Source organism: Camelus dromedarius, chromosome X (genome assembly GCF_036321535.1).
Source record: "Camelus dromedarius isolate mCamDro1 chromosome X, mCamDro1.pat, whole genome shotgun sequence".
Lineage (NCBI taxonomy): Eukaryota > Metazoa > Chordata > Mammalia > Artiodactyla > Camelidae > Camelus > Camelus dromedarius.
The window spans coordinates 37,726,066-37,870,244 of NC_087472.1; the positions used below are offsets into that span (position 1 = coordinate 37,726,066).

Genomic DNA, 144,179 nt, shown 5'->3' on the forward strand with positions numbered 1-144,179 from the left:
GATCTGGCCACCAGATGGCATCCATACCCATTTTTCTTTTTAAGGAAAAAGGAACAAGTGTTTAAGCAAAGAGTAACAAGTGTTATGAAACGGTTTATTTACTATGACACGAATTCTTTTCAGAAAATTCATATGTATATTAAAGCAGTTTCATTTTCTGTTGACCCCAAGTCTACTTCGCGTTCACTGATTTATCTCTTCCCTCATCAGTGTAGGTTGACGTGTCCACACCGTAGAGGGGGTCCCTCCCAGGAAGTAGGGCATTCACCCTCCATTACTCCACCCCTGTACCACCTCCCTGACATTCTCACACCTGCTGTCTGTCATCCCCTGTGCAGGACACTGGACACAGCTGCCCAGACCCCTCTCCAGTGCCCCCTCTCTCAGTCACCACCAGCCTGCCCTGCGCTGCCCTTCTCTTGTCTACTGCCAAGGTGCTACCGTTACCTGGTGTTTCATTGTATGCAGGTCCCAGAGTATATGTTTTTACAGTCTTTTTTTACACTGTCAGTTTTTTTCCGACAGAATTAGACTCCTTCTATACATTGGTTCAGAGGCTGGTTTTTAATGGTGGGTACTGTATATTTTTTCTTCTTGAATAAATTCTTTGCAGAGAAAATTTTGAATTGAGGTATGTTGGTGCCACCTGGTGACAGAAGTCTAAACTGCAGCTTGAACAGGAAGGCAGGAGGGAGCCCCTGTGGCCAAAACCCACCAGTCAGAGCTTTCTGGAAGTCTGGGTGGAAAGACGGGAGTTGGGTGGGGGACACACTGCCAGTGTGCTGGGCTACTGACAGCTTCCAGACAGAAAGTGCAGCCTGTTATTATTGCTGACGAGAAAGCTTTAAGAGCAAAAAGATCATTTATTTTTATCCTTTCAGACCTATGGATACCTATGTAAGCAAAAAATGAATCTCTGCCACTTATAATCTTTGTAAACTGCACTTGCATTTATTATCACCATCTTTCCATGAAAACACATTTTAAAAATACATTTCTATGATAACATTTTAAATTACTTTACAACAAAATTTCAGTTTTTTAAAAAAAATGTCGATGTAGTGGTTCATCATTAAGGATACCCTCCAATGTTTTCACTGGCACCATACTCCTAAAAATTTAGTTCCATTACCACATTTCTATTACAAACAAAGATACATGTCTTCTCACTATGTCTTCACATGGTGGAAGGAGCAAAGGAGCTCTCTAGGGTTCCTTTTATATGTCCACTAGTCCCATTCATGAGAGCTATAACTCATGATCTAATCTCCTCCCCAAGGCCTTACCTCTTAATACCATCATGTTGGGGATTAGGATTTTGACATATGAATTTTGAGGGGGACATACACATTCAGTCTATAGCTGAAGGGTTAATATATTACCTATGTTTTGCCATCATAATTGTCCAAATTGCTCGGCTTCAAAGATGTTGCATAGAGAGCAGGGAAACCACAAGGTGAGCTTGGAATATCTTGTGTTCTCTGTATAGGTACGATTTGAATTAAAGCAAAGTTCATGCTTTGGCTAAGGGTAGATTCAGATATTTATGATAGAAAGATCAAATGAACAGTGGTATAATCTTACATAAACAAATCTACAAGCAGGTCATCCAGGAATGTTCCATTGGTTCCATGAAGTGGCTGTGATCCAGGCTCCCTGCATTCACTGTTAGGAGGCAATTTTTCATGGAATTTCGACATATCTTATGACAGATTTTATCTAGAAATATCTTTTCAAGGTTGTTTTCAGAGCAAACAGCCTTAGAAGATTGTCTGCCATCTGGTCAGAGGACAGATTTGATTCCTGGACAAGGTAGCAAAGATAATGCCTCTGCTGGGCAAAGATTGGTCAGATTTGCCAGCAGTCTCTTCATAAAATTGGCGTATTCCTTAGCTGTGATGCAGATACACTGGATATACAGTATCAACCTGGTCGCTCTGCATCCTCCCCATGGGACTTAAAGGGCAAAACAATGGGAACATGAAGCTCATGCTCCCTGCTGTATCAGAAGTGAAAAATGACAGTTGTCTTGTCTCCTTGTCTTCTTACCTAATATATGAAAGTGTGCTTGGCCAGTGTAGCAGCTACAGTAGCTTCTGCTGTACAGGAATTGCTTGACCACTTGAAACTCACTACATTGTCACACATGGTGAGTGGCCCCCATCTTCGTGATTGAAATGATCTCATCCACTCATAAGGATGGAGGAAAGGGAGAAAAAGAGGCAGTGGCACATGACACCAAGGGGCTACCTTGAAGCTGACACACAGTGTTTCTGCTTATAAACAACAACTCCAAATTATCTGTATAAATATGCAAACAGGACACACCAAACTCTTCAAAGTAGTTATCTCTTGAAAGTGAGAATATGGGAGTGGGGTGTGTTTTCTCACTATCTGCATTTTGCATTCTCTCTGTAAATTGAAATGTTTACAGCACACAGGCATAGTGTTACCTTCGTACACTGCAAAAGCATTGGAGCTTACACCTTTTAAAAGTATTAAGGAAACCTGAGGGAAGGTAAATGACATCATTGTAAGAATGAATTTCCCAAGCCCTTTTTGTACATACATGTGTCCCTAAGTCTCTACCAGTATGCAGTGGGTGGTAATAGATAATTTCATATTCATTTCAAGTTTTTCTCTTCTGGGTTAGAATTACCTAAGGGAAAAACTAAAGGAAGAAAAAGTGAGAAGCCGACAGTAACCTCAGCCCTGGCCTTGGCGGTTAAGATTGGGTGAAGTGGGCGGGGATGTAGCAGAGTCCTTCCATTAGAAGAGAAGTTGCAGGAACTGATAGGGACCCAGGGACTGAAATCGAGGCTTCAATACCATTTTCTGTTTCCTCCTCTCCTCCTTTCCCTCCAATAAGAACTTTCTCTTTTCTGTTTTCACATTAGTCTCTGGTTCCAAGAAACAAGAATCACTTCATAAGAATTTTCTTTATTCTTAATTTACTCTACTGCACGGACACACACACACACACACACACACACACATGCTTAATGTGCCATGGACAATTTTACACAAATTGATTTAATTTTGTTAACTAATGTGGATGAAATTTGATTTATTTTCAGTCCTGAATTTTTCTCTCTCAAGAAGCAGATTCATTTGTTCAAACCTTTTATATCCCTTTTTAGACTTTAATATTTTCATGAATACACATTTTGCTCCATGGTTTTCATCTGATTTGTATTTAGAGTTGAAGCTGTTAAACTCTGTGAAGCAATGTTTTATTGGACTGCATCTGTTATTTCTGTTCCCACCCCTTGCCCTCAGGGTTTTCTAGGTATGTGGTAGGTTCAGCTTGAAAATACTCTTTTGTGCCATCATTTTTGAAATTCCTTTTCTTGCCTAGATGCGTTGGTTAATATTCCAGAGTAATCACAATCAATATTGGGTGCAGAGGGCTTCCTTACCTTGCTCCTAATGTCACAGACACTGTTTGTGACCACTGATGTTGGGGCTGCCTTTTCCTTTTAGAACCCATTCATTGAGTTGGAGAATTACTTTAAAGGTATTTAATTATCATAAAATATTGAATATTAGCAAATAGATTTTTCACAACTGCTGAGATAAACATACGTTGTTTTCTCTGACTTATTAAATGTTGGATTTATATTCTTAGGAAGAATCTAAAGCCATTGCCAAGTACCTCAACCACAAGGGAGCTGCATATCAACAGATTCCAAAAACCATGTTCAAAAACAAAATAAGTTTCCATAATAAGTTCTGTAGTCAACTTGAGTAATATTGTTTTTTCCTTTTTGTGATTTACTGCCTGTGACTTGCCTAACAAACCAAAAACCAACTTAGTATCATACAGAATGCTTGTCATTTCTATTTCCTGGGCCTGTAGCATGACATTTTTGTAAGCCTAAGCTTATTCTCTGATGAACTAGATTTAATATATCTTTTTGAAGCTTACAGAGATGAACTTTATCCTTGTTTAGGGACTGGAGTCAAGCAGGCACTTTTCCTCCAAGTCTCACTTCATCAACTTCTGAAGGAGCATTATCTGTGCCACTGCAGCAATTTTATGAGATCTCCGGAGGATTACCATATAGATAGGAATTGAGAATGGCCACAAGGAAGACTGATCTTCACGAACAATCAGGTAAGTATCCCCGACTTGCCCATGTGGGCGTTTCATTGGCAACATTCTTTTTAACATCAGTGCAGCAGCTTTAGGGCTGAGTCCGCACTTTTGAGAAGAGGCCCAGGCAGTCTCACTCCTGAGATGTAAACAAAGCTCTGAGAATGCACTGAGCTGAGGCCCTTGGGAAGTTGAGCACGGGAGCGTTATGCCGGCTTTGCTCCATCTCTAGCCAGCTGGAGGCCATGAAAAGAAGTTCTTCTCACAGTCCAGACAACTCCACTCAGGATAAAATCTGGGGATTTGAATCTTAAAATTCAGTAGCAGTGAGAAGTCCCTTTGTGTGTCACAGATGAATGATTTGTTGATGGCAGAGTAATGTATGTGCAGTCTTGAGTTTCTGCCCTCTCTCTAAGACATTCTTATGTTATTTAAGAAATGAACACCAAAGTGTGACAGCCACATTTCTGGCTAGATATCATTATCTTTATTGATTTACCCTTGGAACAATCGCTCTTCCTTACAGCATTCAAACTTCAACATCACAAACAGCTGCCATTGGTGCTGCCCTAAACACGGCCAAATATCTCACCCTGCCCCCAAATCCAGCACACTGGCAGGGTTGCAGACACTGCTGTCTTGTTTGGGCTGTGACACACCACACCAGGCTGAAGTCACTGGCCCCTTCACGCAAACACCCTTGTCACCTCCCTTAGACTTCAGCATTCTGCTCCTGGTCATCTCTGCTCCCACATGGCCAACTGCTCTGCTCGGTCTCCCCTAATTCTTTTTTTTAATTAAAATAAGTTTTTATTTTGAAATAATATATTCACAAGAAGTTGCAAAAATAATATAGAGAAGTACTGTGTACCCTGTGTCCTTCTCCCAGTTTGTCCCAATGGTAACATCTAACTAAATATAGTACAATACAAAACCGGGAAACTGATATCAGTACAATAAACAGAATTTATTCAGATCATCACCACTTTTATATGCAGTTATTTGTATTTGTGTGTATAATTCTGTGCAGTTTAACCACACGTGTAGATTCATGTAACCACCACCACAATCGTGATACAGAACTGTTCTATCACTACAAAGATCTCCCATGCTTTCCCTTTATAGCCACACTCATTGCCCTCTCCTCACACTCCATCTTTTTTTTACTTAATAAAATATTTTCTTTTATATTTTTATACTACAGTGATTCAGTATTTTTGCAGTTTCTGCTCCATTATAGGTTATTACAAGATAATGGCTATAATTCCTTGTGCTGTACGATATATCCTTGTTGCTTATCTATTTTTATGTATAGTAGTTTGTATCTGTTAATTCCATACCCCTAATTTGTCCCTCCCACCTTCCCTCTCCCTTTTGGTATTCACAAGTTTGTTTTCTATATCTGTGAGTCTGTTTCTGTTTTGCATATACATTCATTTGTATTATTTTTTAGATTCCATGTATAAGTGACATCATACATACAGTATTTGTCTTTCTCTGTCAGACTTATTTCACTTAGCATAATGCCCTCAAGGTCCATCCATGTTGTCATGGCAGGATTTCATTCTTTCTCATGGCTGAATAACATATATACACACACACATACATATTTATCTCTATGTACCTCACATCTTCTTTACCCATTCACTGATGAACACTTAGGTTGTTACCATATCTTAGCTATTGTGAATAATGATGTAATGAAAATGTGAGTGCAGATATCTCTTTGATATCATGTTCTCATTTCTTTTAATATATACTAGAAATAGGATTGCTGCATCATATGGTAGTTCTGTTTTTAAATTTTTGAGAAACCTTTATACTGTTTTCCATAGTGGCTGAACCAGTTTACATTCCCACCAACAATGTACAAGGATTCCCTTTTCTCACATCCTTGCCAACATTTGTTACTGCTTGTCTTTTTGATGATAGCCATTCTAATAGGTGTAAGGTGATATTTCATTGTGGTTTTTATTTCCATTTCCCTGATGATTAGTGATGTTGAACATGACGTGTTTTAAAAATGAATGAATATGAACTGTAAATGACTAGAATCAAATTAAAATGAAAAGGTTAGAATATTAATATTAGAATACAGTGAACTTGGAGAGGACATTTGTTCTTAGAATATTTGATTTAGATATTTTTGTGCTGTTTTGGGATCCTTGATTACGTATTTAAATAAATTTCTTAATATAGGTCCTGTTGAAAATATTTGGGGGTATATTTATCATGTTAATCTTGTTTTCCTTGGCTTGATGCTGATAATTTTTTTATTTACTGCAGTAAAGCTGTTTTCTTTATTTTATCTTTTTCCATAAGACACAACATTAGAGCATGATTGTTCACTTAGTCCCTCCTCCATTCATCTACTCTCCATGCTCACTTAATCCCTTCTCTGATTCTCCCACCAGGTTAACATTAATCTGATTAAATTAATCAGATGTGTTAATTTTCCCTTCTGGTCTTCAGTGTCAAGCTCCATTTTTCCTTTCTCCTTCTCAGATTTCATCTGTATCAATAATCCCTGCACTCCCAGTCTTCATTCCACAGCACAATCATGGTGTATTTTTAAGTTAATGTACTAATACTTCTATTTTATTTCTGAGTTTGCAAATGGACAACAGCCAAAAACATACCACGATTGTCCCAATGGATTCAATATGTTAAATTGTCTTCTCATATGACACACTAATGCATGAGAACAGTATACTAAAGTAACAATGGGAAAACACTTATATGATATTAAATATATGGTATTAAATATATTCCAATGGAAATTAAACTATATTTCAATGAAAATTAAACAACTTAGTGAAATGCTACTTTTTGTTTTTTCAAACTTGCCTACAGTTCTTTTTCTGAATACTTGCATGCTCTGAAAACAGCCTTCGGTTTCACAAAATTTTGTTTTGTACGCATAAGGCAATCAGGTGGCACCACCTTGGGAACTTATGTGCAGGTGATTTTGAGACAGTTTTTCTTAGTTCCCTTAAGCAGCAATATCCTTTTTCAAATTATTTTTTAAGATTTATCTAATATTCCAGAATAATGATAGATAATAGTCCTGATAAGGGAGCTCATTGTCCTGAATCCTGACTCTAATGATGATAATATTATTTCAGCACAAAACAAATATTATCCAACTCATCATATTAGCAATGGAATCTGAAGCATCTACTGAGATTATCCCCAAATTTTCTTTTTTCTTTTAATGCCACAAAGTGAATCATGTTTATATTTCACTGAAAACTGAACCATCACTGTATTCTTAGGTGAATCCCAGTTTACCCTTTAATGTTCATCTTTTAATGAGAAATCCAATTTGACTGCTAATATTTTATGTTGGATTTTTTGTGTCCTCATTTATAAATATGACTGCTCAGGATTCTTTTTAGTATGTTTTCCTCAATAGATTTTATCATTATATTTTTAAAATACAATTTTGATTTTTTCTTTCATAATTAAGAACATTTAATTAGCAGTTAGAAATACTTAATTCCTAAATTGTCTGACAGAAAATATTCCTGGAAGCCTGGACATTTGTGATGGTAGCTCATTAATTGCTTCAATTTCTTCCATTCTTCTTAGTTTTTAAGGGTTTGGGGGGAGTATTAATTTTTACAGTTTATTTTATCCACAAATTCATGCATTTTTATTGACATTTTTAGTGTATTACTATAGCTTTTCAAGGAAATATCCCATTAATTTTTAAGTATTATTTATTATTCTCTTTTCTTCTTAAGGAGATTACTTAGAGTTGTAATTTAATGATTTTTTTTTTTCTGCCAATCATGCTTATGTTTATACATCAATTTCACAGTTTGGGGTTTTTTTTTCCCTAGAACTTAAGCATCATCAAGAAAACAATTTTAAACTTGGTAAATGTTTAAGGATGTATTGCATTTTTATAAATAATTCAATTTTTGTTTGTGTTATCTGTTTGGAGACAGGATTTTGCCATTTCTACTTTTGCCAATCCAATGAAGTTTTTAAAAATTTGCTTTTTATAACACTTTATTGAGGTATACAAACAGCTGTACATAATTAGTGTACATACTTTATGAATTTGTAGGTAAGTATACAACTGTGAAAACCTTCACCACAATCAAGGCTACAAACATATTCATCACCTCCAAAAGTTCCCTCCCTTTCTCTTTATTTATTGTTTTTTTAAACTTCTTTTGTGGTAAAAGCACTTAACATAAGATCTATATTCTTAGCAAATATTAAGCATATAATATAGTATTGTTAACTATAGGCACTTTGGTAAGGCCAGAGGCATTGGATGGTCAGCCAAGTCCCTTGTTTTCCAGAAGCACTTCCCCAAGTCAGGGAGTTCCTCTTCAAGCCCAGGTAGCCCAAGACCCAGACAACAGTGGAATCTGGATCAGAGGACAAAAGGCCCAAATGTAGCCAGTATCAATCCTCTGGCATTATGGACTTGGGTTATGGAGGTCAGAATTTTTCAAAGGACTGAAGCTGACATCTCTACGGTGTTGGTGCTATAGGAGTATCTTTTCAAAGTACTTGTGGTGGAGTCCATAGGAAGCACGTAGGTATCTTGCCTCCTAATTGGCCCACGCCAAGTAAGGGAAATGTCTAGCCACATCTAATATGGTGTGATTTATTGACAGGCTTTCCTGCATTGCGTTTTATCCAACTAAATTATTGAGTTTACCCAAGACCTCATTTGAATGCAGGGCCTTTATATGGGATGCACCGTGTCACTAACATTTTTCCCCCAAGGTACTGGAAAGATGTGTCTGTCATGCCTGAGATCTCTTCTAACTTTTCTATGTTTAGCAAGAAGTGTTCCAAGAAAGCTGCTTCTAAAATCCAGTAGGTAAAAAAAAAAAAAAAAAAAAAAAAAAAGAATGAGACACTGCTACTGAGAGCGTTATTCCACCTTTGTCTATAAGGTTCTGAAACAGGTTTGCTCTGACATGGGCATTTTATCAAAGGCCATGAGCATCATGAGTTCTTTCCTTGATTGCATGCTCAAGTGCAACTCAGATGAGGCCTCCTACCTGGCCTGTTGCAAAAGGTGCTCAAACATCACCTCCAGGGAGGTCTAAACAGCCTTGTGCCAGCTGCTGCCCATAAAGGCAGCTGATCACATTCGGTCTGAGGGCACCAAGACCATCACCAAGTACACAGTCACAAATTAATTGTCCTTAGGAGGATTTGAGTAGCAAACACCAAAGGCTTTTTTCAGGCCACATACTTTTTTTTTATAATAATAACTGTAGCACAGTCAAGTCTGATCTGTTTTATTTTTTTAGACTTGTGGCATTCTGCTCATATTAAGATGTCATTCTAATAATGAGTTAAATATTACCTGATCTCAAGTTGAATGTATCTGTAGTAAAAGTTGTTCAGAAGAAAATAGTGGATTATGTCCAATAATATTCTATTTTACTGCTTTACTAAAAGGGCAGTTCTGGCAGTTATTTTTCTACCTTTAAAGGGTTCTGTGAGGTCAAAGCTATTTTCATAATGATGTTATTGACTTTTCACCCCCATTCTTCCGTGGGTATACAGTGGAATTTCCAGACATACATCATGTGTGAGATATCAAAGCATAAACATAAAAAACAGACATCTCAAGTTAATGATTTTAGTGCTTTTCTACGTATGGGATGATGCAAGAATCTGGGCTCATTAAAATGATTCCTTAGATATGCATCTTAACTATCTAGGGCTAGTATCCAGAGCACGGAATGTTTCATTTTTCTCTATCCTGAATTCCCCTCAGGGCAAACCCTTTGGGGTCAGCTGCAGTGGCTGATGGCTTGGTGGGGGGCAACAATTGTTTAATGGAATGGCAGGCAATATTATTTACTGAAATGGCAAACAACATATTTGTCTGAACATTTTTCATATGAGCTTGGATTTTATGTTATCATGTAATTAGTTTGCCAGATTTAGCAAATAAAAATACAGAATACCCAGTGAAATTTGAACTTCAGTAAACAATGAATAATTTTTAGCATTAATATGTTGCATGCAATATTTAGGCCAAATATTTTTGTTACTGAACCAAACTTGGGTCCACTTGCCCATACGCAAGTCTACTGACACTAGGTTGTGGTGAAGGAAAGTGCAACATTTATTGTAAGATGTCAGACAAGAAGTCCGGGGCAAATAATGCTCAAAAAACCCTAACTACTCAATGGGTTTCAGGGAAACATTTTTAAATGCAAGGTGAAGGAGGAGAGTTCCAGGGTGGGTGATCAGAATGTTCACAATTCTCTGATTGGTTGATGGAGGTAACAGGGTGGTGTCACAGGGGTTAACATTCATTCTTAGGCTCTAGTACATCTGGGGGCTGTGGGCTCATAGTCATCAAGTAGTTAACTTCTTCCATTTGGTGGGGGTTTTAGCATCTGTAAAACAGCTTAGGAAATGTGCACCAGATACAATTATGTAGGTACTTCAGAGAGGATCAAAAGATTCTGTGACTGCAATATAGCTGATTTACTGTTTAAATTCTTACCTGTTCTCCTGGCCCAATTGCTATTTTTGCTGCTGCATGTTCACATCCTTTCAATCATTAATTCTTGAGCCAGGCTTTGTGACTCAGGGGAGGCCTGGGAGACAACAGCTTTTCTACAAACCAGAGGCAGGCAGAGGACATGGGAGGGGTCTGTAACAGGCAGGCCCTGTAGGGTCCTGCTCAGTTACATTTTCAGTTGATCCAATTGCATTGCAAGTAAGTAAATTGCTGGAATATTTTTTGTCTTTCAGGGGTCAAACCTCTTTAAACATTAATTGCCTAATATTTTGTATACTTTCAAATAATTTTAATATAAAACTTTTTTGTCACATTGACTCTAAGAGTGATGACATTAGCATTTCTTCAGCAAACATGATACTGGGCTTTTATGAAGTCTATGTTCAAAATACCATTTTTGTTTTTCTAAGCATCTTAGTATAAGAAATATCAAACATTAACATATGCCCTTTTAGCAACTTTTGAGATGAATTTTTTTTATGTTTTAGTTTATTCAAATAAATTAAACTTGTAGTTTCCTAATATTAAATCATCCTAGCATTCTTGGAAAGAAATCCCTTATTAGGGGGCACTTAAAGAAACGGAAGTATGTTGTGATTGGCTTGTTAATTGGCTGATGTCATTTAAGCCTGCCATTTTGGAAGTGACTTGGATGTTTCAAGTTTATCTGAGATCTTTCATTGTTGATTCAATCAGAATTCACATCTATTTCTGAACCTCATTTGAATATAACCCTACATAATCATCCTACTTCATTGTTCGACTCATAATTCATTCTCCAACTCATACTTTTTTCTTAAAATGAAGTTACTTTCCTAATGCCTCAAGGAATTATTTTGTTCCTCCAAAGAAGGGCCTAAAATGCCTGACCAAGAAAAAGAATGTTAATGTGTTTCTTGGAGCCTGCCAGGACAGCTGTTCTACCTACCTGTAGAAGGATCCTGTGCCCTCACCATTCTCCTGTTGAGCTGGTTCATCAAGACTTTTTGCTTTCCCAGGTAAAATAACCTGGGACAAAGACCATCTTCCTAATCTTTACATATGAGGAAAACAAAGCTCATTAGTGGGAGGAAAGGAACATATACCCAGGTCCCTAGAACTTAAAATGAATATTCTGGTGGTATCATGCCATAGAACAATAGGAGAACATCTCCCTCTCCTAGACCTGTAATGGACGGCTAAGGGACTAAGGGGTGGAGACTAGGACAAACGGAGATTAGAATGAGGGCCTTGGTACCAATCTCAGGTTTCCCACAGAGGCATCTTAGAAAAGGCTGTAGGATCTTAGAAAAGAACTTCACAGCTCTGACTGTCACAGAATAGAGATGATATTTCCACATCCCAAAAGACCATGGTGAAGTATCTGTGGAAACCTACATCAGGCACATACTTAGAATTCCCAAGTTCCTGACAAGGCAGGTACCTGATAAACAGCCCGTTTTGGAGATTTGCATCAATGGACGTTTATAAAAATAGTCATGATAGTAATATTGATTATGATCATTATTTAGCTTAAGTTTTAGTTAATTTTTAATTGATGAAAAACATTTAAACAATGATATCTGTATCAATTCATAGTCATTTTTCCCATTTTCCTAAATCCCAAATCATGGATTTACTCCTATGGTTCTTTTTTCTAATAGTTTTATAGTTTTAGCTCTTATATTTAGGTTGTTGATCCATTTTGAGTTAATTTTTCTATATGGTACAGGGTAAGGATCCAACATCATTATTTTGCACTTTGGAAGACAGTTTGGCTGTTTCTTACAAAACTAAACATACTCTTACTATATGATCCAGCAATCACACTCTTTAATGTTTACCCAGAGGAGCTGAAAACGTATGTCTATAAAAAAAACCTGCCGAAGGATTTTTATAGCAGCTTTATTCATAATCGCCAAAACTTGGAAGCAACCAAGATGTCCCTCAGTAGGTAAATAGATAAACTCTGGTACATCCAGATAGAATATTCAGCACTAAATAAGAAATGAGCTATCAAACCATGAAAAGACATGGAGGAAACTTAAATACATATTACTAGTGAAAGGAGCCAATTTGAAAAACTGCATATTGTATGATTCCAACTATTATGTTAATAATGGGGGATACTATGCATGTGTGGGGGCAGGGGTTATGCCTCCCACTCAATTTTGTTGTAAACTAAAAGCTGCTCTGAAAAATTCTTTTTAAAAAAAGTACAGATGTGAGCTGCAGGCATGCCTAAGAACTATTCTGTTCTGTGTTTTTCTGTTTTTTTTTTTTTAATTTTTTTTGTTGGGGGAGGTGGTAATTAGGTTTATCTATTTGTTTGATTTTTCAGTGGAGGCATTGGGGATTGAACCCAGGACCTCAGGCATGCTAGGCATGCAGCCTACCACCTGAGCTACACCCTCCCCCCTACTTTGTTCTGTTGATTTAAGACAGAAGATCCTCTGTCTTTGGTCTCTGTGAGGCATACTTGGGAAGCACCTATGCTCATGGTAAAAGCTTACCTACTGCATTGTTTCTGACAGAATCTGCATAACAGAATTGAAAGGATTCTCAACCTTGCGGAGCCCATTAAAATCATATTCCTGGGCCCCATTGTATGGTCAGACCACCCAAGATGGCTATTCTTTTGCTCTCTGTCCATCACTTGCTGGACCAGTGCCTGCTTCACCTACACCCTACTCACATGACTGACCTTCCTACATACTTGCCCCTGGCCCCAGCTAGTGATCTTTCTAATCTTTAGATCAGAACATCTCCACTCTGAAAGCTTATCAAAGGGGTGGTGATGGGCGTGCCCCTCTACAAGTCTCCCTGGTAACCAATGAGTCAACCTGACGTCAATTCCCCCTATAATTGGTAACCTTCCCTTCCCCACCTGTTAGTGAAAACTACTGCTATGTCCGGTCCACCATCTGCTGCACATGGTGAGGTGTTGCTCCAGGACCTTGCTTCAGACATGTAAGATACCCCTATTAAATCATTGATGTCTCTGTCGCTGACTCTGAGCTCTTTCTTTAGTCTCTGGCTGGGCAAATACAGTGTTTGCAAGCCTGCGGGGTACAGCCCAACACCCTACACAGCCCCTTTCAGATTATCTGAAGATTCTTTACAGGAATATGGATTCTGCCAAGGATCCTAGATGATTCTGGCTTGGCAAGAATTTCAGTATTTGAAAACTATTCATCTAAGCCAGGTCTTCATATGGTAGGGCTTTTGGAGACTTCAAGGGAGCCCAAAAAAGGGCTGGACATAGTAAGTGTTTATGAAAGACAAATTATTGAAAAATAATATTCCATTGTATGGACATACCGCATTTTGTTTATCCATTCATCAGTTGATGGACATTCGGATTGTTTTTTAATTTTGGATGATTATAAATAAAACCATTATAAACTTTTGTGTATAAATTTTTGTTTACAAGTATGTTTTATTTCCATTGTATCTCCCTGCCCAGAGAAGTGCCACCACAATTACTGCTAAATTTAAGAGATGCATTGGGAAGAACTTGGTAAAAGAGACAACCCAATAGGGTTACTGATTCTTCCTCCTAGGCAAAGTTTAAGTAGGTCTAGGTTTAGGATTTTGTGAACTGCCAAAATATTTTCTGAAATGACTGTATCATTTTACATCCCCACTAGCAATATGTAAGGTTTCATTTCTTCCACATCCTCGCCTAAACAAACAATAGTATTATTATTTTTTTTATTATAGCCATTCTAGTGGGTGGAAAATGTTATCTCATTGTGGTTTTGATTTGCATTTCTCTGATGACTAAAGATGTTGAGCATCTTTTTTTATGTGTTCACTGGCCATTTGTATAGATCATTTGAAGCGATGTCTGTTCAAACCCTTTGCTCATTTATAAAATGGCTTATTTGTTTTTTATTGTTGAGGTATGAGTTTTTTTTAAATACATTGTGGTTTTTATATGTTGTGTTTTTTATACATTGTGGTTGCTGTCCCATATCAGATATATCATTTCCAAAATTTGCCCCAATCTGTGGGTTGTCTTTTCTTTTACCTGTGGTATCCTATGCAAAACAAAATATTTTGACTTTGATGTCCAATTTAACTATTTTTCTTTTGTTTTTCATGCTTAGTGTCATGGCTTAGAAACCATTCTGAGATTTTTATAGTTGTGGATCTTAAATTTAAGTGTATCAACCATTTTGAGTTAATTTTTATTTATGATGTAAGTTCTTTATTATTTAACATGTGGATATCCAATTATCCCAACATCACTTGTTGAAAGACTATTCTTTCCAATTCAATAGTCTTGACAGCCTTGTTGGAAAATCAGTTGATCATAAATGTAAGGGTTTATTTCTGGACTCTCAGTCTATCCCATTGATCTATATGTCCATCCTTATGCCAATACCACAAAGTATTAATGTAGCTTTGTGGTAACTTTTGAAATAGGGAAATGTTAATCCTCCAGCTTTGTTTTTCCTTTTCAATATTGTTTTGGCTATTCCAGATCCCTTGTATTTCCATGCAAATTTTAGGGTTACCTTGTCAATTTCTGCAAAAACGTCACCTGGTATTTTGATAGGGAATGTGATGAATCTATAGATTGCTTTGAGTAGTATTGCCATCTTAATATTATGTCCTCCAGTCCATGAACATGGAATTTTTTTCCATTTTTATTGAAAGAGAAAGCAAATTCTTTTTCTCAGCCACCTTTCTGGTGGGAAATTTTAAGATAATAACAGCCACAATCTGTGTGCCAAAGATTATTCTAGGAAATGTATATGTATTAATCAAATGTATCCTCATGAACTCCTATGAAGTAGAATCATTATTCCCATTTGGCAGATGAAGACTCTGTGGCAAAGGAGATTAAGCAATTTGCCTGAGGTCACACAGCCAACAAGTGGTAGAGATAGGATTTGAATCCAAGCAGTTTATCTCTAAAGTACATGCTCTTAACCACTATACACTACTGCCTATTGCCAAATGTCAGGAGGTTTTCATGGAAGACATGTTTCTTTAGAGAGAAAACAGTAAGGCCAAACCACATAGGTGGAAGATGTAAGAGACTGACAAAGGGAATCCTGACTCCACCTCTTTCTAAGGGCTGGCGGGATCTTTACTTTTCCAGAGTATTACCTCAAGTGTCTGGTTAAGAAACAAATCACTCTGAGATATTTTAGACAGAGAGGGATTTAATGCAGAGAAATGGTTGTAGAGATGTTACAAAGGGCTGTTTTAGTAAAAAATAGAAAAGAGTGTTACCCAGAGATAAGGAAGCTGTTACTACTCTTTGTTGTTGAGCTCTGGATGTGTGTTACCACTGCTGCCAGGTAGGAGCTTCCTCTACCAAGTCCCCCATGACCTTATCCCATAACCTTATTTTTCTGTTGTTGTTTCATCATAACATGTTTCACTATTTCACACTGTAATTTTTTAATACTTATTAACTTATATCTGTTGTCTATTATTCATTTATTTCTGTTATCTATAAAAATTGACACAATTTTAGCTTAATTTCCTGTGTCTGTTCTCTACCTCCATCTAGAGTAACACGGATTCCATGAGGACAATGACTTTATCTGTTTTATTTACTGCTATATCCCCATGCCTAGAGGAGTCCCGAACATAAAGCAGGCTGTTATAATTTTGAATAAGAGAATGAAAGATTTAATAAAATTGACGTCTGCATTCCACAGCGAGTATGTTAACACAGATCTTGCCTGTAACAATTTAATAAATGATGTGTACTCTTTGTCTTGAAGATTGAAGCCACTGAACTGAAGAAGTGGATCTTCCTTAGTGTCCCTATCACAGGAACTAACAAATGGGTTAGTTGGATGTATTAATTAAGAGTGTTGGTTTCAGGAGACAGAAACTAACCTGAGCTGGTGTGATCAGGATATACTCTCTCCACTGACCCAGTGTGAGGGGCTCAGCTCTCTGCAATCAAACGTTAAAGGTTCAGAGCTCAGTTGCACCACTTTGTCCAGTGTTTAAGTGTCCTTTGTATCTGAGAATTGTCCCAAGGACCCGGAGAAAGTCCTTTTATGAACAACCAGATAGAGGCAAAAGCATTGGCTGGGCACGGTACTGGATGCATATGGTGCATTCCTATGAAGACAGGCAGGGCGTATGTTGCAAACCATGTGAAGTATCCACTCAGGTGAAAACTAGGAAGTCAGTGGTGGGATTCTGGGTTTAATCCCTAGTACCCCCATTAAATAAATAAAATATAATAAAATAAAATTGTGATTCACTTCCAGAGCTCAAAGTGACATGTTTTCTCACAACAGATTTGAGCAAGGTCTGTATCAGTGTGCAAAGTGCATGGCATTCTCCCTAAATTAATCATGCAGGTCAGAAGGTTCATTAAGAATTTTGAGATCTGAAGATCATGAGATTCAGTAATCATAAATGTGAGTGATTTCTAAGATCTAGAACTTGGGTTACAAGAAGATGTTGTATTAAAGTAAACATGCAGGCTGTCAGATGTGAAGAGCATGTCTGGAATACCAAAAATAACACTCTGCATGATCTCTTCTAACAAATGACCTTGATACAAACGTATTTAGGAAAGCAAAGACACTCACTGAAAAGACTTGTCTGAAACAAAGTAATGATCCAAGTTAACAGAAGGCAAATAAATAATCACTCTAATGAGTAAATTTAATGTTTTTCTCTGTAGACATTAGCAAGTTTCTAGTAGTTGGTTTTCAGCATTCATGCCTTAGGAGCACAAATGAATTCTCTGATACTGGTGGAAAGCAGACAGAATCTAGACTTTTGTGCCCCCAGGATGCTGCTGGAGAACTTAGGAGCAAATCCTGTCTCACTAGTGCTCAGTTAAGATCAGATCTGGAAGATAAGGATTCCTGAGTCTTTTCAGCTTTATGGTGCATTTTCTTTTCTTTTTTTCTTTTTTAATTGAAGTGTAGTTGATTTACAATGTTGTGTTAGTTTCAGGTGTACAGTAAAGTGATTCAGTTATACATGTACATATATATATATATATATATATATATATATATATATATATATATATATATATTCTTTTTCAGGCTTTTTTCCATTATAGATTATTAGAAGATATTGAATATAGTTCCCTGTGCTATACAGTAGGGCCTTGTTATTTGTCTATTTTATATATAGTAGTGTGAATATGTTAATCCCAAATTCCTAATTTATCGCTCTCCCCCACCCTTTTCCCTTTTGGTAACCATATTTCTATGTCTGTGAGTCTATTTCTGGCTTGTAAATAAGTTCATTTGTATCATTTTTTTTTAGATTCCACATATAAGTGATGTAGTATTTGTCTTTCTCTGTCTGACTTACTTCACTTAATATGATAATCTCTAGGTCCATTCATGTTGCTGCAAATGGCATTATTTCATTCTTTTTTATGGCTAAGTAATTTTATATATATATATATCTGTTGATGGACATTTAGGTTGCTTCCATGTCTTGGCTATTGTAAAAAGTGCTGCTATGAACATTGGGGTGCAGGTGTCTTTTCGAATTCGAGTTTACTCTGGATATATGCCCAAGAGTGGGATTGCTGGATCATATGGTAACTCCATTTTTGGTTTTTAAAGGAACCTCCATACTGTTTTCTATAGTGGCTGCACCAATCTACATTCCCACCAACAGGGTAAGGGGGTTCCTTTTTATCAATGCCCTTTCCAGTATTTATTATTTGTAGACTTTTTAATAATGGCCATTCTGACTGGTGTAAGGTAATACCTCATTGTAGTTTTGATTTGCATTTCTCTAATAATTAGCGATGTTGAGCATCTTTTCATTTTCATGTGACTATTGGCCATCTGTATGTCTTTTTTGGAGAAATGTCTATTTAGGCCTTTTGCCCATTTTTGATTGGGCTATTTGTTTTTTTGATATTAAGCTGTATGAGCTGTTTGTATATTTTAGAAATTAACCCTTGGAGGTCTCATCTTTTGCAAATATTTTCTCCCATACTACAGGTTGCCTTTTCGTTTAGTTTATATTTTGTCTTTTCAGCTCTATGCTGCATTTTAAGCAGCTCCCATAACTGCTCTTTGGGTCTGAAGTCCTAATGTTGTCAATGACAGAGGTACTGTAAGTGTAAGTAAAAATAATTGTGTCTGTTTGTAAAGGGCAAATAGATCTTTTGCCCTCTCCTTCTAAGTTTGTTTCTTTGGGAAACCCAACTCCACCAAAGTCCTTACTGTAACCTTTTGGAATGTAAATAACTCTCTTCAAGGCTCTGGATTTCATCCACTTCGCAATGAAAACACCTAGCAAAGCCTTCCTGGCACCTTGATAGCTTAACCAGCTATTTGTCTTAGGCTGTAACCATTTGCTTATAGTGGAGATAAGAGAAGATTTAGTATTCCTGTGGGTGAAGGCAATTAACTAAAACAAATAGCAATCTCAATTCTCAAGTGAATTTAAGATGAACTATATGAAAAAAAAATATACACAAATTGTCATATTAAGTCCTCTTATAGGAGACTCAAGGATACCACAAAAGCCTGAAGGACATGCATTATGTATGGCTGCAGACTATTTATATAAATGGGTGTGAAAATGCCCTGAATTCATAGTATTATGCAAACTACCTATGTGCACATAATTTGGACATGCTTATTCAACAGTAAAGCATTGTTCTTTCCTTTCTACACTTTGTGGGGAATACTTTGCATTGTTAGTAGGATTTTTATTTCCGCAATACTACAGACATCCACAGGTTTGAGACATAGTAAAGAATGGACTAAAATTCAAGTGCACAGGCTATGCAGTGCATGGTTATCCAGGTAGGAAAATAGCTGGAAATTTGAAATCACACCCAAATCAAAGGTCAAGGCAAAGATCAAATCAGAAACCAGGTCTGCAAGCAGAAGACACAGGATTGGTAGATACATGTGATGGGGTAATCCTGAGGACAAGGACAGATTGTCATGCTGAAGAAATTCAAGGAAGACCAAAATACAGAAAGATAAGGTAAAGAGAGGGTAGTCAGATGTTCAGACACAGTTAGGAACTCTATAGAAGCCAAAATAGGTGGGGTGACTTGAAGAGCAAATATATTGTCCCCTATTTTAAGAGACCTGGCCCCAAAGCAAGCTGTCCTGTCCAGAGGATTCACATATTTTCTGCAAGATGAATGCCAGTGTAGGGCTGGCCTACAGCAGATAGAAAAAAAAATGTGCGGGAAGCTTTTGATTTCCTCTATGAAGTAAGATTGTCTCCATTTTATTGGAGCTAATGTCTACTCTTCTGTTACTTTTTGGTAGTTTGGGGAGAGTGAACTTACAAAACAATGTGTGCAACAAATCTAAAGAGAACTGTTGAGTCTAATTCTAATAAGAAAAAAATGGACACAACCAGAGTACTGGTTAAATAAAGTATGCTAACTCCATACAGTGAGAAATGATACAGCCATTAAAAAGTGTAATGTAGATCTCTTATATTGACATGGAAAATATCTACAATATATATGAATGTATAATTTTTTAAAATTCAATAAGTACACATTGGTAGGGCTACAAAATGTGAGTTTTTTATGACTATTGTCTATTCTGACTGGTATCAATCCTGTACTATTTGTTACATATTTAAAATATCATCTCTCTATATATGCATAGAACATTTACCAAAAGTCTAACTGTGGCCATCTCTGGGTAGGGGCAGGTTTGAGAGATTCTCCCTTATTCTCCTTCAGACAAACAAACATGCTAATTCATTTTGCCCACTTGCCATAAGTGTAGTAAAGTGAATCCCAAACCTTATAGTGCATCTGAACCACAAGATACTTTTAAAAGCTACGAATGCTACGGTGTCAGAGGTTTGTTTTCACGTGGTCTTGGTGGGGATATGAATATATGTTAAAAGCTCTCTGGGTGAGTTTAATGTGTACTCAGGATTGAGAATCAGCCAAGGTTAGGAACACAGGCTAGGAAGCTGGACTGCCTGGGTTTAGATCCTCGCTCTGTCACTTACTCCTCCTCTGATAGTGGGCAAAATAATGTACCATTGTTTTCTCACCTGTAAAAAAAAAAATGAAGATTTTAGTAACATCTGTCTCTTGAGATTACCACAAACACATGCACACACACATTTTTAAATAAAGTAATACAAAGTATGTGTAATAGAGTTAGTTATTATTATGTCAATTTACTTTTTAAAACATGGTACTGATCATATCTTTCAGATGCCATTCCATATTTCCCTACTGCATACTGGACTAGATGAAAACAACTCACCCTGGCATGCCAGCTTTATCTGTCCTTTTACTTCACCTACACTCCATCTATCCAAATAGGAGTAGGGATTTCCAAACCCTTTCAGAACATTCCCACATGTCAAACAAAATAAGTGCTCCATGTTATCATGATGCTCAGATATGCTCAAACGAGCATCTGCCCCAAAGCAGTAATAATAGATAAGACTGATGGCTCATCTGGGTTGTGAAATTATGTTAAAAGTGCCTGCCGACACAGGAGCCAGCATTTTCCACCCAAACATCTACATGCTGCACATGTAAGCATAGTTCCTGATGTCTTTTCCTACCTTCAGCCTTTGAGAAGCTCTCAGAGGGTACCAAAAGGATAATGGATGGTTACATATAGGTGGTGATCATAGGCCCTGGAAAGCCACTTATAAGTGTGTCTATCCCAGAGACAGCAACTATATGGCATTTATATTGCCACTCCTCCTTCTGACAGTCATAGTAGCATCAATAATTGAACATGGTTCTCGGTACCAACGGGCCTTTTTACCACAGTCCTCTGAACAGCTACACCAAACCAACCAGATAGGATATCAGAAAATATGGCAAACCATCCTTTGTCTCTTCAAAATCTGCAGCTCATCCATCATTTCAGTAACATCTTCTGTTTGATTTCTTTGAAGAAAGGTCCGGCTTGATTTTAAGGGGTTAGAAAAGTTTCTTCTCTCCTTACCAATCACATAGGAAGCCCTTTTATTTTCTAGAGGTAACATAAAGTAATAGTATTTTTTGGTTAAAAAATATAAGATGTCAGTCATCAACAGTTATACATGGTAAAATGCAGCATTCACGCCTTCTCTCTTCTATTTCCCTTTGTTGCATTCTATATTCACACTGGCATGTGAACTTGCCTTCTGGCCAAATGTGTAAGTTGATATGAGTAAGTTCATTTCTTTGAGAGGTTATTTGATAAAGATCTAAAAGAAAGCACTACCAAAATGGCACTGAAAAGGTGAAAATACAAATCTGTCCCCTCCAAAATCTGACCCATCTTTTCTCATAAAGATTTCATCTGAATTTGGAAACAGCATGTTGGAGCTCTCAGGAGCATCTTAGCACTCTTCCTAGAATATTTTCAAGGAAAAAAATTGAAATTCAGGAAGAAAAATAGCTTGAGTATCTTTCTCTGGATGGAATTGTGTTTTCATCTTCTCAGCACCAACTATGTGATTGAAACAGGATTCAAGTCCTGTCTGGCAGGCTGTAAAGTCCATTCTCTTTCTGTTATAAGACACAGCCTGCTGTTAAAACACACACACCACCACCTGACCTGATATATCTCAAAATATTTTCAAGAATGGAAAGATAGAAGGAAAAGAAAAATAAAGCTAACATTTATTAAATGCTTACTAGATGCAGGCTCTGTAGGAACTGCTTTACATAAAGCACTTTGTAAATAACAAAGCACTTTTCAAATTTTATTCATTATACTAAAAGCTAGGTGAGATTTATCACACCCCAGTACTCCTTTTAGTACTTCTTTAGACTTCATCTCTCCAGTTATTCAATGTCCGTCTTCTGTCCCATTACTTTTGAGGCTGATACTCCAGTGTCTGCCCTGGTCTGCCTTTCTCTAGTTGTACATTTTCCCTTCTTTCTTTTTCCTTATCAAAAATGACTTGGCCTATGTCCCATCAATCAATGGCTTAGCTAAAAAATTTTATAGCAGGCCTTCTCTTTGTGCAAATGAATGATGAAGACAGATGGCTTAACACAAAACCTACATCAAAGAAAGTTATTACTGGTGCAGTAGGCCATTGGAGGAAATTCCTTGTGGGTGGTAGTGGGATTTTGCTGTTGGAGAGACATGGGTTAGATTCTCAGTTCTGCCACTAAGGAGCTTTATGTTATTGAGTTAGTCCCTTTTCTTGTAGTAATCTCATTTTCTTTGTCTATAAAAAAGTGACAAAAAAAGATTGTTACTGTCTATTTTAGTACTAAAATTGTGTGATTTTATTAGTAATGGGCCTTCTTAACAAAAAGTTAAGAAGAGCATTATAAATGGTATATTTCACCGTCTTTTTGCAATCCCCATTAAAAGCAGGTAAAAAAGACACATTTGCACAGTGATTTAGGAACTATAACCTGGTTACCTGCATGGGAGTCTTGGGTCCATCACTTAATAGTGCCTCTTAGCTGTATGGTTTGGGCAAATTGATCTCTCAGTTTCCAAATCTGAAAAAAATGGGAGTAACATGAGTACTTTTTAATTAAATTGTTGTATGATATAATGCATGGGAAACACCTAACAAATGTAGTTATTACTGTCATAAAGCTCTCTATAAATTCTAGTATCTTAATCTGTTACAAGAATTCTTAAGAAAAGTAGAAATAACCATTAGAGAGGGATAGTTTAGAAAAGGATGTGTGTTAATGTGTGTGTTGTGGGGGGTCGGATATTAAGTAGTAGTAATCCATGAGTTGCAAGTGACAGGGTGAGGATGAGTCCAGATTGATTCTCATCCATATCTTGTATGTATTTCATGGACTGCTGATCTTTCCTGTCTTTCACCCATTATCCTTTGCCAGTCTCTGTTTTGATTTGGAATACTCAGAGCCTTGACAAACGGGATGGATGATGTCTAATTTCCTCAGATTAGCATGGAGTTATTATGAAGGGGTTGGTTTGTGCCATGTAGGGTTTGCTAAGAGTACTGAAATCTTTTCTAAGTGAGACTTTGGCAGAAATGAGTGGGTGCTCTTCTCAATCTTTGAGGCACTTCATTTTAAAGTCTAAGTGTCAAAAATAATTCCAGAAATATCTCTAGAAGCAAGATATTATCTCCCCACACTCACCCTTTCCACCAACCTATGTGAGTTTTTAAAAATATATGAGATCTATTTGGACACTTTTCGTATCCAAGATTGTTCTGGAGACTGCTTTGGATGATTATAGGATCTGATCAGGGGTGAAGCTGAAGGAAAACCTTAGAAGAGCACATGTCTGATGATTAAGGGTGCCAGTTGAGGCAGCAGAGTTGATTTTCTGGTGTTTTATATGATTATATTGCCAGGGTGGTCTTCATCATTTTACCCCATATCATAGGTCTCCAACAAGTTCAGTGTTGATATTGAACAAATATTACTTCTACATAATTGCTTCCATTGCATTCCTCCCCAATTCTTTCCACCTCTTAAGGAGCTGCTGCTCTTTTTGTTAGAAGGAATCATCTACTCAGGACCCCTGTACAACTGAGTAAGGATCTTTTCCGAGTTGTAGCCAATCTCTCCCCATTTTCTGGCAGGCTGCTTTTGCTTCTCTGTGAGAAGTGAGGGTCTTGGGATCAATTGGTTCAGTTAACCTGTTACTCTAAACTAGAAATTTTTCTGAGACCTTGAAACATTTCAGCAAAGCCTTCTTCCATCTACTTATGTATTCTACACCACATGAGACCACACTCGTTCCTGAACTCCATCTAAAATTTTACCTCTGCCCATAATGTTAGCTTTTCCAGTTTCTCATACTTTTATACCTGGAATACTTCTCATCCTCTGAACCCTGTCCACTGGCTGAAAATACCACTGTAATCTCCATCCTTTGCAAAATGCTTGCCACTGACACTCGGCTCTCATTTGAGGACATTTCCTTTTCTTGCGGCTTTTATGGGAAAATTGATAGTCCTTTCAAGCCCCCATACCAGAGTCCTAGAGATGTCTCTGAGACCCAGTTGCCATCTCCAAATCATAATTTTTATACCCTCATATAAAAACTTCCTCTTGTGCCATCTGACTGTATAAAATTAGCTACCCTTCTTGATCATTACTGTCTACCAACCCCCTAGTCATTTCCCTCATATTCATGTCCTTACTACCTATCCTGTCTTTTTCGTCTTCACTGCCTTCAATATCCATTTATGCAAATCACCTAATTCCCTAACTTCATGGATTCTTGGTTGACTCAATTTCAGTTGTCTCCACTTTTCTTTTATACCATGAATACACTCTCATGACCACATCCTGGACACAATCATAATTCATAACTTCAATTTTACTAACATTTTAAACTGTAGTTCTACTTTCTACTTGCCACCTCCTACCTTTTTACTGATGTTTCCTTTCTTTCCACTAGAATTAGTGTATGGTCTCACAGAGAACTCAATTATTTGACATTCTATTTGCTCTGTCAGCAATCTCCTGTCTTCACGTCCTTCCTTCTCTTGCCAGTTCATAACTTCAGCCACTTTCTTGCTAATGCACTCAACCCTCTATCCTTCTTGACCATTCTACCCCCTTTCTTGGCAGCATTCAAACCCAATTTATTTAACTGCTTTTTTCTACTTCACCTGAGGGTGCTAACCACGCTCAGGAAAATAGCATATCTCCAAGTGCATGTGCCTTTATAAGATCCAGTTCTAGTCTCAACTTGGCCTTCAGTGCTAGCCAGAAATGCTCCAATGAATTAACTTTTTAAAAAATGCTTCTATGTATCTTTCATTGGCTCCCTTTACCCTTTAACTCAGTGGTTACTTCAGACATTCACTACTGTCCTTGAGTCCCCTGTTTTCATCATGACCTCATCTACTTGTCAGAGAAAACAGAGTCCAGAACATGGGATTCCCTAAAGTTCCTCCTCCCACTCTCATGACAGTATCTGTATCTGCACTCATCCTTACAATCTTCCCTAGATATTTAGTGGAATGGGAAACTTCCTTTTTCAAAACTAAATCCTTTATCTGTGTTCTGAAATTCTTTTCCCCTCCTGTGACTTCAGGATCTTCTTCCCTAAATTATCCTCTCTCCTTCCTGAATCTTTGACATTTCACTATGTACTGGCTTTTTCACGTGGCCAGTAAACAAGATGGAGATTCTTTGATCACTGTTTTCACAATCAAGTATTTTTTTAAAGAATTGTCTCTTATAGTTATCTACACTTTTCACTTTCCATTGCTTCTTCAACCTACTGTAGACTATAGCCTCCCTATCCCTCCAGTAAAATGACTTTTACCAAGGCTAACTACAGTAGACACTTTTCAGTCTTTATCTTATTTAAACTCTTCATCAGTTGATACTTCCAACCCTTGATTCTCACTTGCTTGTGATTCTCATCCAATGTGGCTGGCACTTCTCAGTCTCTTTTGCTGTCTTCTTTTCTCTGACTTTCCCTAATGTATTAGCCTTTCCCATGGTGGGCTTTATTTTTAGCTCAATCTCATTTCACTTTATACAAGCTTGTTACATGAGTCCAGTTAGGTCCTTCGCCTTAATGGCCACCTAGAGGATGATGGTTCACAAATCTTAATCTCCTGATCTTGTTCCTAAGCTGTAGACCCATACATTCTATTGTTTCTAAGACACTCTTCAGGGTTCATCAAACTAGGCATACAAAGTAAAAATCTCCTCCCTTTTCCTTTCCTCTCCTTCCACTATATCTGTTTCTCTCTCTCTCTCTCATATTTTCTATCTTAACAAACAACCACATGGTCCAAGTCAGAAATTTGAGAGTCATTTTTGATCACTTCTTACTATTCTCCTTCATCCACTTAACTATCAAGTCCTACCTCCTACTTATCAATTGGATTTGTCCCCTCCTCCTTATTCCTATCATCAGTGCCTTCATTTCAGCTATTGTTACATCAATAAAACTATGGATTACTGCTAAATTCTTTTAACTGGCCTCTCCCCTTTCTTACTTAAATTGCCCTCAACAGTGCTGTCAAAGTGATATATTGCAAATACAAACCTGACTTTATCACTCCTCTGCTTTAAACTCTTCAGCGACTCCCACTGACCAAAGAATAAAGTCCAGATCCCTTGGCATACCACCTAAGGCCCTTCATGATTTGACTCCTGACATTCCCTTCCTTAGTTTCTTCTCTGTGTGCCCTAGACTTCAGCTAAATCCAGTCACCCACTGAGCTTTGAATGGACCATATTTTCTTGTGCCTCTCTGACATCACACATACTCATCTCTTTTGAATTCTGAAGTGTTATGTCTAAAATACCCTCAAACTGGTCCTCTCCTTTTCACCCTTATTTGCCCAGTTTAGAAGTCACTTCTTTGTGAAGGCTCACTGAATCCCCTGTATGCAGTTAATTAGCCAACAGGGATCTCTCCTTTCATCCTGGAATATCCTCACAACATTCTTCACATGTATTGTAAGCCTGATTACTTGTCTGTCTACTCCACCAGACTATAAACTCCCTGAGTACAAGGACTATGCTCTCTTATTTACATTTCTTTCTCCAACATCTAGTGCAACTCCTGGAACATAGTAGATATTTAGTAAGTGCATGTTGAATTAATGGTTGAATTTGCTTGTATCATAGGAAAAGTCTTTCCCCTGTTTTTGGTTTTTCTCTCCAAAAGACAGAATCCCCCCCCCCCTTATTTGGTTTTCCTCTCCAAAAAAGACAGATTTGTCAGATTATAATATATTCATTATTTCTCAGAGTTCCCATTTCCTCCTCTTCATGCTCTGCCCTTATTGCTTAAGTGGATGTGTATGTGAAATGGTAGTGGTCTCCCTTTTCAGATTTGCTGCATTGAATGGTATAGAATGGAGCCTGGGGACAGTGGGTGGGAGCAGAGGCCTCTGATAAGATTCATCTGGGCATGTGTACCTGCTTGCCTAGGCAGATTTGAACCAGTTGGAGAAACGACAGCCTATTCCGATTGTTTTGGCTGTTGTGGAGGGTGAATAAACCCTCTTGTTATAGCAACTTGACTGAGACTTCTATAAAAAACAAACAAAAAATGAAATTAATGAACGAGTCAAATAAAACAGAAACAGACATATAGATACAGAGAATAGAATAGCAGTTACCAGAGGGGTAAGAGTGGAGAGGGTAAAATGGGTAAAGGGAGTTCAACTATATGGTGTTGGATGGAAACTCAGTTTTAGCTGGTGAACACACTGTAGTGTATACAGAGGTAGAAATATAATGTTGTATACATGAAACTTATGTAATGTTATAAACCAGTGTTACCTCAATAGATAAGTAAATATTTAACAAAATAAAATAAAAGATCCCTGCCTGCAAATATTAGGATCATATATCAAAAATCAAGACAGTAGTTCTTTGGTACAATCAAAGAAGATGTGTTACTCACATAGGTGAGGAAATTCTGAGGCAAGACGCCAGGAAGATGGCTGTCTAGAAGAAAGTCTGAGAAAGAGAGAGAGAGCGACAGTGAGAAGTAAGTCCACAGGCATTTTATAACTAGTGTTTAACTGGCTCGTGGGTGATACCTATAAGGACCCTAGTTGGGGTGTGTCGGAGGGTGGCTGAAAGCTTCTGACATGAATCCTGAGCTATTTTTAAGACTTAAAAGCAAAGTTTTACATTTGAAAAAATATTACAAAAGTGGTTGAACGTTTCCTTTTTGCCCCCCTCCCCAAAGGTGCTATGGAGTAATTTCTTAGGGGGAAACTGAACTGATTAAATACTCCAAACAAGTAGGATAAAAAGAAGCCCAAGCAGTTTGGCATTGAGCTGAAGTGGTGGAATCCCACATCCAAACCATGAGCCCCTGGTGTGCTGGGAGTGCCTGTTTATTATGATGGAAGTCGCAGGTATTTTCATCCCAGATCCTGTAGAGGCTCCTCATTTGGTATTACTGTAATGAGATGGATCCAGAGCTGGTATCCTATTTAATAATACTAGCCCAGAGAACTAAGCTAAGATCTTTCTTCTTCACTGGAAGATCCACACAGTTGTAAGTATGGTATCAGGTGTGGAGACTTATATTCCAGGGAAAGAGGAAACTCTAGTTAACCAAACTTTAAAACCATCATATTGGGGCAGGACAGCAGACTTTGGTGGAAAGATTCCTTGTGGCATACAGAGTAAATTTGTGGAGGTGGGGCAGACTCAATTTTCAGTGAGTCTCGTTCTATTATTTGCCCTTCATCCAGGCACCAGTTCAGCATGATTTGTACCAGGATAGAAAACAGATAATAGAATGGGGATGTCATTAAGTTGAAGGTGCTATTACATTTAGGTATTGTATACCTAGACCTATAAGTGAGAAGTGCCCATTTATGGCTAGAAAGAGGATGACAAATGGTTAAGGAAACAAATGGCAAATTCTAAAAGAGATCCAGTATATAGAAATATTTAATAAAAAACCTGACTTCAAACTTCTTTCTGATTGCATGATAATTGACCAGAGAGTTACATATTTTCCCTAAATATTTATTTCCTCGTCTGTGAGCTAGAAGTGGATGTACACATCAAATAACAGTGTAGTAAGAGTAAAAGAAAGAATGCACATAACTTAAGCAGCATTGTTCCTGGCATTTAACAAATTCTCAATGTATGTTAGCTGAACATATAATTACCTGTATTCCTCTCAGCCAACCAGGAAAAGAATAAAGATTAGTGGTTGGAGACTGGGGAAGTTAATGCATTTTGTCCAATCCAGTATTCTCCCCTGGCACTGTTATGTGAACAGACCTGAAGAGATCCTCTGCTGGGAAATGGGTGGTGTGGGAAGTTCCTTGCTGGCTGAAGTGAAACTGGTGAGCTCTGGTTGTAGGTAGTTGACATTCTGGCATCCACTGTTTCAGTCTGCATCCAGGCCATGGTCTTAGGGTTCCTAAGTCCCTGCCCACTGTGGACTCTGCTCTGACTTCAGGCCTTTTACATCAACCGACCCTATCAGCACCATGTGATAATGTAAATGTGAAATTGTACTATTTGCAGCCATAATAATAATGTAAGAGAGAAAAAAGGTTATCACTGAATATGGCTATTAATTATGGGTTTTTTCTATACTTTTCCCACAATCTTTATTTAAAACAGATTGCAATAGATACTGTTTTTAGCCATAGGTCAGTGCCATCTGGTGAAGACATCCAATATTATGACAGAGATTTGAGGGGATGTCAGGGGATTTTATTTGTTATAAATATCACATTTTGTTTTATTTTTTAAAGTTGTGGTTTCTTTTCATTTTATTTACTTTAGGGGGGAGGTAACTAGGCTTATTTATTGATTTTTTAAATGGAGGTACTGGGGATTGAACCCAGGACTTGTGCTTGCTAAGCACTGCACTCTATTACCTATTTTATATACAGTAGTGTGTATCTGTTCATCTCAAACTCCTAGTTTATCCCTGCCCCCCACTTTCCCTTTGGTAACCTTAAGTTTGTTTTCTATGTCTGTGAGTCTATTTCTGTTTTATAAATTCATTTGTATCATTTTTTAGATTCCATATATAAGTGCTATCTTTCTCTGTCTGACCTACTTCACTTAATATGATAATCTCTCCATGTTGCTGCAAATGACATTATGTCATTCTTTTTTATGACTGAGTAATATACATATATATTATACTCTTTATCTATTCATCTGTCAATGGACATTTAGGTTGCTTCCATGTCTTGGCTATTGTAAATAGTGCTGCTATGAACATTGGGGTGTATGTATCTTTTCTAATTAGAGTTTTCATCTTTTCTGGATATATGTCCAGGCGTGGGATTTCAGGATCATATGGTAAGTCTATTTTTAGTTTTTAAAGTAACCTCCCATACTGTTCTCCATAGTGGCTGCACTAATTTACATTCCTACCAACAGTGTAGGAAGGTTCCTTCTTCTCCACACCCTCTCCAGCATTTATTATCTGTAGACTTTTTAATGATGGTGGCAATAATGAATTTTTAATTTCCCTATATTATTCCCAGCAATGCATATTATGTCTCACTGTAGAACATAGTGAAAGAACCACTAGTATGCTTATGTTTTTTGACGTATTTCTCAGATATTCAAAGATGTACTCCTTATTTCTTTTTGACACCTCTGACTTCTGCCTTAGACGCACTCTCCTACCTCCTTCTTCTTTCTGTGATTTGGTGAATCAGTAGTTAAAATTCATTTCAGCCAATACTGTCCTCCTTCCTGTGGCCCAGTGATATAAACAGACCATTTCAGTCAGTAAATTGAAAACCATGGAAAAGTTAATTACATCCATAAGAATGAATGCATTCTTTAAATAAGGTTAATGAGTCCAATGTAACATCACTGTTGTGAGAAGATTGGGAAACTATGGGAAAAGTCTATCCCATAGCAGGCTTTCATCAATTGTTACTCTCTGCCACATTCCACCTCCTCTCTCCTGTGAAAGAAATTACTTTGGCATTCACTTAATCGCATTACTGTCATAGAGAGGGAAACAGGAAAGTAGGTGCTTAGTGTCATAACGTATGACTGAGATGATTGAGATTTGGTGGCATTTTTGTGTTATGGCATGTCACCAAATGGAGTTAGGGAATGGGGAGAAAATTAACTAACTACTTTCTTTTATTTCATGCATTATTCTCTCTCTTCTTTTTACTGTTTGATTGAACAGCAGACAGAGAATTTTCCATGAAGCCTAAGAGGGAAGTAACTCCATAATTTAATATATATTTGTTGACTGCTATAGTCCAAAGACAGAAAATTGTAAGTGCCACACAGAGGTCAGCGGGCTGCAGAAAACCACTGCTAATCTTACAGGTCCTTCAAAGCCTTTGGGTACAAGACTTGCAGAAGAATGTTAAGGCTACCACAAAAACTCATGTTTTATGTCTGTCAGAGTCTATATAAAGAATGGCTTTTATCTCCATTCTATTTTAAAATGTTTATCGTTGATGGGACCTAAAACATATTCAGAATCCTGCTGGCCACAAAGTCTGGGAAGTGTAATTCATAGGCTTCCAGATTCTGCAACACAGGGAAGAGCATAGATAAAGATGGATGCCACATAGAAGTGATATCACATGGTATTTTTCTTTCTCTCTGTGGCTTACTTCACTTAGTATGATGATCTTCAGGTCTATCCATGTTGCTGCAAATGGCATTATTTTATTCTTTTTTTATGGCTGAGTAGTATTCCATTGTATAATTATACCATAACTTCTTTATCCAGTCATCTGTTAATGGATATGGTGAAATAAGCCACAAAGAGAAATACTATATGGTATCACATGTAGAATGTAAGAAAAAAAGGACATAAATGAACTTATTTACAAAACAGACAGACTTACAGACATAGAAAACAAACTTACGGTTACCAGGGTGAAAGGAGGTGGGGAGGGATAAACTGGGAGTTTGGGATTTGCTGATACTAACTACTATATATAAAATAGACAAACAACAAGGTCTCACTGTATAGCACAGGGAACTATAGTCAATACCTTGTAATGGCCTATAATGAAAAAGAATATGAAAAGGAAAAGATATATGTATAAATGAATCATTATGCTGTACTCCAGAAGCTAACACAACATTGTAAATTGACTATACTTAAATAAAAAAAAAAAGCAGGGGATGGAAAGGCTTCCCAGGGCTAGCTGACAATATCTGGAAAAGCCCTCTGAGTTTTATTACTCTAACCTTTCTGATTTAAAAACAAATCCCTGATTCTCTATATTAACTCTTTTCTGTTTGAAATACCTAGTGCAGTTACTATTTTGCTGACTGAATCCTGAGTGATGCACACTCCCCAGAGATTCTGATTGAATAGTTCTTATACAATGGATTGTGATTCATATTTTGAGGAACAATGCTTTTGAGAGAGTTCCCCCTCCCATAGTGAAAGGAATAAAATTACACTCCCCTTTTTATGCTTACCTTGTCCTGCTGGCTATTTCAGTGAACTATTTCCTGTCCATGACCTACCAAGTAAGTTCTTTGATGAGTAAAAGCTGCAATAACTTAGAGAAGGACAGAATAGAAGACTAGAGAAATGACTCAGGTAATAGTGGATCAATTACTAAGCCACAAAAACAACATAAAGATATGTCCTTAAGAGCCCAGCACTCCAAGTTTCTGAATTTGCTATTTAGCTCCAGCCAGTTGTTGCCAGTCAGGAATCCACAACCAATACTGCCAATCTTCAAATGACTTTAAGAGATTTTTTTCCTTTCATGTGAAATGCCTCTTTTAAATGTTGACCAGGAAGTAAATAAATAATTGTGTAGTTAAAACGAAACATAACTGTGGGCCAGATCTGAGGACTTAGGGACCCAGGCCTAGGGACCACTAGTTTGCAGCCTTTGCCCTAGGACTTTACTGTGCTGGATCATGAGGAGTTAAAATAAAACAAACTACCTTTTGTTACAAAATGGTCCCAGGCTATGCAGAAGAGAGTCACACAAAAATATGCACGATATAGGTGTAGCACAGAGGAGGGTGTAATTAAGTTTAAGCAGGGACAGAACATGTTACCTGGAGGAAGTGATCTATTACTTGGGTTTCAAGGGATATGTAGGGATTCAGTAGGCAGGTGCCTAATGTGGGGGAAGGGGCATTTCAGGAAGAAGGAGCAACATATACAATAAAATTACATCATGAAATAGCATAGTTTTTATAGGAATCTGTAAAAAGATTTCATATTGCTGAATCATAAACTAAAAGCAGTGTGGGGAGGTGGGGACTGTGGAAGGGGACAATAGGGAAGTGAAGGGGAGACTAATAGTGTGAAGCTGTGTCCCTTGTCCAACAAGCAGAGGGGGGGCAGTGATAAATGGCAACAATATGGAAATACATTGGAAGGATTGAGATCAGAGGAAAGGAGACCAATGGGACAGATTTCACAGTTCTGGTAAGAGATTATGAGAACTTGAAATAGGTGAATGGAACTGAGACTGGAAAGGAGAGCATATCCAAGAGAAACTTTTGCACAGATGCACCAGGACACATACCCATCAACAGGGAAATGGATGGATATTGTACATCGTTGACAGTAAATTAAACTGTAGTGAGTGAACTACAGCTACATGGATGAATCTTAGGAACAAAATTTTAGTGAAAGAAACAAGTCCCAAAATGCTAGCTAGAAAAATATATCATTTTTTCTGAGATTTTAAAACAAAAAACTGAACAACATTGTGTAGACATACATCTATGTGCTAAGAATTATGGAAATAATATAAATCAAGATACTGATTTCTTTGGGAAGTGAAGTTGTGGAAAAGATGATGAAATTTAAATGATCAGTAATATTCTAGTTTTTTTGTTTGTTTGTTTGTTTTGTTTGGTACTGGATTCCTAGGTTTTTATTGTAATTTAGATGGGTAGATCCATAGATAAGCCGTCCTTTAGGGTCCCTGATGAAAATACGTCATGACCAAGGCTTCTGCTTTTTTTTGTTCACTGTACTGAGGGCTGTTAAGATAGACAGGAGATGTATTTTTGAGGTATTTTTGAAGTGGACTCAGCTGGTTTTCAGACATTTTTCCCCCTTAATTTGGTTTTAGATTAGCTCTTCCAACGGAGGACGCCTCACTGTGTGAGGCCACGTGCTTTTACATCCCGCGCTTTTTGCCCTTTGCCCTTGGCCACCGTCGCGTCCCCTCCAAAGGGAGGCGGGTGACGCCACGCTGTGGGGGAAGGGGAAGGGTGGCGCGCGAGTCTGAAGCGTTCCTATTGGTGGAGAGAAGGAGCGAAAACGAGGCTTGAGCCCAACCGAGGAAAAGAGGGGTGAGGGGGCGGGGCTAAGCGGGAGGCGGGGCTATAGAAGCTTAACGGGAGCGAGGCGCAAGTGCAGTTGTCGGCGCGTCGCTGCGATGGCCGCGGCGCCGAGCCCATTCACACCGCTGGCGGCAGAGTCTTCCCCTCAGGAAGCTACCGTCTCTGCCGCCTCCTACACCGCCTGCGCAGCGGCGGCGGCGGCGGCGGCAGCGGTTGTGCCTGCCTCCTCCGCCACCACCCCTGCCTGCCCGCCTGCCGGTGGCTGTGGTGACGGCGGCGGCGGCGGCTCCACTATGGCGGCGGCGGGGCGGGGGGGCAGTAGTTTTAAAGTAGACACCCGCCCTTGCCTCAGAGAAGGTGAGTTCCCGTCCCGGGGTGTGGGGGCGGCCCCATCTCCTTTGCTGCCTCTTCTGCCCGTCTGAGATCGGACTGGGCGCGGTTCGCCTCCGCCCCACCCCCCACCTGCTGTGGCGCAGTAATGGCCAAGCTTGCCCCGCCCCGCCCCGCCCCACCGTTGTAGCCAGTGTGTCAGCCGGACTGAAGCAGAGAGGGGCTTTCCTACCTCCCCCTCCCCCGAAATGGATCGGAGGGGCACCCCAGGGAAAGGAACTTCAGGTATTCACAAGGCAGAAGTTCGAAGGGAAAAAACAATACTACATAATTTCTTTCCCAGCCAGGGCGCTTTAGTATTCTCTAGGAAGCTGAGATGTGATTTGGTGAAAGAGAGGAGGCCAGGTAGTGAAGTGCAGTAGAACTAGAAGGTCAGGGAAAGGGAAGGGGGACTGACAGAAAAAGGAGACAGAGATGAGAGAGGAAAGGCCAAAGAAATAAGTGGGAGGAAACCTCCCTGTGGTGAAATTCAGCATCTTGTAGTGTAGAAACTTGCCGTAGGGTATTTAAGGAGAGACCAGATTAGAAATTTGAGGAGGTTAGAGTGTATACTTGAGCTTTAAGGTAGGATCGGTTGGATTTTAGGATCTTAGGGTCTGGTGGAGGGGGTTGTATTGAGCAAGAGACTGGCAGAAGCACAGACTTAAGGAACCACTTTGGAGAATTTTCTTTGGCTATTTGAAGGTGTGACCTTGTAAAGCAGGGTTTACAGGCCCATCTTTAAGGTGGTTTGGGTTTTAAAACATGTTGTTTTACTTACCAACACTTATTACTCCTAACAAAAAGATATTTCTTGATTATTTCAGTAGTAGTGGTATTTAGTTCACACAAAGTATTATATACTTGTAAACAGCCTACTAATAGCAAACTGTAAAATTTGCCATTGAAATGTGTTTTAAAGCAGTTTTGGAAATGCTTCTTAGATGGTCGAGACCGAGTCCACCACAGAAGATCTCAGTAAAGCATTTTGCCATTGTAAATTTCATAGTTAATTTCCAGTATTTTCTGTGTTACCTTGTGCTGCTAATTTGCCTCCAAAGTGAAAGGTCGTGGACACCAAAATAGAGTAGAATAATCTAAGTTACTTTTTCTTAGGAGGACACCCCATTAAAATTATCCCATAAAAATAATTTTCTCTTCACATTCTTAAATGATCCCATAACCTTTGACACCTTTCACTTTGGAGGAATGGCAAAGCAGTGAAAAAAAATCCCTTACAGTATTTGTCATAGGCACATTACATAAATGGCACTAATTAAATATGGAAGTTAGAAATACACTGTAATATGATAATGTTTTTTATTTATTAACTCTCATACTGAAGGCAACCTTTGAAAGACTATTTTGTGTCTTCAGTCAGCCTGGAGTTGTACAATTTTTCTGGGATGAAAATATGAAGTCTTCTGAATTTTTTGTTTTTATACCAGAATTTCTGTGTACAACCAGCATGAAGGAGAAAATAGTTTTATAAGTGATCAAGATCACAATTCATTCTGGCTCCCATGGCCTTTTCACAGTAAGGTTTAGGACCAACATCTCATAGAAAAATGGCTTTTTGCCTGGCTCTGTGACTGGCTTGGTTGCAGTATCTTTGAATGTATGCAGTTATTAATGGCTTTAAGAGATATAAATTAAGAAAGCAGCAGCAATACTATGTCTATAATGTTGTTAGCTGGTAAAAAATGAGGATAGCCCTAGAATAGGGGTCTGGTGCAGTGAACCTAGGTTAGATTTTTCTGACTGTTAACAGATCCCAAGCTTCCTGGATTTGGGTTTTGACATTTCTGAAATAGAGGTATTGAACTAACCAGACTCCGAGGTTTATTTCAGATCTGAAAGTATAAACCATGATTTTGCAGTTCTGCATTGCTATTCCTTCGATGGCATTTCCATGGCTGTGCACTAGAACAGTGATTCATAGGCCATAGAAACCTTGATCAAGAGTTATGACCTGACATTCAGTGAGTAATGAAGTCTTTGTTGTTAGTGCTGAGACAATTTACTAGGATATGAGAAACCAAATACAATTGCTACCTAAAAATTACCTCTTGCCATTTCATTTTGGGTAAGTATCCTTCGTTAACTGTTCAGTCCAAACCAAAACTCTTACCTTTTCACTTAACAAATGGTATAGTACACTGTCCAAAACACTATTGGATCTCAAAATATTTTTGTTTAGATATTTATAAAGGCCATAAAAGATTACCAGTTATGATAGTGGATAAAGGAGAAGAGAGAAAACTGTTTCTATGTGGTATGCCAATATCTTTTGCTTGTTTGTTTTCTAAGTCCTAGTTAGGAGATGGCTCTAAAAGGTGGCAAAGAATTGTTAAGATTCCGATATTACAAGTCCAGTCCAGATAGGACCCTTAAAAGTGATTTGATAAAGCATTTGCTGATCCATTTTCAACTATAATCAATACGCCTGAGGATTTCATCTGTCTTGGGGTTGGTAATGAGCAATGTCAGTGAAGATTAGAAATTGCCAAGCAGGGAAGATTAGCTTTCAAAAGTTAGAAATGGGAAATTGGGCAATCAACTTAAAAACAAATCAGCAAACAAAAGAAATGCCAAGTGAACACATATGAAAAGATACATACTTACCCCAAATTCATGGTAAGGGGAGTCATGAGATTTTGTAGGACCCTTCATATTTCATTCAGTGAAGTTTTTCAAAAATGTTTGATGGCTCAGAAATGAATTTTCACCTACTATTGATGTTGTGATGTAATCATAGTAAAAATCAACACAAAAATAAACAAAATCCCTCTTTTTTTATTTCCCTCTTCCTTTTAAGAAAAATTATTAAATAGATTATCTTTTAGATTGGAGGACATCCTGGCTAATTTTATTTAGTTAATAATCTGCTTACATAGCAATTACCTAACAAGACTTTCCTTTGTCTAAGTAGTATTCAGTAAAGTTTCAAGTACACCATAAGAAAACCTAGTTAATAGCCTTTCCTTCATGTGTTCAAGAATCATTTATTGAACACGTGTGTGTGCACGTGTGCATGTGCCAGGCACTTGGCTCAGTGCCCAGAATATACAAATGAACTAGACCCAGCTATATTATGGAGCTCAATAGTAGTGCTTGATAGTAAAATTATAAAATAAATACAATAATTGTGAAAAATGCAGTCTTAAGTATAACTAGTCAGACTCCTGAACTGTCAAGACTGTTCCATTGTTTATTATAAATCTGTACTCTGCCCATGGTGTCTCAAATACTATACGCACACTTAAACTCATTATATTATACATCTAATGTTAGTACTAAGGAAAAATAACTAGCCAGCTGTCAGAGTTAATTTGTACTTCTCTGCATTTGTCAGGGTGGGGATCTGTGGAGAGAGGTTAATAACCATTTCTTAGTTTCTGACCCTCTGTCTTTATTAGGTGTCAGTATGTGAAAATATTGACTAAGCATCTATATTCATCAGCATCTACTATATTCATCACATATAACTGTTAGGATATGAACTTTGATTCTTTTTCACCTAAAACCAGTCTTGCAGATCCATCCTTCCATTTACTAACCTGTTGGAATGAAGGGCATGGTGGCCTTCTGATGCCATGGGATCAAGTAAGTTAGTGGATTTACACAGGACTCAAATTCAGTTTTTAACTTCACAAGCATTACTCCTGAGCTGGCTAGCCACAGAGTACTTACGATTATGAAGGTCAAGGACTTAGTTTAAATAAAGACAAAGTAAATATTAAACATAAGTACTCCCAATTATTTTGTTAATTCCATTGCATTTTGTAATTATTAATATGCCAGGAGAAAGTCTTCATTATTTTTTGATTGTGATAATCTGTGCAAAATAGCCAGAACTTGCCAAACTCATAGGTCAGGTACTAATCTTCACTGAGAAAGTAAGCATACTAGATGGCATTATAGCTATGAGTGTTCATAATGCTGACAGGTACAGATCTACATTTCTGGTACAATTAATATATCTGAAAACTCCTTAAATGGAGTGAGTGTGACCTTTAAGAGAAAAAACGAGTTAAAACTCCTTGGCAAGGTTAACATGGTCCGTCTCCTATAACTTAGTGTTGTGTTCTGCTCATTCTTTCCTAACACTATGATGGTATTAAAAGATTGCAAAGGCCAAATCAGCTATTTAGAAAAATCCTTTTTAATCGAGATTGTTTGAGGGAGGTTATCTCTCAAGATACAATCATGGAGAATATAACACATGTGCTCTGTGTAGAACTAAAATGATTATTTCTCAGATTTCTTAATGTCTCCTGATTTCAAATCTGTGACTAAGAATGACATACATGTTTTTAGTATTGAAGCCAACTCTTGAGATTTGTTCCATTCTTGTCACTTAAAATATGATATGCAAGGCATTCATTTACAATGCTAGTTTTTTTTTTTTGCATCAAGATCAGTTGGAATATGAAATTCCCACTTCCACAAAGCATTAAAATAGTTAATAGCTATTCTTGCCATAAACATCTGATTGGATTGTCTTGAGGAGGAAATTTTATGTTTTGTACAGCTAAATCTAATTGTCATGTAACAAATGCAAGTAAGATTCATTTTTACTAAATTTAGCCAGTTATAAAGTTGTCACCTAATTTGGATAAGCTTTAACTTCTTATCAGTGTAACTGAAGAAAACGAAACAAGAGTGAGCAGAGAAAGTTCTGTTACTTAGAACTGAAGAGATGTGATGATCTTCTGGTTCCTTTCCTGAGAGATCTTGCAAGGTTTTAAATTCCATTAGCGAGAGTGAACCAAATCGTAAGGACAGATTTCATTATTCTTTTCTGACTCAAGCCATAAATGTTACTATTTTGTCATAGAAATCTATTTCATCCTAAATTGTCTGGTGTTATCTAATAGTATTAGAAGAAAATTTCAAATATGATAATATACATTTCACACTCAATTGCGTTTTTTATACAGAAACTTTAGCATAGTAGTGCAACTATTTGGAGTAGGCCCAATCAAACAAAGGCCTCTAAAAAGTGAGTTTCTGGCAAGTGAATCTTTTTTGCTTTTTATATCATCAAAGGCACATATTCTGGTACAAGCTGAGTGGCATATTTTTATATCAACATAGGGGAATTTAGTAATGTCCAAGTCCATAGAATGTGAATTATTAGTACTCATGTTTGTATTTCACTGACTTAAGAACATCCCTCTGTTATTACAAATGTTTTCCCCAGACTACTTGGCTTATTTTATGGTCCAAGTCTACCTGAACCTAGAATCATATCTTAAATTGTAGCTTCCCCAATCCTTTATTTTCTATAATCTCTCTGGGTCTTAGCTTCCTCATTTATAAATGAGGACATTAGACTAAATCAGTTATAAACTGAAGGCAGTTTTGCCCCATAAGGGACATATGGCAGTGTCTGGAGATATATTTGATTGTGACAATGGGGAAATGCTACCACCTTCTAGTGGCCAGGGATGCTGCTAAATATTCCTACAATGCATTGAACAGTCCCTCACAACAATGAATTATATGGCCCAAAGTGAAAATAGTGCCAAGACTGAGAAAGTCAGGACTAGATTATCTCTAAAATAACTCTAATATGAAATAAAATGATTATATATAATCTTAAGTAAAAAACTCAAAGCTTCTAGATTAGAAAACAAGCATATTTTGTGTGCCTGCATATGTTAAACATTTTTAAAACTTTTAGTTCATTTAATATTCACCACATCCTGGGAGAAACATTGTATTTCTGTGCTTTTTTGATGGAAAAAAAATGGCTCAGAGTGGTTAAATAATTTTCTCCAGTTTACATAGTTATAGAGATAAGATTTGAATCTGTTTGAGCAACTCAAAAGTTTATTTTTTTCCTACTACTGTCCAATGTTCTACTACTTAGTTTTTACTACTACCCAGTGCTGTAGGTCAGTTCCCCTCATTCCAAATTATATTGAAAGTTTTATTTTCTCAAGGCATGTAATCATTCCTTGAGTAAGGGAATAAAGAATTTAAACACTTTCATTAATAGAAAATTGATTGATTCATTCTGTAACCAAAGGCTACAGCCATACATAAACATAATCAAATTGTAGGAGCATCAAATATACAAACTCTCTTATCAGATCACATTTACAATTTGTCATATAACCACTCTCATTTAAAATAGTCTTCATAAATGTTATTCAATAGAGAATCATTTACGTTGTGATAGCAAAACAGAGGTTTATTACTTGCTCATGCAGTTTCTTCTGAGACGAGGTTGACTCTGCCCTTCATGTTATCCTTTGGGGAGAAGAAGGTGCTTTGTCTTTTTTTTCAACATTTTATTTTATTTTTATAGTAGTATGATATACATAACATAAAACTTTCCATTTTGAGCATTTTTTAAGTGTGTATTTCAGTGACATTCATGTATGCAACCTTCACCACTGTCCATCACCAGAATGTATTCATTGTCCCAAACTGAAACTCTCTCTGTAGGTCATAGTTTTGTCCCATGACCATATTTCTCCATTCTAAAGAACTTGCTGATGTGTCTAATTTCTGGAAAATAGTGGATATTTAAAAGTTATACTTAATCTTTTCCAGATCCTGTCAGTTTAAGCCCTCATTCCATTATCAAACTTAGCTTCTCTTCCCATTGTGAACTTAGTTTTTGACAATATTTGCTTATTCCCCATGGCTTTTGTTTTATGTTAAAACACAAAGAAATGGTATCAGCACCGTAAACTCCTGTATGCTTCAAAGACAGTATGTCCCAATTCATATTTGAGAAAACGCCATTGTATCATAAGATCTCACTATCAGTCTGCACAAAACTGTGCTTCTATTCTGGGTATAAAATCTTGCTCCCCTATCCAATATCTGTTCTCCAACTTTATGATAGCATACAAAATTCAAATATGTCAGGTAATGAAGAACAGCCTGAGAAGTACTATGCTAGGAATATTAAAAGCAATATGCCTAAAATTAACCAGGAGGTATTTACCTTCCCATGTTTAAAGAAGTTTATTTGCTACATATGAGAAATGAAATCACATTTCACAGCATTCAGTATTTTGTCATTTGATAATCTAATGTGTAATCTATTTATATTTTTACCCTTTGCTCTCAAACCAAATTAGATTGAAAGATGCAGGACCATCTGCCATGAATTTGGTGTATTCATTGTCACTGAAGAAAACTGAGACACTTATACCTAAATTATAACCAAAATAATACTCTCATTTGCTAGAAAGACAATTTCTTTCTGATACTAGCTATAATGATTAAAACTTTATACTTCTTAATAGAAATGCTGTGCATGTTTTGCAAGGAAATATTTTGGAGAGAACTAGCTTTAGTGTTAGGACATAAACAAGGGCATGCAGATAATGGAGGAGTAGGGGAAGAAATACTAGGAGATTTTGAATTTTTAGGCCTCTAAAGTCTATATGAAATATATAGCTGCTTAAAACTTCAAGTCATATCCCAGAGATTCTCATTAATTGGTCTAAGGTGGAGCTTGGGCATTGGTATGTTTTAAAAACAACCTAGGTGATTTGCATGTGCAGCCAGCGTTGAGAACTATCTTGGTGGAAGATTGAACAAGGATCACGAGGTTGGCTGTTTAAAGAGATTACTTGGGGACTCTAAAAACACAGATTCTTTGGCCTCAACCCTGGAGTTTTAAATAGATTTGAGATAGTGCCAAGCAATATTTTCTTTTTCTTTATTTTCTTCCTTCCATACTTTTTTCAAAAATTTCTTCAGGTTAGACTAAAGCTCAGTTAGCTTGGTAAGTATCGTAGATGACAAGACTTTTATATTAATCAGCTTAGTTACTAAATAGATATTGGACAGCCATTTTGTGTAAGGATCTGAGCCTGTCCTATAGCACAGTGATTCTGAACATGGCTGATCATGAGACTCATTTGTGGGTGGATTGGACCACCCACAGAGATTTTTATTTTAATTCAGCATGTTTGATTTTGAAAAGCTGTTCATGTGAATTTGATGTGAAACCCTGATTAAGAATGATTTTTACATGAAGATTATTCCTGAAATTTTGAATGTAGATTTAATCATCTTTAAATTAGGGAAACATGCTATTTAAATAAAATTAGGGTAATGCTTTTAAGTCCCTTTTAATGTGCATGGTCACTCTGCCTTTTTTAATTTAGATTTTTGTATTTTAATTTTTTGATTCACTGAAGTCAGAATATTGACATATTCATTTTATTACATCCACAAAGAGAGTTTGCCATTGACAAGTAATTGTAGATGAATTTACTGGAGGTAAGGTCAAAGCTCCACTTCTTGCACCAGAAACATTACTTAGGCTTAAATGCAATAGATCTAAAGGTTTATATTCATGGCAAGTTTTAAGCTCAGGCTTTAATACTCTCTATGCCTGCAACTGATTCCTAATCCACATCTCTATTTTGTCATTTCTTTTCCCTTATTTAATGCAGAATTAAGTCCAAATGCCCTAATGAAGCCAATTATGATTTGGCCTCATTCCAAACTTTCAATTATTGTCTTTCATACTCTTGTCTCCCTCCAGATACCTTTATTCCACTCTTTTAATCTGAATTTTATACATCTTTTAAAGCTTAGTTCAAAACCTGTTCTCCTCTACAAAGCTTTTCCCAAACTCCTCAGCAGGAACACATTGTACTTATATCACTTATTACATTTTAATCTTGGGATCATAGTTCTTTCTATACACATCTTATCTTCCTTACTAAGTTGTAAATTCCTTGAGATCAGGAATTATTCACTTGCTTTTGTCATTTCCAACATGTGGGACAGTTATGTATGTATAATGGAAGAAGTCAAGATAAAACAAAGTTTGAGTTCCAGCTCCATCAAATAACACATGTGACAAGTTATTTTGATTTCAGTTAATCCCAATTCCCTAACCTTCAGAATGTGGAAAATACCACTTACCTTACAGGTTTTTGCTTTAAGGACTAAAGGGGTAAGCTGTTATCTTGTTTACACATAGAAAACCTTCAATAAATGCCCATTCTTTTTTCTTATCTCTTTCCAAAATATCCACCACAATACTTTGAAACTAACCTCAGTAAATACTAATAAAGCTAAATGATGCCCAAGACAATGAAAATCTGAACTAGGTTAGTGTTTTGGGGAATGAAAAGGAAGAGATGGGTATGAAATAACAATATAAGCTAGAATTTACATGAAACAGTGATTTGCTGGGGAGAAGAGTGGCTGAGATTTTGAGCCTGGAATATTAAATGCCATTTAACAAAGAAAAACAGACCAACAACTTGTTTGAGGAAATGAATCAAAGGCAGTAAGTCTAGGCATACCATTCTAAAGGAAAAGTTGTAGGAGTACCTGTAACTTCGTGGACTTCATAGAAATGATCTGGGGCATCAGTAATGAAAGGCTGGGTTAAAATGCTCAGCCTTGGTATTTCCTATGTTGAGTATCAGTGTCAAACTTTAACTATTAGAAGTGGGGAAATACGGAATTAAAGATTGATCTAGGAAAGAAATGGGTGTTAAATTTTAGGAATTATTGAACCTCTAAGTTAGTAGTTTCCTTTTGTCTTCTTAACGGAAAATTTCTCACTGTAATAAGTTATATTGCCACCAAATGATAATATATACTTATTTTAATGATTTTATCCTGCAGATACACTAATAAATTTTTGGCAGAATACATTACAGCTGTTAAGAACTTTAGGTAGAAGTGTGGACCTCAAGTGTAAATTCAGAAAGTTTTGGCATATGTTACTTATCACAGTGAGAAGCACTATAGCATAATTTCTAGATGTTAGTATATGAACATTACTTTATAGCTTTGGGGGCTTGTGTGAGACTTGTTTGGCCAGGTGAGTGTGCTAATGTTTGTACAATGATGGAAAATGTTTGCCTACTATGGGCAAAGTTTGTTTGTGGTTCCCTGTAGATTTTAGATAACACTGGAGCCATAGCTCCAGTGGAGCGACAGTCTTATAACAATGCCTTTTTTAGGATTGACTACTGTAAGACAAAATTTCAAGGCCGGGTTTTTTTAATCCTGCCTTCTATTATTGGTGCCCCAAATCATTCCACGAAGCTCATGAAGTTACTGGTACCCCTGTAACTTTCCCTTTGGAATGGCATTGCCTTATCATATTAGAGAAATAACTCTTGCCATATCCTGCATTAGAGGCATACTTAATATGTGCATATTAAATTGCATATTTGATAAGCAAAAAGCTTTTGCTGTAGCCCCACAAGAACTCAGATTTGAGGTGGTATATGAAATAATACATAGTTGAAGAATGAAAATGATACTTCTAAATGTTAATTGATATATAGTCTCATTACCCTTTATTTATTCATAGATATGACTTGGAATGAACAGGAAAAGACTGAATTTTTTAAAGATAACTTTTGTAGTATATGTGGAGTAGTGCTGCAGTTTGAATCACAGCGGATTTCACATTATGAGGTAGGTTAAAATTAACAGGAATAGAGTCTAATAGGTTTTTAAATGTAGTAGATAAAATTTATTTATTATCTTTTTTTTTTGATTCTTATGAAAATCCTCTGAAGTAGGTGGTTTTAATTCCCTTTGACGGATGGGATGAGGAGACTGGCTCAGAGGAGGGGCAGTAACTTACTAGCTTAAGCTTGGGGAATTCAGGTTTAAACTCAGCCTTTTTGACTCCAAAGCATGTTTTCTTGTCTTCATACCATTCTGCCTCCCTTTCCATATATCAAGCCACTACTACTTTGTATCCTTGTAGTAAATGTAAGGAAAGTTTTATAAAGCTTGAATAGGATACTGTTACTGTGAATCAAGGGATATTATTGAACTCCAGAGTCTGTCTTCCTTTACAGTAAATGAAGGTTAAAAACAAAATGAACCAGTCTTGCACTTGACGTAGCCACATGCTTTTAGGCACAGAACCGTAGCATTCTAGAGCTAAAAGAGGGAATGTTTAATGTTCTTACTTCTTTAGTTTATTGATTAGAAAACTGAGACCCAGAGGGATAGTGATTCTCCATGGCTTATCTTGGTATGACTAAGCTTAAAAATGATTTCTTCTGGTTTCATATTCAGTGTTCTTTCCTTTCATTTGCTGCTGTCTCCCATTTCTACATCATATTATGAACTAATGAATTTTTTTGTATCTGGTATCTGCAGTACCAAAAGTATTAAAAGAAATGTAAAACCACTTATACTTTTTTAAACACCTCATCTTGTTTTGCCCGTTGCTAATCTTATTGGCAGTAATATTTGAGTCCTTATGTTGGTTGGGATTCAGTTACTATAATTCCAGGTAGTGAAACTATGTTGGCTGTGGATTGAGAGGACCTAGGTTCAAGTCTTAACTCCACCATTGTTGTATAACCCTGGGCAAGTCATTTTATCTCTCTGAGAATGTTTCTTGAACCTGCAAAATCGGGGTGGTAAAATCTGTCTTACAATACTTGTGAGAATTAAATGAAATCAAATATGTGAGCCTGCCTAGCACATCTGGGACCCCAAAGCTCAAAGATTTAGAGTTAGTAAAGAAAGACACATAATCAAAGGGCTCTGTGATAACTGTGGTTGGAACCATTTGAATTTAAATTTAAAAAGTCACTTTTTATGTGCTTATGCAGTGTAGAAAATATACAAAAATACAAGAAAGTAAAAACCAATCATAATTCTATCACTTGTAGGTAACCATCATTTAATTAACTTCTCTTTAGCTTATATGATTCCAGTATGCTTTCTAAACTCACACACACACACATTTTTACAAAAGAGAAGTGTGTATGTCGTTTTGTACTTGTTTTTTCATGAAAGAGCATATTCTGAATACTTTGTCCTATCATTACATATTTTTATTTTTCTATAAACTTTAGTGTCTATAATGCATTATGTTATATGATGCTGTAGCATATTTTTTAATTTAAATTTCAGTGGCATCTGTAAGTTTGGTGCTTAAGCTTGTTAAATAATCAAATCAAAACTATACATGACTTTCCATATATTTGAAAGCATTTCTGTGAAAATATCCTACTTGAAAAGGTGTTTTTTTTTTCTTTTTAATATACAGCTTGGTTAAATACTGTCAGACTATCTCAGCATAGCATTTATTATACATGTAAAATAGAATAGTACTATAGAAGCTTTGAATTTTAATAAGATTGCACTTATTAATATTTCCCTTCATATGTATACTTATATGTTTAAGAAACCATTCTCTGTAATTTTGTCATATAGATATTTCCATTTTCTTCTAATACTTAAAAAATTTATTTGTTATGTTAAAGTGTTTAATCCATCTGGTATTGATTTTCACCTATGGAGGGTGGTAAAATTGTTTTCTATGTAGATAGCCGGGTGTCCCAGCACTGTTTATTCAACAGTCTGTCCTTGCCCACAGATTTGTAGTGGCATCTCTGTCATATGCTAATTTTCATACACACATACATACATATATATGTTTATTCTGTTTTATTCTGTTACTCTGTTTTATTGTATTACTCTATTTGCCTGTCTCTAAAATAATTTCACCTTATTGCTATAGCTTTAAAATATGTCATGATGCCTGGTAGGGAAAATTTATATGAAAAAAAATCATTATAAAGTTAAAAGACAGACCACAGATTGAGTAATATTTATAACCCATGTAACTAACAAAGGATTAGTGTCTAGAATATATAAAGAATTTCACATCAGTTAGAACAAGAAACAACCCAATAGAAAAATGAGAAAGTGATATGAACAGGCTATAGAAGAGATACTCAACTTTACAAGTGATCTTATGGGAAATGCAAGTTAAAGTGATAATGAACTATCTTACCAAAACCATCATGCTGGCAAAAATTAAAATCTAATAGCACTTAACACTTCGGGAGCATATAGGAATTAAAAAGCACTCATATATGCTACATTTAGAGATGTAAACTGCTTCAACATCTTTGGAAAGAAATTTTACAATACCTATTAAAGTTGAAAACCCTCATACCTTACAAGCCAAGAAGTCCATGTCTAGGTATCTACTTTAAAGAAACACTTGGACATGTATTTTAGAAGATATACATGTTCAGTGCAGAAATGCTTGTAATAGCAAAATAAATATAAACATAACTGCCTTCAATAGGGGAGTTGATGGGTAGCATATGAAGTGGAATATTATGCAGCATGTAATATGAATGAACTAGAGCTATATGTATCAACATGGAAAATCTGATATAATAGTAAAAAAGCAAGTTGAAAAGGATATGAATGGAATGATTCCATTTTCATAAAAATTTTAAAATGACAGTAGTATATAATATTGTTTATGGGTACATGCATATCTAGTAAAAGAATAAAAATATGGAAGAAAATGACATAGACCAACTTTAAGACAGTGGTTACCTATGAGGAGAGACTGAGGAGAAAAGTATTGTTGACATAAAGAGATAGGAGTATATGTAAAATTTTACATCTTTTGAAAAGGAGCTTTGAAAGGAATACAGCAAAATGTTAATATCTGTTAAAACTGGGTAGTGGGTATGTTCTTCAGTTATATTATTTCCTGTGTTTTTTTTATGTGATTGATAGATATCACAATTTAAAATGCTGCAGAGAGAGAGTGATTGCTGCAGAGTATGTACTCAGGAATATTAGTTTCCTTTCTACCAACACCGGCATTTTAGTTATTATGTATTTTGTTATACATTTGTTGAAAGGTTTTTCTAATATGCTTAACCTAGAAGGGTTAATTTCTTCATATAAAAGAATTTGAGAAGGAAGTAGTGCAGGACTGATGTGACAGCTCCATAACATGAGAAACCTAAGCATTTTCTGTCTTTCTGCTTTGATGAACTAGCTTCTGTCCTCAAGATTCTCCATAGTCCCAGATGACTCCTGGAACTCTGACCTTTACATCTTAATTCCAGAAACAGGAATGAAGAAGGCTAGGAGGGCTTATCACTGAGCCTGTTAGGAGGTTTCCCTCAAGTTCCACCCAGCACTTCAGATTACATCTTATTGGCCAGAGTATAGTCACATGGTTACATCTTGTTGAAAGGGAGGCTGAAACATGCAGTCTTTTAAAAAGCTGGGTATGGAGTTCAAAATTTGAAGATACTGACAGGTATATATAGAATAGATAAACAAGATTATACTGTATAGCACAGGGGAATGTATACAAGATCCTGTGGTAGCTCACAGTGAAAAAGTATGCGACAATGAATATATGTATGTTCATGTATGACTGAAAAATTGTGCTCTACACTGGAATTTGACACAACATTGTAAACTGAGTATAACTCAATAAAATAAAACTTAAAAAAATAAATGAAAAGCTGGGTATATTGCCCAAGATGTGTATCTAAAGAAGAAGAAATGTGTTACTGGACAAAAACTAGGAGTCTCGGTCAAAAACAAGAACCTAAAAGTTATTGGCCTCTAAATTATAGCATTGTTTTCATTTTAACTGAGATTTGGAGATTTTAAAGCATGTGAAGCTTTTTCATAGACTTGGTACATACCAAATATATTCCAACTTATAGGTGCTGTTCTCAAATGCAAAGAGGTGTAAATTTGGCATCCCTCTGTTATTGAATAAACACAGCCATATCATATCTTTTTTCAGAGTGAAAAACATGCTCAAAATGTTAGGTTTTATTTTCAAATGCATGGGGAACAAAATGAAGTGCCTGTTAAGAAAATGAAGATGGATGTTAGGAATTTCCAGGTGAGTGGCCTGTGTTGCTGTAGTAATTCAAAACTTTTAGTTACTGAATCATTCTAACAAGATTGTGCTTATTTCAGGTGCATAGGAGTGAAGTAGTGGACAGAAACAAATTTTGTGATCTCTGCAACATGATTTTTAGCTCCTCAGTTGTTGCTCAGTCTCACTATGTGGGGAAAGTCCATGCTAAAAAACTGAAGCAATTAATGGAGGAGCGTGATCAGGTATCTCCATCAGGATTTCAGCCGGAGATGGGTAAGATTACGTTTACCTCTTTAGCTTCAATACAGGGTCTCTCTATCGTTGTTTCCTAACTCTGCCATCCATTTTTTGATTGGCGAGACTTTCACTCTGCTTCAATAACTTAATTCTTCTTTTGCTCTGTTAATCCCTTTCTGTGTTCTTGTCTTTTAATATGGGGATCATAATTCCTAGCTGAATTTTAAGAAAAGTTATGACCACTCCTTCTCAATTTATTAAATCCAAATAAAAGCAAGTGATTTGCTATGCTGTTGTAAAGACACAACAATAAGCCTGACATCTCTAGTTTCTAATCAAATCAAAATCTTAGGTCCTTCTTACTTCTTTCCCTTGGCATCTTCTCATTCTTTTTTTGCTTTAGTACTTTTCAAAACGTTATCTCATAATGTGTTGTCAGACCAGTGTCTTCACCATAATATACTTATAGTGCAGCATTTTCTGACTGTAACTGTAAGGGAAAAAATAGATGTTATGGAATCTCCTTCTACCCTAATAGCTTATTCCTTTCTTCCTATGACTGTAAAGAAAAAGTAACACCAGCATTATCAATCAGCAGTTATTGAGTACTTATTTTATGCTAGATCCCAAAGATAACAGAGAACTGTAAAATGTTGCCTCTTTCCTCCTTCCAGTGATGTTGGGCCACCAGTACATGAGAGAACTGACCCATAGATCTCATTTCTGGCTTGAAGTGGCAGAGTACACCCTGGAAAACCCAACTTGTATTTTGGAAATTTTATGTGCTGGAACAAAAAATAATATGATTAACCCTCTGGAATAAATAATTTACCACATTCATAGTAGCTTCAACACTTTAGGAATAAAGCATACTTGGTGTGGAAATTTTACTAACATTAATTTCCAACTCACTGTGTAGGCCTCATCAGCATTAAAGTATATTGCCATCTTAATAAATGAAAGTAGAATTATTTTTGAATTTATTCTAGTTTCTCTAATTTTTATATATTTGTTTTTCTGCCTGTCAGTGGAAGGAGGGCCAGAATCAGTGTACTCTACAGGAGAAAGCACATTGTAAAGCCATATCTTTAGTCCCCCAAATCCATTAATTTGGGCTCAGAGAGGAGACTAAATGAAAGAGCTCTGAAATAACTGTAATTGTGGAACTGTATAATTTCATTAGCCTTAAACAACTGTATAAATTTTATTTTGATATAGACATCACAAATCTGAAATGAATAGATGACTTACTTACTTATCAAGAAAGACACCAACTTCGAAGTTGGTACCATCCATTTACCCTCACTAATTTCAACAACCATCCTAAAATAGCTCATGCTTTCATTGATGTTTCAAATGAATATAATTCACTTGAAATGAATGCTTGATGCTGAACATTCCTTCCTGTATCTTTGTTGGAGAAACTTGATAACAGACTTGTATTCAAATTTCTATTCTCAGAGAAGGAAATTCTTTTTAACCTGAGTACGTTTATCCAACAGCCCTGTGTGGAAAAATGTTCAGATATAGTAGGTTTTTAAAGAACTCTAAATTTCCTTAATACTTTATAATGAATGCAACTCTAATAGCTGAACTCATGTTGATCATTTTCATTACGACTATTTCAGCAGGTGTGCCTATTACTACTTCTGCAGAGTCAACTTTTCTGAAGCCCCTTGCTGTCAAGCCTCCTCCAGGTGGGATTAAAGACAAGACTATGCCTTCCTCTTCCAGCCCTGCTTTGGATTTGAATAATCCAAACAAGTATTGCAAGCTCTGTCCTGCTTCCTTTAATAGTCCATTAATGGCCCAACAACATTATGTTGGGAAAAAACACAAAAGAAATGAAGCTAGGAAGAAGTTTGTAGACAAGATAAGAGAGAAACCTCTTCCAGCAAAATCAGATGCAAATGGTAAACAGTAAAAATATCCCAAATCTCTTTCTTAGGAAGTTTATATTTTATAAAACATACTGGCTTATGTATATACCATTTTACTCTTATTGAATAGGAAGTTGATAATACTCATGGGATCATAGAATTTTAGATAAGTAAGGACTTTTGAGTCCATCTAAGTCTGTTGGTTTTCTAGCAAATGAGACACAGAAAGGTTTAGATGATCCTTATTAATTACAGAATCAAATATAGGTATTCTCATGTTTCATATTATATCATAGGTACCTAAATAAGTATTTTAAATTAGTATCATGTTGTTATATCATTGAATCACTAAGAATGACTTAAGTGTCTCTTGGGTGCTTGGGTAGTCATTCTTGGGAGTACAAATGAGGATATAGCATATTCGTTGAAAGGGCAAGTGTGTAAACTAGTTGGGTTAATAACACATCATTGCAAGAGGCTGCAGACTTGGATTTTTGTGTATATATTTCTGGTAACCAGAGGAGTGAAACATTATAGTTAAGACAGTCTTCATAGAGGGAGTATATGATTTAGATTGGTAGAAGTGGGAAGGAGAGAGGATGAACAAAGGAACTGAGAAAGAGTAGCAAGAATTCAGGCACAGTAAAGATTCTGATCCTGACTGGAGTGATCCACTTGCTCTTCTAACCATATTTTTTTTTTCATTTTTTTCCTCCACAGGCATCTTCTCACTACTAGTGTATTTTATTACCTTTTCATATTCTCTCTTTCATCCACTTCTTTTCCTCCACTCACTATTATTTTTCAATTCTTTCCTTACTGGACCTTTCTGCTTCATGTGAAAATGTTCATTACTCCCTCCTTGAGGCTCTATTCTTTGTCATACGTAACTCCTTATGCTCTGAATCTTCCCCTGTGTTTCTATTCCTGTTCTGTTTCCTTTGGGGGCTCTTTTTAAAATTCATTGCCTAAATGTGGGTGTTCTCAAGGTTGCATTCTTGACCTTAATCTATAAACATGATATATTCCATTCCCCTGATTTCATCTCTTATCTGTATGCTTATGACCTTTCTGTCAAGCACTAGACTCATATATCCAAATGGCAGCTACTGCTGCACTTGGATACCTCATAGCCGTTTCAGATCCACTCAGTCATTCAAAGTAGAAACCTGTAGTTAACTATATATCCCCCAAACCATGTTCTTCACTTTCTGCATTTAATGAAGCACCAAGCCATTACTGTTTTACCTCCTGTATATTACTGTTCCCTTATCTTCAGCTCTGCTTTTCCCACATTAGTTCAGGCTCTCAACATCTTTTCTAGAGCTTTGCTACTCAAAGTGTGATTTGTGGCTAGCATCACAAGCATCACTTGGAATCTTGTTAGAAAAAAGAATCTCAGGCCTCACTGCAGACTTACTGAATCATAATCTTCATTTTTAAAAGATCCCTAGGGGATTTGTACTCACAAAAAATTTTGAGAAGCATTGTTCTAGAATATTGCCACAACATCCTAACTACTCTCCTTGCCATCAGTTTTGTCTTCCCAAATCCACCCTCAGTTTAACTACTAGCGTGTTTCACCTAAGTGTACATCTTTGCATGTCATTCCCCTGCTTAAAAATCCTTGTTTCTCTATTTTCTAAGGATAATTATGTGGGTCAGAACCTGCAAACTGCTTATAGTTTCCAGAAACTATTACACCATTTTTTTATCTCTGTGTCCTTCTTCATGCTGCCATTTGGCCTGGAACATCTTCGTGTCCCTTTTCTCTTGACTAACTCCTTCTCATTCTTTATCATGCTACTTCCCTGGAAGCCTTTTTACTTCCTTCAAGGCTTATCTTCTGTGCTTCCTTAACCTGCATATCTAATTCTCTCTCCTTGTGTCTTTATCTCCCATTAGAGTGTAAATTCTTTGAGGGAAGGGACTTCATCTAACTCATCTATATTTCCAGTACTAGAGATAGAAACTGGCACAGAGTAGGCCTACTTCGATAGAGATTAGTTTAATGTATGAATCAGTGAACAATTAGTCTTTATATATTGAGTGCTAACTCTATGTTTGTACTGTTAAGTTTGCTACTTAATGTGATTCAACATATTCCCCCTAAGTTACATACAGATGTATGTTTTTATCTAGGAATTTAAAGAATGTTGATTTAGGCAAGTATAGAAATAGAAGTGGTAGGGCTTCTGAAAGGAGCAGATGTTTGGAGAAATGATAAACTTCCACTTATTAGGGTATTTTTCCTATTGCTGTGCTGAGGCTTATCTGAAGTAAATGGCTTCTAGTTTAGTGGCATTAGGTAAATTAGAACTGAGAAGTGTGTGCACTCTGGTCACTTCTGAAAGGAGGGTCATTTTAGCACTCTGAAGTTTCAAGGTTATTAGAATGAGAGAAGGAGGATTTTGGTGAAATTTTCAACTGGCCAGGGAGTGGGTACTAATCATCAGCATAATTTACTCCAGTCATCAAAATCATTTTACACTAGCCTCTAAAGCTAGAGCTCAAAGTACAGATTTTTAGCCCTGCCTTGACTATTACATTTTGAGAACAGTAAACATTGGAGGATTAAAAAATGGCTGGAGAATTTAAATTAGTTAATGAGAATTTTAAAGAACAGCAGCAGAAGAAGCTCATATTATAAGTGAGCAAGTGGTAAGATAAAAACAATTTAACATGTGCCACCTTCACTATTTTTACTCTTCACCCATTTTTCTCCTTTCTGTCTCTGCCTTCTTTTCTATCTTCTATTATTTATATGTTTCTGCTATATCTAATCTCTTTCTCCTTTTCTTCATCATTCTTATTGCTTCGTTCATGTCCCTCATCCAGCCCAGATCTTTATTAGCACAGGAATGGCTACCATAACGATATGGAACTAAAGTATGTATGTATTTTTTATTTATTGTATTTGTTTTGTTTATTTTACTAATTTCTGGCCCCATTTTTGCACTTAGATGTCTCGCCTTCACCAGTAACTCAACATATCTAAAATTGAATTAATAATCTTCCTTAAAACCATATTGAATTTGCCAAATTTTCTACCCTTGCCAGTAGTACCACTATTTTTTGTCACCTACACTTGAATCTTCGAGGATATCTTTGACTACTTACTTTCCCTATATCCTGTTCATCAACAGTCTTACCAAGTTTTCTTGGAACTATTTCTCCTTCCTATACCCTTCCATTACATTTTCACTGCATGATCTCACATTTTAATGCTTTAACCACTCCTGGAAGACTTTTCTTATACTTCATTGTTATTCTGTCACAATCTAGTAGCAAGATTTCAACCGTGGATCAGTTCCACAGTCTACCTGTTCTACTTTTACATTCAGGATACTGAGTGATGCTACAGAAAATTATATAAGGCTAGAGATTGGGTACCTCTACAGAGTCTTAGTATCCAGCCTCTATGACTTTTAGTCCTACTTAATCCTTTTCCTTTTCCTTCAGTTTCCTTTCAACAGTGATTTTAAGCCTATACCACTCTCCAAGACTCTATTCTGCTGTTCAACAGTCCCCCTCCTCACACCCCTCAGGCAAGCTTATTTCTTATTTCATCAAGAAAAATTTGGCCATCAGATATGAATTACCAAGTATCTTGCCTTAACCAAATCATTAGGAAAACTTTGGCCATCAAATGTGGATTACCAAGTATTTTACCTTAACCAAATCATCCCTTAACCTTGAGTTTCCCTTTAACTACTGTACTTTCCCCTTTCCTTCTTAGTCATGTTTGTTGTTGTATCTCAAATATATTCTTACTGTCTTCACTGTTATTCACTCCTCAACTCATTGCCATTTTTTGATGCACATTCCCCTAGCCCTCCACACCACCAGTGTATTGTTTCACTGAAACTTCCTCACAGGGTCATTGTGGCCTCTAAATTTCTAAATCCAATGGATATCTTTACTCCATTCACTAAACATTCCTCTTTTAAAAATCTCTACTTTCTTAGCTCCTTTGACGTCACCCTCCCCTGTTCATTCTTATAATTGTCCTTTACTTCGTGACTTTTCATGGGCCCCCTTCTCCTCTACTATCTTAGTTTAAAGAGTGGCACTATCCAGGGTTTTTATCATTATGTTGCTATTCCTGTGCCCACCCATACATTGGCCTCAGGGGATCTCAAGAACTCTGATTGTTTTAACTACCCCTCTGCTCTGACTTCTCCAGAATCACTCTAACCTGTCTTCTGCTTTTCATACTCCCATATCTAACTGCCTGTTGGACACCTTTACATGGAAATCTCACAGATATTATCAGATTCTGTGTGTCCTGATTCAAACTCACCATTGCTTATTCTCCAACCTCCTAAAACAGTACTTCCTTATGAAGTTCCAGTTTCAGTTAACAGGATCACCACCCATTCAGTTGCCAAACTATGCTGAGGGTTATTTTAGACTTCTCTAGAGTCTTCCTTTTCTCTTGTTGCCCACGTTCAGTCAGTCACTAAATTTTGTCTGTGTTAATGGTAAATATTTCACCAATCTCCCTGCTGCTCTCTACTGCTACTGTGACCTTTCTAGCCCATGCCCTCCTTATCTCTTGCCTGGTCTAATATATTTATGTAACTGTGGTCTCCTTACTTCCAGGCTTGCTCCTCTCAAGTTCATCCTCCATATTGTAGTTAGAGGAGAGATTTCTCCAAAACATACACCTGACCATGTCATATAACTACTTAAACCACTTCAGGTTTTCCCAGCCCACAAAATAAAAAGTCTAGGCTCCTTAGCATAACATAGAAGTTGCTTTGATCTGACTCCCTATTGCCTCTCCCATCTCGTCCCCTTATCTTTTGTTCTACAGCAATTCCAGATTTTAACAAGTTCCTGTAAATATTTCTTTGCTTTTTTCATGCTATTTCTTCTGTCTACAGTACTCTTCTCAGCTCTTTTCACCATTAACTATTTTTCATCCTTCCAAGCTTAACTAAGACATCATCTCTTCGTATAGCCTTCTTTATACCTTCATCTTGTACTAAGTGCCTCTGCTTCCTTGAATTCCCATACCTCTTAAGCATACCTCTCTTACCTTTTACCAAATGAAATTGAACTCCTTTGTTCATGTATCTCTTTCTCACTTGGATATGTGAGCAACCTGCCCATTTTATTCATCTTGTACCCCTAGCATCTAGCATGATGCTTGGTGCCACAGAAGTGTTTAGTGTTTGTTGAACAGATTATTTGAATTCAGCACATCATGTTCATTTCTGTCTTCACCAGACCTGATATTGTTTTCATGCCTTGGAATGCCCTACCTTATTATTTTTTTATAATTCAAATCCTCTTTCCCTCCAAGATCCATCACAACTTCCATCACTGCTCTAGCTCTTGGTGTTCTCCCCTTTCTTTGATTTTTCATAGGCTTTACTGTTCATTGACAGTTGCATTAATTATAGACTTGTAACTGAATTGGCCTCCTTGAGACAAAGGGTTGTATTTTATTCTGCAATATCCTTCTCAGTGCTTTATGTGGTAATGAGTATATAGCGTTTCTAAATATTTAGTAATTGTTTATTGAGGGGCTGGGTCATGTAGTGGGATAAACATAGACTTGGATAAATGTTTGAAGTCACTTGCCCAGTTGCATATCAGCTTCCTCAGGTATAAAATGAAAATTAGACTGCTTCATAGAATTGAAAAAGGATGAAATGAAGCAGTGTATACAGTACCCATCACAGAATAGATCCTCAACAAATGTTAGTTATCTTGAAATATTGTTTCCTGTCATAATTTAAAAACAGGTAAATTGGACATTTTCTATTTTTGTTCATAAGCTAAATCCCACATTAAGTTGCATTTTTGCTTACATGCAGCTCTCGATTGATTTTCCCCACTTAAGATATTAGACCAGTGGTTCTCATTCTTGTCTACCTATTAGAATCATGCAGGGATCTTTTAGAAATACCAATGCTCAGGCCATACCTCAAATCAATTAAATTAGAATCCCTGGGACCTACACATCAGGGTTTTGTTTTCTCTTTGTTTTATTCCCCATGTAATTATGATAAAGAACCAAGACTGAGAGCCACAATGTTAGACTATAAAGACATGCATTTACCCAGTCTATGCTTTGTAAACAAAGACCTAAGTCTGGGGAGTTAGGAGATAGGGCTGTGATTAGGAGAAAAGTGGGATCCACAAGTGTTAAATTATGGGTAATTCTGAAAGGTAAAGGGTGCAAAGATGCTTGAGTTTCTGGGTGAAGTCAGAAACAAGGAATCCTAGCAGGGCTGAGGGGACCACAGCTGGACAGGGCCAAGGAGCAGACTCATATAGGAGAATAGACAGTATAAGAAACATAGTAGAGTTAGGTTTCAAAAGGATTAGGCCAGGAATTTTGCTCTTGGGGGCCAATAAATAGGCTTCATCTCTTCACAGAAAGGGTTTACATTGTTTTTATGTATTATTTTCTGAGATGTCTGTATCCTGGAAAAAAGATTAACTATATGAAAAAGACAAGGGCCAAGGTAATAGAAATCAGATCACAGTTATAGAACTATCTCAGGATCTTTCATATGTGACCTTCAGCTCCTCTAAACTACTGTATTACCTATATTATAATCTTCTGATGTAATTTGTGAAGAAACCAAGGAGGAACTGAGGAGAACATTACATACAATATACCCTATAAGCACTAAACATATAATATCTGAAATATAATGAGAGTTTATAATTATAATGAAGATCATTGGCTTGATAATCTAGGGCAGTGGTGCTCAGCAGTGGCTGCACAGAAAAATAATCTACAGCACTTTCAAAAAGTAAGACTGATTCCACCCCTAGGGATTCTGATTAAATTGGGCTGATGTGGAGCTGTAACATGAATATTTTTAAAGTTCTCCACATGGTTCTAATGTGTAACTAACATTGAGAACCACTAGTCTAGAGGAAAACAGGACTCCTGCTTATCTTGCACAACTTAGGTGTCCTCAATATATATATGGGATTGGCCAAGTGAATCTGAGCTTTAATTTTCACACCTCTTAAATAAGGTTTGTAATGATTTCCTGAAAAGGGTTGTTATGAGCATGCAGAGTCCTGGATTTAGTCCTCAGCTTTGCAAGAAGTCCAAAATCTTCAGAGTTGATCAGCCTCAAATCAGGGACTCACCAAACCAAAATTGGAAGATGCTGATAAATAACCAAGGAACTGGAAAGGTATTCACTTAGTGTATTTTCTACGCATTCTCTGACAATAGTTAGCTGGGGTATTGTTAAAATATAAATTCACTATCTCAGTGAATCATATTCTCCATTTTCTAGAGGAGAGTTCTGGGTATCTATATTTTTAACTAACTTTCCAGGTGAATCTTATCTGAGAATTCTGGTAAACATTGTAGCTTAAGATAATATATTGTCATTCTGGTAATACTGACTTATGGTAGAAGGAGAAATGATGTATTTCCAGTTTCCAGGTTTTTAAAAAAATACTTTATCATCTAGTGCATTCTCTTTTTGCTACTAAGAATATGAGAAACCAAAGTATAATCAGAAGTGACTTGGTAAACACAAAATCAGAGCACAGGAAGAGAGGATAATTTTGAAGAATCATTCATTAAGACTTTGACATAACCCGTTGAGCTCTCCTGGGCCCATCACAGAGTATATGTCAATAGTAAGCGGAGTCCTCATGTTATTCCAAGTCAGAATCTTTCTTTTCCCTCGACCGTAGTCTCCTGTTTCTATGAATAATCTTTGTTTGAACAAGGCCAGTACACTTAGTAGTGATTAATTTTGTGTCCTTTAAATGATTAAGTTGCTGTTTAATTTAAAAAGATGGCCTTGCCTGACCCTAAAATCTCTGCAGCCATCAATTTATTGCCTCTTCCTTAGGGTGGGATTGTTTTTATATTTAGCTTATTAAGTTTATTAATTTGTTTCTTCTGACCAAAGAGAAGGTGAAAGGATGGTAAGATTAAGAAAATAGAAATTAATCTATTTCCTGCTTCCAATTCTACCTAAGAATAAGAATAGAGAAGTAGCTGTATACCTATTCTATAGTTCTTGACACTTATGAAGTGATAACTAGTAGTTTTGTTTAGAATTTTGCTTTCAATATTTATCCTGAGAGTGGAGCTCACTGAACCTCTGTCCTTTCTAAAATCTGTCTGTGGAAATTACTTTTGGTAAACTAATGTACTACAATGATTTCAGGTAAGAGAGTAAAAATTTGTTTTTATTTGTATTTAATATTTTGGGATGTTTCAGATTTTAGTTGGTAGGAAGAGAATTAGGGGCAAACAAAAAGAGGTTGGTTGAGACATTAAGAGGCAAAAATTGATTGGGCATGCTAAATGTGAAGTGTCTGGTGCACTTCTGCGTAGCAACAATAAGCAGGCAGATAGTAGTTTCTTAGGAAAGAGGCCAAGGCTAGAGAAGCAATGCTGTGTAGTGTAACGAATTCTGGGCTCTAAATTAAGAGACATGGGCTCTGAGAGGCTCTCTCTATTATGAACTGCTCTGTGACTTTGACCAAGTCATTTGACATCTCTGGGCCTTATATTTAAATTGAAGAAGTTAAAGTAGTTGATCTCTAGTTAATTCCTGTCCAGCTATGTGATTCTAAGTCTATTCCTATTGACCTTATTAACTTGTACTCTTTTTTTTTCAGAGTTTAGTATGAGAACCTACGTTTGTCATATTTGTAATATCACCTTTACATCTTTAGAAATGTTCCGGTCCCATATGCAAGGAAGTGAACATCAAATTAAGTAAGTATTTCTTGCCAAAATGCTCCTGTGACATCAAAGACCAGTGCTTCTGTCAAATACCTTTGCATGTATTTTACAAACTTTCTCAGCATTCATTTCCCTAAGAGTTGATCCTGGGTATGGTTGGTGGTATTTGCATGCTAGTACCATCTCCCAGGGAGTTCTCTAGCCATGATAGTATACTGACAGGGCTGGCTAACTAGTACCTCTCCTGACCAGACAGCATTGTTCTTCTTTGAAAAGATGCTAAAGGATCATTCTCAGGCTAGCCATACAAATTCAAATAATCCCTGAATGGTTGGCTGGTTTCAGGGATTCAGTGATCTGGTCATCATCCTTCCAGTGAGGTATAGTGGTTAAGAAAAAAGGTTTTATTATTCAACAGAACTGAATTGGAATACCAGATCCATCTTTCTACCAAATGTGTAACTTTGGACAGCTCTGACTTAAAGTGGTTATAATGAAATATAAAAAAATATATAAGGTGCCTGACCTGGCACATAGTAGGAGCTCAATACACATTTATTCCAGTCCATTCTGTTATTTTAAGGAGGAGAAGATTGTGTGGACTGTTGGGGACTGCATAAGTCAGGTAGCCGGATAGAGGAGCACTTAACTATTGTGTATTTGTTTTGTTGCTTTTAAAACCAAAGCATACTATTTCTTTTTTAACTTTTGTTGTTGTTGTTTGTTTTTGTTTTTTGGTTTTTTTGAGGGGGTGCAATTAGGTTTATTTTTATTTTTTTGACAGATGTACTGGGGATCAAACCCAGTGCATGCTAAGCACACACTCTACCACTGAGCTATACCCCGCCTAAAAAACATACTATTTCTGTTACATTATTTTATTCTAGTAGAAAATATTTATATTATTGAATCTGAATACTAAGGAGCTAAATTGTCTCACTCACCAAATTAACCTTCATTTAGACTCTTTTTTAAAAATCTCAGGTTTCCAGAACAACTAGCTGTCACATTTATAGATCTGTACAAGGAATTAACTAATCAAAACTTTTAAAGCAATGTGACATTCAGATCAGACCATCTTCAGGGCATTAAATATTATTGGTTCTTTCCCACACATCCTTTACATTTCAAGTACTACAGCAGTGTCAGATATGTCTGCTTCTTTGTACCCATCTTCCCTTTCATCCCAAGCCTGAAAATTTTTTTGTGCACAAAAAGTTGTGAGGTGCCTAGGAAATACCTGACTGTCCCTGCTTTTTTTTTTTTTTGGCATACAAAGTCACGATGTATAGCTTTTATATTGAGGTAGGTTTAAAAATTTTGTTTTGGTTTCTGTTACATTTGTTTTTTTCTAATATTTTTGAAAACAAAGCAGCAAAAATAAAGCAATCTAGTGACAAGAACTTTCTACTGTCTTGTTTGCAGAGAATCTATTGTTATCAATCTAGTGAAGAATTCAAAGAAGCCACCAGACTCTTACCAAGATGAATGTACAGATTACGTCAAAGTACAGAAAGCCAGAGGACCAGAACCAAAGACTTGTTTCAGAAAGATGGAAGAGAGTTCTTTGGGAGCCCGTGGGTACAGAGAAGTGGTCGATTTCAGATACAGACATAGAATGTTTGAACAAAGACTCCCATGTAAGACTTTCCAGACATACCCAGGATCATACAGTATTTCACAAACCGTGGAAAACCAGTTACCTCATTGCTTACCAGCTCACTCAAAGAAGATGTATGACTCTTTCCAAGATGAACTGGAAGATTACATCAAAGTGCAGAAAGCCAGGGGACTTGATCCAAAGACTTGTTTCAGAAAGATAAGAAAGAGCTCTATGGAATCCCATGGGTACAGAGAAGTTGATTCTGGACCCAGACCAAGAATGTGGGAGCAAAGATTTTCACTTGAGAATTCCCAGACCTACCAACAACCATACAATATTTCACCAGTGGAAAACCAACTACATCATTGGTTACCAGCTCATTCAAAGAGGACATATGACTCTTTCCAAGATGAACTTGAAGATTATATCAAAGTGCAGAAAGCCAGAGGACTAGAACCAAAGACTTGTTTCAGAAAGATAACTGATAGCTCTGTGGAAACTCACAAATACAGAGAAATGGTTGATTCCAGATCTAGATATAGAATGTTTGAACAAAGACTCCCATGTGAGACTTTCCAGACTTACCCAGGATTATACAATATTTCACAAACAGCAGAAAACCAGTTACCTCATTGCTTACCAGCTCATGACAGCAAACAGAGATCAGACTCTATGACTTACTGTCAACCCACCAGAGACTATTTCCCAGAAAAACCAGTACCCCTGAGCCTTAGTCAGCAGGAAAATAACTCTGGCCCATACAGTGTAGAATCTGAAGTTTACAAGCACCTCTCCTCAGAAAACAATACCAGTGACCATCAATCAAGTCATAAGCGGAGACATCAGAAGAGAAGAAGGCACCTGGAGGAAGGCAAAGAAAGGCCAGAGAAGGAGCAGTCCAAACATAAAAGGAAAAAGAATTGTGGGGATACAGATTTAGACAAGGACAAGAGCATCCGACAAAGTAAAAGAGAGGAAGATAAAGTCAGTGTCAGTTCAGGAAAGCTTAAGCATCGAAAAAAGAAAAAAAGCCATGGTGTACCCTCTGAGAAGGAAGAACGTAAGCACAAGAAAGAGAAAAAGAAATCTGTTGAGGAAAAGACAGAAGAGGAAATGCTTTGGGATGAGTCTATTCTTGGATTTTAAACTTTTAGCTTTGTTTACTTAAGGAGAAATCGGTTAAGAATAGGGAAATTTAGACAAAGACGGGAACATCCAATGAAGAAAAAGAGAGGTGGATACAGCCTGTGTCAGTTTAGGAAAGCTTAGTTTTTTGTGTGTAAAAACTGAAATTAAATTGAAAGAAGAGATAAACAAGCTTAAACCTCGAAGAAAGAACAGAAGAACACAATAAGAACATAAGAGAAAAGGAAGCCTATTGAAGAAAAGACAAAAGTGTCAGTGCTTTGGGTGGAATCTTCTCTTGGATTTTGAAGTTTTCAGTTTTGTTTCCTTAAGGTTGAATTGAAGAAATAAGTTGAAGAGCTTCATTTTATGAAATTCATGTTATTTAAATTTTCCTAAGTGGACAGTTACTTTAACTGCTAACAAAAGCCAAGTGAAGTTAAAGTATTCAATATGCCTTTTCCTCAAATTATTTTTCCTCATTTCTTAACATGAAAGAAAAGTTACATGTTTCTTACATATAATTTTCCTTAATGAGGCTGTCTCTACTCCTATTCATCAAGTTGCTGTGATAGTGAATTATTTACCTATGGGAGATAATTTATTTTAAATGAGAGAATTACCAGGCATTATAGAATCCATCCCTTGTTTGGGTTTGTGTTAGTGTTGGTGGTACTTTACTGTTGTTGTTGTGTGTTTGTTTATGTTTCTTGGTTTTCTCTAGGGAAAATGTGTGAAGTGATTTAGACTGATTTTTGTTTGTTTGTTAAATCTAATTTGCAGTGTATTTTTGTATTTTCTAGTTCTGAAAGTGGAAAATGAAAGTCTATAATAAACTTAGATGATATATAGTTTTAAAAAGTTCTCAAAAGTACTGAAAAAATCAGTCTATATTCTGGAAATGTTTATATTAAAGTGTTTTAATTTCTACATACTTGTTTTATGTAAATGATCATTTCCCAGCTAGTTATTATTTTATTTTGAGAGTGAGAGGGGAAATAATTAAACAGTTTGCACCTCTGGGAAGATCTGACTATAAAGTTGTAATAATTTCATTTCTCCTACATATTGCTTAGAAGGCTGATATTCAGATTTGAGCTCAGTTTTAAGTTAGAAAAATAAAACCAATTAAATACTTGAAACTGAAGAAGGAAGAATTTATAAATGGGAGGGGACAGTGGAGAGGGGGCATTACCTTTAAATTGTTTCATCTTGATTATTTTTTTTTTACTCTGGTTCTCCCTTTTTTATGATAAACATCTCCTTTAAGCATTTCAGCATCACCATGGTATAGTAGAAAAAATAATAGCCTGGGAATCCAAGTCTAGGATTCTGGTCTCAGTTGTACCATCAAGCTGTGTGACCTTGTAGGAAAACCATCAAAATCCAACATGGAGTCATCAGGAATAGGAAACGTAGGCTATACTATTCCCTTGATGTGTTAATCCTATTAAAAGTAAATAAATTTAGATGATGACTTATCTGCACTTAGGCAAATAATTTAATAGTTATTTTTCTTTGAGGTTTGAATAAAATGATAAATATCAATTGAAGCATAATATGATTGGGTGGGCTCATACCTGGTTTGATGAATAGTCCAAAAGGGAGTTAGATGGTGCCCAAATTAACTTTTCTTCCATAAAAGTGTTGGTATAAGATGATTGGTGTTACAGTATCACTTCCCCTGTCTTTAAAAAACACATCTGGTGTACTGATGAAAGGAGAGGGGGAAGAAGAACCAGAGTAGAGCAAATAGGTTATCAATTAGCTACAAAAATGGCAAATTCTCTTTTCTGAACATGCCAAAAAGTAACATTTTTTTTCCACAGAAATTTCAATATGAGTTCAATTGAATTGTAAACATTTTTAGAATTGATAAATTCTTTTGCAGAAGTCCATTTTGCGTTTAAAGCTGGAAGGGTGGGAATTCAAATTATATATCATAAGAATATTCACTAAGATACCAAATTGCTACTATCTTTCCAAAATAGTTTAAATAGATCAATGAATCATTAAGATTAGCTACACACATTAAAAATTAAAAGTTGAATCAATACTGGGTAAATCATTTAAACTGATGGTGTGGCAAGTTGGGAGAGAGATCAGGGTGTAGTGTTGACTGCATTCTTGGGGAAGTCATCAGTGACTTGTAGTAAATGGTTTTGAAAATTTTTAGGACAAAAACTTTTTTTTCGGCCAAAAATGAACTTTATGTTAACCCCACCATAAAATAAATTTAATGTTAACCAGAAAGCATTATTTTCTGCTTGAAGCTGGGGACAAGGACCTGAAACAACTTTGTCACATTTGCTTTCCTCCAAACTTCTGCCTCTGAGAACTTGGAGGTAAAAGTCAAGATAGTTAAATATATGCAGGATCCAAAATGATCTCCACTTCTGGAGTTGAGTGCCGAATCAGGCAAAATGAAATTTAATAGTATAAATATTAAATCCTGCATTTGGCTGTGGAAGACAATACAAACATGTTTGAGGAGACACAGTTTTTAAGATACTAAATGTGGTGGGGGACAAAAAAAAAGATATTAAATGTAAGAACAGTGTTGGGATTTTTATTACATGCTTGATTTGAAAGACTAATATGCTTATCTAGACAAAAATCACATATGACACAAGGAATATTATTGAATTCAGTTGAATTCAGACAAGTGCATTAATAGCACTTAGCTTCATAGGTATATTCTCAACTGAAAAGAAGATTGGCAAATTCTGGCTGAATTTGGAAAATAATTTTTAATAACTGGAGATACAGAAAAAATGGAATTGGCTGCTTTGCTATATGCATGTATTGAACAAACAATAACAGCTGACTGCCAGCATTGAGCCAGGAAGGAAGTTGAGAAAAAAAATGAAGAACATATCTTCTGTTCCACAAACAGCTCACAGTCTAACAGAGAAAATGGACCAATAAACAGGAAACTGCAATATAAATTTGATAAAGTCTACAACAGAAGTGATAAAGGATGTTGTGGGTAACAAGGGTAATAAGCTTAAAGGGATGGGAAGTGGGCATTCAGGAGAGGCTTCCCAAAGGAAGTGACATCTAAGCAGACCTTTTCCTCTCAGTTCAAAGACTTTTTTTCTTTGATATATCCACTTTGCTATTTAACAGATACTTCAAACTTAATATAGCCAAACAAGAGTGCCTGCTTCTGCCATTACCAATCACTCACTCCCAGTTTCCCCCATTTCTATAAAACCTTCATCCAGTTGCTCAAGCCAAAAACCATTTTTGAGCACCTCTTTACTCCTATGTTAAACCATAAACATTTCCCCTTGATCATACCACCAAAATATCACTCGTTAATGTCCGATTTCCTTTATCTTCACTGTTTCCACTCTCATCTGAGACATCAGTATTTCTTGATCAAACTGAGAAAATAGGTTTGAGAGCAACAGAAACATTGGAAGAAGTCATCACAGATTCTGAATTACAGGTGAGTGGAGAAAATTACACAGAATCAGCAAGAGATCAAAGAGTGCTGTGGTGAACTAAGCCTTGGAGGATTTCAGAACTATCCAGCATATAGTTTCCTCCAGAAGAAAAAACTCATACAAAATGAAAACTGCTAGTTTCAGAAATCAAATTCAACAGGGCAGAAACATTGTGGGTAAAAGGAAGGCAAAGTTCAGAGAGCAGTGGCTGGGGGAAGAATTCAGAGAAAGCAGATCCCAGGAAGTATTATGACAGCAAAGTAAACTTCTAAAGGTGAGAGTGTTGCAGCAAAGTGTTACAGCTCAGTGTTACAGCAACCTGGATCCTGGCGAGAGACCAAGCAGCACTCAGAGGGTTGGAGAACTCAGGTTTATTATGCCAGCGGGCCCAGAGGAGTTAACACTCCAAGCTCTGGATCCCTTTTGTAGGTTTACACAGGCTTTTATAGCCTACCAGTAAAGACTTTGCAACATTGCATGCAAATAGGGTGTTAGAAATGGACCAATCAAGAGTGAACTTTGGGAACCAATAGAATCTTAGGGGTAAGTTCTGTTCTCCTAGAAGCAAGCCATTTTACAGAAGCACAAAACCAAGATAATGCCACTGGGCCAGGGAACCAGACGGCACCAGTTGGAAGGTAGTGGCCCTGCCTAGGGGTCCTGCCAGTCTTTTCATGGGGCTTCCACCTCAAGAGTAGCGCCTCGGAAGACAAGACCCATAGAATACAAACACACGAGAAAAACGCAGATTAAAAATTAAATGGAAACTCTAACCTAATCTAGTTTTTCAAAATGAGTGGAAAGAAAGAAAACATTTAGAGCTTTGAAACACAGCTTAAATCAAAAAGAGAACCCAGAAATAGACAACAGAAGGATGTGAAACAAAAACTGATAGAACTAAGGAAATAATTATAAAAAGAAATAATTTATAAACATTAAGTTTGAAGGAATACAAGAGAGAAGAGACTATGATAAAGATAGTACGGGAAATAATAGAAAAAATGATAATGAAGATAAATTTTTGAGAACTACATAGATTGATAGAATAAGTAACAAACAGCAATGGAGATACAAATAAGTTTGTTGTAATGGATGCTGTGTTGTGCTGCCCAGAACTACCCACCGCTGCCATACCTTTTCAGGACAGAGACATTCATTTCCCCAACTTCTGGGGAACTGGCCTGAAGGGAACTGCCTCTCGTAAGGGCATGTCCTCTCCTGGGGGCAGAGCCCTCACTAATGGGGTATACAAAGGCCAGGCCTCCTGTTTCAATTTTGGGCAACTCTGAGAGGATCAGCTGAGGCTTTTGCCTGAACTGTATCACAGTTCAACTTCTCTGCTAATCCCGCTTCCCTCACAACTGTTGATCTTTTGAATATGCCCCTATAAATTACCTACAAACAAATCTCCATCTCATTGTCATCTTCTTCCAGAAACTTACTTGAGATAGGAGGTACTAGGGAGTAGTCCTAGGGAAAAGACTCCAAAAACAGGATCTTTGGAATAGACAATGAGGATCCTGTCATTGGTAGTAAAATACTGGTAGTAAGTAGTTCCTGTCATGCTGTAGCTGTACAATTGTTAAAATTTTCACCTGTGATTAGTGGAAAGTAATGTACGTGTAAGTGTAATATGGTAAGCAGTTAAGACGATTAATGAAAATAGTCATTTTATGGAATTATATGGAATCTGCTGACTCTTGCCGAGTGACATTGATGCATTGGAGAAAGAAAATGAAAGGCTTAGAGAATTAATTACCAAATTAAGGCAAAATTTGAATGTCAGAAGGCATCACTGATAGCATAGAAAGAGACTTCCATCTCTTCATCTTCCACCTCCCCTGAACCCTCTGAACCTGAAACAGTACACCAATTCTAGAATTGCCAGATAAAATGTGGAATGCTCAGTTAAACTTGAATTTCAGGAAAAGAGCTAATTTTGAGTATAAATATGTCCAATGCAATATTTGGAACACATTTACACTAAAATAAAATTTCATTGTTTATCTGAAATTCGAATTTAGCTGGATGCCCTTGTTTGTTGTTGTTGTTGTTGTTGTTGTTGTTGTTAAATCTGGCAAACTTATCCATTTCTCCCAATTAATGGCTAACATTCCCACCTTGTTTCCAGATGATATGTAGCCCTCTGACTTGCAAGACAACAAGCCCTCTCTCCTAGTATCTATTTCCATCACTCCTGCTGGCTACCAGACAGATAACTATGATCAAATCACAACTTAGCCTGACCTGAAAAGTGCTGGTCTAATAAGGCAAAAAAGGGTTTAGGTGCACTCTAAGGGAAGGAAAGAACTGGGAGAAGCTTGGTGGGCTTGAGCTCAAAGGTCACATAATTTGTGACCAGACTGTAAGAGGGCTAGGGGTTTCCAGGAACAGCCCCATAGTGCAGGGGGGTTAGAGATAGAGAGTGAGGACAGAGGGAGCAGCCAGCCCACTGAAGGGTGTAGAAGAGAATATGCACAGGAAGAGTAGGGTGAAACATGGAAGACTGTGACAAACAGAAGGTCAGGTAAAAGGAGTAGTTGAGAATTTCTAAGCAGAAAAAGGAAATGAGAGGGGGTTGGGCTGGATGGTCTTAAATGAGTGTAATATGCTCATTTTAAAAAGAGTGTTACCGTGAAGCTGGAAAGGTGGACAGGGAAGGAGATCAGACACAGGGTCTGTGTGATATCAGGGACTAGGTGGTGTCAAAGAAAACCTGGAGTAAGAGATGGATGAAGAGAGACTGTGAAATTGTCTTGACAAGACTCTGAAATTCCAGGGCTGAGTCTTAGGTGTCTGAGAGGCAGGAAAGTGGGAAAGCAAAGCCTAGCTTCATACAAGCTAATTTCACAATGACTGATACTAAGAAAGTCAAACTAACATCATGATACCATTAAAGGAAAGAGATAAAATTCACAGTGAAAGAAGCCTAATTAATTTAACTACAGACTCAAGTTTCTCGGGACCTTTTAATTGAGTCCAAGGAGAATTAAAAACTTTAAGTATATAACAATTGACCCATGGGACTTGGGGTCAGTAGTTTCATTCTGCACCTCAATGTAAGACAAGCACTCAGAAAATGGATGTTTAGGAATGGCAATGACAAATCATATTCTGGAAAGGAAGAAAAGGATTCCTCACAGAGCTGCTATTTTATAAACAAAATAAAATTATTAGCGTAACCTCACTAGAGGTTTGGTCCATTTATGTTTTCTTCCTTTTGTTTTTTTCTTCCATTAAAAAATAATTTTAGGTGTATTGTGGTAAGATTCAAGGGAGAATTCATAAAATCTTGAATTGGCTCACTGAGGGTAGAACAGTGTGTCAGGGAAATCTAACTTTGTTGTATTTCTTTTCAAAAGATTAGTTGTGTATCAATCTTACCTCATGTAATATGTATACAAGGAGGGAGATTTGTTAGAAAGAGAAAGTGTAGCTGATACTCACACACCATCCCCTGCCACGCAAGAGGTAGAAAAACAAGAAGTATGTAGTACTCTTTTGCCTTCATTGAATAAATAGTCTAAGCAAGTAAGAGATTTATTTGATTTCTCAAATAATCAGCCACCATAAAATGAGTAAATTTATAAATACAGGGACAGCTATGGGGAGAGCAAGAACGAGAGACACACATATCAAGCTTTCATTTATCCTGAAATACTGCATAAAGTAATCAAGTAATTTTGCTTGTATATACTCCACACCATGTTTTTCTTTTCCAGAGCAGACAGAGCCCGTAGAGGGAGTAGGGCTCATTCCCATCCCAGAAAAGAAGAAAATCTTAGCCTTACATATTTCTGCATCTTACAACCATTGAAGCCAGGAGATGATTCCTGAGACTTTTCCTGAATTCAGTTCAATATATTGTTACTCAGTAATTGGTAGCAACTTACTAAGTGTGCATATGGAGCTTATAGTGCAACAGGGGAAAAAAACCCTACACATTATGGGGAGATGCCATTGAATAGTGCAGGCACTGGATTCAGATTCAGAAGACCTGTGTTTGAAAGACCACTCTAACACTCATTTGCTTTAAGTTAGCTGAAGACAGGTCACTCAACCTCTGAAAACTTACTTTTCCTCATCTGTGAAATGGAGATTTAAAAAAAACCTCACTTCACATGGTTATTTGAAGATTAAATGAGATAATGTATCAATACAGATTCTGACACATATTGAACTCTCAGTAAATGGTTTTCTTTTTCTTTTTCTTTTTCTTTTTCTTTTTCTTTTTCTTTTTCTTTTTCTTTTTCTTTTTCTTTTTAGTGGGAGAAGATAATTAGATTTACTTATGTATTCTTAGAGGAAGTACTGGAGATTGAGCCCAGGTCCTCATGCATGCTAAACATGCGTTCTACCGCTTGAGCTCCCTCCCCAGTAAATGCCAATTAAATTAGAATATCAAGTAGAGAGTAATATTAGGGAGATTATGAGTATGAGCTAAATTACATGGTGGTGACCCTAAGAAAAAAGCCCTTTCTAGTGGTCATATCTGTCCAAAAGTAAACTGGGCTATCTCAAGAAGTACTGATTACTGGACGTTTTCAAAGGCTGGGTGATTATTAGGGTAAGTTTTACAGGGTGCTCTGAAGCATTACATATGGGGTTCAATACCAAACTCACTCTCAGTTTTCACTAACAACTTCACTCATTTTTTCTACTTTCCTTTATCTACACTTTCATCAGTTAATTTTGTTAACCATCAAGCCCCTGTCTTTGTAAGCTGCCCTGGCATTTTTGAAATGAAACGATGTAAACAATATAATTAGGAGGAGGCCAAGATGGCGGAGTAGAAGGATGCTCGTAGCTCACCTTCTCCCACAAATACACCAAGACCCACATCTACAGACCCACTCAGCCAACCAGAGCACCTGCGGAATTCCAACATAACATCGTCCTCTTCGAAAGATAGAGACGCCAAAAATCTGGTAGGAGAAAAGGAAAAAAGAAGAAAAGGCAAAACAGAGCAGGACGGGTCCCGCAGGGAGGGAGCAGCAAAGGAGGACTGGCGCACGTTCACTGGGTCTCCCCTCTCCAACTGAGAGGCCAGCAGGATGGAGGGGCCACCGGGATGGAGGGGGAGCCTCCAAGGCTCGGATCTGTACAGAGCAGCCCTTGACCGACAGAACTAAGTTAAAAGGGCACAGAGGGTCCCCGTGACACCCAGCCTGAGACACGGGCTGGCAGCTGGGGGCAGGGCCAGGCTGCCCAAGCTGGGCGGAGGACCGGGACAGCTGCACTGAGGCAGCCCTGGAGGACTGCAGGGGGCTGCGTGTCATGGCTGTGGGTGCACAGGGCAGAACAACCTGGGCTCTCCATAAAACATGGCTGATATGCCCTAGGGGAAAGGGTGCATACCCCCCATCTCTGAAAACCTGTGTAAACTTTTCGGGTGAAGAGAAGTGGGGCTCAAGTACAGCCGCCATATGCTCCGGCGCTTAGCACCCAGGTGGGCGAAGCATGCATCTGCACCTAAGGACTTAGCAGCCTCAAAGGCCAGACGGAGACTTGTCTACAGCCTAGGCAGATAGGATCCTTCCGTCCTGGTCCCTCAGAGAACTTGCTCTGCCAAGACAAACAAGGAGCTGGGTTTTGGCCTGGAGCAGAGACAGGGCTGTTCCTTGGTCTTCCCTGAGCCCGCCTGCGGAGTGGCGACCTGAGGCGGAGTGCGCAGCAGCACAGAGCAGCGGAGCAACTGGCGCCGGGAGAAGGCGGGTGACACCCCCCATCCCGCCTTTCCGGAAGGAACACAACCCCTGATGGAGGTGCTGGGAGGGGGCACAACCCGCCCTCCTACCTGGCCAGTCTGCAACATCTGACTGCGGCATTGGGAGGGGCAGTGACCTGCCCGCCCACAGCAAAGGAGAGCTGCACCTGACCCAGTGTTGAGAGGAGGCATGATCTGCTTGCTGACAGACACTTGGAGCAGCACAGACGAGGGCGCCAATGGAGGGCCTATGGAAAAAGCAAGCTGAGCTTCCAAAACAGGACGAAGACAGAAAGACTTCGAATGAAAAGCACACAGTCTCCAGGGGAACACCGATCCACCACCCCCCCTTTTTTTCTTTTCTAAATCTGTTTTACCTGTTCTATTTTCTATTACCCTTTTAATTTTTACTTCTTAAGCAATTATATATACCCCCAGTTTTAATCCCTTTTAAATTTTTAAAAAAATTATTATTAATATTATTTTAAAAAGTCCACATCACTTCATTTTTATTTCTCTTGGTTTTGATGTCCTGTTATTGATTATACACATGTTTGAAATACATCTTTTCCTCTTTTCTCCTCTTTTAAAGGTTTTTAAAGGACGTCTCAACCTGATTACTATTCTGCTTCAACTTGCTCTTCTATTATTCATTACACACTTTTTTTCAAAGCTTTTTTCCTCCCTTCTTTTAAAATTCTTTCTCTATTTTTTTCTAAGTTTTATTCCTACATATGCATTAGATAGATAAACTCCTTAAGGACCACATTAGATAACTGATACTCCATAAACCACAGTGCCAGAGAAATCTGAGCAAGATGAAGAAGCAGAGAAACCTTTCCCAATTAAAAGAACAAGAGAAATCCCCTGAAAGAATGATCAAGGAAATAGACATCTATAGCCTACTAGATCAAGATTTCAAAAAAGGAGTGATCAAAGTATTGAAGGAACTAAAAGAGATAGTGTTTAGATATAAAATATGTCAAAAATGAAATCGAAACTATAAAGAAGTGCCAAGTAGAATGGGTACACTCATTGGCTGAGATGAGAACAGATCTAAAGGCTGTGCAAAGCAGACTAGATAATGCAGAGGAACGAATTAGTGACCTAGAAGGCAGGATAATAGAAAGCACCCATTCAGAAGAGCTACAAGATAAACAAATAAAAACAAATTAAAATAGCATAAGGGACCTATGGGATAATATAAAGCGTGCCAATCTTTGCATAATAGAGGTCCCAGAAGGGGAAGAAAGATCAAAGGGGATTGAAAGGGTTTTTGAAGGAATCATGACTGAAAACTTCCCAAACTTAAAGAAGGAAACATATCCAAGTACAGGAAGCTCAGAGGGTCCCAAACAGGAAGAAACAAAATAGGGCCACACCAAGACATATCATAATCAAGATGGCCAGAGTCAAGGATAAAGAAATGATCCTAAAGGCAGCAAGAGAAAGGCAAGGAGTGAGTTACAAGGGAACCCCCATAAGGCTCTCAGCTGATTTCTCTACACAAACACTACAGGCCAGAAGGGAGTGGCAAGATATATTCAAAGTCCTGAATGAAAAAAAGGTGCAGCCTAGGATGCTTTATCCAGCAAGGCTATCCTTTAGGATAGAAGGAGACATAAAGAATTTCACAGACAAGAAAAAGCTACAAGAGCTTAGCAACACTAAACCCATGCTAAAAGAAATATTGAAAGGTCTATTCTAAATAGAAAAGCAGCAGGATGCTACAGAAATGAGAAACTCACAACTGGAAAGGTGATAACTCATGAATTACAAATAAAATAAACACGAAATTATAAAAGAAGACATACAAATCAATGACAGTGGGAGAGGGAGGCAGAAAAAATATAGAATTTTTTTTCTTTCTTTTTTAAATTTTTTGTTCTTGGTAGGATGGGTTTGAGGTCATGTTACTATCAGTTTAATAAAAACAGTTATAGTAATGAGCTAATAGATGTACGAAAAAGGGTAACCACAAGCCAAAAACTTACAAGGGAGTCACAAAAACTAAATAAAATCCATGATAATACAAAAGAAGATTACCAAACCACAAAAGGAAGAAGAAAGGAACAAAGAGGATATACCAATTCAACTGCAAAGATAAGTTCAAAATGGCAATAAACACACATCTATCATTAATTACTGTAAATGTTAATGGACTAAATGCTCCAGTCAAAAGACATAGAGTGGCAGACTGGATAATAAAGCAAGAACCTTCAATATGCTGCATACAAGAGACCCAATTTAGGGAGAAGGACACATATAGATTGAGAGTGAAAGGATGGAAAAGGCTATTCCATGCAAGTGGAAAAGCCAAAACAGCAGGCGTTGCAGTACTGATTTCAGACAAAATAGACTTTAAAACAAAGGCCATAAAGAAAGATAAAGAAGGACATTTTATAATGATTAAAGGAGTGATACAAGATGAGGATATTACACTCATTAATATATATGCACTCAATATAGGAGCACCTAAGTACATAGAACAATTACTAACAGAGATAAAGGGGGAAATTGATGGGAATACAGTCATAGTTGGAGGTTTTAACACCACATTAACATCACAGGACAGATCTTCCAGACAGAACATAAATGAGGCAACAGGGAAATTAAATAACACAATAGAAAAACTAGATTTGGTGGATATTTTCAGAGCATTACACCCCCCAAAAATAGGATATACATTCTTTTCAAGTACACATGGAACATTTAACAGGATCGATCATGTACTTGGGCACAAAAGAAACCTCAGCAATTTTAAGAAGATAGAAATTATCTCAAGCATCTTTACTGACCACAATGCCATGAAAGTAGAAATCAACAACAGAGAAACAAAGGAGAAAAAAAGGAAAGCATGGAGATTAAACTATACGTTATTAAAAAGCCAATGGGTCAATGAGGAAATCAAAGCTGAAATTAAAAAATACCTTGAGACAAATGAAAGTGAAAGCACAACCATACAAAATTTATGAGACACAGCAAAGGCAGTGCTAAGAGGGAAGTTTATAGTGATACAGGCCTTCCTCAAAAAACAACAACAAACTCAAACAATTTAACCCACCAGCTGAGAGAACTAGAAAAAGAACAAAAAACCCCAAAATGCAGCAGAAGGAAGGAAATAATAAAGATCAGAGAGGAAATAAATACAATAGAGATAAACAAGACCATAGAAAGAATCAACCAAACCAAAAGCTGGTTTTTTGAAAAAGTAAATAAAATCGACAAACCTCTGGCCAAACTCACAAAGAAGAAAAAAGAGAGAGCACAAATTAGCAAAATAAGATAGGAAAATGGAGAAATTACAACAAATAAAATAGAAATAGAGAATATCATATGAGAATATTATGAAAAAACTATATGGAACCAAACTGGATAAACTAGAGGAGATGGACAAGTTTCTGTTTTGTTTTTTTTTTTTAACATTTTTTATTGATTTATAATCATTTTACAATGTTGTGTCAAATTCCAGTGTTCAGCACAATTTTTCAGTCATTCATGGAAATATACACACTCATTGTCACATTTTTTCTCTGTGAGCTACCATAATATTTTGTGTATATTTCCCTGTGCTATACAGTATAATCTTGTTTATCTATTCTACAATTTTGAAATCCCAGTCTATCCCTTCCCACCCTCTGCCCCCCTGGTAACCACAAGTCTGCATTCTCTGTCTATGAGTCTATTTCTGTTTTGTATTTATGCTTGGTTTTTTGTTTGTTGGTTTGTTTGTTTGTTTTGTTTTTTAGATTCCACATATGAGCGATCTCATATGGTATTTTTCTTTCTCTTTCTGGCTTACTTCATTAGAATGACATTCTCCAGGAGCATCCATGCTGCTACAAAAGGTGTTATGTTGTCAGTTTTTATGGCTGAGTAGTATTCCATTGTATAAATATACCACTTCTTCTTTATCCAGTCACCTGTTGATGGACATTTAGGCTGATTCCATGTTTTGGCTATTGTAAATAGTGCTGCTATGAACATTGGGGTGCAGGTGTCATCCTGAAGTAGATTTCCTTCTGGATACAAGCCCAGGAGTAAGATTCCTTGGTCATAAGGTAAGTCTATTTATAGCCTTTGGAGGAATCTCCACACTGTTTTCCATAGTGGCTGCACCAAACTGCATTCCCACCAGCAGTGTAGGAGGGTTCCCCTTTCTCCACAGCCTCTCCAGCATTTGTCATTTGTGGATTTTTTGAATGACGGCCATTCTGACTGGTGTGAGGTGATACCTCATTATAGTTTTGATTTGCATTTCTCTGATAATTAGTGATATTGAGCATTTTTTCATGTGCTTTTTTGATCATTTATATGTCTTCCTTGGAGAATTGCTTGTTTAGGTCTTCTGCCCATTTTTGGATTGGGTTGTTTATTTTTTTCTTATTGAGTCATATGAGCTGCTTATATATTCTGGAGATCAAGCCTTTGTCAGTTTCATTTGCAAAAATTTTCTCCCATTCTGTAGGTTGTCTTCTTGTTTTACTTATGGTTTCCTTTACTGTGCAGAAGCTTCTAAGTTTCATTAGGTCCCATTTATTTATTCTTGCTTTTATTTCTTCTAGGAGAACATTTTTGAGATGTATGTCAGATAATGTTTTGCCTATGTTTTCCTGTAGAAGGTTTATTGTATCTTGTCTTATGTTTAAGTCTTTGATCCATTTTGAGTTGATTTTTGTATATGGTGTAAGGGAGTGTTCTAGCTTCATTGTTTTTCATGCTGCTGTCCAGTTTTCCCAACACCATTTGCTGAAGAGACTGTCTTTATTCCATTGTATATTCTTGCCTCCTTTGTCAAAGATTAGTTGACTGAAAGTTTGTGGGTTCATTTCTGGGCTCTCTATTCTGCTCCATTGGTCTATATGTCCGTTTTTGTACCAATACCATGCTGTCTGGATGACTGTAGCTCTATAGTATTGTCTGAAGTCTGGGAGAGTGATTCCTCCAGCCTCTTTCTTTCTCTTCAGTAATGCTTTGGCAATTCTAGGTCTTTGATGGTTCCATATAAGTTTTATTATGATTTGTTCTAGTTCTGTGAAATATGTCCTGGGTAATTTGATAGGGATTGCATTAAATCTGTAGATTGCCTTGGGCAGTGTGACCATTTTAACAATATTGATTCTTCCAATCGAAGAGCATGGGATATCTTTCCATTTTTTAAAGTCTTCTTTAATTTCCTTCATCAATGATTGATGGTTTTCTGTGTATAATTCTTTCACCTCCTTGGTTAGATTTATTCCTAGGTATTTTATTACTTTGGGTGCTATTTTAAAGGGGATTGTTTCTTTACTTTCTTTTTCTGTTGATTCATTGTTAGTGGAAAGAAATGCAGCTGATTTTTGAACGTTAATCTTGTAACCTGCTACCTTGCTGAATTCTTCAATCAGCTCTTCTAGTTTTTGTGTGGACCTTTTAGGGTTTTCTATATATAGTAACATGTCATTGGCATATAGTGACAATTTTACTTCTTTCACAATTTGGATCCTTTTATTTCTCTCTCTTGTCTGATTGCTGTGGCTAGGACTTCCAAGACTATGTTGAATAGGAGTGATGATAGTGGGCAGCCTTGGCTTGTCGCAGATTTTAGTGGGAAGCTTTTGAGTTTTTCACCATTGAGTACTATGCTGGCTGTAGGTTTGTCATATATAACTTTTATTATATCGAGATATGTTCCCTCTATACCCACTTTGGCAAGAGTTTTTATCATAAATGGGTGCTGAATTTTATCAAATGCTTTTTCTGCATCGATTGAGATGATCATGTGGTGTTTGTCCTTTCTCTTGTTGATGTGATGTATTACATTGATTGATTTGTGTATGTTGAACCACCCTTGTGTCCCTGGGATGAAACCCTCTTGGTCATGATGTATAATCTTTTTTATGTGTTGTTGGATTCTATTTGCTAAAATTTTGGTGAGGATTTTGGCATCTATGTTCATCAGAGATATTGGCCTATAATTCTCTTTTTTGGTAGTGTCTTTGCCTGGTTTTGGTATCAGGGTGATGGTGGCTTCATACAATGAGTTTGGGAGTATTTCCTCTTTTTCAATCTTCTGGAAGAGTTTGAGAAGGACTGGCATGAATTCTTCTTTGTATGTTTGGTAGAATTCACCGGTGAAGCCATCTGGTCCTGGGCTTTTATTTGTAGGGAGGTTTTTAATTGCTTTTTCTATTTCCTTTCTAGTGATCAGATTGTTCAAGTGGTCAGTTTCTTCTTGATTCAGTCTTGGTGGACAGTATGTTTCCAGAAACTTGTCCATCTCCTCTAGGTTATCCAGTTTGGTTCCATATAGTTTTTCATAATATTCTCATATGATATTCTGTATTTCTATTTTATTTGTTGTAATTTCTCCATTTTCCTTTCTTATTTTGCTAATTTGTGCCCTCTCTTTTTTCTTCTTTGTGAGTTTGGCCAGAGGTTTGTCGATTTTATTTACTTTTTCATAAAACCAGCTTTTGGTTTGGTTGATTCTTTCTATGGTCTTGTTTATCTCTATTGTATTTATTTCCTCTCTGATCTTTATTATTTCCTTCCTTACTCTGCTTTTTGGGGCTTTTTGTTCTTCTTTTTCTAATTCATTCAGGTGGTGGGTTAAATTATTTGAGATTGTTCTTCTTTTTTGAGGAAGGCCTGTATCGCTATAAACTTCCCTCTTAGCACTGCCTTTGCTGTGTCCCATAGATTTTGAGTGATTGTGCTTTCACTGTCATTTGTCTCAAGGTATTTTTTAATTTCAGCTTTGATTTCCTCATTGACCCATTGTTTTTTCAATAGCATATTGTTTAATCTCCATGCTTTCCTTTTTTTCTCCTTTGTTTCTCTGTTGTTGATTTCTACTTTCATGGCATTGTGGTCAGTAAAGATGCTTGAGATAATTTCTATCTTCTTAAAATTGCTGAGGTTTCTTTTGTGCCCAAGTACATGATCGATCCTGTTAAATGTTCCATGTGTACTTGAAAAGAATGTATATCCTATTTTTGGGGGGTGTAATGCTCTGAAAATATCCACCAAATCTAGTTTTTCTATTGTGTTATTTAATTTCCCTGTTGCCTCATTTATGTTCTGTCTGGAAGATCTGTCCTGTGATGTTAATGTGGTGTTAAAACCTCCAACTATGACTGTATTCCCATCAATTTCCCCCTTTATCTCTGTTAGTAATTGTTCTATGTACTTAGGTGCTCCTATATTGAGTGCATATATATTAACGAGTGTAATATCCTCATCTTGTATCACTCCTTTAATCATTATAAAATGTCCTTCTTTATCTTTCTTTATGGCCTTTGTTTTAAAGTCTATTTTGTCTGAAATCAGTACTGCAACGCCTGCTGTTTTGGCTTTTCCACTTGCATGGAATAGCCTTTTCCATCCTTTCACTCTCAATCTATATGTGTCCTTCTCCCTAAATTGGGTCTCTTGTATGCAGCATATTGAAGGTTCTTGCTTTATTATCCAGTCTGCCACTCTATGTCTTTTGACTGGAGCATTTAGCCCATTAACATTTACAGTAATTAATGATAGATGTGTGTTTATTGCCATTTTGAACTTATCTTTGCAGTTGAATTGGTATATCCTCTTTGTTCCTTTCTTCTTCCTTTTGTGGTTTGGTAATCTTCTTTTGTATTATCATGGATTTTATTTAGTTTTTGTGACTCCCTTGTAAGTTTTTGGCTTGTGGTTACCCTTTTTCGTACATCTATTAGCTCATTACTATAACTGTTTTTATTAAACTGATAGTAACATGACCTCAAACCCATCCTACCAAGAACAAAAAATTTTAAAAAAAAGAAAGAAATTCTGTATTTTCCTGCCTCCCTCTCCCACTGTCATTGATTTGTATGTCTTCTTTTATAATTTCGTGTTTATTTTATTTGTAATTCATGAGTTATCACCTTTCCAGTTGTGAGTTTCTCATTTCTGTAGCATCCTGCTGCTTTTCTATTTAGAATAGACCTTTCAATATTTCTTTTAGCATGGGTTTAGTGTTGCTAAGCTCTTGTAGCTTTTTCTTGTCTGTGAAATTCTTTATGTCTCCTTCTATCCTAAAGGATAGCCTTGCTGGATAAAGCATCCTAGGCTGCACCTTTTTTTCATTCAGGACTTTGAATATATCTTGCCACTCCCTTCTGGCCTGTAGTGTTTATGTAGAGAAATCAGCTGAGAGCCTTATGGGGGTTCCCTTGTAACTCACTCCTTGCCTTTCTCTTGCTGCCTTTGAATCATTTCTTTATCCTTGACTCTGGCCATCTTGATTATGATATGTCTTGGTGTGGGCCTATTTTGTTTCTTCCTGTTTGGGACCCTCTGAGCTTCCTGTACTTGGATATCTGTTTCCTTCTTTAAGTTTGGGAAGTTTTCAGTCATGATTCCTTCAAAAACCTTTTCAATCCCCTTTGATCTTTCTTCCCCTTCTGGGACCTCTATTATGCAAAGATTGGCACGCTTTATATTATCCCATAGGTCCCTTATGCTATTTTCATTATGTTTTATTTGTTTATCTTGTAGCTCTTGTGAATGGGTGCTTTCTATTATCCTGTCTTCTAGGTCACTAATTCGTTCCTCTGCATTATCTAGTCGGCTTTGCACAGCTATTAGATCATTCCTCATCTCTGTCAATGAGTGTACCCATTCTACTTGGAACTTCTTTATAGCTTCAATTTCATTTTTGACATTTTTTTTTATCTCTAAACACTATCTCTTTTAATTCCTTCAGCACTTTGATCACTGCTTTTTTGAATTCTTTATCTAGTAAGCTATCGATATCTATTTCATTGATCTTTCTTTCAGGGATTTCTCTTGTTCTTTTTATTGGGAAAATTTCTCTGCTTCTTCATCTTGCTCATACCTCTCTGGCACTGTGGTTTATGGAGTATCAGTTGTTTATTTTGGTCCTTAAGGATTTTATCTATCTGATGCCTATTTAGGAATAGAACTTAGGAAAAAAAGAAAAAATAAGAGAGAAAGAGATAGAATTTTAAAAGAAGGGGGAAAGAAGGTTTGAAAACAGTGTATAATGAATAATAGAAGAGTGAGTTGAAGCAGAATATCAATCGGGTTGAGACGTCCTTTTAAAACCTTTACAAAAAAAGGGGGGGGGAGATGAAAAGATGTATTTGCAACCTGTGTCTAATCAATAACAGGTCATCAAAACCCAAGAGAAATAGAAATGAATTAAGAAGTAAAAATTAAGAGGGTAGTAGAAAATAGAACAGGTAAAAACAGGTTTTAAAAAAAGGTGGGGTTGTCGGTGTTTTCCTGAAGTCTGTGTGCTTTTAATGTGAAGTCTTTCTGTCTTCGTCCTGTTTTGAAAGCTCAGCTTGCTGTTTCCAGAGGCCCTCCGTTGGCGCCCTCTTCTGTGCTGCTCTCAGTACCTGTCGGCAAGCAGATCATGCCTCCTCCCAACACTGGGTCAGGTGCAGCTCTCATCTGCTGTGGGCGGGCGGGTCACTGCCCCTCCCGATGCCCCAGTCAGATGTTGCAGACTGGCCGGGTAGGAGGGCGGGTCTTGCTCCCTCTCAGCACCTCGGTCAGGGGCTGTATTCCTGCCCGAAAGGCGGGGGACCGCCCTTCCTCTCCCGGCGCCAGTAGCTCCGCTGCTCTGTGTGGCTGCGCGCTCCGCCTCTGGTCGGTGCTCCACAGGTGGGCTCTGGGAAGACTGAGGGACAGCCTTGTCCCTGCTCCAGGCCAAAACCCAGCTCCTTGTTTGTCTTTGTGGAGCAAGTTCTCTGAGGGACCAGGATAGGAGTATCCTATCTGCCTTGGCTGTACACAATTCTCAGTTTAGCCTTCGAGGCTGCTAAGCCCTTCGGTGTGGATGCAGGTTTCGCCCCTGCCCCCGCCTGGATGCTAAGCGCTGGAGGATATGGTGGCTGCGCCTGAGCCTCGCCTCTCTTCCTTTTCCACCGGTTTTCAGAGATGGGGGTATGCACCCTTCCCCCGAGAGCACATCAACTGTGTTGCTTTATGGAGGGCCCAGGTTGTTCTGCCCTGTGCACTCACAGCCACAGCACGCAGCCCCTTGCAGTCCCCCGGGGGCTGCCTCCATGCAGCCGCCCCCGTCCTCTGCCTGGATTGGGTAGCCTGGCCCTGCCCCCAGCTGCCAGCCCACGTGTCAGGCTGGGTGTCTGGGGGACCCTCTGTGTCCGTTTAATTTAGTTCTGTCAGTAAAGGGCTGCTCTGAACAGATCTGAGCCTTGGAGGCTCCCCCTCCATCCCGCTGGCCTCTCAGTTAGAGAGCGGAGACCCAGCGAATGAGCGCCAGTCTTCTTTTGCCGCTCCCTCCCCATGGGACCCGTCCCACTCTGCTTTGCCTTTTGTTCTTTCTTTTTTCCTTTTCTCCTACAAGATTTTTGGTGTCTTTATCTTTTGAAGAGGGCGATGTTCTGTTGGAGTTCTGCAGGTGCTCTGGTTGGCTGAGTGAGTCTGTGGATGTGAGTCTTGGTGCATTTGTGGGAGAGGGTGAGCTGCGAGCATCCTTCTACTCTGCCATCTTCTCCAGTCCCTCTGATGGACAAGTTTCTGGAAACATACTGTCTGATGGACAAGTTACTGGAAACATACTGTCCACCAAGACTGAATCAAGAAGAAACTGACCACTTGAACAAACCGATCATTAGAAATGAACTCGAAATAGCAATCAAAAACCTCCCTACAAATAAAACTCCAGGACCGGACAGCTTCACTGGGGAATTCTACCAAACATACAAAGAAGAATTCATACCAGTCCTTCTCAAACTCTTCCAGATGATTGAAAAGGAGGGAATACTCCCAAATCATTCTACGAAGCCACCATCATCCTGATACCAAAACCAGGCAATGACACTACCAAAAAAGAGAATTATAGGCCAATATCACTGATGAACATAGATGCCAAAATCCTCACCAAAATTTTAGCAAATAGAATCCAACAACACATAAAAAAGATTATACATCATGACCAAGAGGGGTTCATCCCAGGGACACAAGGGTGGTTCAACATACACAAATCAATCAATGTAATACATCACATCAACAAGAGAAAGGACAAACACCACATGATCATCTCATTAAATGCAGAAAAAGCATTTGATAAAATTCAACACCCCATTTATGGTAAAAACTCTCACCAAAGTGGGTATAGAGGGAACATATCCCAACACAATAAAAGCTCTATAGGACAAACCTACAGCCAGCATAGTACTCAATGGTGAAAAACTCAAAAGCATCTCACTAAAATCTGGGACAAGACAAGGATGCCCACTATCACCACTCCTATTCAACATAGTCTTGGAAGTCCTAGCCACAGCAATCAGACAAGAGAGAGAAATAAAAGGATCCAAATTGTGAAAGAAGTAAAATTGTCACTATATGCCAATGACATGTTACTATATATAGAAAACCCTAAAAGGTCCACACAAAAACTAGAAGAGCTGATTGAAGAATTCAGCAAGGTAGCAGGTTACAAGATTAACGTTCAAAAATCAGCTGCATTTCTTTCCACTAACAATGAATCAACAGAAAAAGAAAGTAAAGAAACAATCCCCTTTAAAATAGCACCCAAAGTAATAAAATACCTAGGAATAAATCTAACCAAGGAGGTGAAAGAATTATACACAGAAAACCATCAATCATTGATGAAGGAAATTAAAGAAGACTTTAAAAAATGGAAAGATATCCCATGCTCTTCGATTGGAAGAATCAATATTGTTAAAATGGTCACACTGCCCAAGGCAATCTACAGATTTAATGCAATCCCTATCAAATTACCCAGGACATATTTCACAGAACTAGAACAAATCATAATAAAACTTATATGGAACCATCAAAGACCTAGAATTGCCAAAGCATTACTGAAGAGAAAGAAAGAGGCTGGAGGAATCACTCTCCCAGACTTCAGACAATACTATAGAGCTACAGTCATCCAGACAGCATGGTATTGGTACAAAAACGGACATATAGACCAATGGAGCAGAATAGAGAGCCCAGAAATGAACCCACAAGCTTTCAGTCAACTAATCTTTGACAAAGGAGGCAAGAATATACAATGGAATAAAGACAGTCTCTTCAGCAAATGGTGTTGGGAAAACTGGACAGCAGCATGAAAAACAATGAAGCTAGAACACTCCCTTACACCATATACAAAAATCAACTCAAAATGGATCAAAGACTTAAACATAAGACAAGATACAATAAACCTTCTACAGGAAAACATAGGCAAAACATTATCTGACATACATCTCAAAAATGTTCTCCTAGAACAGCCCACTCAAGCAATAGAAATAAAAGCAAGAATAAATAAATGGGACCTAATGAAACTTAGAAGCTTCTGCACAGTAAAGGAAACCATAAGTAAAACAAAAAGACAACCTACAGAATGGGAGAAAATTTTTGCAAATGAAAATGACAAAGGTTTGATCTCCAGAATATATAAGCAGCCCATATGACTCAATAAGAAAAAAATAAACAACCCAATCCAAAAATGGGCAGAAGACCTAAACAAGCAATTCTCCAAGGAAGACATACAAATGATCAATAGGCACATGAATAAATGCTCAATATCACTATCAGAGAAATGCAAGTCAAAACTACAATGAGGTATCACCTCACACCAGTCACAATGGCCATCATTCAAAAATCCACAAATGACAAATGCTGTAGAAGCTGTGGAGAAAAGGGAATCCTCCTTCACTGCTGGTGGGAATGCAGTTTGGTGCAGCCACTGTGGAAAACAGTATGGTGATTCCTCAAAAGACTAGGAATAGACTTACCATATTACCCAGGAATCCCGCTCCTAGGCATATATCCAGAAGGAACCCTACTTCAGGATGACACCTGCACCCCAATGTTCATAGCAACATTATTTACATCAGCCAAGACATGGAGACAGCCTAAATGTCCATCAACAGATGACTGGATAAAGAAGAAGTGGTATAAATTCAGCAAGGTAGCAGGTTACAAAATTAACGTTCAAAAATCAGTTGCATTTTTTACACTAACGATAAATCAACAGAGGAAGAAAGTAAAGATACAATCCCCTTTAAAATAGCACCCAAAGTAATAAAATATCTGGAAATAAATCTAACCAAGGAGTTGAAAGAATTATACATAGAAAACTATAAACCATTGATGAAGGAAATTAAAGAAGACTTTAAAAAATGGAAAGATATCCCATGCTCTTCGATTGGAAGAATCAATATTGTTAAAATGGTCACACTGCCCAAGGCAATCTACAGATTTAATGCAATCCCAATCCAATTACCCAGGACATATTTCACAGAACTAGAACAAATCATAATAAAACTTATATGGAACCATCAAAGACCTAGAATTGCCAAAGCATTACTGAAGAGAAAGAAAGAGGCTGGAGGAATAACTCTCCCAGACTTCAGACAATACTATGGAGCTGCAGTCATCAAGACAGCATGGTATTGGTACCAAAACAGACATATAGACCAATGGAACAGAATAGAGAGCCCAGAAATGAACCCACAAACTTTTGGTCAACTCATCTTTGACAAAGGAGGCAAGAATATACATTGGAATAAAGACAGTCTCTTCAGCAAATGGTGTTGGGAAAACTGGACAGCAGCATGTAAAACAATGAAGCTAGAACACTCCCTTACACCATATACAAAAATCAACTCAAAATGGATTAAAGACTTAAACATAAGACAAGATACAATAAATCTCCTAGAGGAAAACATAGGCAAAACATTATCTGACATACATTTAAAAAATTTTCTCCTAGAAGAAATAAAAGCAAGAATAAACCAATGGGACCTAATGAAACTTACAAGCTTCTGCACAGCAAAGGAAACCAGAAATAAAAGAAGAAGAAAACCTATGGAATGGGAGAAAATTTTTGCAAGTGAAACCGACAAAGGCTTGATCTCCAGAATATATAAGCAGCTCATATGACTCAATAAGAAAAAAATAAACAACCCAATCCAAAAATGGGCAGAAGACCTAAACAAGCAATTCTCCAAGGAAGACATACAAATGATCAAAAAAGCACATGAAAAAATGCTCAATATCACTAATTATCAGAGAAATGCAAATCAAAACTATAATGAGGTATCACCTCACACCAGTCAGAATGGCCGTCATTCAAAAATCCACAAATGACAAATGCTGGAGAGGCTGTGGAGAAAGGGGAACCCTCCTACACTGCTGGTGGGAATGCAGTTTGGTGCAGCCACTATGGAAAACAGTGTGGAGATTCCTCAAAAGACTAGGAATAGACTTACCATATGACCCAGGAATCCCACTCCTGGGCTTGTATCCAGAAGGAAATCTACTTCAGGATGACACCTGCACCCCAATGTTCATAGCAGCACTATTTACAATAGCCAAAACATGGAATCAGCCTAAATGTCCATCAACAGGTGACTGGATAAAGAAGTGGTGGTATATTTATACAATGGAATACTACTCAGCCATAAAAACCGACAACATAACACATTTTGTAGCAACATGGATGCTCCTGGAGAATGTCATTCTAAGTGAAGTAAGCCAGAAAGAGAAAGAAAAATACCATATGAGATCGCTCATATGTGGAATCTAAAAAAGAAAAAGAAAAACAAACAAACAAACAAAAACAAAGCGTAAATACAGGACAGAAATAGACTCACAGACAGAGAATACAGACTTGTGGTTGCCAGGCGGGTGGAGGGTGGGAAGGGATAGACTGGGATTTCAAAATTGTAGAATAGATAAACAAGATTACACTGTATAGCACAGGGAAATGTACACAAAATGTTATGATAACTCACAGAGAAAAAAAAGTGACAATGAGTGTGTATATGTCCATGAATGACTGAAAAATTGTGCTGAACACTGGAATTTGACACAACATTGTAAAATGATTATAATTCAATAAAAAATGTTAAAAAAAAAAAAAAGAAGAAGTGGTATATTTATACAATGGAATACTATTCAGCCATAAAAACCGACAACATAATGCCACTTGCAGCAACATGGATGCTCCTGGAGAACGTCATTCTAAGTGAAGTAAGCCAGAAAGAGAAAGAAAAATACCATATGAGATCGCTCATATGTGGAATCTAAAAAAACAAACAAACAAAGCATAAATATAAAACAGAAATTGACTCATAGACATAGAACACAAACTTGTGGTTGCCAAGGGGGCGGGGGGTGGGAAGAGATAGACTGGGATTTCAAAATTATAGAATAGATAAACAAGATTATACTGTGTAGCACAGGGAAATATATACAAGATCTTATGGTAGCTCACAGAGAAAAAAATGTGATAATGAATATATATATGTTCATGTATGACTGAAAAATTGTGCTCTACACTTGAATTTGACACAACATTTTAAAATGATTATAAATCAATAAAAAATGTTAGAAAAAAACCCAATATAATTAATTTCACAAAATTATATGTGGAATTAGACCTGGGAATTAAAAATTCTGTGGCTTCATTTTTTGTACTAGGAGAGATTTGACAGGGAAAGTCTGCCTTCAAGAAGACCAAAGGAATAAATGTGTCATGAATTCCTTCTATGGACACTTTTAAGGCTATTGCTTGTGGGTAGGCATTTTGTTTTTTTACTATCAACTATGATTTTATAACAATGGATATATAAACGAATAATTATACTGCCTCGCATTGTTTACGTTCGAGTTTGTAAAGTGTTTTCACATGTCACTTTCATTATCTTTAGTTGACAGATGAGTAAAGTTAAAGTTTCAAGTGATGTGCCCCAAATCACACAACTCCCTGCCTGCAGGTAGTTAATATCTGCATATCCATCATAGTGTGGGCTAGGCAATTTTACCTTTGTTATCTCTTTGAATTCTCACATTAATTCTGAGAACCAAATAGAAAAAAAAGGGAAAGCGAATCTCAGAGTAGTTATATCCATTACTCAAGATCGTAGAGTTAGGGGCAGAGCTAGGAATTGAATCCCTTTTTTTCTGATCACTGAAGCTGACCTGGACCAGGAAGTTTGCTATCCCTGGGGAAGAGCTGGCTCAGAATGACCTCTAGGTACCAAGACCCTGGGTAGCCTCAGGGCCATCTTTTCCATTAAGCACAGTAGTCACAATGTCTAGGTCTCATGATACTTTCAGGGGTCCATGAAAATTAAGGGAAGTGATGTCACTCAAAATGGTAGAGTAGCAAACTCCAGGGCCCTGTTCATCTACAAAGGAACTAAACTGGCAAAAACTGTCAGACTCAACTTTTACAGAACTCTGGAATCTAATCAAAATCTTACAACAAATTAGGGGAAAGCTTAATGAAGAAAGAAGCTGTGACATTTTAGTAAGAGAGAGCTATGGCATTTTAAATAGCTCTATTCCCACCCTCATCCCTCAGATCAGCAGCAGCCATGAAGATTCCTGGTGCAGGTTGTTAAGTGCCAGAGAGAACAGTGCAGACCTTAATCTCAAAGAATAGTAATTGTGTGCTTTGACTAGTCTGGCAGCTCTGTGAAAGACTATATCAGGGGCTTCCCTTTCTTTTTTTGACTTGGAGAGTTCTCAGGGATAGCTTGACTTCCCAGGCAGCATTTGTTGACAGCATTTGTGATGGTTGGTTTTATGTGTCACTTGGCTGGGCCATGGTGCCAGATATTTGGTCATACGTCTTTCTGTGTGTTTCTATGAAGGTGTTTTTCTGTGTGTGTGTTGATGGAAATTAATCAATAAACCAATCTATAAGAAGAATAGAGGAGAATTTTATTTGAGCCTCTATAGCCCAGGAGACAGCCTCTCAGATAGCTCTGAGGAACTGCTCCAGAGAAGCATGGTTTTCAGCACAGTTTTGTATCTTGTCAGAAAAAAGAACATCGAACATCAAATATAAAAGAAGTACATTCATTCAAGATTTCAAAAAAGGCAGATCAGCACATACACAGCAAGTCAGTATGGCCTTGGTGCCAGGGAAGGAGTACTAGCATTGATGTCCCAGAAAAGGAAGAATGTATCTCTATTTTCCAAATGGACTTTGTTTCTGGACAATGTACCCTTTTCTTTAATGATTAAAGCAGATGCACAATGTATGTTTAATAAGCCACAAAAGAGGCTGTTCTAGTTAGCATAAATCAGCCATCTCAGCAGAAGCCAGGTATAGAGATGGGGTTATATCAGCAGAAACACTGCCAGCCTCTACTGAAGGGGACAGAGATGAGACAAAATGAAGGAAGGCTGTCAGACATCTGGGATTCTACAGGGACGGACAACAGACCTATCCAGCTATGAACATGTGTTATCCTTCAAGAAAACATTCTAAGCGAAGTAAGCCAGAAAGAGAAAGAAAAATACCATATGAGATTGCTCATATATGGAATCTAAAAAAAAAGAACATAAATACAAAACAGAAACAGACTCATATACATAGAATACAAACTTGTGGTTGCCAAAGGGAAGGGGATGGGAAGGGACAGACTGGGATTTCAAAATTTGTAGATACTGACAGGCATATGCAGAATAGAGAAACAAGATTATACTGTATAGCACAGGGATATATATACGAGATCTTGTGGTAGCTCACAGCAAAAAAAAAAAAAAATGTAACAATGAATATGTGTTGTTCTTCTCTCCAACCTGGAAGAGTGAGGAATGACAGGATCAGGTTCATGATTAAGTAAACTTTATTGTAGCTCTGGTATCATTGGGGAAAATGTTTACAAGACTTTCTGAGCATATATGGACCACTTTCTTGTCTCCACTTCCCCACAGTGCTCCCTATGCCATTCCACCCTCTCATTGGAGAGGCAATTTTCAGGAAGGAGACCAAACTCATGTTAACATGGAGACAGAGGAGAAGCCTCCAGAGAGAAGAGTGGAGAGAAGCAGGCGGGCTGAGACCATGGGAAGCTGGTTCAAGATCACAGTGAGTGTCCTGACTAAATGGACCTAATACGTAGAAGAAGGTGAACAGAGGGAGTTGTGTTGGAATCGGGTAGAGATGGTATGAACTTTTCTGGGGCAGAGGAGTTGGTTATGTGTCTTGTTATTATTAGAAGTTAACATCCTAGGCCATGTAAGAGAAGATTCAGAGAAGCAATATGAATGAAGGGAACAGACTGACTGCAGGGAGCATGGGAGAGGTTGTCTAAAAGCAAAGGAGGAAACTACTGTCAAGATGGAGCAACTTCATACCACAAAGCTCAGTTTGGCTCAGGCTGAGTGTGGGAGGAGGCTGCGTCTCTGGGGTCCTTGTCAGAGGGGCAGGCCAGGTCTGCCTTAGGTAGGGTCTCTTGGAACTTTACAAAAAGAAGTACGTGTTAAGCATATTAAGTTGATTATTTCAAGAAAAGTGTTTGAGGGGAAAAACGTTATTTAGGAAATCCACATCTGGTACAAAATTTAGCAATAACAAATACCGACCTAGCGTAAAAAAATTATTTAAAGCTTGAAAAAAAAGTCTGAAAGGAAGACCTGGTTGGGTCTTATCTTAAACTTATATTCTATTGTATCGATTTCCTCTCCCATTTTTTTCTTTGCCCCCCAGATTCCATTTGGCATAAAATATGAGGAGAAGTGGCTGCTGAATTTGATTCAGAAGCACTGCAGTGTCCCCTTCACCCCAGTTGAAGTAAGAGAGGACGTCGAGGCCAATGAGAGGAAACGGGGTAGATGGATGGTCCAGATGAGAAATGACTCTGGTCTCATTTTCTCTTTCTCTTGTCACTCCCTGTAGTTTCATTATAAGAAAATGCAGGCCCAGTTCTTTGTTGAGAATGCCAACATTGCCTTTGCTCTGAAGAATGTCAGTGGCAAGATTTGCACTGACAACAATGAAAGGGTGTGTGTCAAGGGCACCTGGGAACAAGAGGGCAGGGCAGGGGCATGGTCTTGCTTGATCCCAAGGCTCAGATTTCTGGTGCTTACCCAGACCCTCTTATGCTCTCTACAGATATCTGTCTTTGTTGACCCCTGTGATGCACCCTATTCTATGCGGAAGGAGCTGCAGTCAGAAAAGGTGGAGCAGATAAAGGTAATGCAGACTGAACGCAAGTTCTGCCCCACAGACAGATCCACCTATTGCCCCCCAATCAACACCTCAGACTCAGAGCCACTGAACCCCATCTTTAACTCTGCAGCTGACCATGAGCAAACTGTTTGATGCCTCCCAGGCATTTCTTAACAGCCAGAGACTCTGCTTTGGATCTGGTATGGCTATAGCAGTAATTCTAGGGCAGGTGAGGGCAGAGGGGTCTGCCTGGGAAAGACCTTCGGGATTGTAACTCTGGGAGGGGTTGGTGCAGGCAGGACCCTCTCAGCTTTCTGTTTCCCTCCTGCTGGCTTCCTGGAGGCTTGATGACCTGTAATGTTGAAATGCCACGGAATCCGAGATATCGCATGCCTGCCCCTCTGCAGATCCGTGGAGAGAACATGCCCAAGGTGAGGACTTAGGCCCAATGTTGGGACTGATGGTGAGGGTGGGACAGATTAGGCAGAAGAGGCAGATTGGCCTCGAACATCCCCTGTTGGGGTCCTCACTCTCTTTCTCCATCATAGATTTTGTCCTTGGATCTGAGCAACAAGAAACCCTACCAGCTGGACGGCCGGGCAAATTCTATGCAGAATACTTCTGACATAAAGAATTTGAACGTCTCCAGCAGTGAGGTGAGGTGTGGTACCCAGATCCCTCTTTGAAGAGGAGATGGGAGGGCTCATGGGAAGGTGACAGAGGAAGGGAAGTGGATTTGTTGGAAAAGGAAGGGACGGGGGTGCAGTACCATCCTGGCTCTATTTTCTCTGGTTCATGTGGTTCCTCCACATAATTACAGGTAAAGTCTTCAGGGGAGTTGGACAAGGGCCAGAGGCTGGAACAAGATGGAATGTGTGCAGAAAAAAACCCTTTGTGCACCACCTACCCTGATAAGTCAACCAACATAAGGTCAGATGTACCCTCTGTCACCTGAACTATTCCTGACAGTGTCTGTTTGCAAAAAGCACCAGTCTTGGTCTTCTCGGAGGGCCACAGGCCCTATGCTATCCTCTCTGTGTCACATAGGCGACAAAGGTTCAACCAGCATCCAGCAGGCCCCCAGCCCAACTTCTATATGGTTTCCATCCATACTTCAGGTGCCTGGGACATTCGGGGGCAGGTGAAGGAAAGGGCTGCAGCAGGGGAGCCGGTTCCCCTTTCTTCTCTATTCTTCCCTGATCCCCCACCCCAAACCATGGGAGAGGTTCTTTCCCTTCCCTTCACTTTGCTTTCTCTCCCTTGTCTCTAGGCCCCTATGTCTCTGTCTTCTCTTCTTCATCCTTCACTCATTTTCTGTCTTAATCCCCCTCCATTTCCCTCCCTGCCTCACTAACCTCCTTGGCCCAGCATCCTGGGCCATCCCTGGTGGGTGTCCTTGTGTTGGCAGGATGCAGGACCCCCAGGAAGGATGAAGAGCCCCTGGCTCCAACCTCATTCCCTCTTCCCTCCAAAGCCTACAGTGGGGACCTGCAGGAAGGGAGGGAGGGGAAGGAAGCCTGCTTCCTTGTTGCTTCTTGTGGCACCTGGAGAACAGAGTCAGGGCAGTCTAGGTGGGAGGTACCCAGGAGGGAAGGAGTGGAAGGAGAGGGATGGAGGGAGGCAGGCAGGTAGAGAACACTCTTCTGGTGTGCCAGTCCTTGGGGGCGGTGCCCAGGGCCGGGAAGTGTAGGTGGACACACTGGACTGTGTCTGCTGTAAGTGTACTTGCTCCCGTGAGAAGAGACCGCTTTCCAGTTTCACTGACTTTTCATCTTGGCAGCTCCATCCTGGAATTGTTCCCCAAGTTATTACGCTTGGTAAGTGTATTCCTCAATCACTGACTCCTCTAACTGACACTGACACCACCCACAAACTACTCTGAACCCTTTAGGTCTTGCCTGAGTTCCATTTTTGAACCTGACCCTTAAACGTTCTGGGGGCAGGGGGAGGGTACAGCCTCTGTGGGAAGCTCACAACAGCTCTGGGTCTTCTTCGACCACGTCTGCCACAGCCTTCAGGGACCTCAGGGTGATGACCCGAAGTGTACTCCAGCCCTCAGATTTTCCAGGGCCCTTCCGCACTTGACCTCTGACCCTCACCCTCCTGGGCCCGTCCTTTTCCTTGATCGTCCAGAAGTGCCTCTTGGTCTGCACCACTGACTTCCTCTTCCTTCTCACAGGATGGCCAGGAGACACCCCCACCAGCTAAGTTAGGTGTGGACACCCATAAGAGCTTACCAGCCTGCGAGGTGAGCACGGAGAATCAAGCAGGGCTTTGGGTGGTGCGTGAGGAGAGGGTATCAGCCCTGGTGCTGAGGACTGTTTTGATTCCAGGGAAGCTTCTTTGGATCTGATGAGCTGAAGAGTCTGATCCTGCAATTCCTGCAGCAGTGAGTACTGCTGGCAACCTGAGGAAGGGGAGGGCTGGGACAGCTGAGGCCACCCAAGCTCAGCTCTGCTCACGGGAGTTTCCAAGCCTCATTTGAGGTCCGGACCACAGAGACAGACTGTGCTCATGGCTCCCCGACAGGTATTACTTGATCCACGACTCTGGAGACCGACAGGATCTCCTGGTTGCTTATCACGACGAGGCCTGCTTCTCCCTGACCATTCCCTTCAACCCCGAGGACCCAGCCCCGTGAGTATCACAGCTCACACTCTGCTCCTGGGCCGTGTGGCTCCCCAGCAGACGCAGGGCAGCTCCTGCAAACCCCCACACTGGGGCCGGCCCACCTCCTCCTGCTTCTCTTTTTCTCCCAGGAACAGCTTGCGGGAGTACGTCAAGGACAGCAGGAATATGAAGAAGCTCAAGGACCCCTGTGAGTGTGTGACGAGGAGGCGGGGCGGGAAAGGGGGCGGGAAGGGGTCAGTCCTAGGGCCCAGGGCATGGCAGCCCCTGACCTTCCCTCGCTTCTCCTCCCCCCACAGACCTGCGGGTCCAGCTGCTGAAACACACAAAACGTGACATTGTGCGCTCCCTCTGCCTGTTGCCCAAAACTCAGCATGACCTCAGCTCCTTCGTGGTGGACATGTGGCTCCACACGGTGAGCGCCTGCTTCCATCTTGGGCAGGACCGGGAGCCGCAGATGGGTAGGAGGTTTAGGTGGTGACTGAGCGCCTGGGCTCTTCCCTTTCAGAACGCGATGCTCTGCTTCTCTGTCAATGGGGTGTTCAAGGAAGGTGAGTGTGTGTAGACCCCCGTCCCCAGATGCCCCACTCCTCCGTCCCCCTGGCCGGGCTCCCTCTCAGCACCCTCCCAGCCACCCCGATCCCTCTCCTTCTCTTCCCGGTCCCTCTGTGTTCTCCAGCCCTCGCTCTTCCCACAAAGGACCCAGGTCTGACCTGCGTTCATGCCTGTCTGCCCTGCACACCCTGGGCGTTAGGGACACAGGCTGTGGAGTTTGATGGCTCTCATCCCAGAGCCTTCCTCTGAGATCCTGGGACCATTACTTAACCTCTCAGTTTCCTCATTTGCAAAATGAGGTATTAGCATCCATATCTTGGGCAGCAGTGACAAATACATCAATGAACTGGTGAAGTGGTTGTCACAGGCCCGCACACAGCAGAGGTCCTGTCCCCGGGATCAGATTGCTCCTATAGCTGCCCTCCGCATTCCTGACACCCTGGCCCCCAGTGAGCACCTGTCCCCTCAGCATGAGTATCCAGTCAGACTCTGCCTGCAGACCCCTGTGTGAGCGTGTAAAGCAGGTGGGGCTCTCGGGGGTACTGAAGTTTGTTGTTTGTCGTTGAATTGGAAGGAAGGTCTCAGGGTTCTGTTCGTGCCTTCACCTGGACCTTTATCACTACCCCTGCCAGCTATTCCAGGTGAGTGCCGTGTGGTGGGTGGGAACCCCCATCCCAGCCTGGGCTCAGGGGTGTGGGAATGTGGTGGTGCCCACCTTAGGTTTTCTCAATACTGTGGAAAGCCAGCAGGTAGATCCAAGGAGCAGTCTAGCCTAGTGGTTAAGAAGGGCATGGGCTCTGGAACTGGAATGTGGCTTCTCTCCTTGGTCCCAGCACTCATTGGCTATGTGACCTTGGTCAAGTCACGTGGCCTCTGTGCGACTCAGTGTCTTCCTATGACAGTGGATTTCAGATTGTCCACTCCTTGGGCTGTTGTAAAGGGTAAACGTGAAACTGTCCCTGAGTTGCAGGGAAACGTCCAAATGTCATGAAGATGGTGGATAATCTCCCCAAAGGTGGGCTTGTGGGAGGGGCATAGGTACCAGCCAAGGAACATGCCTCTGTGTGTGTGTGTATATATATATATTTATGTATATATATGTGTGTGTATATATGTGCATATATATAAATATATAAATATATATACATATAAATATGTACATAAAATTACATGCACTTTTACCATCTATGTAGACTTTGTAACTATCACTACAAACAAGGTACAAAACTATTCCATCTCAAGTTTCCCTCATGCTAGACTTTATAGCCATATCCACCTTCTCCCTGGTCCCACATCCCTAAACACTATTACAATTTCATAAATGTCATATAAATGGAGTTATATAGTATATAACCTTTAGGAATGGATTTCTTTCACTCAGCATAAATGCCCTGAGCTCCATCCAAGTTGTTAAGTGTATCCATAGTCTATTCTTTTTTATTTCTGTATAGTATTCTATGGTATGAATGTACCGTAGTTTGTTTAGCCATTCCTCTGCTGAAGGACATTTAGGCAATTTCCACTTTTTTTAACCATTATGAATAAAACTTATGAACATTTATGTACAGATTTATGTGTAAACATATATTTTCATTTCTCTGGGTAAATTGCCCTGAGTGCAATTGCTGTATCATATGGTAATTGCATGATTAGTTTTGAAACATTGTTTTGCCAAATTGTTTTACAGAGTGCCTGTACCATTTTGCGTTCCCATTGGCAATGTATGAGTGACTCAGTTTATCCATAGCCTTGCCTGTGTTTAGTGTTGTCAGTATTCTTTTCAGCTATTCTGATAAGTGGGTTTAATATTTTATTTTGCTTTTAATTCACATTTCCATGATGACTAAAGATGTTGAATACCTTTTCCCATGCCTATTTGCTCTCAGTAAAATGTCTGTTCACCTCCCTTGCCCATTTTATAATTGTATTAAGAGGCAAGAAAGTGTATCTAGAGGTCAGCCCTGGCTCAAGCTAACAGGCAGAATAAGAGAATGTGAGGCCCCACGAGACTCACTTTTCTTGACTGGGAGGGCAAAAGTGGGGCTGAAGCTTCTAAATGTGCCTCAAATTAGAATTGAACTTGGATTTGGAACAACACTGAGAGGTGGGAGAATCTCTGGGTCCATCTGTGGAGATCTAGATAAAACAGGAAAACAAGGGAGATGTGGGATTGGAGAAAAACAGTGGAAGGAAGGAGATATGGGGGCAGGGAATGCCTTATATGTAATGCTAGATTCATCACTGTCAGGCTTCTCAATGGGATGCAAAAAACTATTCTCCTAGACTTGTGGTCTTCAAGTCTGGATATCCATTAGAATCCCCTCCAATGCTCAGACTCAGCCAACTGAATCAGAATCTCTAGGGGTAAGTTCAGTCTTCAATATCCTTAAGGTTCTCCTCAGCAGATTCTAGTGAGCTGTCAGAATTGAAAATGTTGTTTGCTGGTGTATTAGTTTGCTAGGGCTGCCGTAACAGGATACCACAGACTGAGTGGCCTAAACAACAGAAATTTATTTCTCACAGTTCTAAAGGCTGAGAGTCCAAGATACAAGTGTCCACAGGTTTGGTTTCTTCTGAGGCCTCTTTCCTTGGCTTGAAGATGACCACCCTCTTGCTGCCTCTTCACAAGGTTGTCCCTCTATGCATTTGCACCCCTGGTATCTCTTTGTGTATCCCAAACTCCTCTTATAAAGATATCAAGCATATTGTATTGGGCCCATCCTAACAGACGGTATGAGAAATATCTTGCTCTGAGAAATTCAACTCCCTTTTAGCTACTTTCCTGGAACTACTAAACAACACTTCTACAATCACCTCATTGGGCAGAAGTTGGTCATGTGACCATATTTAGCTGCAAAGGAGGCTATAAAGATGGTCTTTTACTGGGAACATACTTTACCAAATAAATTTGGGATTCTTTTATTAAGAAAGAAGAATTAGTATAAAATATATGGTATACTTTTATACCCAAGGCAGCTAGAAGCACTACCTCAATTACTGTGTTCTTTCTACTCAATTTTCTAACAATTTTCATGGGTTATAACAAAAGTGCTGCTTCAGAGAGACCTGGGGTCATTATCCCATCCTCCCAAATCCCCTGTTCCAGACCATGCTTGGGTTATCACAACTCAGCATTCATATGTTTAATCCATGTCAAACACTCATTCATTCATTCAACAAATACTTATTGGTTACCAATGAAATGAGAGGTATTGTTATAGGCACTGGAGATAATTCAGAGAACCTGACAGACAAGGCCATGGTTCTCATGGAGCTTACATTCTAGAGGGGTTGATACACTCAAGAATTAAGCGCTATTAAGAAAATAATATAGGGAAATGTGACACAGAATGACTAGGGTGGGAAAGGTAAGGCAGGATTTTCTGAAGATGTGACTTTGTTCTAATACTCAAATAGTAAGTAATAGTCAGCAGTGGGAAGATATAGGAGCTGAGCCCTCTAGACACAGGGAACAGCAAGAAGAAAGCCCTAAGATGTGAGCAAACTTAGCACTTTTAGAAAACAGCTTGTCTGCCAGTGTGTATTGAGAGTACAGTGTTAGTAAATGAGGTTAAAATGGTAAGAAGGGCCCAGTAGCAAAAGGTTTTGTGAGCCCTTGTAAGGACTTTGGGTTTTGTTCTTATTATGATGGAGCCATTGGGTACTTTAAAGAGGGAAAGGATATTATAATCTACTTTATTAAAGCTCACTCTAAATGTTCTTTGGAGAACAGACTGAAATAGAGCTACCATAAGATCATGGAGATGAATTAGGATGCTGCTACAGACATGAGAGTGAAAAGTTACAGTCTCATAGACAAGGGTTTTAGCAATGGAAGGGGTGAGAAAGGTTTTGAAATGGGATGTATCCTAGAAATTCTGAATGTTAATGAAGTCCATGTTTGTGGTAAGGGATATTAAGGAATTAAGTGTGTCTCTTGGAATGTGGATCTTTGCAGCTGAGTTCAGGTGGTTTTCTCAGCTGGGGGAGTGAGTGGAGGACCAAGTTTGGTGCAATGACTGGAAATTGACAGTTCTGTTTTAACCATGTTGTTTGTGAAGCCTTTGGAATATCTGAGTGGAGCCATATGTTTGGGTATATAAGTCGGGAGCTCCTGAAAATAGTCTTGGCTGTGGCAAAACAAAACAAAACAAAACAAAACAAAAAACAAGCAAGTTATCAAACAGACAAAAACTTCACTGTGCAGCTTAACAGAATAATTCAGAAAATACGTTTTGATTCCACATATGAGCAGGATACAGCTCTAGATTCTAAAAGGGATACAAAGGCATATTAAAAACCAATCTTACTGAGCTATAATTTATGTTCAACATAATGTATCCATTTTAGGTGAATTTAGATAAATGCATTCACACTTATAACCACTACAATCAATGTATAGATCATTGATAGGAAGGCTTTTGAAAACACTGTCACTTTCTTCATGAAGCTCATCATGTTTTTAGAGAGAAAGAAATGCATACACATAAGTTAGGGAAAGATATAAAGAGGTAAAGGATAAGTTTCAGTGATTGGAACAGTTCTTGAAGGTTGTGGCTTTGGTGAGGATATCCATTGGGAAATGCTTAGTTCTAATGCAAATACATTTGGGGCAGGAGGCTTGCCATCAACATAGGTCAAGGGAGAAGTCAGGCTAGGGTATGATAAGATTTTCTTGTCCCCAAATATCTCACCAAACTGAAATGCCCATAATTATTCACTACTTTGGCTTAAAATATTTGTAATTATCTTTGGAATATGAGTGATAAAAATGCACATAAATTTCCCAAAAGAGATATCTTTAGGATATATGAAAGTCAACACTCTGCTAACATGAACATGTAGTAATTTGCAGGATTTGCTGGTTACCACTTCATTAGAGGATAGGGAACTCTAGGACAAATGAAGAACTAGCAAAGCAAGTACTCAGTAGCCGTTTATCTCCTCTAATTATATTTTTTGACATGAGAAGAGAGAGATTTCCTGCCTTTAAGATATTTTAAATCACTTCATGTTGGTAAGCCCCATTAAGAAGCATAAGACATTTGTTTTAATCCAGAGAAAATGAGAATTTTATTGGAAGCATGAGTTCATCTAAGGATTGGAGGAAGCCTTAGTAACTAATACACATGGGAGGGGCATATACACAAGGTCCTTGGGTTAATACAATTTTAATAACTTGTTTATCCATATTTATGAAAACAAAACAAGTACAAAGTGACCATGTTGTGAGAGATGGAGGCTATGCCTGGGTCTTGACTTACCTAAGTAGATATAGCTTTGCTACTGTTGAATGTCTAACCTTCTAGCAACAGAAACTATTGTTGGTCCCCAAACATGGGGACTAGTTGTATAAATTGTCCCTTTTCACTCTGAAGAAGACAGTGAGTCTTTTTAGAGGAAAATACATATACTCCAGGTAATTTTTTGCCTTCAGGGTCTCAGCCATCACCTTTATCTGAGAGCATACAGAATGTTAGATCCACTGTCTGGCATGGGATTCCCAGAAAACACCACATTAGATGAGGAGACCCACTATAAAGCAACAACATGTGGAAATGGACAAATGAACACGGAATTCACTAGTCATTTGGCATTCTGCATCATCCAGAAGTTGCTGCCTGGGAGAGGATTGGCGTGAACTACTGAAGGCCTAAGTAAAGTTCTGTTTGAAGGCAATATTTTAGTAGCATTTGGACTCATCCTCTAGGACTCAGCATACACCACGAGTGAGACTTTTGTGTGGTTCTGGTCCTTAAAAGGAATAATACATGAATCTGGAAAACAAGAGGTATGAGCAGGAGTGATCTCATTTGCCATCATTTCAATTAATTCTGGTTGGAGAAATTTGAGTGCCTGGTTCCTAGAATTCTGAGATATTGAATTATAAGCTACAAATGCCACTTGTGAATTTTGTTCTCCTTGTGTCCATCAATCATCCTGCAGAAAAAAGAGCCCCCATACTGGCAGAGGTAATTGACTCTGATTATCAGGAGAGGGTAAAGATATTATTACACAGGGGGGCAGGGAGAAATATGTTTGGCTCCCAAGTGATCTAATGAGTGCTTCTTGGTATTTCTCTGCCCAGTTTTAACAGGAAAAAAAACCAAGGGAGAACCCCAGTCCAGGGAAGGGTAAAGTGATGAGGGACAGGGGTCTGGATAATGCCACTCATAACACATTAACATTATCAGATGTGAGTTGAAGATGAAGGGAATCTAGAATGAATAGCAGAAGGAGATGAGTATTAGTTCTCCACAAGACCATCTGCAAAAGTATAGGCTGGTAATGATTATCTCCTAACTTTCCTTCAGTAATATAGACCCATTGGATCCTAGAAAATCTATTCCCTATAGATGTAGAAAGAGATCCAATCAGAGCAAAGGTAGACTGTGATGAACACAGAATTATGCTGCCTAGATTCTCCCTTCAAGGAAGGACTTGTGCCCATCTTGCTGGCATAGTAACAGATAGCCTTCAGCTGTCAGTAGTTTCAGGGATAACCTCTGGTGCATACAGCTGTCTTGTCCATAGTTATGCCCTCCTTATGGTGTTCCTTACTGATGGGGGTAGGATATAAAGGCTCAGCCATTTAGGCCCAATGCTTGACAAATCTGGTGGAACATTTTAGCTCCACAGCTCCACACAGGGTGAGCAAAAGCTATCACTAGGCTGGCATAATAGACTAATTTTTCCCTTGGCCCAATCCTACTTCTTCCTCCTCCATTCTACAGGTTTTGATCCCTGTAGCACTCTGTAATAAACATCCAGCATGCTAAATTCAATCTCAGAGGTTGCATCCTGGAGACAACCTTGTGACCCCTGCCAGATCTGCTGAATGAACACTTGCATATTTGTCTGCTATGTTCAATACTAGATCCTTAGAATCTAGAAGAATGCCTAGAACATAGTAGAATCTCAATAATCATTGGTTGAATGGGAATGTAAAATGATACAAACACTTTGAAGAACAGTTTGGAAGTTTAAAAAAAATTAAACTTAGATCTATCACATAATCTACTTGTTCTACTCCTAGATAATTATCCAAGATAAATGAAAGCATAAGTCCACCCAAAGACTTGTACATGAGTTTTGTAACAGCTTTATTCATAATATCTCAAATCTAGAAACATCTGAAACATTTACCACTTGCTGAATGGAAAAACAAATTGTGGAATGCTACTCATTAGTAAAAGTAATAAACTCATTAGTAAAAATAACAAAAATATTGATACACTTAACAACATGAATGAATCTCAAAACAATTATGCAAAATCAAAAAATCTGAAAGAAAATTAGTATGAACTGTATTCTTCCATTTATATAAAGCTCCAGAACATGCAAACTGATTTATAGTAACTGAAATCAAAACAGTGATAGTCTGGGATGGTGGAGGGTTTGCAGGAGGGAGTCTAGAGAAATTTAAAAATTGGGCATGAAGAATTTGGTGGGTAATTAATATGTTCATTATGTTCATAGTGGTTATGATATCATGGGTGCATGAATGTATCAAAACTTAGATATGTACAATTGATTTCATATCAATTATACATAAAAAATCTGTTAAAATAATTATTGATTGGATAAAAGAATAAATTAATAACCCAGGACAGTCATTCCCCAGAAATCTACCTCAAATGCACATTCTCTGCCCCACATTTCACAATTCAGGAACCAGGCTTCTGAATGTTCACTCTCTGGGGGTCTTAGGAATGGGCTTAAGAAACATGGCTGCCCCCTCCACCCTTTTCTTTTGTCTAGAAAACCCCAAAACTTGGCGTCACCCTAAACCTTAGTAAAAATTGATGTGAAATAAGTCTTTTTAGGTAAGCATCTCTGATCTTGCCAAGACTAGGCAGCAATGAACACCTTGATATTTCGTGGACAAAAAAGAGGGACTTGGTGAAATTGCTGGCTCCAGGCAGTAACCACAGTGCAGCCTGCACAATCTGTTCAAAAGAGACACTGTGGGCCATGACTGAAAATCCCTGTGGTGAGGAGGAACTATATTGGAAGTTATGAGAAGGAAATGAGAAAATCAATGTGACAGCGAAAAAAATAATTACATACAACTCTCCCATATTTTAAAGAGGAGGGATTATAAAGAAGGATCCTCTTTGTTCTGAACAGAGCAATAATGTGTGATGATTCAGTCATGAGAAGCTGAGGGAGTTAAATGGCTCCGTTTAGGATAAAGATTTGGAGAGAAGGAGATTGTTCAGGAAGGGCAGGAGCTGATGCTTGTTTATCTCATGAGGCTCAGGGAAGGCAGGCAAGAGTGTCTAATGAAAGGAGTTTGATGAGGTTTTGCTGTGCAATGTGCCAGAGAACCTCTTCTTTGTTCCCCTGAAGATACCAATACAAGGTACCTTGAATGTTTTTGTAGTTAGATTTATCATTGGTTGAGGAGTGAGGGATGGATTTCAGCACCTCCTCTCAAAGTTGAGGAAAGACAAAATGTGGCCCTGGGTTCCCCAACAATATCTGTCTTCAGTAAGGTAGAAATTATTTCAGCAGAAGTTAAGTGGTTAAATATGGGTTTTACCTTCAGAGAAACAGAATAATTCTGAAGAAGCAGAGATAAGATTCAACATGTGCAGCAGGTGCTCCAGTCTTCTTCAGAGAAGTTTTTAAAACCATTGCATAGCTTTTGACAGGTGTTTGGTACTCCCCACTCTTACCCAGTCCTTTCCACTCTGCCATGCCTTTTGATTGACTGATCCACTAGTCCTAAGAAGAGAAGATCTAGATTTCTCTGGTCCTTTTTTTCTTGGTAGTTGAATTTTTTAAATAAACATTTATTAACCTTCCCCTACCCTAGTGTCCATAGAATAAAAGAACTGACTGTTGTAGGATGAGGTGCAATGGCTGCTACAGATACCAGTAAAACAGAGTGAGGATGTGAAGAAAACTGGGGTTGATGTTGACCCTGATGTGGGAACCCTAGCAGTTTCAGATGGCACAAAATATAAAGGGTGATTAAATGCTGTTTTTCAGGTACTTTCCATGAATCCTCCAGTAATCAGACTCATATTTTTCTCTCTGACTTGGAAGATACTTCTAGTTCCTCAATCTTTTAAGGTTCTACAATTTGTTTCTTGAAGGCTTGATGTTCAGTTTCTGTGGTCTGCTCAGAAGTTACTACAGGTCCATCTCTTTCACAGCTTCTAAAATTTTGCTCATATTTTTTGTCTGATGTCCTCTTTTCTCTACTTTCTGATTTTTTCCCCTTTAAATCTTTTCTTCACTTTAGGAAGTTTTCTGGTGGGATCAAAAAAGCACTTGTAGAAGAGGGGATTCAAGATGGGAGAATAGAAGGACACAGAGATTACCTCTGACAAATGCATCAAAAATACATCTATATGTGGAACAATTCTCACAGAATACATACTGAACTCTGGCGGAAGATCTCATACAAGTAAAGCTACAAGACAAACCTCCACGTAACTGGGTAGGAAGAAAAAAAAGAATTGGGATGGGCCTTGCACCCTGGGGAGGGAGCACGGAAAGAAAAGTGCACTCACCCTGGTAAGCACCTTCACCAAAGGAGGGATCAGTTGGGATAGAAGGGGAGCTTCAGAGGCTTGGAGGAGAGCAGGCAGAACAGAGGGACTGACACAGAGGATATGTGCAATCCCCAGCCAGAGACATAAGCCTATTTGTGCATGCTGGGACTGAGTGCTGAGGCTCGAGCTTTAGAAGACATACCTGGGGAGATGACTGGGGTTGGATGCACAGAGACAGCTTGAAGGGGTTGGAGAGTGGTACAGGCTGAAACTGGGAGTGTGTGCAAAGGATCCCAGGTCCGCCAGGGAAAGCCCCATTGTTGGTATGCACGAGGGGAGGGGCAGGACCGCACCATAGCAGCCTCCTTCTCAGCGGCTCACAGGGGATGGTCCTGCCATAAAAGCCCCATTGTTAATGTGCACTCATGAAGGGAGGAGTGGGACCCTGCCATAGAAGTCTCCTGGCTTGCTTTGGAAGAGTGCAATCACTGGTGGTTTCCCCCAAGCTGAGGCAGGGTTGATATCTGAGCCTATTCCCAGGGGTCACACAACTTTAGAAGCAGGGCTGAAATTTGAGCTGTGTCCCAGGTGGATTTGGTGGATTCATGCCATCAGTGCCTTTGTAAACTCACACATGCAGGACAACTGAGCAGAATACTGTTGCCCAGCTGGGACAGGTCTGGTGTTAATAGTAGGTGCATGCATGAGGAAGCAGGGCTGGGGTCAGGGCTGACCTTATAGCCCATGGTAGATCCAGGTGTGCAACAATTTTTGACTATGGTGGGTCCTGGTGCCTGACTTCAGCAGATCTGCGCTGTTGGCCTTGTGAGCACAGTGCCTGAGGGACACCAGGGCAGACTGCCTGCATCCCCATGGCTGAGGGGCACCCAAGGGCAGCACCAATGCCAGCATACATTGGGAGCCCACACAGTGGGTGACAGGTGGCACCACAGAAGGCACTTCACAGTGGACATCTCCTGTGGAGGATTACTCAGTGGCTCCTCTTCTAGTAGGAATGCTTCAGTCCTGCTTACCTCACACAGCAGCTCAGAAATGGATCTGGGGACTTCTACTCACAACCAGGAAACAAACCTGGACCCTGGCAGGGCTGTGACAACCACAGAGCAAAAAGGAGGCCCCACTTAACATTCAGTGCAGGCTCTAGTCCCACAATTACACCCCCTATCAAGGGTATAGCAGCCAGCACACACAGAGGAAAGACATGGCAGCCATCCACACTAAAAACAGCCCTTGTGACAAAAATATCAGATGCATGCAGGCTACAGGGGGACGCTCCCACATATAAATAGCCCTTTGAGACCACAGTAGATAACTGTTACTCCTAAATTCATAGTCAGAGAAATATAAGTAAAATGAAGAAGCAGAGGAACTACTGCCAATTAAAAGAACAAGAGAAATCCCCTGAAAGAACAATGAAACAGACTTCTCCAGGCTACCAGATCCTGAGTTCAAAACGAAGATAATAAAAATACTGAAGGAATTAAGAAAGGCTATCAATAGAAATGCAGATCACTGTAACAAGGAACTAGAAACTATAAAGAGGAACCAATTAAAATTAGAAAACTCATTTGCCAAGACAAAAGCTGAGCTAAAGGCAATAAATAGCAGACTAAATAAAGCAGAAGAATGAATAAGTGATCTGGAAGATAGAATAATGGAAATCACCCAATCAGAACAGCAGACAGAAAAACAAATGGAAAAAAGAAAGAAGGCAATGTAAGAGATCTATGAGATAATATAAAGAGTGCCAACCTACACATAATAGGGATCCCAGAAGGAGAAGAAAGAGAAAAGAGGATCAAAAATGTATTTGAAGAAATTATGGCTGAAAACTTCCCAAACCTCAAAGAAGGAAACCGATCTCCAGGTACAGGAAGCACAGAGGGTCCCAAACATACCTACATCAAGACATATTACAATTAAAATAGTTAAAGATAAAGAGAAGATTTTGAAGGCAGCAGAGAAAAACAAAGAGTTAGTTACAAGGGGACCCTCATAAGGCTATTGGCTGATTTCTCTACAGAAACGTTGCAGGCCAGAAAAGAGTGGCAAGATATATTTAAAGTCCTGAGAGAGAGAAACCTGCAACCTAGTAAGACTCTACCCATACTCTACCCAGCAACACTATTCTATTTCTTTAATTTTGTATCAGTATGAGGTAATGGATGTTCACTAAACTTACTGTGATAATTATTTCATGGTGTATGTAAGCCAAATCATTATGCAGTACACCTTAAAATTATACAGTGCTGTGTGTCAACTAAACTGGAAGAGAAAAGAAGGAATATTTGTCTTAACAGACACAAAATGTGCATGTGAGAGAAAATTTAAAATAAGACAATAATCCAATCTACACATATGCAGATTTGAAAACCAAATATCAAGATAAAAATGTAAATTTTAATAAAGATGTTTTATGTCAGATAGACAAATTGTTCTGGTATTTTGGTTTTGCTCACATTTTGTCTTAGGCTGCATCTACACAAACTAGTTTAATCATGTTTATTCTTTAGTTTGTTCTTTTTATAGTTATTTGAGGTGTAAGGTTTGGTTGTTTGAGATTGTTCTTCTTTAATGTAGGTTTTTTCACTATAAATTTCCCTCTTAATACTGCTTTTGTGATATCCCATAAGTTTTAATATGTTGTATTTTTGTTTTCATTTGTCTCAAGATAGTTTTAAATTTCCCTTTTGGTTTGTTCTTTGATTCATTGGTTGTACAAAAGTGTATTGTTTAATTTTCATGTATTTATGGATCTTCCAGTTTTCTTTCCACTATTGATTTATTTTTGTTTTATTTTTTAATTAAAAAATGTTTATTATATACACTTTCATCATTTATGCTGTTTATTTCTAGTTTCATTCCATTGTGGTCAGAAAAGATACTTGGTATGATTTCAGTCATAAACTTGTTAAGACTTGTTTTGTGATCTAACATGTGATCCACTCTGGAGAATGTTGCATGGGTGCTTTAGAAGAACATATATTCTATTGTTGGGTTGAAAGTTCTGTGTGTGTGTGTGTGTTAGGTTCATTTGGTCTATGGTGTTATCTGAATCCATTATTTTTTGTTGATTGTCTAGTTGATCTATCTATTAGTAAAGCTGGGGTATTGAAGTCTTTTACTCTTACTGTATTGTTGTCTACTTCTCTCTTCAGTTTTGGCAATGTCCCTTTTATTTGGGGGGGGGTCATTAGATTTACTTATTTATTTGTTTTAATGGAAGTACTGGGGATTGAACCCAGAACCTCACGCATGCTAAGCATGCGCTCTACCATTGAGCTATATCCTTCCCCCGGCAATGTCTGTTTTTATACATTTAGGTGCTCTGATGTGAGGTGCCTATATATTTATAGATGTTATGTCTTCCATGTGCATTGATTCTTTTATCTTTATGTGATGTCCTTCGTTATCTCTTCTCACAGTTTTTGTCTTAAAATCTATTTGGTCTGATATATGTATAGCCACTCTGCTCCCTTTCCATTACCATTTGCATGGAATATCTTTTTCCATCCCTTTACTTTCACCTTTGTGTGTCCTTAAATCTAAAGTTGGCCTTCTATAGACAGCATATAGTTCAACCTTGTTTATCACTCCTTCAGCCACTCTATGTCTTTTGAGTTGAATCCATTTACATTTAAAGTAATTACTTATAAGGAATTATTTACTATTGTCATTTAAAAAAACTGTTTTCTGTTTGTCTTATAATTCTTTTGTCCCTCTTTCTCTGTCTTGCCATCTTCCATTGTGCTAAAGACTTAAATAGACATTTTTCCAAAGAAGACATACAGATGGCCAACAGGCACATGAAAAGATGCTCAACATCACTAACCATCAGCGAAATGCAAGATAAAACTACAATGAAATTTCACCTCACATTTACTAGGATGGTCATTATTTAAAATAACCAAAAAACAAATGTTGGCAAGGATGTGAAGAAATTGGTACTGTTGGTGGGAGTGCAAAATAATGCAGTCTCTATGGAAAACAGTATAGAGACTACTCAAAAAATTAAAAATAAAACAACCATATGTTACCTAAAAGAATTATAATCAGAATCTTTAAGAAATATTAGCAGTCTCATGTTCTTTGCAGTGCTATTCACAGTAGCTAAGATGTGAAAGCAACCTAAATGTCTATTTTTTTACAACAAAATGTGTAATGAGTTTAATAACATAATGCTTGCTGTAGAGAATTCTTACATACTCACTTGATTAAAACATACTATATTAATGCTGTACATTTTTACAAAAAAAGTTTCCAAATGAAAAAAAAAAGAATTAAACATTTATGAACGGAGTTAGTTGCAGTAAACAATTGAATGTGAGCGTTTGACTGCTCCTTGTGCCTTCAAAGTTCTGCAGAAAATTTTATCTTTTTTGTAGTCCATCCAAAATGACTGAATTATTAGATGCCAGACTCTGTGTCCATGGAGAATCTATTCCACTATCTCCTGCCATGTATGATTTTCTGTTCCTTCCAAGTGACCGAGCTCATTTTGGATCTCCTGAGCCAACACAGGTGTATGTGAAGTGTTGAAAATTTCTAACTTTTGTGTGAACGATTTTCTCATTTCCTGATTCTAAGCACTCTGACTCCAGCTAGCTGGTTTCTTTCTTGTGTCACAAAGAGAGTCTTGGAGAGTTTCAGCCTCAGAAGCATCTTTCCTTGTGCCATAGTAATCAAATATACTTCCATTGGCAGGTGCTGAGGCCTGGACACAGTTAGCTACACTGGGTTCCTCTTCATCATTAAAACCAGACTGGGTCCCTGAATTGAAGACACAGCATTCAGCAGAGAGATTAGGGTTTTGGCTTTCACCTGGGTTAGTGAGCAACCCAGTGGGTTTGTAATGCTCATTTCCTTCAAGTACCTGAGGCTCAGATGCCTCTATGTATGTTGCTAGTGTACTCAGTCAGAGACATTTCAGTGACCTTTTGTTTTCCTAAATGATTCCACTTGCTTGCTCCTGTAAAGGGATACTGAAAGTGGCCAGGCAGCATTTGAATTAAGTCATCATTCTAAGAAAAGTCATCCTCATCTAGATATAATGAACTGCAGGCCCCATCATCATCTTCCACTTAATTCTGATACAAGGCCTGGTTATCATCAGAAAGCCCTTCATTGGCTAAACTCTGCTTCCTGGACAAATGCCTTTTTCATTACACTTTCCTTTGAGTCTCTGTCTTGTCTCTCAGGTTGTCTCAAATGGTTTGCACCAATCGGGTAATTTAAAAGACCAAGATTTTGGAGTTGGCATATTGTTTTATCAATTAATCTATAAGCAGAGGATACTAGGTCTGAGAAAGAGGAGCCTCGTGATGGCAGGACATCCTGTGTTTCCTTTGTCTCTTCTAGTGTGTCAAAGTGAGAATAACTTTTCCTTAAGACTTCAAGGATTGCCTCATTTTCTCCACCATACATATCATATCTCAACATGCTTTCCCTCAAGGAACAGCATTTACAATCATTTTGCAAAACACTACATTGAAAGTAATTTAAGAGGGAATCTCAAGTCATCGCTGATAGGTTTGACAATAGAGTTAGTCATACAAATGGATTCTGTTCTCAATTTATCATTACACTGTTCAGCACATGGCTGTTCAACTTCATTCTCAAAGATTCTTAAGGAATCCAAGGACCCTGACCTTTGGAAAGGCTTTCCCTTTGGTGGAATCTGACTGGGTTTCAGATCACTAGTCTTCTGGATGTTGTACCTTTTGGTATTGGGCTCCCTCAGTGAGACAAACCCTGGAAAAGATTACTGATTTGCTTTTTGTAAAACAAATAGGAATCTAGCACTGATGGATTCTCATCAAGTGGTTTCTGAACTACTGCTTCATTTGGGCTTTTAATTCTGGGGGTGGGCTGTGTAGCAGGGATATTGGGTTGTCTCTCCAGTCTAATGCTTCCTGGCTGCAGCCCACTTACCTGACTCCTGGTTTTGTGTCTTTCCCTATGAGAATGGACCTACCTTCGAGCTTTACAGACTGGCCTTGCTTTTTCTTAACTCACACTTTTGAAAGATATTTATGCCTGACTGTCAACATATCAGTGGAAGTGCCCTGGCTGTTACATTTCTTCTGTTCTTCATATTTTTGCATTAGGACAGTAATGTTTGATTAAGTTGTCAACAGTCAGAATGGGATTGATTTGTTTGATTATCTCATGTCTCAAGGGATATTGTCCAAGTTATCTTCATCTCAGACAGGCCATTCTTCCGGTGGGAACTGAGCAGAGAAACTGCTGTGCTATGTTCTGGACTTCTCCTTTCTGGATATACTGTGCCAGACAAGGCTAAAACCAAGCTTCTTGACTTTTTATCTGTCTTTTGTGTGTAGTAAAGGTTTCGTGCTCTCACAGAAGTGATTCTCCTCAGACACTGAAACTGCTCGATTCTGTACCAAAGATTTGGATTCCCCAGGACCTTTCTGGCCTTTTCTAGTCACTTGTGCAGCAGCTGATAGTTCCAGTATACCCTGAGTGCACACATCAGGGAAACAGCAGCAAGACTGACAGTGGGAAATGGGGCTGCATTTTCTTTGACTAACTATGCACAGCTCTCCACATTCACCAGATATGTAGTGGAAGTTGGCATCCAGGGGCTTTCATTTGATAGGACTCTCTTATTTTCTTGGGGAGTTGTATTTGTGATGAAGTAAGTGTGAGGAGTAACTACGAAGTATCCAGTGTGAGAAATCTTCCTTTCTTTAATCAGAGTTCTCAGAGTGGTATAGAGACTATCTTGAGGTGGAATTGTAATGCTGGGGTAATATTTCATCAGATATTCCAAGAGTGACTCCTGTGTTACTACAATCTGAGTGGCATTCATATCTGATACAGCACAGCAAAGAACTTCATCCAAAGGTATGAACTGAGGTTGAGCTATTGGATTCATTTGCACTGGAAAGACATCATCCACCTGTGACTCCTACCTGGCATGGTGATCAAAGGCAGGAGGCTGGGCAAATCTGGAGATGTGATCCTAAAAAAGTGGAGAGAAGATGCAGAGGTACACCATGTGGTTGGGCCCAAGAACCAAAGAGAGTCTCAAGGGCCAGAGATAGAGGAAGGGAGAGAAAGAGGAGGGGAGAGAAGGGTACTTAGAAAACAAAATATACCTTTCCCATGTGCATTCACCACTAAGGGCTGGGGGTCATTACTGTCTGTCAGACTGAGTTTCAGAGCCCACTGAGAGTAGCCCAGCCAGGGTTCCTCAATTCTTGGCAAGACTTCAGGGAATTTCCAAACGATAGGAAGAGCAGAAAAGTATGAGAAAGGAAAGGAAAGCAGAAAATGGAAGACTTCCCTGATGATTCTGGCCTCCAGAACAGAGCATCCGATCAAGCCAGGGGGAGAAGGGAGTCAGCCTTGATGATCTGGCCTCCTGGGAGGGCCCGATCAAGCCAGGGGGAGACTCCTGTAGGGAGGAGGAGAAAGAGGGAGAAGCCCAAAGGGCTCCCCCAGAGTCCTAGCTATGTACGGGCCACCAAATGTTGTGGGACACAACACAGCGGCCCCTTGATGTGGTGACACGAAGGTTGGTGAAAGAATTTACCAGAGATAAAGTATGGGAATAGAAAAGGAGTTTATTAGGGTATGCTGTCATAGACAACAGCGGGCCACACAGATGAGAGGTGCCCGTGTGAGCACCGGGGCAAAGAACAAGGGAAAAGTTTAGTAGCTATGTTGCTATAGACAACAGCGGGCCACACAGGCAAGGGGTGCCTGCATGAGCACAACCTAAATGTCTATTGATGGATGAATGGATAAAGAAAAATGGTATACAAGGGAATAGTGTTCAACCTTGAAAAAGAAGCAAATTCTACTTAAACCTGAAAGCTTTTGCACAGCAAATAAAACCATCAACAAAATTAAAAGACAACCTACTGAATGGTGAAAAATATTTGAAAATGATATGACTAATAAGGGATTAAAATTCAACATGTATAAACAGCTCATACAATTCAACATAAAAAAAAACTCAATTAAAAATGAGCAGAATGATTGAATAGATGCTTTTCCAAAGAAGATATGCAGATGGTCAACAGGCACATGAAAAGATACTCAACATCACTAATCATCAGAGAAATGCAAATCAAAACTACAATGAGATATCACTTCATACCTGTCAGATGGCTATCATGAAAAAGAAGACAACAAATGTCGGCATGGATGTGGAGGAAAGGGAACCCTTGTACACTTTTGATGGGAATGTCAATAGGCACAGCCACCGTGGAAAATAGTATGGAGATTTCTCAAAAAACTGAAAATAGAACTACCATAAGACCCAGCAATTCCACTCTTGGGTATATATTTGAAAAAATCAAAAACTAATTCGGAAAGATATATGCACCCCAATGTTCATAGTAGAATTATGTACAATTTCCAAGATATGGAAGCAATATAAGTGTCCATCAACAGATGAATGAATAAAGAAATACGGAATTCTACAGAATTATAAAAAAGAATGAAATTTTGCCATTTGCAGCAACATGGATGGACTTGAAAGGTTTTATGCTAAATAAAATAAGTCATAAAGATTAATAGTGAATGATATAACTTATATGTAGACTCTAAAAAGTACAACAAACTAGTGAATATAACAAAAAAGAAACAGACTCATAGATATAGAGAACAAACTAGTGGTTACCAGTGGGGATAGGGAAAGGAGGAGGAATAAGGAGGAGGAATAAGAGGTACAAATTATTAGGTATGAAATAAATTACAAATATATACTGTAATTATATACTTCAACAGAAAAGAAGGAAATCCTACCATTTGTGACAACATGGATGAATCTTGAGGACATTTGCTATGTGAAATAAGCTAGTCACAGAAGGACAAATACTGCATGACTACACATATATGAGGTATGTAAAATAGTCAATCTCATAGAAGTCAAGAAAAGAATGGTGGCTACCAGAGGCTAGGGGGAGGCAGAAATGGGAAGTTGTTAATCAACACATATAAATTCAGTTATGCAAGATGAATAAGCTTTAGAGATGATGTACAACATTTGTGCCTATAGATAACAATACTGTATTGTACTATTAATCCGTTAAGAAGATAAATCTCATGTTGTTTTCATGCCAAAATGGATAAATAAAAATAATCATGTTTATTGTTTCATTTTTAAATAATCTCGATTGACTAAGCCAGCTGAGCAACTTGACCAATGAGTCATTTTCTATCAGTCAATACAGTTTTTGATGTTTTCAATAGAAGAATTTTTAAAAACACTGATTATCCTGCCTTTTCACCAGGTCTAATTACTGATAATGATTTATCAGAGATAAGTTTATTACAAGAAACAAATCATAAGCTTACTACAATCTCTTTCAAAAGAATGTGTTCCCTTTAAGAAACTACACCAAGAAAAATCACCTCCCTCTTCTGCAGTTTTAAAATTTCTGCCTGATGATACTTTTGTTTTATGATGTTGAGTGTAAGTTTGCTGAATTTACCAGTTAAAAATTGTGTAGATAGAGTATGATTTTATGATTAGGGTAGCAAATGTGAAAATTATTTAATTTCCAATTACGTATAGTTTTATAATAACATGTGTTTTGATGGATGCTACTCCATAAGTGACATGAGTGAATTTAAGTCTAAATTTCCAATTTTTCTGGTCTGCCCATCTATATATATTAATTTATACTATTTGAGAAATTTTTTTGAAATAGAGTTGATTTACAATATTATGTTAGTTTCAGGTGTACAGCAAAGTGATTCAGAAATATATATATATATTTTTCCATTATAGGTTATATAACATATAGATTATCTTCCATTATAGGTTATTACAAGATACTGAATATAGCTCTCTGTGTTATACAATAAATCTATTTTATGTATAGTAGTTTGTATCTGTTAATCCCATACTCCTAATTTATCCCTCCCCCTCTCTTTCCCCTTTGATACCCATAAGTTTGTCTTCTGTCTGTGAGCCTGTTTCTGTTCTGTATATAGATTCATTTATATTATTTTTTAGATTCCACATATAAATAATATTTGTCTTTCTCTAAGTTACTTCATTCAGTATAATATTGGCTAGGTCCATCTATGTTGCTGCAAATGGCAATATTTCATTCTTTTTATGGTCAAGTAATATTCCATTGTATATATATATACCACATATTCTTAAAGCAATCATCTGTTCATGGGCACTTGGATGGTTTCCATGTTTTGACTATTGTAAATAGTGCTGCTATGGACATTGAGGTGCATGTATCTTTTCGAATTAGAGTTTTTGTCTTTTCCAGATAGGCATAGGATTGCTGGATCATATAGTAGTTTTTTAGTTTTTTAAGGAACTTCCATACTCTTCAATAGTGGCTGCACCAATTTATATTCCCATCAACAGTGTACAAGAGTTCACTTTTCTCCAAACCCTCTCCAGCATTTATTTCTCATAGATTTTTTTGATGACGGCCATTCTGACTAGTGTGAAGTGATGCATCATTGTGGTTTTGATCTGCATTTCTCTAATAATTAGAGATGTTGAACGTCTTTTTGTGGGCCTGTTGGCCATCTGGATGTCTTCTTTGGAGAAATGTAAATTTAGGTCTTCTGCCCATTTTTTGATTGGGTTGTTTGTTTTTTCAATATTGAGTTGTATGAGTTGTTTGTATATTTTGGATAGTAATCCCTTGTCAGTCACATTGTTTGCAAATATCTTCTCTCTGTCTTTTCATTTCGTTGGTGGTTTCCTTTGCGATGCAAGAGCTTTTAAGTTTCATGACATCCCACTTGTTTATTTTTGCTTTTATTTCTTTTGCTTTGGGAGATGATCTAAGAAAATATTGCTGTGTTTTATATCTGAGAATGTTTTGCTTATGTTCTCTTCTAGGAGTTTCACGGTGTCATTTCTTCTATTTAGATCTTTAAAACATTCTGAATTTATTTTTGCATATAATGTGAGAACAGTGGCATAATTTCATTGATTTACATGTAGCTGTCCAGCTATCCCAACACCAGTTGTTGAAGAGATTGTCTTTTCTCCATTGTATACTCTTGCCTCCTTTGTCATAGATTAATTGACCAGAGGTGTGTGGGTTTATTTCTGGGCTCTCTATTCTGTTCCATTGATCTACATGTCTGTTTTTGTGCCAGTATCATGCTTTTTGAATTACTGTAGCTTTGTAGTATTGTCTGAAGTCTGTAAGGGTTATGCCTACAGCTTTTCCACATAGCTAGATTGAGTCCTCTCCCTGGGTCTGCCTGCCTGAGATTCAGTGCTCAGCTGTTGTGTGTCTTTGTGGTCTTGCCCAGTGTGTGCTTTAGATTGGGAAGTGCAGCAAGGCAGCAGCCACCAGCTACGGTTTCTCTCTGCCCTAAATGTTAGCAAACCAGCATGCACACACTCTTCACGAATAGATTATAGGCTGCTCTAGCCCATCTGTCTGTCCCACTGGTTTTCCCAACAGGCAAGGGGGCTCCCCAAGGTGAAGATTTGCCTATGTGCACCTTCTCTCCTTTACATATCCCTTCCTGTACAGGGGCACTGATACTATCCTGATGCCTTTTTAAGTTTTTTCCATCCTTCCTGGCTATGTCGATATATTTCTTGCAGCTTTCATTGTACAATCTTCTGCTAGTTTCCAGTTGGTTTTCTGTGAGAATTGTTTTACATGTAGATGTATTTTTGATGTGTTTGTGGGGGGAGGTGAGCTCCAAGTCTTCCTATTCCACCATCTTGATTCCCCTCTCTATTTGAGAAACTTAATTACTGGTTTGTATGAAAGTATCCCATATAAAAACAGATACAACAGACTAAATTCAAATTTCAGAATCCAGTTCTAATCAACTATTGAAAGTACCTGTCAGTTTTTAGAGAGCACAGGGCATGCCATGTTTTCTTAGATTTTGTGAAAAAAAATTGGTAGAGCATCTTGTACATTTTAGATTATAATTGGGCCCAAATAGGCTACTGATTTTAAGATGATTAAGAAATCATTTGGTGATGTTATGAAAATAAAAACTCCATTGATATCACTTAGTCTTCAAAGTCCAATTTTCTTCTAAAGAAAGTAGATTGAAGTGTGATATTATAACAAGAAAACAATGTGTCTGCTTACATAAAAACTGATCTCACAATACTATCAAAAACAATAGTTAACATTATTTTGGGGGGTGGCAAAAAATAGTAACAGTGAGTGGATAACAAGAGCCAACCTGGGACCATATAAATTCTCCCCTTCCACTAATTTTAAATGCCTAATTACACATTTATTTGTTAATGGTCTTCATGTGGATGGGATTTTCAAACTGTATCAGAGAATCACACCATCACAAATGGCACAGTTTATGAGCAAAAGCCCTATAAGGAATCCCTGCCTTCTCTCTCCATTACAACCTTTGGCCTCAAAAAAGTTTTCATTGTGAATGCAATTTTCTATTTCCATGCTGTAGTAGTCCCCAAGAATGAGTTCATCACCTACAGCTGTTAAATTTTACATTTTTTGCGGAGAAGGGGAGCCCATTGAGTACTTTGACAGGGAGCCCTGTCTACAGTTGGTTCTCTTTCCCATTTCATGACACTGACCTAGTTAATGAATGAATTACTTAAAGGAACAAATAAAAACATGTTTTGATTATAGTTTTTATATAGGTACAGCCATATCTGATAAATCCCCTTAGATAATATTACCAGATTAAGTCAATTTTACTTTCTGAGAGTACACTCACATAGCATCTCTACTTCAGTTGTACGTGTTTGTGTTTGAACCCAAAGCATTTGAGTATTTGCTTTTAACAGTATCACAACAGTTATTCCCTTTGCCCATTTCTCTGTGTTAAGTAAAGCCACTAGCAGTGACCTCCAAAATGTCCACCACAGAACAGAAGTATAAGAGAAGTAAAAGTTGTTCTCAGTAAATCTTGCCAAATAGCATTCAAGACGAATAATTTATCAACCTGCCTCACCTAAATAGACACAGTGCCTGAAAAATGTAGTGCCTAAACTGCCTAGCACGTATAAGCTGTGTTCATATAGGTGTTTATCCATAGGCTTAGCCTCCCTTCCCCAATTTATACTAGAAAGGGCTGACAGGCACCCACTGATGTAAATTAATATATTTTTAATCCTAAGAAAAACCCCTGGTAATCATCTCAGAGAAAGAATAAATGATATGACTACCAGATCTGACAGAACAATATCTGACTTTTCCCAAGAAAAGTTGTAATTAGAACTCCAGGGTTTGTTTTTGGTGAAAGAAGTCAATCTCAATCACCACTGGTAGATTTGTCCTTCCGTAGGTAATTACAGAAACTAGAGTTGGGATAGACATCAGGTCTTAATATGAGATTCCATCCTGTGATTGTATATAGATGATTCCTAAATCCAACTTGAAGTTTCATAATGGGCTCTATTGTAAATATGGCTCCATTTTCATATCCTGCATTTACATATGTCCATTAAATAATTTTCCAAAATTATCTAAGGAACACCAATTTGCCCAAATACAGTTACTCTAAAAATTCACAACTTCCTTCAATAGGCTTAAAACTACAAACACATAGTCTGTTGTCCTTACTAACTAGTATATTCAAATCTAAACATGGTGCAAAATTTAGTCTGTGGTATTTTCTTCAGTTTATTTATGTAGCCATACCATGTTGCAGGGTTCTAGCAAAATAATCCCACTGCTTGTATAGTATTAAGTTTGCCTAAGCCGGTAAACCAGAAAGATCACATTAAATTTATTTTGGATATACAGACAAAGCTTCAGTTTTCCACACAAATTAGCAAAAGAGGTGCTTATAAAACTGCAATTTAAAAAAACTATATTGTATATCCTCCTTCCCTTTTCTCTGTTCTTTTTAGAAAGACACAGACAAAATATAAGTAAGCTATTGTCTAATTCAGATTCCACTCATTTTTAATTTTTGGAATTCTGTCAAGAGCCAGGCATGATGTTCAAAGTCTGCAATATTTCTCTTTATAGTGTTTAAAAATAAAAGAAATGTTTTCAACTAGCATCTAGCATTTTATACCACCTTTTAAATACACAAATATTTCACATATTAAGTGTAAGTTTATATTTTTATGTTAAAATGAATCTGAGGTCCTTAATTAGCTTCAACTTTGATTATATCAAATTACTGGTAGTACTTGAAATGATTTAAATGGCATTTCAAAGAGGTCCTCCATGATCTCAACTTTTCAGTAACTGAAGATGGCTTTCCAGTTGGTTTGAATAATGAAGGCTGAATTAATATTAATTTTCTTTGGATAATCTTGTGGGTGATCAAAACACAAAGTCTGGAGCCAGAGTGTCTGGGGGGTAAACCCTGGCTTGCCATCTATTAATTCAGTGACTTCATAAACAAGTGACAACACTTCTGTGCTTCAACTTCCTCATCTGTGAAAATTGGAAAAATAACAATAGCATCTAGTTTACAAAATTACCAGTATTACATGAATTAATATTTTAAAGTGCTTGACACATAGTAATCATTATATACATTTAAAAATTAATAACTAAAATCCACTTACTAGGTTTGCTTTAATTTCTCTTAGACTTGCATAAAATTAAGTCAACAATTCTTACCTGTACCCACTCCGTAAGTTTTTAAGTAGTCCTTACAATATGGCATGGTTATGGTTTTAGGGATGACCTAGTTCATTGCTATGTATTCATTTATGTATTAAATTTCATGTTTATTTAGAAAAAAACCAAATTAGCACATTTAAAAGGTGAACTAAAGCACATTAGCACATTAAAGAAGTGGGTGGGGCAGGTGAAGCCCAAGTTTGTGTGCTAAGGAAGATCACCCAGAGGCACCACTGTGAATGGGGAGCTGGGAAATGTAGGCAACCTCAGATCTCCATGTCTCATTAAGAGAATGGTTTCCTGTAACATGCGGCCAGGAGAACCCTACTTTCACTGTACCCTGCTTTCAGGAAGCTGATCCAGCTTGTGAGCACTATGGGTTCCTAAGGTTGTGGTCATGTGTATGCTACCATCACGTGGACTACAGTTATGCGGCAGGCCCAGATGTACTGGTCATGTCAGCACCATAAGCTCATGTAGTCTCCCTGGACATGTTGACACTATGATCATGTCGTAGATCCAGCTCTTCAACTCACTAGAGCAAAGTGGACTCCTAAACCTTGCCCATCACTATGGATTTGTCCTACCATGTGGCTCTTACTAGCTAGTGGCATGTGGAAGTCTTAGCCTTCCAAGTCCTTCTGAGGGTAATATGGATGCAGTGATTACATATGCTCCTTGGTCACATGGCAAGCTCAGTCATCTCTATCTCCTGAAGATTGCTGGCCACCAAAATCTTCAGATCTATGTGTCTACAGTGACGTGGCTCCTACCATCACATGGAAGGCAAAGCCTTTTACAGTTGTGTGAACACTGCAGCTCTCCAATCGCTGTTGATCATGTAAATCCTATGGCATATTGGGCTGTGGTCTTGTGAGGCTCAACTCTCTCAGTCAGGTGAGGATTGAGGGCTCCTGAACCCTGAGGTCACTTGGATCTTTCCATTAAGCCGTCCTCCCCCGCCCCTCCCCTCGCCACACAAGCCTTACATGGATTGCGCAGTGGCGCCTTACATGAATTGCGCAGTGGCGCGTTACGTGGATTGCGCAGTCATGTGACGTTGTATGACTGCGACCCAGGGCGCGCCCTAGGATGCGCCCTTTATGCATGAGGGGAGTCCCCTGAACGGTAGCTCGGCTAAGCCTTCTGAGGAGACAGACCGGTAGGTGAAGAAGATCTTTAGAACTAAGGTCCACATCCTGGCTGAGGGGCGTAGGGAGAGAATTTAAATGAGACCCTGGCTCGAATCTCAGTCTTCCCACCAACTTTTTATATCCTGCTGTGGTGGGCAGTATTCGGTAGGAGGGGCGCCGGCTGGTACTAGAAATTTTCTCAGAGAACTGGCGGGACATGGGGTGGCAGGAGTTCATGGACTTCTTTTAGCAACCTGGCTCTGGAAACTGGGTGAGGGGGTGGGATTCCCCGGTGGGAACTCCCCTCCCCTCCCTTCCCCCTCCCCCGGGCCACCCCTCTTCCCCGCCGCGTTCCCCTTTCCCTTCCCCTCCCCCACACTAAAGCCCTACCCTTACCTATCGCCCTTCCACATTCAATGTCTACAGTATAGCACCCTCCTCTGCCCTCCTCAGAACGCGTTTGTTACTAAGGACGCCAGAGACCTCTTAGATGCCAATTTGTAGAGATGATTCTAAATCTGATCTTAATTTCTGTCTCTTAATTGGTTCTATAGAGAGAGGAAAGGAGAGAGTTTTTTATTTTTAAGAATTTAACATTTTTTCAATAAAAGTGTGAAAGTAGCCATCATGTGAAAATTCAGGATTTATTTTTATTTACTTTGCTGTTCAGTAGTTTTTCAAAGTGCATTTGGGGTGGAATACCGTAATCTTTTTCTGATTGCGATCTCCAGCTGGCTTAAACTAGTCTAACCAGGCACTATTTAGTTTCTGATTTTCCTCCTGATTTTCTAGCCATTCCTTCTTAGACTCCTTGAAAACTCCCTCCTTTTCTTTGTGTGGAAAAAATTAGTGAATTAATTTAAGAAAAACATATTAATTAAAATTATAGGTGATGCAGTTCATAAAAGTCATGTAGATGGCACTTAATGGTAAAGTTCAGCAAATAAAAGGTTGTATTTACATTTATGAGGGATTTAAATATTGTTTGAGAGATAGTTAAAGGGATGATATTTTTATTATATAATAGCCACTTTATTTTTCTCTCATTTCAACACTTTCAGGTTTGTTCTACAACTATGTCTGAGAGACAGCAGCAACAAAAATGTTTTCTTCCATCAAAGAAATATGGGACATGCAGAAATGAAGGTAAAAGAATTTCTATATTGCCATATTTTTAAAGATAATATGCTAATATGCAACTTGAATCTCAGAGAGAGGGGTAGTGTTTTACTCTGTTCAGGGTACTATGATAGAACACCACGAATTGGGTGCCTTAAAAACAATATAAATTTATTTTTTACTGTTCTGGGAATGGAACATTTTCCCACAGACCATTTGAAGTACTAGTGTTTCTCAGGAAACATTTTGAGAAAGCCTGTTCAAACTAAATCTCTTCTACCACATTAATACCTTGTACTTTTGTTTACTAAGGATAATGTAATGTATATTTACTAATGATTATAATCTATTCTTCTCATTAAAAAAAACTACTTATTGCTCACTCTATCTTATTAGTCATTCTCTCTCTTGCTGAATCTTTCCACTTTTTCATTCTTTACATATAACCTCAATTTATGTTTCTGATATCATGATGGCAAGAAATAAGCACACAAGTGCTAGTCATTAGGAAATCTTATATATAAAATAAAATGCCCTACTCTTTTTTTTAATGAATATTTGCCCTTCTCTTGAAAGGATGATAAGACTTACCCGTAATGATGAACAGATGAAATATCTCTCATTTTATACCAATTTTCCACACTTTAAACAGTTTGTTATTACTTAATAATTGTATGTTCCATTTTTTCAGTTCCTCTCATATGTTGAGCACTTTGATAACCTTGTCATATAAGTTATCTAATTTAATCTTCAGAAAAATCCTGAGAGGATGTTAATTTACAGATAAGATACAAGAGTCAGGAGAGGCTTGATTATGCTATGGTAGTAGACAATCCACAAATCTCAATGGCATGTTCCTCATTCCCACTACATGTTGATGGCAGGTGCATGTCCATCACAGGATGGTGGACATTTTAGGGTCTGAGCCATTCTTATTGGAATGACTTGGAGACCCAAACTAACAGAGCAGCCACCAACTAGAAAGTTGTCTGTCACTGTGCCTGAGGGGGAGAGAGCCCTGGAGGGTCTCAAACCAACAACCGTATGTTCTGGCCCAGAGATAGCACATGTTACTCACAACTCATTAACCAGAACTAGTCGCATACACAACCCTGCCCAAACAAAGGTTAAGAAGTGCAGTTCTGCCAAGCCCCCAGAACAGGGAGAAATGGAAACTCGTGGCAAACAGCATTACTGACTACCACATAATGGAATTGAAGCTCAGAAAGATTAAGTACTTGCCTAAAATCACATAGGCAGTAAGTGACATAGCACATTCGAGATATATGATTTCACAGTCCATGCTGTTTCTACTCCTACTCCTTTCTACATTGTATGCTACCCTCTTAAATGAAGTTCATGTATACTTATCATAGAAATTCCTTTACTTCATTGCTGCAATTCCATCTCCCTTAATCATCTGATATTCCAACAATGGGCTTGATTAAATCCCCAGCACTGGTAAGTCACAGGTCTTTTCCAAGTAATTAGATGTATTGGATATTTGGCTGTCCATGCTATTCAAGGATAACAATTATAAAAGAAAACCTGATGGTAGATGAAAAGACTGTTGATTTGTCATATACTTAATAAAAGTAATCTTGTGCCTTTCCATATTGTCAAGAAAAAAAATAAAAAAGAGCAAAAATTAATGAAATTGATAACAGATACAAAAGAGTTGAATAAAAATGCTAGGTGTTGGTGATTTCAAAATATAAAAAAAAAAAGGAAAGCTTTGGCAAGATGGGTCAAGAAAATTAGAAGGCACAGATAAGCCACTTTTGAATGAAAAAGGTGTCATCCATGTACTTACAATAAAGATGTAAAAGATAGTATTATGAAAAAGATATGCTGATAATTTGAAAATTTATATTAGGTGGGTAAATTCTAGAAAAATTTTATATTGAAGAAACAGAATATTAATATCAACAGTATTCTTGGCAAAGAATGCATGAGAAGGCAAAATTACTGGTCAATCTTAATTGGTTATAAAAATGCAAAAAAAAATAGAAATAAGATAATAGCAAATATAATCCAGCAATGGCTAAAACAATACAGCAAGGCAAAGTTGTGGTTATCTCAGACTGGCAATGTTGGCTTAACATTTGAAGATCCATAATGCTAAAGGAGCAAGAAAAGAATGATTATCACAAAGATTCCAGAAAAAAAGGTGTACAATAAAATTCAACAACCAATCAAGATTAAACACCAACAAAAATGACTCTCAGCTAACCAGGAATAGAAAGATATTTCCTTAAAATGATAATTGGTATTAAAAAAAAAACTACAACATATACCATACATAGTAGTGAGACATTAAAAGCATTCCATTTTAAATCGGAAGGGGCAAAGGTGATTCATATAATCACTTCTGTTCAACATTTTACTGAGTCTCCTAGACATTGCAGTAAGCCACAATATATATACATTAATTAATACATGTATAAAAGTGAAAGGAAACAAAACTGAGTATAATTGCCTTAATATAAAATTCAAGAGAATCTACAGAAAATTGTAATAATAGAGACTAACCAGTTTATTGGCTGTAAGACTAATATACACAAAATAATTGCAACAAATAGAAAATAATATTTTCATTGTGAATATACCATTTACAATAGCAAAAAAAATCCTATGGAATATACCACGAATTGGCTCACTTCGCAACTTTTCCAACACTCATAAACATTTTTGTATGTTTTCCTGTACTGTGGAGACTGGAAAGCTAAAAACAAGAATGGAGAGCTATGTTAGTGTTAGACCCCCTACTTGCGTCTAGAGTCCCAAACAGGATCTCTGTGTATTAAACATATGCATCATAGTGAAACTTGGAGGTAAAACTGAGTAATGTGAGAGCCACGTGCAGGACCAGCTACATATGGTGGGAGAGGTGTCTGGGTTTTATGGGCAGCTACCACAGAGTGCCTGGAATTCAGTCTCTGTCATACATATTGGTTAGCGTGTAGACAGCAATAGTATTTCAGCTGTAACAGTCCTGTAGTTTGAGTGGGCTTCTCCTGGCTTTGCAGCATCTAAGCGTGCTTTTCTGACCCTCACAGAGTTTTTGTAAGTGATATAATATGTTTTTATTAAGGATGCCTTATTTTAATGAAATAGCTAGAATAAATAGCTAACAGAGGCAAGTGGGACCTATGATTAATAGAGTACTTGACAGAAAATTTGGCTGCAAGCCAGAGGCCCTGAAGGAAGTGGGAATCTGGGAAAAGTTATCTGGCCAAGGTGGATCTGAAGATAGCAAGGATCCAGCTGATATGAGGGGATGAAGTTTTGGTGTTCCATGGCACGCAATGGTGAAACAGTTGCAAGAGTCACCACCTGCAGTCATTTGAGTGGAAATGCCTTTGAAGTCAATGTAAGTCAGTGGACCAAGCAGCTGCTGTAGGGACTCAGAGGACACTCCCTTCCCCACAGCTTTGAGAAACATATTAGTGAGGAGGGCATCTTCATCTTGAAGTGTTCTGAGGTGGCTACTTGTGTGGACCACAGATAAGATGGGAGATCCTGTCATTGACATGGTCACCCTCATTTCAGTGGGGATGTGGGGATTCTGGAGTTGCAGGCCCAGTAGGAGCACTTAAGCTCCTGTGTTAAGCTGAATGCTGTTTACCTTAATAAGCAGCAAGTACAAAAGGGTTTTCACGTTGGTTTGATCTATACCAACCTTTGAAGGTGGCTAGTTGATCAACAGATCCTCTGGATCTTGAAATATCTGTACATCCTTTAAGGTTGAATTTGATCAGCATAAAAATGAATAAAAGATAAATAAATATTTATTCATAGCAAAATATAAGAACATAAAATTTAAATAAGTAAATCTCTAGATCTGGTGACTTGAGCTATCTTGATGGCAACTGGTAATCCCTTACTCAGTTCCCACACTTGACCCAGAACACCTTTTAATGAATGGACTACTGGGGAAGGACTGTACAATGAAGTCACAAGTAACTACAGTAAATCTTCCTAGACTTAGCCAAAGGGACCATCAGACCTTTACCACAGTTACTGTACATTTGCTTTAAGGACACTTTCCTAAGCCAGAGCTCAATAAACTTCTGAAAAGGGCCAGATCACAAATATTTGAGGTTTTGTGGGCCATTAGGTCCCTGTTGTAACTATTCAACTCTGCTTTGTAGAGTGAAAGCCTTCATAGACACAGTATGGCTGTGGTCCAATAAAACTTTGTGTATGAACACTGACATGGATTTCAAATAATCTTCACATGTCGAGAAATATTATTTTTCAACCATTCAAATATGTAAAAATCATTCTTAGCTTGCAAACTGTAGAAAAATAGGCCACAAGCCAGGTTTAGCCCATGGGCTGTAGTTTGCCAATCTCTGATTTAAGCTAATGAAATCACTGAGTCCCTAAAACAGCAGAGTGGAAAGCCAGCAAAATGAGGTAGTATCCATTCCTAGGATCTCTGGCAAGCATAAACCAAAAGCTGATACTTTAATGAAGTGACTTTCAACCCTGGTTGCACACTGCAGTCATGTGGAGAATTTAGAAAATGTTGCCTGGGTCTCACCCCAATTCCACTTTAATTGTTGTGAATGTAGCCTGGTGCTAGTGATATTCTCAATCTCCCCAAGTGACTCTACTGTATAAACAAGGTTGAGAACTACAATGCATACAGTGAGACATTACTCAGCAATAAAAAAGGCAAGAACATAAATGGCTCTCCAAAATATTATGCTGACTTTAAAAAGCCAGACACAGCGGGGAGGGTATAGCTCAGTGGTAGAAGCACATGATTAGCATGCACGAGGTCCTGGATTCCATCCCCAGTACCTCCACACAAAAAAAGTGTTTCATATAATTTTTTAAAATAGCCAGACACAAAGGTGTACAGTATGTATGATTCCATTTATAAGAAACTCCTAGCAGACAAAATGAATATACAGAGACTGAACACAGGTCAAGGTTTACATGGATCTGGGAAATGAAAAGATTAACCGGGAATCATTTGGAGTATGGTATATGCTTTATATCTTGATCAAGGTGGGAGTTAGCTCTAATTCTTGATGTTTACATATATGTAATTTAAGATCAGAAGTTGGGTGAATCACTCAAAGTAATTAGTTTAATAATCACAGAGAGAAGACAGGTGGATCTGATTACCAGTAATTGTTTCTATTATGCTGTGTAATGAGTCATGGGAATAGTGCTTCCTCCCAAGCACCTGGAAAAACCCTGACCCAGCCTTTTATACAACTAAAGCATGAACATGAAAGTATATATAGTCTGTATTCCAACTACTTATTTATGAATACAGTTGGTATTTTCCCGTGTTCCTTTACCTTGACTTCTTTATATTTACATACTAAAACATAAACTTTCCTTAATATTTCCTTTTAAGTAATCATACTGTAATATGCAGTTTTAAAAATTATGGTGAAAAACAAATAACATAAAATTCACTATCATAACCAATTTTAAATGTACAGTTTAGTATTGTTAAGTATATTCACATTGTTGTAAAACCAATCTTCAGAACTTTTCCATCCTGCAATTCTGAAACTCTATACATTAAATAGAAATTCCCCTTTTCTCCTTCCCCCCAGGCCCTGGTAAGCACATTCTACTGTCCATTTCTATAAATTTGCCTACTTTAGATACCTCTTATAAGTAGAATCATACAGTATTTGTCATCTCATGACTGGCTTATTTCATTTAGTATAATGTTCTCAAGGTTTATCCTTGCTGTAGCATATGACAGAATTTCATTCCTTTAAAAAGCTAAATAATATTCTACTGCTTGTATGTACCATAATTTGTTCATCCATTCATCCATCGATGGACATTTTAATTGCTTCTACTTCTTGGCTGTTGTGAATAGTGCTGCTATGAACATGGATGTGCAAATATATCTTAGAGACTCTACTTTAAATTTTTTTGGAAATATACCCAGCAGTTATAGTTATGATAGTGAATAATAGATAAAGAGAGGCATTACATAATGATAAAAGGATCAGTCCACCACAGAGACATAACGATCCTAAATTTGATGCACCAAACAACAGAGCCTCAAAGTACACAAAGCAAAAACCGATGGAGCTGAAAGGAGAAGTAGCCGGGTCCATAATTATATTTGGGGCCTTCAACACCCACTCTCCTCTTAGCAAGTGATCCAATTGCTAGAGAGAAAAATCAGCAAGGATATAGGAGATCTGAAAAACACAATAAACTGACAGAATCTGCATGGTATAAATAGAACAATCCACCCAACAACAGCAGAGTACAGTTGTTCCCCCTGAAGGTCTATGTAACATTCACCAAGTTAAACCATCTTCTGGACCGTCAACCTCAGTAAGTTCCAAAAGAATTGAAATCATACAGAATATGTTCCCTGGCCATGATGGAATCAAATTAGAAGTCAGTAATAGAGAGAAAAAAGAAGAATCCCTAAACACTTGGAAATGGTACTTGACACATCATTCCACGTTGTCGTTCAGACACTTGTTATAGAAGAACTGAGGTTAGAAGAGTTGCCTCCTGAGCTGTAAGACGTTTCAGGCTGGTCCAAAAGAGAGCTCATTCTGGGCATTTCAAACAGGGTACTGCTGAGGGCAAGGCTGGAGAGAGGGAGACAGTTTAGGAGGCTATTACATCAGTCCTACCTGACACTAATGCTTGTACTGCACTGTCAAAGGAAGGACAGCTTGCTGGTTGTTAGTGGAATCAGTTTGGTGACTGAATGGACTTGGGAAGCATGAGAGAGGTTGCTTCCCAAGTACTGGTGTGATTGTTAGAAAGTCCTGAGAGGAGGCAAGATTCAGGTGCCTTCCTGGTGTATGACTGGTGTCCAGTCTAACCTGTGGATGCATATGCCTCTGTTCTTCATAAATCCTGCTCCATTGTTTTAAAGGGTTCAACACGGTTTTCCTCTTCCCCCTTCTCCTAATTCTTTCTCCTCCTCCTCCTCCTGCTCCCCTTCGATTCCTCCCCTGATAGTGCCATCTGTCAGATAAGGCTCTCCTGTCTGCACAGGCAGAGAGTTTCCTTTCTGGGATTTGTGGGATTGGATCCTTAAGGCAGGTTGTGTGTGATTGGTCCCTTAGGGCAGGTTGGCACTTTGTTTTCCCTACCATCATCTTAGCCTAAGACGTGGTACATGGTAAGTGAACCACTGATGTGTCTTCAAATTTCTATTTTTGTTCCCCTTTCAGAATACAATAATGGTAGTAGCTCATGTCAAGGAAGAAATGAAGGTTGGGGTTCTTTCCGAGGTAATTTTGGCAGGAGGAGCCCTCGTTATGAGCGTGGTGGATGTGAGCGTCAGCCTTCACACCTCCAGGAGGATGATGGAAACATGGTGATGAGGGATGTCCAGGAGGACCCCCAAGGGAGACAGTAAGTGACCAGGCAGCAGGGTTTGCATGCAGCAGCCCCTAGGACTGTGCAACCCTTTCACTCTCCATGCTCTTCTTTCTCTTCTCTCACTGGAAAACGGAAGTGTGCTAGAAGTGGAATAGAGGTTAAGTAATCCTAATCATAGTCCTGGTGTCAGAGAAGCAAGGCTGTACAGAAGACTTTCTTAGCACTTATGGCCACTCACCCTCCTTCTCTCCACATTCCCCTGCAGCACTCTGTATACCACCTACCGGAACAAGAGGAGAGTGAGATGTCATAGTGAAGGCCGCATCCGTGTTACTGTGTGGAGAGATAGAAAACCTCTGCGGAGAGAAATGAGAGAGAACACACAAGATGGAACCCCAGGGAGCTGGTTCAAGATCACAGTGAGTGTCCTGAAAAATTTATGGAATGTTTAGGAGAGAAAAGTCAGGGAGAATTGTGTTGGTCTCATGTAGAGACACTAGTTTATTTTCTGGGGACAGTTTATAATCTGTAGTATATTGCTAAGAGTTATCAATCTTGTTCATCTAAGGGCAAATTCAAAGAAACAGTATAAAGAGAACAGGCTGACTATAAGGAGAACGGAGTAGACTGTCTCAAGGCAAAGATGGAAACTACTGCCAAGGATATGGAGCAATTGCACACTGGAGGTCTCAGCTTGGCAAGCTGAGTGTGGGAGATGGGGTGTCGAGTCTCTGTAGACCTTGTGTGAGGGACAGGCAGTGTCTGCACTAGGTAGGATCTCCTGGAACTTTAAGGAAGATCATCTCTAACACCTTGATTATTTGGAGGAGAGCTCTGAATGGAGAGAAAGAGTGTTTAGTAAATCCATATTAGGCACAAACATAAGAAATCATGCCAGTGGTCCCTTCTTTAAAAGTCCTTTCAAGCTCAGTAGAAGGTCGGAAAAGAACATTGTGTTGGGTCTGTTCTCCAGTCTTAATTCCATGTTGTCTCGCTTCTTTCCCATCTCTGCTTTTCATCCTTAGATTCCTTATGGGATAAATTATGACAAGATGTGGCTAATGAACTCAATCCAGAACCAATGCAGTGTCCCTTTCACTCCAGTGGATGTAAGAGAGGATGGTGAAGCCAGATGAGTGGGCAGAGGGAAGAGGGGGGATGGGGAGCCCACTGACGGGAAAGGCTTTGTCCTGTGAACTTATTGTTACCTCCCCATCCTGCAGTTCCACTATGTGAAAAACCGGGCTCGGTTCTTTGTCCAGGGTGCTAGCACTGCCTCTGCATTGAAGGATGTCAGCTACAAGATTTGTGATGAGGAGAATGAAAAGGTGTGTGTCAGGGGCATTACCTGTACCTTATCCCAGGACAGGACAGTCCAGGGGCTGGTCCTCTTCTTTGGAACTAGAGTTCCTGGTACTAACCTTACCTCTTCTTCCTGCAGGTGGCTATCTTTGTCAATCCCTCTACTGTTCCCTACTCTGTGCTGAATAAGTTGGAGCCAAAAGAAATGGAGCAGCTAAAGGTAGTGTAGACTCAAGGCATGCTGTGTGCCAACACTCAGACCCACCTCTTCTTCCTCCAGCCCCCAGTTCCCCTCGCCCCCAAATTTCCTGTCACCATCACAGCTTCAGAGTGGCTCTCTCCATCTCTCTCTGCAGCTGACTTTGAACAAACGATATAATGTCTCCCAGCAAGCCCTTGACCTCCAGAATCTCCGCTTTGACCCAGGTATGTCTGACAGCAGTAATTCTAGGACAGGGGAGGGCAGAGGGGTCTTCCTGGAGGGAGACTTAGGGATGGTAACGTGTGTGGTGTGGGTGCTGGCTAGTGCTGGCCCCAGACCCCACTCAGCCTTCTGATTCACTTCCCTCGGCTTCCTGAAGACTTGGTGGGCCATGATATTGATATAATTCTGAATCGAAGAAACTGCATGGCTGCCACCCTGCAGATCATCGAAAAGGATTTCCCTGAGGTGAGGCTGTAGGCCTAGTGCTGGTATTATGGTAAGGGGTGGAAGACATGGGGCGGAGGGCAGGTTGGTCTCCCAGGCCCAAGATAGTAACTGTCACTCTAACTCTTCTCCCTGCAAAGCTGTTGTCCTTGCACTTGGGCAGCAACAAACTGTACCGTCTAGATGGCCTGTCTGACATTATACAGATGGCCCCCACAGTCAAGATTCTGAACCTCTGCAAAAATGAGGTGAGAGGAGGGAGCCAGATCAAAGTTGGGTTGAGAGCTGGGGGGTCGTGGTCATCACAGTGATGACGGGAGGCTGGCGAAGGTACCTGTCGGGGAGGGTGGGGGTGGAGGTGCAGGGATCCGGATGTGTCTCTTTCCCTGGGATTCGTTTTCCAATTTCCTCCCCATATTTCTCAGCTGAAGTCAGCCTGGGAGTTGAGCAAGATGAAAGGGCTGGATCTCGAAGAGCTGTGGTTGCAAGGAAACCCACTGTGTGGCACCTTCCCAGACCACTCCACCTACATAAGGTTGGTGATAACCACTGGCACCTTTCCGGGGACCTTTACCCCCTTGGGAGCCTGAACTGCCCCTGAGAGTGCATGTGTGCAGGAAGGGACAACCCAGGTCCTCCCCCAGGAGCACAGACCCCACCTTCTGCTCTCTCTGTGTCCCTCACATTTGAGCAGTGTCCTTCCTCTGACCTGCTCACCTCTTCAGGTGCGCTGGGGTCTGTTTCCAAACTCTGCACCCAGCATTCTCTACCAAGTCCTCCCAAGAGCGTGCTCCACAAAGTGGGACTCCCCCCATCACCAGAACGGGGAGCCAGATGCTGATTCCCTGGCCTGAGAAGGGTCCTCCAGCTCAGGGTCTCAGGCTGAGACAGGCTTTCCAACTCTATGCTGATATGGGGCTCCCATCCCCCATTCTGATAGAAGTCCTCTTTCCCTTCCTCCAAGATGGTCCTCCCTCCAACCCCAGGTTGACAAGGGGGCTTTCCTGCCACATACTCAGGGTAAAGTCCTGGTGGTTCCTGTCATGACATCCGTTTCTCTGGCCCAACACCAGGAGCTGGGCCCTTCTTGTGGAAAAAGCAGGGTTCCTTGAGTCAAGGGGCCAGAAGTTGGTCACAGACAGTGAGCAGAGGGCTTCCCAAGGGGGAGTGGAAGGCAGAGGGCAGAGGTGGTGGAGGAGACAGAAAGACAGGCCTCTTGGGGACACTTGCCCCTCCATCCGAACACACATCACATCATCTTGCCTGGTCCTTCAGAGGAGCCCTGGGTAGCCTGAGACAGATATGATTCCTCAGGTAAAGAAATAATTAAGATAGGTGCAGGGACCGCTGTGAGAGAAGATGGTGCTCGTGAGAGGGGGGCATAGACCCTCACTCAGCCCCATACTCACCTGGGAGCTGACCCTTTACTCCTTCTGGGGAAGGTCTGCCCCTGTGTCTGCTCTGTTTCCCATGCCCAGCTCAGACTGAGCTCACACAGGTGATAGAGACTCAACCAGCATCCAGCAGGCCCCCAGCCCAACATGTTGCATGGTTTCCATCCCTACCACGGGTGCCTAGGAGAGGAAGGAAGCCCTGCAGGATGGATTTGAAATGCTGCTTTTGGGGCACTGGAGAAGAGAGTCAGGGTAGTTTAGGTGAGAGGTAACCCGGAGGGAGGGAAAGGAAGGGAGGATAGGAAGTAATACTAAAGTGAAGGTGTTGAGAGAGATGAGGAGACTGCCTTTCAGAGATTCAGATGACAGGTGCTTAGTGCTCAGCAGGGTGGTGGACCCAAAACTCTTAAAATCAGAGGCTGAGGTGGGCAAAGGGGGCTGCTGGATGGGCCAAAACACACTGATCTCTGTTTATGGTGTCAGTGTTTTAACTCAAAAGAATCGCTGCAATCTTGAACTATCAACCACCTGTCTCTGTATTTGGTTTTGGACAGTGCCATCAGAGAATGTTTCCCTAAGCTGTTACGCCTGGTAAGTGTCTATATTCATCACTGTCTCTTACTAACTTGGTGACTTCTGCAGATGCCCTCAAGCTCTTTGGGTCTTGTCTAGATTACATGTTTGCATCAGACCCTTGTCCATTTTAGGGGACATGGATGCCTGAAAAAGACATGGATATACTCCCTGGAAAAACATCCATAAACACACACACACACACACACAACTAAAGTTGCCTGTAACAGTAGACACTTCTAGGACCTCATGATGAAGACGCCCACTGTATATTGCCCATAGAATTTCCAGGGCTCTTTTGCACCTGACCTCTGACCCTCACCCTCCTGGGCCTGTCTTTTTCTGGGATCATCCAGGGCTGCCTCCCTAGTCCCCAATGCTGACTTCCTTTTCTTTTCCCCAGGATGGCAAGGAGTTACCTCCACCAATTATCATTGACATTGACACTCCCTATGCAGTAAAGCCCTGCAAGGTGAGGAAGAATCAAATAACATTTGGAGTGTTGCAAGGCAGGCTTTGTCAGCCACATATCCTCGAATGCCTTTTGATTCCAGGAAAACTATAATGGATCTGAGATGCTGAAGAATCTGATCCTGCAATTCCTGCAGCAGTAAGTACCCCTGGGACTATGAGAAACAGGGAATTCTGAGATGGTCCAGGCCACCCAAGAACCATCCCTCACAGGGACTTTCAAGTCTCACTTGGGTTGAGATCACACAGACAGCCTGTTTTCCTTGTTCCTTCTCAGGTATTACATGATCTACGACTCTGGAGACCGACATGGTCTCCTCAGTGCTTACCATCACAGGGCCTGCTTCTCCCTGACCATTCCCTTCAACCCCGAGGACCCAGCCCCGTGAGTATCACAGCTCACACTCTGCTCCTGGGCCATGTGGCTCCCCAGCAGACGCAGGGCAGCTCCTGCAAACCCCCACACTGGGGCCGGCCTACCTCCTCCTGCTTCTCTTTTTCTCCCAGGAGCAGCTTGCGGGAGTACTTCAAGGACAGCAGGAATATGAAGAAGCTCAAGGACCCCTGTGAGTGTGTGATGGGGAGATGGGGCGGGAAAAGGGGTAGGAAGGGGTCAGTCTTAGAGCCCAGGGCATGGCAGCCCCTGACCTTCCATTGCTTCTCCCCCCACAGACCTGCGGGTCCAGCTGCTGAAACACACAAAACGTGACATTGTGCGCTCCCTCTGCCTGTTGCCCAAAACTCAGCATGACTTCAGCTCCTTCGTGGTGGACATGTGGCTCCACACGGTGAGTGCCTGCTTCCAGCTTGGGCAGGACCAGTTGCTGCAGGTGGGTAGGAGGTTTAGGTGGTGACTGAGCGCCTGGGCTCTTCCTTTTCAGGACACGATGCTCTGCTTCTCTGTCAATGGGGTGTTCAAGGAAGGTGAGTGTGTGTAGACCCCCATCCCCAGATGCCCCACTGCTCCGTCCCCCTGGCCGGGCTCCCTCTCAGCACCCTCCCAGCCACCCCGATCCCTCTCCTTCTCTTCCCGGTCCCTCTGTGTTCTCCAGCCCTCGCTCTTCCCACAAAGGACCCAGGTCTGACCTGCGTTCATGCCTGTCTGCCCTGCACACCCTGGGCGTTAGGGACACAGGCTGTGGAGTTTGATGGCTCTCATCCCAGAGCCTTCCTCTGAGATCCTGGGACCATTACTTAACCTCTCAGTTTCCTCATTTGCAAAATGAGGTATTAGCATCCATGTCTTGGGCAGCAGTGACAAATACATCAATGAACTGGTGAAGTCGTTGTCACAGGCCCGCACACAGCAGAGGTCCTGTCCCCGGGATCAGATTGCTCCTATAGCTGCCCTCCGCATTCCTGACACCCTGGCCCCCAGTGAGCACCTGTCCCCTCAGCATGAGTTTCCAGTCCGACTCTGTCTGCAGACCCCTGTGTGAGCGTGTAAAGCAGGTGGGGCTCTCGGGGGTACTGATGTTTGATTTTTGTCATTGAAGTGGAAGGAAGGTCTCAGGGTTCTGTTCGTGCCTTCACCCGGACCTTTATCACTACCCCTGCCAGCTATTCCAGGTGAGTGCCGTATTGTGGGTGGGAACCCCCATCCCAGCCTGGGCTCAGGGGTGTGGGAATGTGGTGGTGCCCACCTTAGGTTTTCTCAATACTGTGGAAAGCCAGCAGGTAGATCCAAGGAGCAGTCTAGCCTAGTGGTTAAGAAGGGCATGGGCTCTAGAACTGGAATGTGGCTTCTCTCCTTGGTCCCAGCACTCATTGGCTATGTGACCTTGGTCAAGTCACGTGGCCTCTGTGTGACTCAGTGTCTTCCTATGACAGTGGATTTCAGATTGTCCACTCCTTGGGCTGTTGTAAAGGGTAAATGTGAAATCTTCCCTGGTTTCAAGATAAACCTATAAATCTAATGAAGCTGGTAGACACTTCCCAGAGGTGGGCTTTGTGGGGATATAGGAATCCAAAGATCCTCGGGGACAGACACAGGAAGGTTATTGGATGAATCTGGTGGCTGAGTGGCTTGTTGTTGGGGGTGTGGTGGGTGGTCCATCCGTCCAGTTGTCTGAGGGCTTATTTTTCTTTCAGTCTTTTCATTGTGAATGACGAGCTGTTTGTGAGGGACACCAGCCTTAAAAAGACCCTGAGCACTTTCTCCATCTCAGTTCCCACACCCTCTGCTAGTTCCATGCCCATGCTCTCCCAGGAGCAGCAGCAAATGGTACAAGATTTCTCCACCCAGTCTGAGATGAACCTCCAGTGGTCTCAGAAGTGAGTATGGGGTGTGCATGGCGATAAGAGGAAGCTGGGAGACTGAGCTTCCTCATCACAGGCATAATTTGAACACACAGGCAATTTGAAAAAATAAGTATTTGGATATTTTACTTCCAGAAAAAAGTAAACTCATGAAAAATGTATCTTAATTTTATGATAATATATGTAAAGAATTTTAAAACAGTATCATGCTCAGATGACATAATCTTTTATATGAAACATCCTAAGATATCCACTAAGAAACTATCTGAATAGATAAACAAGTTCAGCAAAGTTTCAGGCTACAAAATCAATACACAAAAATCATTTATATTTCTATGCACTTACAGTGAATTATCCTACATCAGAATTAAGAAAACAATTTGATTTATAATAGCATCAGATGAATAAATACTTAGGAAGAAATGTAACTAAAGAAGTGAAAAATTTGTACTTTGAAATCTTCAAAACAGTGAATAAATTAAAGAAAACCTTAAAAAAATGGAAGGACATTCTATGTTCATGGATAGGAAGACTTAATATTGTTAAAATGGTAATATTATTCAGAGTGCGCTATACAGTCAACACCGTATCTATCAAAACCCCAGCTGACTCCTTTCCAAAAATTGATGAGGTGATTCTAAAATTCACATGGAAATGGCAGTGGACTCAGAATAGTCAAAACGATATTGAAAGGGAAGAATAAAGTTGAGGACTCACAAGTCCTGATCCCCACAATTTCAAAACCTACTACAAAGGTACTGTGATCAAGACTACATGGCACTGACATTTGGATAGGCCAATGCAATAGAAGTGAGAGTCCAGAAATAAACCCTGACATTTGTAGCCAATTGATTTTCAACGAGGTGCCAGAAAAAATAATCTTTTTAACAAATGATGCTGGGACACTTGGGTATTCACATGCAAAAAAATGAATTTTGACCCCATCACACACCATATACAAATATTGACACAAAATGGATCAAAGACCTGTAAGCTCTACAAAGTAGAATCTCTTAGAAGAAAACATAGGTGTTTATCTTCATGACCTTGAATTAAGCAGTGGTTTCTTACAATGACACCAAAACACAAGCAACCAAAGAAACAAATAAATTGCACTTCATCAAAAATAAAAGCTTTTGTGCATCAAAGGATACTATCAAGAAAGTGAAAATACAAACCACAAAATGGGAGAAAATGTTTTCAAATCTCTTATCTGTTAAGGTCTACTATCTAGAATACTGAAGGATTTTACAGCTCAACAGTCAAAAGATAAATACCCAATTGAAAAGTGGGGAAAGGATTTAAAAGACATTTCTCTAAAGATGATAAACAAATGACCAAAAAGCACACGAAAAAAGGCTCAACATCATTACCTATTAGGGAAATAAAAATTAAAACAGCTATGAGATACCATTTCACACATACTAAGATGGCTTTAATCAATGAAATGAAAGATAAGCATAGGTGAGTATGTAGAGAAATTAGAACTCTCATATATTATAGGTATGAAGGTTCAGTGGAGCATTCACTTTGGAAAAAAATTTGGCAGTTCCTCAAAATATTATACATGGTGTTACCATATGACCAAGTAATCTCACTCCTAAGTATATACCAAGAGAAATAAAACGTATGTTCACTCTAAAACTTGTACAGGAATGTTCATAGCAGCATTATTCATAATAGCCAAGAAGTGGGAACAACCCAAATGTCCTTTAGCTGATGAATGGATAAATAAATCTGGTCCATACATATAGTAGACTTATTCAGCCATTAAAAAATACAGTTCTGATATATGTCATGACATGGATGAACCTTGAAAACACTAAGTGAAAGAAGCCAGCCACAAAAGGTCGTGATGGTAAATGGTAATGTTTCTTAATTACCCTTTCTGCTATTTGAACATCTTTCTTGATCAGTATATATTCAGTTTCCTTGTTCTTTGGCACAGCTCTGCTTTTCTGTTTTGAATTCTAGTGGGCATGAATGCTAGTGGTAGATATTTTGATTTTCACTGGGTCTTTCTTCATCATTACACATAGTGCTCATACTGGTACATGTGTCCCAGCAAGACAGTGGCATAGATTTAGCGGTGGCATTGCATGGTCAGCATGTCCGTACTGTGGTACCAATGGAGATCACCTGTTCTTTTCCCACTGCAGGTGCCTTCAGGACAATGACTGGAACTACACCAGAGCTGGTCAGGTCTTCACTAAGTTCAAGGTGAGGTCTGGGAATCAGGTGGGTTAAAGATGAACATTTCTGAGCCTTCAGGAAAGCCAAGAAGGTGGAGGCCAGTGTCCTGGGGATGAAACTATGGGAACTGGCTCTTCTAATATCCTGACTCCTCTCCAGGCCGAGGGCAAGATCCCAGAGGAGGCCTTCAAACAAATCCCCTAAAAGGAGCCCTTGGATGACTCTTTGTCTACATCCACATCATCTTTGTTTCTCTCTTCTCCAGCCTCAGGCCACGCCCATGGCTGAGGTTGGAGGCCTGGCCAACTAAGAAGCCAAAGTTATCTTGTAGACCAGGTGACATAACCGCCTGAAGGGTCAGTTGTTCTGTGTATTTTCATACTCACGATTGCTGTTTATTTTCTTAATAAAGAGTGATGTTGCATGTTGCATGCTGTGTGTCCTCCATCTCTCTTCCCTGCCTCAACAGTGAGCCAGTGGGTCCAGGACTAAAAGGCCCTGCCCTCCTCCCCCATCCCCATTGACCCCGGCTGTCCCTAGCAGATGCATCGGGCTTGACTTCATAGGTAGTTTGTCAATAAATTCTGATGAGAAGGGCACACACTGCATCCAGGGATTGTTTTTTGGAGACAGTGTGGCTCAGTCAGATGTTCTACCTGGAGGCTCTCAGAAGCAGGCACCTGACTGGAACAACAGGGTCTTTGCAAGGGATGCCTACTGGCTGGTGAGGACTGTGGAAGAAAGGAAAGAAAATGGAGATGTGCATATTTTACTTCTTATTCCTCATCATTTGAATATTTCCAAAGACCATACCATGAACAGTTATAAAATTTACAGACAGGTGAATGAGAAACAGGCCTTTTCACACCTCTAACCATTCTTCCATAGGGCTTCTCATCCATCCACTGTACTGCTTCCTCCCCCTTTCTGAAGGTGCACTGTGGGAGGGATCTCACTCAAGCACCTGAGGGTGGGGGAGAGTCAGTCTGTCTGCCCATTCATTTCTCATAGAGCTGACACCATATGCTCCGTGTCCATATGCTTGAGGGGGTTCGGCTGTTTCATTTCACTTCCAAACAAACAACAGTAACATGGAATCTCACATTATGGTCACTTCTGTGCAACCTTCTCATCAACTGTCAACTAGCAGTTCAGAATTGCAGGCAAGATTTGAAAGGGACACTTGCCCAACTTATTTTCCGCAGTTACATAGTGTTTGCACTTTAGACAACAAGCAAGTGTAATTTTTGAAATTAAAATAATAGCAGTACCAAATTGCAAGTTACAATTCTATAAGTTATGACACAAGTGAGGTACCACCAGTTTACAAATTATGCCTCCACTTTTGAGTCTTGCATAAATTATTTACTTTTCACTTCTTCATGTTCATTTACATAAGGGATCCATATATTGGCTTGTGAATGCCTTTAAAAAATGAAATAAGGGGACACTTGCATAACAGAAGGAGTAATTCCATGTTATTCCATGTAGTGCCTCAATGATCAGAGACAAGTCTCAGCCTTCTCACCTAGAGAACAAAGACCGCAGTGCACACTTCTCAGACGTATCATGAGGAACAGAGGCAGTCTCAGATGTAAGCAAATAATTGCACTATTTGGCTCAGCTTAGGCTCCCCAAGCTGTTTGAATTCCCTTGTGGACACGGAACATGGAACCCATCACATGGCCCCTCTGCTTTCTCTATACCATCAGGCTTCCACATCCTTGGCCTCCTTCCCTAGCCAGCTCAGATGCCACAGTCTTCCATTCACTTGTTCTGACAATTCCCTCAACTCAATTCCCTCGGTCTCATGATTCTGGGAAAATGCTAATCTTGAAGTCTGCCTCTTTTTCTCTCTCTCTCCCCCTCTCTTTCTTTCTGTCTGTCTCTCTCTCTCTATGTCTCCATGTGCAAGTTGTCATGCAGGACAAGTTCTTGGAAATATAAATGCTGAGGTGTAAAGCGTGTGCTTTTTAAAATTATTTCTAAAATTGTGAGGCAACAGGTACTCTCACATTGTTTCTGATTATGGAAATTAGCATACCAATGTCTTAGTGTCATTTGGAGCAATTCATCATATGTGCATTCATAAATATGTATGTACACGCATTTTATATAAATAGGATCATAATGCAGATACAGTTTTGTATCCATTTCATTTTAGTTGTCAAATGAATTGACATAAAACTGCTTATAATATTCATTTGATATGTATTAAGTTTCTGTAGGATATCTAGTAATGGCTTTCTTTTATTCTTGGCATTCTTAATTTGCTTGTTAATTGTGTGAAGTGTGAGGTGTGAAGGCTTATTAGGATGGAAGACAGCAAATGGAAGCCCTGGCCAAGAGAGTCTAGTGGCAGCTACTCTGTTCATTTCCCTTGGCCCTGGCAAACTTTGCTTAAGGATAGGGTATCAGGGAGGCTGGGGCTGTGGAATTCATATGGGACTGACTTCTCAAAGAGGCATTATTTCCAGTATGTAGCTTCTCTTCTTAAAATTTTTTAATGATTTATAATCATTTTACAATGTGTGTCAAATTCCAGTGTAGAGCACAATTTTTCAGTCATACATGAACATATATATATTCATTGTCACATTTTTTTCTCTGGGAACTACCATAAGATCTTATGTATATTTCCCTGTGCTATACAGTATAATCTTGTTTATCTATTCTACAATTTTGAAATCCCGTCTATCCCTTCCCACCCTCTGCCCCCTTGGCAACCACAAGTTTGCGTTCTATGTCTAAGAGTCTATTTCTATTTTGTATTTATGCTTTGTTGTTTTTGTTTTTGTTTTTGTTTCTGTTTTTCTTAGATTCTACATATGAGCAATGAGCAATCTCATATGGTATTTTTCTTTCTTTTCTGCTTACTTCACTTAGAATGACATTCTCCAGGAGCATCCATGTTGCTGCAAATGGCGTTATGTTGTCGATTTTTATGGCTGAGTAGTATTCCATTGTATGAATATACCACTTCTTCTTTATCCAGTCATCTGTTGATGGACATTTAGGCTGTCTCCATGTCTTGGCTATTGTAAACAGTGCTGCTATGAACACTGGGGTGCAGATGTCATCCTGAAGTAGGGTTCCTTTTGGATATATGCCCATGAGCAGGATTCCTGGGTAATATGGTAAGTCTATTCCTAGTCTTTTGAGGACTCTCCATACTGTTTTCCACAGTGGTTGCACCGAAGTGCATTCCCACCAGCAGTGTAGGAGGGTTCCCCTTTCTCCACAGCCTCTTCAGCATTTCTCATTTGTGGACTTTTGAATGATGGCCATTCTGACTGGTGTGAGGTGATACCTCATTGTAGTTTTGATTTGCATTTCTCTGATAATTAGTGATATTGAGCATTTTTTCATGTGCCTAATGATCATTTCTATGTCTTCCCTGGAGAATTGTTTGTCTAGGTCTTTCGCCCATTTTTGGATTGGGTTGCTTGATTTTTTCTTATTAAGTCATATGAGCTGCTTATATATTCTCAAGATCAAGCCTTTGTCAGTTTCATTTGTAAAAATTTTCTCCCATTCCGTAGGTTGTCTTTTTGTTTTACTTATGGTTTCCTTTCCTGTGCAGAAGCTTCTAAGTTTCATTAGGTCCCATTTGTTTATTCTTGCTTTTATTTCTATTGCTTGAGTAGACTGTTCTAGGAGAACATTGCTGAGATGTATGTGAGATAACGTTTTGCCTATATTTTCTTCTAGGAGGTTTATTGTATCTGGTCTTATGTTTAAGTCTTTGATCCATTTTGAGTTGATTTTTGTATATAGGGTAAGGGAGTGTTCTGGCTTCATTGCTTTACATGGTGCTGTCCAGTTTTCCCAACACCATTTGCTGAAGAGACTGTCTTTATTCCATTGTATATTCTTGCCTCCTTTGTCAAAGATTAGTTGACTGAAAGTTTGTGGGTTCATTTCTGGGCTCTCTATTCTGCTCCATTGGTCTATATGTCCATTTTTGTACCAATACCATGCTGTCCGGATGACTGTAGCTCTATAGTATTGTCTGAAGTCTGGGAGAGTGATTCCTCCAGCCTCTTTCGTTCTCCTCAGTAATGCTTTGGCAATTCTAGGTCTTTGATGGTTCCATATAAGTTTTATTATGATTTGTTCTAGTTCTGTGAAATATGTCCTGGGTAATTTGATAGGGATTGCATTAAATCTGTAGATTGCCTTGGGCAGTGTGACCATTTTAACAATATTGATTCTTCCAATCCAAGAGCATGGGATATCTTTCCATTTTTTAAAGTCTTCTTTAATTTCCTTCATCAATGGTTGATGGTTTTCTGTGTATAATTCTTTCACCTCCTTGGTTAGATTTATTCCTAGGTATTTTATTACTTTGGGTGCTATTTTAAAGGGGATTGTTTCTTTACTTTCTTTTTCTGTTGATTCATCATTAATGAAAAGAAATGCAACTGATTTTTGAACGTTAATCTTGTAACCTGCTACCTTGCTGAATTCTTCAATCAGCTCTACTAGTTTTTGTGGGGGCCATTTAGGGTTTTCTATATATAGTAACATGTTGTCGGCATATAGTGACAGTTTTACCTCTTCTTTTCCAATTTGGATCCCTTTTATTTCTCTCTCTTGCCTGATTGCTGTGGCTAGGACTTCCAAGACTATGTTGAATAGGAGTGGTGATAATGGGCAGCCTTGTCTTGTCCCAGATTTTAGTGAGAAGCTTTTGAGCTTTTCACCGTTGAGTACTATGCTGGCTGTAGGTTTTTCATATATAGCTTTTATTATGTTGAGATATGTTCCCTCTATACCCACTTTGGTGAGAGTTTTTATCATAAATGGGTGTTGAATTTTATCAGATGCTTTTTCTGCATCTATTGAGATGATCATGTGGTGTTTGTCCTTTCTCTTGTTGATATGATGTGTTACATTGATTGATTTGCATATGTTGAACCATCCTTGTGTCCCTGGGATGAACCCCACTTGGTCATGATGTATAATCTATTTTATGTGTTGATGGATTCTATCTGCTAATATTTTGGTGAGGATTTTGGCATCTATGTTCATCAGTGATATTGGCCTATAATTCTCTTTTTTGGTAGTGTCTTTGCCTGGTTTTGGTATCAGGGTGATGGTGGCTTCATAGAATGATTTGGGAGTATTCCCTCCTTTTCAGTCTTCTGGAAGAGTTTGAGAAGGACTGGTATGAGTTTTTCTTTGTATGTTTGGTAGAATTCCCCAGTGAAGCTGTCCGGTCCTGGAGTTTTATTTGTAGGGAGGTTTTTGATTGCTAATTCGATTTCATTTCTAGTGATCGGTTTGTTCAAGTGGTCAGTTTTTTCTTGATTCAGTCTTGGTGGGCAGTATGTTTCCAGAAACTTGTCCATCTCTAGGTTATCCAGTTTGGTTTCATATGTTTTTTCATAATATTCTCGTATGATTTTCTGTATTTGTATGTTATTTGTTGTAATTTCTCCATTTTCCTTTCTTATTTTGCTAATTTGTGCTACTCTTTTTTCTTCTTTGTAAGTTTGGGCAGAGGCTTGTCGATTTTATTTACTTTTTAAAAAAAACAGCTTTTGGTTTGATTGATTTTTTCTATGTTTTTTTAATCTCTATTTTATTTATTTCCTCCCTGATCTTTATAATTTCCTTCCTTCTGCTGCACTTTGGGATTTTTGTTCTTCTTTTTCTAGTTCTTTTAGTTGGTGGGTTAAATTGTTTATTTGAGATTGTTCTTTTTTGAGGAAGGCCTGTATCGCTATAAACTTCCCTCTTAGCACTGCCTTTGCTGTGGCCCATAAATTTTGTGTAGTTGTGCTTTCACTTTCATTTGTCTCAAGGTATGTTTTAATTTCAGCTTTGATTTCCTCATTGACCCATTGGTTTTTTAATAGCATATTGTTTAATCTCCATGTTTTCCTTTTTTTCTCCTTTGTTTCTCTGTAGTTGATTTCTAGTTTCATGGCATTGTGGTCAGTAAAGATGTTTGAGATAATTTCCATCTTCTTAAAATTGTTGAGGTTTCTTTTGTGCCCGAGTACATGATCAATCTCAGAAAATGTTCCATGTGTACTTCAAAAGAATGTATATCCTTTTTTGGGGAGTGTAATGCTCTGAAAATATCCACCAAATCTAACTTTTCTGTTGTGTTATTTAGTTTCTCTATTGCCTTATTTATTTTCTGTCTGGAAGATCTGTCTAGTGATATTAATGTGGTGTTAAAATCTCCAACTCTGATTGTATTCCCATCAATAGCCCCCCTTATCTCTGTTAGTAATTGTTCTATGTACTTAGGTGCTCCTATATTGGGTGCATATATATTAATGAGTGTAATATCCTCATCTTGTATCACTCCTTTAATCATTATAAAATGTCCTTCTTTATCTTTCTTTATGGCCTTTGTTTTAAAGTCTATTTTGTCTGAAATCAGTACTGCAATGCCTGCTTTTTTGGCTTTTCCATTTACATGGAATATCCTTTCCATCCTTTCACTCTCAATCTATATGTGTCCTTCTCCCTAAATTGGGTCTTTTGTATGCAGCATATTGAAGGTTCTTGCTTTATTATCCAGTCTGCCACTCTACATCTTTTGACTGGAGCATTTAGTTCATTAACATTTACAGTAGTTAATGATAGATGTGTGTTTATTGCTATTTTGAACTTATCTTTGCACTTGACTTGGTATTTCCTCTTTGTTCCTTTCTTCTTCCTTTTGTGGTTTGGTAATCTTCCTTTGTATTATCATGGATTTTATTTAGTTTTTGTGACTCCCTTGTAAGTTTTTGGCTTGTGGTTACCCGTTTCTGTAAGTCTATTAGCCCATTACTATATCTCGAACCCATCCTACCGAAAACAAAAAATTTAAAAAAGAAAGAAAAAAATACTCTATATTTCCTTGCTTCCCTCTCCCTCTCTTAATGATTTAAATGTCTTCTTTTACAATTTCGTGTTTATTTTATTTGTAATTCATGAGTTATCACCTTTCCAGTGATGAGTTTCTCATTTTTGTAGCATCCTGCTTCTTTTCTATTTAGAGTAGACCTTTCAATATTTCTTTTAGCATGGGTTTAGTGTTGCTAAACTTTTAGTTTTTGCTTGTCTGTGAAGTTCTTTGTCTCTCCTTCCGTCCTAAAGGATAGCCTTGCTGTATAAAGTATCCTAGGCTGCATCTTTTTTTCATTCAGGACTTTGAGTGTATCTTGCCACTCCCTTCTGGCCTGTAGTGTTTGTGTAGAGAAATCAGCTGAGAGCCTTATGGGGGTTCCCTTGTAACTCACACTTTGCTTTTCTCTTGCTGTCTTTAGGGTCATTTCTTTATCCTTGACTCTGGCCATCTTCATTATCATATGCCTTCGCGTGGGTCTGTTTGGTTTCTTCCTGTTTGGGACCCTTTGAACTTCCTGTATTTGGATATCTGATTCCTTCTTTAACTTTGGAAAGTTTTCAATCATGATTTCTTCAAAAAACCTTTTCAATCCCCTTTGATCTTTCTTCCCCTTCTGGGACCCCTATTCTGCGAAGATTGGCACACTTTATATTATCCCATAGGTCCCTTATGTTGCTTTCATTTGTTTTTATTTGTTTATCTTGCAGTTGTTCTGATTGGGTGCTTTCTGTTGTCCTGTCTTCTAGGTCACTAA

General features: G+C 38.7%; 2 protein-coding genes and 2 pseudogenes across 10 annotated transcripts; 3 read left to right on the forward strand and 1 right to left on the reverse strand.

Moving 5' to 3' along the window:
* The first annotated feature begins 34,307 nt into the window (after nucleotides 1-34,307).
* Nucleotides 34,308-63,716, forward strand: ZMAT1 (zinc finger matrin-type 1). Of its 9 annotated transcripts, none has more exons than XM_031446682.2 (7): nucleotides 34,308-34,596; nucleotides 44,930-45,036; nucleotides 49,169-49,270; nucleotides 49,348-49,522; nucleotides 51,115-51,399; nucleotides 59,992-60,091; nucleotides 61,484-63,716. In XM_031446682.2, exons 1-7 carry the CDS (start codon nucleotides 34,335-34,337, stop codon nucleotides 62,805-62,807), a joined length of 2,355 nt encoding a protein of 784 aa, XP_031302542.2. In that variant the 5' UTR covers nucleotides 34,308-34,334; the 3' UTR covers nucleotides 62,808-63,716. The 9 variants fall into 9 exon arrangements, with proteins under 9 accessions (XP_031302542.2, XP_031302545.2, XP_031302543.2 ...); XM_031446685.2 differs by having other exon boundaries at nucleotides 51,115-51,183; XM_031446683.2 differs by having other exon boundaries at nucleotides 51,118-51,399.
* A 25,921-nt stretch (nucleotides 63,717-89,637) lies between these two features.
* On the forward strand, nucleotides 89,638-103,388 carry LOC135320256 (nuclear RNA export factor 3-like; annotated as a pseudogene).
* Nucleotides 103,389-107,857: 4,469 nt separating this feature from the next.
* Nucleotides 107,858-110,487, reverse strand: LOC105106136 (storkhead-box protein 1-like; annotated as a pseudogene).
* Nucleotides 110,488-127,648: 17,161 nt separating this feature from the next.
* LOC105106597 (nuclear RNA export factor 2-like) lies at nucleotides 127,649-136,773 on the forward strand. The gene is made up of 20 exons (XM_064483180.1): nucleotides 127,649-127,761; nucleotides 127,994-128,147; nucleotides 128,754-128,837; nucleotides 128,952-129,056; nucleotides 129,170-129,250; nucleotides 129,387-129,456; nucleotides 129,612-129,700; nucleotides 129,820-129,927; nucleotides 130,105-130,214; nucleotides 131,628-131,664; nucleotides 132,050-132,118; nucleotides 132,201-132,256; nucleotides 132,395-132,502; nucleotides 132,625-132,683; nucleotides 132,790-132,905; nucleotides 132,999-133,041; nucleotides 133,614-133,686; nucleotides 134,209-134,391; nucleotides 136,536-136,596; nucleotides 136,729-136,773. Exons 1-20 carry the CDS (start codon nucleotides 127,721-127,723, stop codon nucleotides 136,771-136,773), a joined length of 1,692 nt encoding a protein of 563 aa, XP_064339250.1. The 5' UTR covers nucleotides 127,649-127,720.
* The last annotated feature ends 7,406 nt before the right edge of the window (nucleotides 136,774-144,179 follow it).

Coding starts and splice junctions, on each gene's coding strand:
- ZMAT1 (XM_031446682.2), top strand. CDS start 34,335: ATGGCCGCGGCGCCGAGCCCATTCACACCGCTGGCGGCAGAGTCTTCC. Junction 45,037..49,168: donor AGCGGATTTCACATTATGAG/GTAGGTTAAAAT, acceptor ATCTTTTTTCAG/AGTGAAAAACATGCTCAAAA. Junction 51,400..59,991: donor AGCAAAATCAGATGCAAATG/GTAAACAGTAAA, acceptor TTTTTTTTTCAG/AGTTTAGTATGAGAACCTAC.
- LOC105106597 (XM_064483180.1), top strand. CDS start 127,721: ATGGTGATGAGGGATGTCCAGGAGGACCCCCAAGGGAGACA. Junction 129,251..129,386: donor AAGAAATGGAGCAGCTAAAG/GTAGTGTAGACT, acceptor CTCTCTCTGCAG/CTGACTTTGAACAAACGATA. Junction 132,257..132,394: donor ATCCTGCAATTCCTGCAGCA/GTAAGTACCCCT, acceptor GTTCCTTCTCAG/GTATTACATGATCTACGACT.